Here is a 144,179-nt window from a genome sequence, read left to right as displayed (position 1 = left end):
AATTAAACCCTAGTCTAGTTCCAAATTTTTCAGAGATTTTTTTGTTTGAATGAAAAAGCAAAAGCATGAGCAATTTAAAGTGATTGAAATCTTATGACGAAGCACTAAGGTTTCGGAATCCGCACTCACAAATTCATAACAACATAATTTCATGATCTATAATATTCCCCAAAGTTCTCACATATAAATCTTAAGTTTGTTTTCCTATTGCTTCAAAGAATTAATCAAAAGATCTCATGTATCCATTCATAACCCAAATCACAAAAGAAATCCAATATTCGATCAAATCATTAACTGTATCCGTAAATCACAAGAAAATATCCAATCTTTATCAAAACATCAATTGTATCCAGAGAATAAATCACAGGGGAAATCCAATTTTTAACAAAGAAAACCAAGCAATCAATTATATTGAATAATCTTAAATCATCAAGTGTATCCTTGAATCACAAAAGATATCCAAGAGTTATTCAATCCAATTGATTAGAAGTAAAACAATAGAGCAATTAAACCATTAAATTGGGAAATATTACATACATGAAACAAAGTTGCTAATCATAAGTGAGGCTTCATCTTCAACCTTAGTTGAAGGTTTAGCCTCTCATGTTATTGAAAGACAAAACAAAATTGATTGAATTCATAATGTAAAATCGAGTACTTACAAATAAGAATCACAAAGTAGAGATTCAAAAGTTAGGAAAACCTTAAACTCTCTTCTTTCTCCTCTGCAATCTTCAAATTCGTAGCCCCCTCAACTAATCTGATAATTCCCTATTTATAGACCTAAAACTTAGGGTTTTACAAGTTGAAATCGGATACAATTCGTCCAGGTTTGTACCATTCAATTACGGGATGATTTTTGAATAGTAAACGTCCGAATTAGGAAAATCCTATTTCATAGTGAATTGTATTATTTTGAGTTAGCTTTCCAACGCCACTTGAATCACCTCAATCGGATATGTGAGCGAAAAGTTATGATCAAAATACTGAGACGTGTAGAATCTGAATTTGAATCCAATTCGAAATTTTATCCAATCTTATCCTTAATCCGATTTACCCATTTCTTGGATTTGGTTAAACTTAACCACATCATCTAGGTCTTCTCAAAGTATGTTTTCTTCCAAAAAGTAGTTTTTCTTCAACACCTACAAAATACTAAAAACACAAAACTAACACAGAACATCAGATAATAACACAGCTAAAGGATTAACACAAGTAAATTAAGGGGTCCAAATATGCAATATTTGGCACACATCAACTACCTCATTCTCATTATTAACCCATCGGACAGGTATTCCGAGGGAATCCTCTCAGCTAAACCCTCGGACAGATATTCAAAGGGAGTTGAAACTTAAGAATAGTTAAGAGGTGATTACTGTTTTTAAGTTATCTTCTAATTGCATGAAAAGATAAGATTGTATGAACAATTATCTACTACAAAGAAGTAAAAAGTAAAAAAAGTCAAAGATGAAAATATTAATGTTGAAAATATACAAATGATGAAAATACAATTAGACCCCTTTCGGGTCAGTTGGCTTAGGGGCCTTAGCAACAATAGGTGCATCGATAGGGACTTGGGGCTCCACAGCTTGACCATTGTCCGAGGTGTATAGCCAAACTCAAAGATCCCCTTAGCATCTGGCATTTGCTCTTGCCCAAGCGAGATAATCTGCTCTAGGGCTTCATCAGGGAGAGGAAGATCATCAACTTCCACAGTATTGAGGTCTACGGAGTAGGAAGGATCCTGGGCCCAAGCTCGAAAGGTCTCGAAGCTGAAAGTAATCCCGTCTAACCAAGCGTTGTCGTGTGTCCAGGAGGCAAACGACAACTGCTTCTCGTACTTGTGGGCTCAGTCATCGGCTTCTCGCAGCTGAAGCTTGGTCTTCTTGAGCTTATCTTTGAAAAACTTCCTCCTTTACTCAACCACCGACCGAGCTGAGCAGGTATCCTCGGCCACTTCCCTCTGGACATCCCTCTCAGCCTGAGCTTCTCTGACCTGCCTCAGAACCTCAGCAAGTCTCTCTTCAAACTGATTTTGGTCCTCCTTTATTACTGAGTTTTCTTTTTGAAGCCGACCATTATTAGCCTGAAGAGCCTCCACCTCGACGGACATATCCAAGAGTTTTTTATCCGTTGCAACCCGAGCAGCTTCGGCCTCGGTAGCTTCGGTCTAAATTACAGATTGTTGCAAGCCAACAGCCAGTAGTTCCATATCTTGCTGGGAAATGACTCTCCTCAGCCTCACATTCTCGGCCTCAAACTCCAATAGTTTTCACTCCCACTCTGGGAACTTAGCTTTCAGGGTGTCGGCCTCCTTGGCCGAGTTGTGCATAACTTTCATGAAGTCGCAGTAAAGGAACAACAAGCTCATCATGCTCTGAAACAAAGAAAGAAGTTAGTACATACAAAGCGTTGCAAAACAGTTAAAAGAAAAATGACACTTATGACAAGCTGGTAGTAGAAGCAGGCCTCCGCCATGCCTCGGGTGGTGTGATCACGCTGCCCAGTCAACTAATTATGAGGCACCAATGCCACCAGGGCAGAAAAAGGGTTACCCAAGAGATCACCCACAAGCTTAGTGAGAGGCTAACCTACCGACCATCCGACGCCGGGGGGTTGCACCCTGGACTCGCTTGCAGTAGAGTCGCCTTAAGCAGCAGACTCTTGAGCACTAGAAGCGGTTATAGCACGTGAACCACTTGGACAAGGCACTTGTGTGCCACCGTCGGCTTGCACCTTCTTTTGCGCCTTCGTAATCGACAGTCTTACCAACTTAGCTACAGGAATCATAGGCTCGGCCCTTTCATCCTCGTTCCCCACCGAGGAATCCAAGCACACCTCCATCACAACCTCCTCCAGGATACGATTGATGTTAGGACCCGAGTGAATTGGAGTAACCGACTCCACAGCAATTACAGGAGTTGGGACGTCGGTAGGCTCGGCTAAGGGGACCGCCAAGAAAGGATCATGAGAAATAGGTCGGCGATATGCACTGGCCGGGCGAATAACAGGCTTGAGGCCCTCTTCCTTCAAGTTGCCAAGAGTTTGGCAACCTTTTACTTGCCCACCTCAACAGGATTTGGGGACCCTGTCAGCTCGGTCACCTTAACTTTTTTGAGCATCGGCTACTCAGCTTCCTCAGGCTTATCCACAAGGCTCAAAATGAGAGTCTTCAAGGGCTCGCCTCCCGGATGCTTACTTTCTTTTTCATAGGTGCCCTCTTCACATCCTTCTTAATCGCCCTCACTACAGACTCAACCCCATCCAAGCGGGGTCTCTTCACGGCCTCAGGTGTCACGCCCTCTGTAGCAAGAACTGGCCCTTTTATGGCCTCGGGCCCCACATCTCTCTGTTTGTTCTGTCTGTCAAGACCCACCTCTGGAGCGTATAAATAATGATTCAACTTGGCCGCAATAACCAAAGTTTTGAAGGAGGTGGCGCTCTCATGGTTTCGGGCCTAGGTCGTGACCGTGTTCACTTGAATGTGCTCCTTTGAGGACAACACCGACTCAAGACTAGCATCATCCACTGGAAAGCATGTTTCCCAACGGAACCCTTGGGCCTTCCACCTTCTCTGAATAGGCAAACTCCCATTGTCCTCGAGCAAAGAAGAATTTCTTCTTCCATGCTCAGTTGCTGGTAAGAGTCAATTCAAACTTTATCAATTTACCTCGTCGGGCTTGGAAATTGTAAAGCGCCTCAGTATTAGGGTTCCTAGTGAACCTGTACGCCGACAAGAATTCCCTAATAATTAGGAAATTCTCTTCCCCCAAAGTCGTCGACCATAAAACTACTTAGCCAAAGAAAATCCTCTAAGCATTGGGGACAATATGATGAGGAGCCACGTTTAGATGACTCAACAAATACCGAATAAGTCTCGGGAGAGGTAGCCTGAGGCCTGCACGGAACATCTCCTCATACAAGCAGACTTCGTGCTCCTCGGCGCTCACTATGGCGTCTTTCCGTTCATCATTAAACCAAAGTGTCACCGACTTTGGAATGTCACAGTCAACCTGACCCGCCTCTCATCCTTTGACGATAACGCAGCCTTCCACATGGCGGGATAAGAGCTCTCGCAGTCTGAGTCAGAGCCTCCTTCACCCATGAGATACTGAAACTTGGGGTATAATGATCGAGGAATACAAGGATAAAGGCTACAGATCAACAAATGGGTAACAGATAGACGAAGGCGATCAACCGTAGGTTCGATGAATGGCAATAACAAATCCAAGTACTTGAGTACTGGACTGTTAGGAATAGGGGTGGAAAAATGGGTACCTGACACGACCCGATTACGACCCCCAGGTACCTATTACACGATTAGCCTATACACAGTCACGACTCGTTTAGCTAAACGGATAATCGGATCTAACACGATTATGACACGGAAATAGTCGGGTAACCCGACACGACCCGTTTTACCCGTTTAAAATAACTGGGTCTAATCGAGTAGACACGACCCGTTAAAACTCTAAACTATAAAATTAAAAATAAAAAATAAAAAAATCCAAGATATTAAAGGCTTTAATAAAAGATAAGAAAAAAAAATGGAAAGTGACTGTAATTGTACTCCAAAAGAAATTACTAAACTCATGATTTCACCTAAACTTAAAACAAGCAAGCATACTAACTAAGTTCGTTTATTAAAATAATTTTTAGTATAAAGAAATTTAATTTTGCTCAAATTACATTCCACTAAAAAAGAATTATGTATATTTCAACACAAAATATGATATCTATAATCTGTTGAAATTAAATGTGTCATAACAAAGATGAATTTTGCAAATCATTTGAAAAAATAAATAAATAAAAAATAAAAAATAAAAAATTAAGGGCAAAAAGCAAGAAGAATGTTTTTAAATTAAAATCATTTAATTAAATATAAAAATATAAAAAGGCCCTACCTAAATTTGTTGTCTTATGCCTCAAAATCTATTAAGTCGGACCTACTCGAGGGGTTAGCTTGGACGCTTGGTTACTAGTAAGCCACTTGGCCATCATCAATACCTCATAAAGCATAAAGTCTAAGTAGGGACAAAACTAAAATTTCTATTTCAAAATGATCAAAATATGAATGAGATTGAGAGGTAAAATGTGTCAACATTTCCATCATAGCAATAAAGAAAAAGATAATAAAATAAAGCTAACAAAAACAAAATAAGAATAATAAAAAATAAAAAAATAAAATAAAAAACAAAACTCAAAACTACATCAACATTAAATTCATAATTCATTACAAAATACTTGTCGACTTGAAGTCTTGAAGGATCCATGATCCATCCCATGTAATCAAAGATATGAATTATGAAACACTACAAATATGCTGATTTTTTGACTGACTTTTTTTTTTTAAAAAAAAAACCAGGACTAATGGGTACCCGTCAAACCCGGACAGTAACCGGGTCTAACGGGTACCTACTAGACCTGAACAGTAATCGAGTTTAACAGGTACCTGCAAGACCTGAACAGTAACCGTGTCTAGCGGGTCGACCCGCCAGATCGGACGGGTAGACCCGCCAAAGACAAACTAACTGAGTCTTAAACGGTAGACCCGATTAAGATCCGAACCCGATAAGGCCAAACCCAATACCTGTTTTTTCGTGTCGGGTTTACGGGTCGTGTCAAAATTGCCAGCCCAAGTCAGGATGAACAAACAGCTCACAAGAAGGAAGAGGAAAGGTTCAATTGACTGAAACCCTGAAAAACACTACTCTAAAAAAAAAGTAATGGGAAAAGAAATCAGAATGGAAGCAAGCTAGTTGGGGGGTTGAAAAAGTAGCACAGGTTTCGCAAGCAACAATGGTGTTTCAGGAAAACGGAGAACAGAAAATAAAAAGTGAGAGCAACAAAACCCCTTTTTATAGTGAGCTTGAGAAGCCAAAGGGGTTTAAGAAGGTGAGGAGGCATCAGCGCCTTGAAACCCTAGATGACGCCTCGGAAACGCACGCATTAAATGCCGCAGCAAACGCGTCCCATCGCCTGCTAATAATGACGCGCAGTAGCCAAAAAGACAACCATTCCGGTGTCGACACGTGGACGCATACTCAGCCTTTCGAATCGACGGGCAGATGAATCGACTAACCCTCTGGCATATCGAGGGTCTCGGCCAAGAATTAGAGGGAAAAATCCAGCCAAAACCCGAATCTAAAATTAGGGTTTCCCCCTCGGAAGCCTTGGACATCGGGAGACCAATCCATTCCTAGAGAACACAAAAATTTTCGTAGTCATCCAGACCAGGAAATTGGGGGGTAACTGTTGGGTCATGGATTAGTCACATAAGGCCCAATGGGCCCAAAGCCCAAGACTCTGTAAATATGCTGGGCTGCCAAGCCCTCGGTTGACTTAGCTAGAGGAGATCTCGGGCTCCCAGTTCGAGACATAACTCATGGGCCAAGATAGTCAAAGGCCAAAGGGCACATTGGTCATTCCACCATGGAGATATAATCATATTATATAATACTTAGGTCATCTATATCAATCAGGATACATATCAGTTAGCATTTAAGCTCATTTGTGTGACAGAGTCCTACTCGGACACCCTAATTTAGCATCGCGTAAGCTGCAACATCTATTCCGTGATCCTAGGGTACTAGGATCATGGGGCAGCTAACAAACCTCATCCCTTTTTCAAATACCTGCACGGCAGAAATCAAGGGAAATCAAACTCCTTTCATGCCTATAAATACAAGTCACCTATCAGTATTAAGGTAATCACAACTCTTGCTATCTCGGTTTATTGTTGCTTACATCTTTACTTCTCTCTCAAGTCACTGACTTAGGTATCAGAGTATCCCCGCCGGGAGACCACCGGGGAATCTAATCCTGTTGTTTGTTCTTGTGTGCAAGGCCGACGCATCCTCGGACATCGCTATACCTCCCAGAGATTATGCCACGTAATCCCTCGAAAAAATGTGCTTCAACAATTACTAAAGACGAAGAACAAAATTAGACTAGAGAAGAATGGAGGAAATCTTCTTCGTATTTCACTTCTATAAAAATAAATCTTACGAAGCCTATAAATAGAGGCATTCAAAGACTAGCTTAAAAGGCTTTTACTTCTCTATATTTATTGTAATAAATAACAAAAACTCATCTCTAAGTTAAGACTTCAATTGAGAATTAAATAAACACATGAGTTTAGAAAAACTAAAGTCCCTTATTAATTAAAAGAACTTATAACTTCTACCATTCGGAAAAAAACTCTCACATTTTGATTTGTTTAGTTTCCAACATGAACAGTTTCCAAATGCCAAATCCTCGCTCAATGCTTAAAAATCAGCAAAGGATTATAAAGAAAATAATAGCCCAAAACAATTGGGGCGAGAAGAAAGAGATGAATGTCCCCTTTTACTTAATGTTTGCTACCATGAATCAAGAGGACAATTACTGAGGTGGTTGAGGGGTCAATCACTTTTTAAATTGAAGATGGACGGAAGGAGAATAATAAAAAATAGATAAACAAATAACAGAAAATAAGATAAATTATGTTGATCAGAGTCTCATTAGTCAACAATGTGGTTTTGGTAGTCTCACCACCGAGAAGAGAACAATTATGCCTCCAAGAAAACATCTTTTTCATTAATCATAATTTGCTTCTATAGGAGTACAATAGTTTGCTTAAATAGACTAACAAAACCTTAATCCTAATTTGATTGACTTTTAGGCTAAGTCCATTATTAAATTCTGAAATAACTCTAACCCTATTTTGTCTGACTCTAGGCCAGGCCCATTATTGAATAACAAAAGTACTTTAACTCTTAAAATATAAAACCTAAATGATTATTAAAACTTAAATAAATCTAAAAATTAATTAATTCTTTCTTTCTACATCATAAATACTCTTCAAACCATTATTATTTACCTTTTTTTTTTTTCTTTTTTTTTTCCTAATTGAATAAGGAAAAGGGTTATAAGGGAAGATCCTTCTACTCCTGATCTAAACGGAATAAATAGTAAGAGATCTTAAAAACGAAAAAGAGGTGGGCTCTCCAACAACAGATCCAAAACAAACTAAAACAGTGCATAAATAATTATATAAGGTAGGAAATGGGTCAAACGAGTGACCCGGTCATCTCAAAGGGCTGCATAAGGCGGTTACAGAAACAAAATGGATATAGATTAAGGGGAACCTATCTGAACCCCCACATGGAACCGAAAACAGCCACCCTAAAGAGGCTGAAACTGAAAATGCACTGTCATACAAGGACTGTAGAATAGAGAGGATCTACCACTAAACTGGCTACAAAAGTCTCCACAGAACAAACAAAACAAAATAAACCGGGGAGACAATAACCCACAAAACAAACAAGCAGCAATATACACAAAATGCTGCAAAAAACAATAAAGATAAAAATATAGGGAAAATAAAAATAATAGTAAAAAAGATCACGAATCGTTGACTTCAACAGATGGGAGAAGGAGCTTCTGGCGGCGGCTCGGTGAACATGCATTAGCACATTTGATTCACGCGTCAGCGCGTGAGGTCCACGCGTAGGCGCATTAGATTCACCCACAAACGCGTGTGGTCCACGCGCCAGCGCGTGGTAGGTGAATGAAGAAAAAAGAAGTGGTGTCAGAGAGCTGGAAAGCCGGGGAACCCAGTGGCCAAGCGTGTCGGGGCTGTAGAGGAACGGAGGACGACAGATCGGCCTAGAGAGAACCATATCTGAGATTCACTGTAGAACTGGGCAAGGTGCGGTGGCTGAGGGAGGAGAACAGCCAAAGAGTGATGACAAGATGGGGCGTGGAGGCTTGGAGATGGAGGACTATCGTTGAAGCTTCTTCATGTTGATAAAACAAAAACCAAAAGAGAACCAATGACAATGGGAGGAAGAGGGGCGACCGCACTACGCGGAGGTGAAGAGGGGAGGAGAGGCCCTCCTCCCCCAGAGAAGGTGAAAAACTCCGAGTATGACATTATTATTTACCTTATTTTGCCTTTTAGTAGGTTTCTTTTGTTGGTTAATGTTGGGAATTAGTAGATATTTTCCTCATATTCGAGAAAACCTATGGGGACCTCCTTTCCCCTCCCCCCTTCTCCCCTCTTATTTCCTCCCCCTCGCCTTTTTGTTTTTTTCTTTCTTTTTGTTCGGTTTATTTATTTGGTTTTTCCGACCAGTCCAGTTGCTCCGGTCATCACTACCTCCGTCCGCCCTCCGCCGCTTTTTGCCTCCCCGGAATTGGTTGGGCTTGAGATCTAATTTTTCAAATCTAAATCTAGTCTTATCAACTAGTTTCGCTCAGCCATGCGTTAGCCTACTGTGCTCCCCGACTCCTCATTTGCCCATCAGCACAAAATGGCTCCATATCGTCCACCATACGCGGGCCAATGCACTTCGCCTTCATCGCCCCGACTGTTGTAGACTTGTACCTGTTTGTTGGTTTTTTTATTATGTTTTTGTTTTTTTATTTTTTTTTAAATAAGGGTTTGACTTCTCCTTAGATCTACTTTCATGAGCGATTTTGGGTTTTTATTTTCACCTTTGGGTCGAGGAGGATTAGTGAGAGGGTTTTACTCCTATGACCAATAAAATAAAAGTTAAGAATATGGGCTACCTATGTATTAGATTGAGTCTGCTTGGAGCATATATGTTCTATAACTGAAGTTTGGATATGTGTTAGCGAATGTTGAAATCATAGATAAGGCTTGACTGTAAGATTTTTATGTTTATCTCTATGATATTATAACTTTATAGCTTTGGCTATGATTTATCAGAATTTTAAGCTATAGCGTTATACTCTTTATCTTTTTTCAAGGGATGAATATGAAAGATATATTCTCCTATAAAAAAATGCTGAGAATTAATAAATGTTAGTTGCTAAGTATAGCATTCCATTTGATTTAGCAGTTTCAAAATGTGCTATTTGAAAAAATTGTGTTTTCAAAATGTAATTTTTTAAAATACAATTTAATTTTTGATAAAAATTAAAAAATGAGATTTAAAATAGTACATTTTTAAAAACGCACCTCTTACTTGCTACATGAAAAGTTTCAAACAGCCATTTTTTTTTTTTTTAAATACACCGCTAAACGGTTCAGTGATTGTGTTTAAAAATGCACGTTTGGCCTATTACACGTATTTCGTAGGTGGTTAATATTTTTAGTCATACACCCAATAGTCATAACTAGATAAAAATAGTTGATTAGAATAATATATCTAATAATTATTCTAATCAACTACTTTTATCTAGTTATGAAAATCATTAACAAAACTAATCATATGAGATATACATGATCCTCATAATCATATCTCTAAACTTCACGTGATAACCAATTGTTCTCTTATGATTAGTTTTTATTAATATTTTCTAAAATAGTTTATTAGAATAATTAGATGTCATCGAGGTAATGAGGTATATCAGTAGAACTATGAAAATCACAAAACGTGCTCAGAAAACCAGAAAAGAAATACAAAACTTAGAACCCTATTTTATGATTTATCAAGTTTCTGGTCAACGCCCACTTGCAATAGCTGCCCAACAAGAGAAAAAAATAAAAAATAAAAAAATATCCAGGCCAGTTGTAACCTATCCAACCCCAGTTCTTACAAGTTTTTGCTTAATTTGAAAATGACAATTTTCTTTTAAGGGTGCGTTTGCATATATTAAAAGTGCGATTTTAAATTAAATAACAAAAAATTGATTGTTTGTGATTGTGACTTTTAAAAATTTTGATTTGTTCAAATCATAGGTAAATATATGCTTTTTTGAAAGAGTAATTTTATTTAGTAAATTCTCATACGATTGTTAAACAACTATGATGATGTGGCAGTGAAAGTCGGCCTTTGTTGAATCAACAAGGGCTTGTAAAAATAAAAATCAATTGTTGAAATTTACTGTCAAATCATCATAGTTGTATGTCAGTCGTATGAAAGTTTACTAAATATCATTTCTCTTTTGAAAACGCACAATTTTAAAGGATAAAATAAACGCTTAAATGTGTTTTTAAAAATCACATTTTCAAATTGTCTATTCAAAATTGCTATTTTAAAATTGCACTTTTTGACATCACAATTCCAAACGGACCTTAAATTGAGTGGGAGGAATTTTTTTTTTTTTTTTAACTTAATCTATAAAAATGACTTGTATCTACATGTAAAAGTCACATACTTTTTAAATAAATTCTTTTGAAAAAGAGTACTATACTCTTCACATTCCTTTCATATTGATTAAAGTAACTTGTTTTAAGTGTCACATACGTGATAAGAATGATAAAAGAATAGTAGGATTAACCTTTAAAAAATTATCCCAATACCTGCATCAGTTGATTCAGTTTGAAGCAAAGTAGACCCCCCAAAATAAAATAGCTTGGTAAAGGGGATAATGATAGTTTAACAAGGCCTTCCTTCGGTCAACAAAGCACAACAAATTTGACAGAAACATTAACAATGGCAGTTGATCTGTGCACGACAAGCTAAGCAGCAGACCATCAGACTAATTTGAGGAATCAAATCTAGACATCTCCAATTTCAATATAAACATGTCTCAAATTTATGCATTACATGTCTTTCTTCTGTGTCTCATTCTTCTCAAGAACCACAAAGATGGAAGAAAAAGGGAAAATAAATAAACAAATAAATAGAACAGATAATGAACACTGCATGAGAGAAATTTTCAGCTCTGTTTTTTACCCAACATTTAATTTGTACATAAACATATATACATTAGCATAATCTCTGAAATCATCTTGCATTGGGAAATCTACCCACCAATATGACACCCTTGAGCTAAAAATCATCCACAAAAAAGAAAAGAAAAGAAAAAATTATTTCTGAGCAAAGCAGAGAAACAGAGAAACAGAGACACCCGTAGAAGGCTCAAAAATGGCAGCCGCAACAGAGGTAGAAGAAACAGAGGGTGGCAACGAGCACAATAGCCTCAAACACAGACAAAATCCTGAAAAGCACGTCGTCTACAAAAGAAAGCTGCAGATTCAGCCGCCTCCACTTGAAACCAGGGCTGACGAAGCTCCACCTCCGCGTCTCGCTCCTCAGCCGCTTGAAGAAGCTCCACCTGTTCTTCTTGAATCCCATCTCACAAAAAAAAAAAAATTCTCCCAGCTCTCTCCGCAGGCCTTGTTTGTCCTCTTCCTCTTCTGGGTTCGTTTATATTGTGGGGAAGAAGGTTCGGTTTTCTTAAGGAATACGATTCGGTCGGAAAGTGGGGAGGGATTGGAGATTTGGAAGGTTCGTGTTGGGGTGTTTTGGTATTTTGGAGAAGAAGAGTGGACCGAGTGGGAAAAACAACAATAAAGCTTCCGCGTTTTGGTTCGCTGGAAGTCAAAATAGGGGTCTCAAAACAAAGGGTCTTCAATTCGTTCGTCAGTGTAAACGTGAAGGAGTAAATGTATGAGTCGTGTCTGCTATAGCTTCTGGAAAGAAAATGGAGGCTAATTCCAATCTGTTTTTGTGGCCTTTTATCTTTGTAATTGTGGGGATGGAAGAAGTATGGTGATAGTAGGGCCCATAATTTTTTTTTTTTTACAAGAAATGAAAATTTCTTACGAATTTAATAGAAAATTAGTTTCTTAGAACCGATTCGTTTAATTAAATAGATCATGTTAGGGTTGATTTATTGCTTATATATAGTCTTATACACATGCTTTGACATGATTTGAACCCGACATAAGAAAGGCTGGCGATTTTTGACACGACTGACAAACCTAACACAAAATTGGTGGGTTAGAGTTCAGGGAGTTTGATCCGCTTAATTAAATGGATTAGGTTATGTTAACCTATATAGTCTTAGACAAAAGTCTAAATAGGCATACTCTTGTCCCTTTACCATCTCCCTATGCTGATGTAGTATTGTTAATTTATCATTAGATTTTTTTATTTTATTTTTCAAATTTTTAATTAAGATTGATTTAAAGGTGAATTGACAATGTTAGGTCAGCATAGTTAGATGGTGATGAGATGTGAGTATTGTTGATAGGAAAAGACTTTAATATTTTTGATCAATTAATTTTATAACTAACATGTCTAGAGTAATATTATTTAATAGACTTCTATACAAGTGCAATAAAGTGGCACTAATAATCAACCATTGGATCAACTTTTATAAATAATAATAATATGGGTTGATTTTTCCTTGTAATTATATGAGATCCTTCTAAATAGCATTTCTCATATTTCTAAACTTAGACACACGTACAAGATAAAAATTGCCTAGCACTGATTGAGGATAGCTACTGCAACATTAAAAATGATAGGATGAATTAATTAGGTGTGATTGAGAATGATATGGATAATTCAAAATAAAAAGAGATTATTGAGAGGGTGTCTTCTTCAAATATTCAACCTTTAAATCATTTTATTTTTGTTTGTTTGTTTATACTTTTGAGTCAAGTTGTGTAGAAGCATATAATACGCGCGTGGTAGCTTGTTTGCAATTACCACGTAATTGAATACATCATATGTTATATGTCTGACATCTGAGAAAAAGATAAAACTCATCTCTTCATTGAGTCTTTTAGTCATATTATTTTATTTTATTTTTTTTTCTTTTTTAGTAAAAGTCTACTTAACTCCCTCAAACTATCACCCTAATGACAATTTACCCCACAAACTATCAATTGTAACAATTTACCCCATAAACTACCAAAACAATGACAATGTACCCCCCAATACTAGCAGAACAATGAAATTACCCATATAGAATTTTTAATAAGATAAAAATACCCTTAAAATTTTGAAAAAAAATTAAATTAAATTTTAGTATTTTTGTTTTTATTTTAGTAAGGATAATTTTATCATTTTGTTAAAATTAGGGGTATATTGTCATTGTTTTGGTAGTTTTGAGGGTAAATTGTCGCAATTGATAGTTTGGGGGTAGATTGTCATTGGGTGGTAGTTTGAGGGGGTTAAGTGGACTTTATCCCTATTTTTTTTTTTACTATTTAACTTTTTTAGTGTCCTTCCTGTGTGTGTATATATATATATATATTGGGTAAATATCAAACCCAAATTAATACCACTGGCTAAATCCAATTTCATAATGATGATGTGGCATTGTAGCATAGTTACTAAAATCTCCATCAATATCACAACATATTTTTATGATTTTGAAATCTTGATTTAGATTTGTCCAAATATCGATTTAGAAATGATTTTTTTTGTTACATTTTTTTTTTTTAATTATTCTATATTTAGGCCAACCCAACTGTATATATATATATATATATATATATATATATATATCCTTAAAAATAAAATAAAAATAAAAAACTTTTTGGGCAGCTGGTGGATCAAAAAGAGAAAGAAAAAAATGCCACACAATTGACAATTGCATGGAACTCTTGGTTAATTTGGTGGTAGTATTGCATGGATCTGGTATCTTGCCGAAAGGCAAAAAAAAAAAAAAAACTTTTGAAACCAGCTTCCACGTATTCGATTCAAATTTGTAACAAAAAATGTATGTATCATGAAAAGGTGGATTAGAAAGGTAAACAAGTTTCTAGCTTGAGCACATATGAAGAAATTTGTTCATTGAAACTTTAATTTGGGGAATAGGACAATTCACCAAATATATATGATTGAGAATAGCCGATCGAATGGGACAATTCACCATACTTTAGTCAATTCTATGAATTTGTTTAGAAGCAAACTCATATGATTTTGTTTTTAGTACAAATTCATATATAAATTTAAGAAGTTTTACGACCCATTTTCTTTTCTTCATGAAATTTACACTCGATACAAATTCCAAACGCTCAAACATTCATAGCTGCGTGAATTTTTTAAATTTACGATTTAAAATTTGAATTTAATAAGGCACTATTTTAAGTTGTAAGATCTCTCCACCTTAATGTAAATATTTTTGGCTTGGCAACTTCTTTTTTAAATTAGTCCGCCTCTGAATTTTACAGAAACGTTAATTTTGGCGCTCGCAATTTAATTAAATAGACTACTTCGATAAGGTTTTTCTGGTAGTATTTTTTTTAAAAAAAAATTTAATTTTGTTGGATCATTCTCTGATAATGGTAAGGATCCCTTCAATTGCTTATGACCTTTTTTCTCTTCTTATCTATAAAAATAAAATAAAATAAGGAGAAAATTCACATAACCCCCTCAAACTACCACTCAATTGACAATGTCTTCCCCCAAATTTTCAATTGTGATAATGTTTTCCCCAAACTAATAAAAATTGTCAATATTCTCCCCAATGACAAAATTACCCTTAGTAAAATAAAAACAAAAATACTAAAACTTCTAAAAAAAAATCCAAACGTTGGCCAATTTTTTTTTTATTATTAAATCCAATTTATAAGAAAAAAAAATTAAAAAATTTTCGATTTTTTTTTTTTTATAAAAATTGAAAATTTTCGTTTTTTTTTTTATTTTAAAAAAATTGTTTTTTTTTTTAAATATTATTTTTAAATTAAAATTTTTCATTTTTTAAAAAAATCTTTTTTTTTTTTTTAGAATTTATAGGGGTATTTTTGTCTTATTGAGAAACCTTTAGGGGCATTTTTGTCTTATTGCTTGTTGGGGGGCATTGACAATGTTTTGGTAGTTTGAGGAGGTATGTGGACTTTACCCATAAAATAATAATTATTTGAAAACAAATTAACTAAGCCATCTTTCCCAAATTTTTCTAATTAATAATTCTCAAATAACAAATAATAGTGATTGGAAGTAGACAGCCTGGTGTGTTGAGGCTAGCTAGGACTTTAATGAAGGAATAAATACTTTGAATCTTTTGATTATATAGTTCTAGTTTTCATACTAGGTCGGTCCAATAAATTAAATTTCTTTAGGAGTGACTGCATGTGAAGATTTGAGAATAATCTTTGTTTTCACTTTATTTTGTACGTACGCTTTCTCTATGTTTATATATTTTTCCCTTTATTTGATTCTCCCACCTAATAAATATTCCTTTGATGGTGGAGGCTAAAAGAGCTGGATTTTTCTTTTCTGAAGTGAAATATTGATTTCATTAATAAAACATCAAATCATACATGCAACTCTCAGAGATGACAATATCCTAATATATATATATATGATATTCTTTCATTCAAATGTTCTCCACGTCTTGTTGGACAACCGCTTTTGCCAGAGATGGGCTGTTGTATTTGTTTATCTTCAATTCTAGTATGCAGCATTTTCCAAGATTAGAGACTATTCATAATTAATTTCGAATCATTTATCAAATTTCCATACACGCTCCATGATTGCTCATCCTTACGTACGTAGTGCATGTACAATCTCCAAAGCATGATCACCATCCAAGATAACATTGTGAAAACCCAGATCGATCTCTCTCAAATACCACCTCCGTCCAAGACGCATATGCATCCGGCACAATTGGATCAGTGATGAACCTCCTTAATGAACACATCGTAATTGCTATAACCTTTTCCTCATAGTCTCTAACAATAATGTCCACACCCATCAATTTCTTTGTCTGAACAATTAAAACCGAACATAATTACCAATTATCGCTTTAAGGTTAATCAATTTGTGGTTGAAAGAACAAAAATTAATGATCATAAATTCAGAAAAGCATAAAGAATAATGTACCTCCGGAACTTTTTCTTTTTCTTTTTCAATCCAGCCATATTTATTCTTGACAGACTAGGGCACCTAATAAAAAAGGTGGCATGCACCAATTTTTCTTTTTGAAATTCATTTCAAGACTTGAGAATGACCGTTCTGTTTCCTTTTAATCTTGTGTTTAGATGGATGCTCCTTAGAAGAATGAAAAGCTAATCAGATAGAAAATTTGGCTGAAAAGTCCATCTTCACATAAAGAAGGCAATTTCTTTTACTTTTCTTCCCGTTAAATTTCTAAATAATATACCTAAAAAAACCTTGAAATCCTGGTAGATTTTATTTATTTATTTAAAAAAAAAAAAAAAAAAAAAAAAAAAAAAAAAAACCAAATGATATGAAAATGAATCTTTAACTCGCATTTAAGAAAACTTGTACAACTAGAAAATGAAAATGAAGATGAACAAAAAAATTAGCATTTTTTTTTTTTCGTGGGTGTTACAAAGAATGGTTTGAGCGATGAATTTTGTCGCATACTGTTATGTACAAAGAGTACTAATATTAAATAGGGTTAAATACTCCAAAACCCCCTGGGGTTTCACAACTTTATTTTTTCCCCCCTGGGGTTTTATTTTTATCACAGGAGGTCCCTGTGGTTTTGATAAGTGACCAAATTAGTCCATCCGTTAGTTGACCGTTAGTTGACCGTTAAACTGACACGTGGACCAATCAGACGTCGACACGTGGCACATATATTAATTTTTTTTAATTAAAAAAAATGTTTTTTTTTAAAAAAAATATTAAAAAAATAAAAAAAGGGACGAAATGCCCAGGGGGTGGCTCGGCCACCCCCATCCGACCAGATGGGGGTGGCCTGGCCACCCCCATGGCCTCTGCCACCCCCAAATTGCCAAGGGGGTGGCCGAGCCACCCCCTGTTTCGTCCCATTTTTTTTTTTTTATTAATATTTTTTTTAATTTAAAAAAAAACATTTTTTTAATTAAAAAAAATATTAAAAAAATTAATATATGTGCCACGTGTCGACGTCTGATTGGTCCACGTGTCAGTCCGTACAGTCAACTAACGGTCAACTAACGGATGGACTAATTTGGTCACTTATCAAAACCACAGGGACCTCCTGTGATAAAAATAAAACCCTAGGGGGGGAAAAAATAAAGTTGTGAAACCCCAGGGACTAATTTAGTATTTAACCCTATTAAATACTACATCTTCATTTTATTAGGTTAATAATATTTAATATTATAGTATTTGTTAAGTTAATTATAATATTTAATATTATAGTATTTGTTAATTTTTTAAAAATTTTCACAAATACTAATAGACATTACAGCATCATCCTAAATAATGTGTGCTAGCTGGTCAAAGCGAACAGCTCTACATGAGTTTGGTCACACTTTTTGTCAAGAAAGTCTAAACTTTGTAATCAAGCGCGTCCTAGGATAACAACCATAAAAAACAACATAATTGTTTTCCGTTTTCATTCTCAAAATATATATATATATATATATATAAAGGACAGAAATTTCCTTCAAACCAGTCTAGAATAAATATCCTCAAACCCATGTAAAATAGTGTCAAGTATCTATAAATATTTAAAATGTACATTAAATTCTTAACCTCATTAATAGCAGTTTACTAACTTAGATTGAATTTAATATGCCTTTTAAATGTTTATAGATACGTAGCACTATTTTAATTGGGTTGGAGAACTTTTTTTTTTTTTTTTCCTAAACAATCAAAACATTAATAAATAACTTTTTTTTTAAAAAAAAAATATATATATATATATACACAAAAAAGGCCAAACTCCTTTTATCTTGATGTTACGTCAAAACGTTTTCTTAACCAAAACACAAAAAACACCTCTTGAAAAGAATTATCACACACAAACCACATCTTTCAAATTTAATTTTGCATACATGCAGACTTGTATTTATAAGTAATGTTATAAGTCTCTCTTGTGTCGCTACAAGGATGATACGAAACTTAATTAAGATCACCATTGGGCTTGTGATTGATTATTATTGAATTTTGATCCAATGATAATTTTGAAAGACACCTTATTTTTGGAGAGACACAAAAATGATTTGTAAAATTACTCTATATTTACCTCTCAAGTAATATTAAATGTCATCCTTATGTTCCTCTTGCATCGTTTCAAAATTAATGTGACTTTCAAAATTATAATTAAATTAAAATTTAATAATAATCTATTACAAATTAAATAGTAATTTTAAAGCTTCATCAGTTTTGAAATGGCGCAAGAGGAACATCATAATGACATACGCGCGTCTACATAAGTGCTTTTGCACGTATAACTTCCACTCAAGTGGTGAAGACAATGAAATATACACAAATATTATTCATCCCAAAAAAGAAATGGACAAATATTACCACTAATAACAGCCATTTTGATACATATTTTAGCACACATTTGGAAGTTTTTTTGTTAGATGAATCACATTTAATTGGAGTTCTTTCAAGCAACAGATTAACCATATATTATAGAATATATGGTCCAAATACAAGACTCAACCTTTTTTAGTAACTTGCTTGTCATCTTCTCGGGTAGGTTTCTTTGCCAGGAGAAGCAACGAAGATGATGCCTCCATCTCACTGACTCGTGCTTTTAGATTTCCACGGAGCTCCTCAAGTGATCCCTTCAACTTTTCAAGCTCATGAAGGCTGAGCTCATTGATCTGTGCTTTACATTTGGGTTGCCCTTTTGCTTTCATTGCCTTCTCCAGCATCTCTCCCCTCTTCTTTTCCTCTTGGAGCTGCTTAATCAGGCCAATAAGTTGCCGATTAAGCTTATCCACCTTCGCATCCTTTGAAGAACCACCGACATTACCGTTATTTGGTTCTAGGTCCTGATTTTGAAACCTGTTTGCAACCGAGTCAACGCTTGGGTGGCCGAATGAGAACGGCTTGCCTCCTGGGGAGAAGACTACCATGGCAACTTCCGCGCCGCACAACGTAGCAAGCTCGTTTCCTTTCTTAAAAAGGCCGGTCCGGCGCTTCGAGAAGGTGACCTGCCTGGAGCTGCTGTCCTTCACCATCTTCATCTCGATCTTTCGCCGACCCATTTTTGAGTATCTTCCACCAGAAGAGGGGTGAACTTATGTTGTTATTGATTTGAAAATTAAAGGAGAATGGAGAGTGAAGCTGTATGTATATGAGTTGATTGTACAGGCACAAAGAGGAGGGCTAAGTGTTTCTAATATTTTTTTTTTTTTTTGTTTTCCTTTATTGTTGTTTCTACATTTGATTCTCCATTAATGTTACTATATATGGAAAGCTTATGACTATCTTTCCTATTTTGTGCGACTGCTACTATATTATAAAACTTTAACCCTTTTCTTGGCATACTTTAATTTTAATTCACCATATATACCAGATTTTGGAAAGAAATTAAATCTCAAGCTATACAGATATCCCTTTTCAAAAGATTGTCAATATTGGCTACCATTGGTTTTAGAATTTGTTTAAGGAGTAATGTGGCACTTATTACTATTTTACAACTTTTGACATGTGTTGGTGTACGTGGTTGGAAACAAATTAGCCACTAAAAAAAAAAAATTTTAACATATCCCAATCATATGTCAACAAATGTCCAAAGTTGTACAAAATAATTAGAAAACAGTTGAAAGACGAACATTTTTTATTCTTGCAATACTTAGGATATAGGTCATAGGTATTGCATGACCAACAATTATCGTTCGTTTATGATGCACGTGGGTGGCTGACCATCCCAAAATAAATTCTGGGGTGGCCAAACCACCCATAAGCACATTTAGGGGTGGTCTGCCACCTTTTACTGCTTTAGGATGGTTAATTAGTTCAAAATTTGCTTTTGGGTAGACAACCACTGGCCTCCAAGAACTATTTAGGGGTGGTCAGCCATCCCCATTAGCTGCTTGGTGGCCAGCTACCCTCGAAACAGTTGATGGAATAGTTGACCACCCATTTTCTTTTTTCTTTTTTTAGCACATTCTTTTTATAAATTTGGACAATGTTGCGCTATATATCTTAGCCTTCCAATATTTATAATGAACAGCTAGAATGTAAGGCTATGTTTGCCAACGTAATGTATTTTTGTTTTCTATATTCGGTTTGAATTTCTCTCGTTTTAAATAAATTAATTAACAAATAAATCAAATCGCAAAACCCTACTTGTAATACAAAATATTTTTTTTTATAAAAACACGTTTATGCTAGATGTCCTTTAATGGGAACGAGTTGATTGATCTCTACATAGAAGTGTTTGGTCCATTGAAAAAAGAAAAAGAAAAGAAAAGAAAAAAGGAAAATATAGCAAAACAGAAGGTGATTTGTCAGAGTTAATGTTAATTAGCAACTAATGAATTGGTCGTGGCAACTCTTAATTGGCAAGGAAAGGCTGAGTACAATCTCACCAAAGAAAAAGTATTTCCCATTTTTAAATTGCTGCTTTTATAAGGGAGTTTTGTCCTTTCTAATTTTGAATGATTTCAAAAAATAGTTAGTCAATATGACTCAATAATCTTGTTTGGAAGCAAATTAATATTACTTATGGGATTTTTGTAACATCATTTAAGGGTTTTAGGTGGCCTTAATTGTTTAGGCACGTACAACCATGTTAAATGACCCCATGGTAGCACCACGAGAGTGCACCTTTTTTCTACATTAGGATGATGATGGAAATTAAGATCGAGTTGAAACTCAAAGTTGACAAAACTTGCATTCCTATGAGAGAGAGAATAATTTTTATAAGGTCTTTGACTCTTGGCATAAACTAAGACTTTTGTGTATTTCCGCCTTCAATAAGAGGTTGACACCTCATCTTAAAAAAAATAAAAAATAAAAAATAAAAAATAAAAAACCCTCTTCTTCTACCTTTTACGTTAACCACCTATCACGCCTCTGCCACGCCGATAAGTTCTCTTTGATCTGCATCTCTCTCTGTCTCTCTCTCTCCCTAAGAGCAGAGCAAATATGCTCTTTTTGTATCATCTACTGCCTAGGCCGAATTTAATTTTCTTGTTCCAAGTTGAGATGTCAACTTCTTATTAGAGGGCATGAAATTTAAGTTATTAATTTATTATTACAATCCAAAAAGGTTATCGATTGATCTCATGATTTTTCTTACTCATTGTTGACCTATTTCTTACTTTATTAATTATTCTAGAAATCATTTTCTAACATAATAATAACAATCTACTAAATAATATTACTTAATTTTAAATGGTTCTGAATATTGTGCCACACACACCTGCTCAAACCAGTGCCGGTGAAGATAATGATCCAAAGTCACCAATTATGAAACAATTCCAAGGGTGAGCAGCTCATTCTATGATTAACTGTTTTTCTTCAATCATAGCCAAACTCTTGTATAGTAGTTATATAGGATAACATCGATTGTAATATAAAGAGATGGTTTACTCTAATCAGGCATGAGGACTTTCATTGCGGAAGTTGAACTCATGTCTTAATGTTGACCTAACCACATGAGAATTGCCGATGGAGCTCGTTAGAATATGATTGAGATCGTTTTTATGTTTTATCTGGTTAAATGTAGGCTTTAATTATGTTCAAAATAATTAGATTTGGTTTGTAACTTATTTTGGTGACTGGTCTTTCATCTTAACATTTAGTGATCTATCTATGTTATGATGCTTTAAATTTCACTCGGGTTATTCTTGATTATGGATTTAAATTATAACTATCCATGTCCGTTAGTGAAATAAGATTAAGTTACTCCTTACTTTGGATTTTTGTTTGGCTAATATTATAAACTACATTTTTATCTCACAATTATCTAATTACAATTTACAATTTTTATATGGTACTCCCAATCAACTTCGGTTCAGTTACTATTAAAAAAAAAAAAACTTAATGAATAATTGAGACCGACACCTCAGTATTATGAAATAGTTATCTGTATGAGATAAAAATGTGTCTGTATCCTTACTCTTTTGTTTTGTTTTCCTGAATTGAAACCCATATTTCTTAATCTAGTTTGTCATAATATTAATTAGACATGACGAAATGGTTAGGTTTTTTGAGTATCACAGATGTAAAAAACTTCACAACTAATTATATGAACAAATCATTAGATCCTTGACAAATATTCCCATATTAATCCCCATACCAAAAAAAAAAAAAAAAAGAAGGACCTTCAATGTTCTTCTTAATTTGGATAAAAAGCTAAAGCAATATCACAGAACAACCCTAGAGGTCTCTGTTTCATTCAGAAGTGCTTTCCTCCATAGCCAAAGCTAGCAGGAAATGCAGAAAGATGATGATCATGAGTAGTTCCAGCATGAAAGGACGAAGATGCCCCGGCATGGCCAGCAGCAATCTTCTCCTTCATACGGCTGCACAGATTCCGGTGGAGTTCCTCGAACGACTTGTTCATCTCTTGCAGCTCTTGAAAGCTAAGCTTCTCAGCAGGAGCCTCCCACCACCCTTTGCTTTCCCTTGCCTTTGTCAACTTCTGCAGCACCTTCCCTCTCTCCCTCTCAGCTTCCAGCTGGCTGACGAGCTCACAGTAGTTCTGGTTGAGCTCGCTTATTCTCAACCGCCTGTGAGCCTCCACGAGCGGGTGGGTTGTGTCACCGGATTCCGGTGAGATTTTTTGCAGGAAGCGGTTGGCCACCGACTCGACAGATGGGTGGCCAAATGAAAAGGGTTTGCCGGAGGGTGAGAAAACCACCACGGCAACCTGGGCGCCGCAAAGGGTGGCCAACTCACTGGCTTTTTTGTAAATACCAGATCGGCGTTTTGAGAAAGTGATTAGCCGATCATCTAAATTCTCTATCTTCTTCATCGCAATCTTCTGCCTTCCCTTAGTCTTCTTGCTTTCCTTTTCCATAATTATAAAAAATATATTATTCAAAAACAAAAAAAATGGTAGTAGAAGAAAAGAGAGAAAGAGATTATGGGTTTTCTTGGTTTGGCTAGTGATGCATATATAGAAGAGAAATAAATGATTTTCTTTAAGTTGTTCTAATTAATATGTCAGATAATGATTATCTTAATTTATTATGTAATAATTAAGAGTAATGTTAAATACTATATTCTTCTTTTTATTATTCCAAAGTTAATATAGTTTTTAAAATTATTATTATTATATTTGTGATCAGTTACTATTAAATTTTTTTTTGTATTAAATTATGATTTTAAAAGTTGTAATGTCGCGTTAACTTTAAGAGAATAAAATGATCAAATTGTGACCTTTTTTTTGTAGTGATCGATTGTAAAATGTGTCTCATCAACTACATACGTACATTGAAAAACGCCTGAAGACCTCAAGCAGCACCTAGAGGGGGTTAATAGGTGTTTTTAACCGAATAACATTTCCAAGCCAAAATTAGAATCGCCATAATTAAATAAAGTATTAAATAAATTTGACACAACAATTTTGGTGCATGATGGAATGGAAGCTTTTTTAAGAACTCTTAAGAATTGAAGTTAAACCATTTCGGCGGTAGCCAACTTCAAGAAACTTATCTACTATCGAAACAATTACAATCGATTTATACTTACAAAACTTTAAAGTAGAAACTAATTGACTTGTACACAAACAAATGTTCTGTTTGTCTTTTATCACAGTAGTTCCAATGGATGAAGGTTTTTATGTGGTTTAATGAGGCATAAAGAGATATTTGATAGTTAAGTTAATGCTTGTGAATATTGTTTACAATCTCTAAAGGAACAAAGTTTAAGTACTGCCTCTACAATGAAAATTCAGGCTGAATCGCCTTTATATAGATGTGGAGAAAACTGGGGTTTTTGGAGTAAGTTGGTTAAGAAAACAATTAAACTAAGTACGGTACGGTTGTCTTGATTGAATAGGACTTATTAATCTCGTTTCAAACGCGAACTAAGGTTTCACAACTATCAAGGTTGCGATCGAGGGTTTTAGGTTAGCCTAAATGAACATCCCACCCGAGGCATTCTATAAAAATTATGATTCAACTTAATTTGTTTGAATTAAACATAATTATCCTTGCAAGGTTATATATTATAGGCAAGGGAATTGTAGAGGATCCCCGTCCGTTTGTTAATGTGTTTAGGAGGAGTGTTTGGTTTTTTTGTTTAAAAAAATGTTTTAATATAACATAAAAATTGTTTTTGTATTTTGAGTTATTTATTATTGTATTTGTCTTAAAATATAAAAGAAAGGAAAAAAAATATATACACAAAAAAACATGCTAACACTTCGGTACGTAAAGCTTAAGTCATGATATATATTCTGCCTCCATAAATAATTTTCTATTGATGATCATGAAAAACTTTTCGTTTGACTAACTAACAATTTTCAATTGCATTTCCAAATTGAAAAATATTTAAAATATTTTACATGTATAGAAAGAAACAGAGGTTAATTAAATGATTGAATTGTATCTTAATTTCTGTTTTGTCTTTCTTTAAAATATCCACCTGGCAATTGGCATATACAGGATTAGGCCATAGGCTTAATTAACTTGCAATTAGAGGTTTGTCATTTCATTCATGCAGTCAACTTTCTTCCATTACTGACAGAATTAATGTATACATGCTTATTCCTTTGACTTTCATTAATTAAATAAGGATAAAGCTGTTTACAAGTACAAGAATTCCTTTAATTAAGAATTAATTAAGCTGTTTGAAACTGACACAAATTTCCTTCAAATTAATTTGTAGGAAATTTCCTTCGAACTGATTTAATAAGTGACAAATGTCATGCATTCAACATGTTTGGATTTATCAAAAATCAATGTTTAGGTTCCTAGGTTAGTAGAATGATAATAAATGACTTAATAATATTAAAGAAAACATATGAGAAATAATACTTGATAGTACTTATTAGAGTAGGTTGGAGAAAATTTCTTCCAAACTAGTTTGGAATAAATGTATGTCCGTTTAAAACTACAAGATAATGCAAGCAAAAAGCCTTACGTTTTATTATATTTTTAAGAGAAATGGTATGGGTCAATAAGTTCGCTCATATTTGACCCATATTTTCCTACAAATTAAATAGATCAACTATTAAATTTATGGGGTCCACATAAGTTTACAATCTAATGATTACTTTGTAAGATGAAATTGACTAAATATTAAAAAAAATATTGACCCCTAACATTTATCTATTTTTAATATTTATAAAGAAAAACAAACAGCTTATAAGGTTTATAGTATATAAGTGATTCAGCATATGCATGTCAATTGTCAAATGATTCTTACATTGCAAAGGGTAAGGCACTATGGTGTAGGTTATTACAAGAAATTTGGTTTTTGACGACAACAACAAGTCGTCTTTAAAAGTCTCAATGTTGTCATGAATAACTTTTAGCGACGACAAGTTGTTGCTTTGTCATGAAAGGTTATTAACGACAACTTTAATGTCGTTGGTAATATTTTCTTATGATCCCGCTTCTTCTATACATGCAGCATTAAAACCAATGAGGTTGAGCTTCTTTTCGCCTTCCAATTTGTTCACCTTCTAAAATCGATTTGGTTTACTTAGAGCATTTACAATGAAAGAACCAAATACTACTTTTATCTAAAATGACTTTTCAAATTTGTAAAAAAAACCCTACATTCGATTAGCCAAAAAAAAAAAAAAAAACAGAAGCAAAATGGATATTTGATTGGAAGAGTACAAAAAAAAAAAAAAGCTAAATGTAGCAACACTTTTCAAGAGAGCTATTTTATTTTTTATTGTTTCTCTCATCTGTTTTCTCCCAAATCTTTTCAAAATTAAACTAAACTAGATAAAAGTGGTGATTGGTTGGTTGGTTGGTTGTTTTTGGTGTTTTTTTTTTCATGGAAATGGTTTTTTGAATTAAAATTAATAAAAAAAATTAAAAATAAAAGATTATTTTCATAGAATAGATAGAAATATAGCTAATTGAATGTAGAGGCATTTAAAAATTCATTAGCTAAACTAGATAAAAAGTGAGTATTGAGAAGCCAATTTGCATAAAAATTTGGCTATCACATTGTGAATGCTTTTACCCTACGTGTTTAATGATTCAAATTTAATTTTTAGCTTTTTCATGAAAAAGAGAGATGGGTAATGATTTTTTTTAAAAAAAAATGATTTAGGTTTCTTAAAATGTACGTAGTGATTAAACTATAAAGCAATATTAAGGATGCATCTCATGAAATAATAAAATGATTGAATTATCAATTCAATAATCCATCTTGAAAATCATAAGAGAAATTTCCTGGGTTACGACTTAGTAAATCAGTTATTTGAAGGTGACATCTATACCTCCTGAACGATCTTCCTTTAGTTTAATGTGACATCTATATATCAACAATTCTTAGACATATTACAAGATATAAATTAAATAATTAAATCTATATCTTTTTATTAGTTTAATAGTTTAAGATATATAAGTGATTATTTAACATGATATCAGAGCCAAAAAGTTTTGAGTTCGAACATTGATTTCGTCATTCACTTCTTATTTTAATTAAATATTTCACGTGTTGAGCCTCAATTATTAAATGAGAATTTGAGCTGACATGTGAGGGGGAGTATTAGAACATAAATTAAATGATTAAACTTATATCTTCCTATCACCACACGAAGGAGCTGATAGCCGGACTCTTGACAGTGGTGGTCAGGTACCGCGTGTAGAGTACCTTAAAGTAGAAAGTATTCAATGGCTTTATATATTAACTCTAATTTACTTTGACGGCTTATTTAGACGAGATTTTGTGAGATTATGGTATTGATAGCAATAATTACAAATAATAAGTTTTTTCCTTCATGGTTAACGCAAGAGATGAAACTAGGGTGTGACTTTGGTATGATAATTCATCTACAATAATTATAAGCACATGAAATTCGGCTCCTCTCGGTTCTCTGGTTCCGTTCCTGCTAATACACGCTTAATTTTTATTTTTTATTTTTGGAAATTTTCAACTCCAAACCCCTAGATATAAGTTAAAAAAAAAAAAAAAAAAAAAAAGCATAAGAATCATTCTTCTAATTAAGTAATCCTCAACCGGGTAGAATTATTCAGAAATGCACCCTTCCAAGATCATAGGCAGGAGGAAAGGCGGCAGAAGAAGCATTTCCACACGCATCAACCTTAAACAGATGGAAACCCTGGGCACCATTCCCTGCAGGAATAATGGAAGAAGACGAAGAAGAAGAAGAAGAAGAGGCCCCAAGTCTCTTCTCCATGATTTTGTTATACAAGATCTTGTGGAGCTCTTCAAGTGACTTCACCATTTGGCTGAGCTCCTCCACGCTAAGCTCCTCAACCGGAGCCTCCCACCAGCCCGGCTGGCTTCCCCTCGCCTTCGCCAGCCTCTGCAGCGCCTTTCCTCGATCCTTCTCCGCTTCTAGCCGCCACACAAGCTCACAGTACTGCTGGTTGAGCTCGTTGATTCTCACCCGCCGGTGAGCCTCCACAAGGGGATGAGAACCATCGCCTTGCTGCGGCGGGTTTCTCTTTGAAAACCGGTTGCTCACTGACTCCATCGAAGGATGAGCAAACACGAACGGCTTCCCGGCCGGCGAAAAAACTACAACACTAATCTCAGCACCACATAGGGTTACCAACTCACAAGCCATTTTGTAGATCCCAGATCTTCGTTTGGAGAAAGTGATAAGGCGATCATCACCATTCTCTATCCTCTTCATCTCAATCTTTTGTCGCCCTCTTGTCCTCTTCCCTTCCATGATTAACACAAAGGAGATAATTATTATTATTATTATTATTATTGCTGCTTTCTTTGGCTTCAAATGATTTTCTGGGATATATATATATATATATATATATATAGATGGGATGCACCACGCGATGTATATATATTATATGGTAATGCATGCATGCATGAAGAACAAAATTCTTGTGTTTGCTGTTTATTGATTATGTCACGTTGTTATATATTGATTAACATTCTGTCTTAGTCCATGGAAGGACTGGTGTCTATGAATGTATTTATAGCTTACAGAGTCATATTTTTTGTATTTTTCCTTCTTGATCGGAGCTCATGAATCAAATGTACATCTTTCTATAATTGACGGCACACGTAGGCTTTGCAAGCCATCTACCAACTTTTTAGCCATCGTGTATATATATATATATATATATATATTTCCTTTTTTCTTGAGTCCTTGGCATATCATGATTTCAGTGTTTCTTAAAAACACGCTACAAAAATTTGGTAAAATAGTGACACGTGGAATGTGACATTTTAAGCCTAAAAACCATCTCTATTTAATTAGGGACGTTCAAACTTCGAATAGTGACATTTTGCAAATATATGTCCTTAAACATAGTGATTGGAATAAAAACGCAAGAGTTTTTAAACATGTTGTTTGGGTCTCACTAACGAGTGTGTAGATGTGGTTCGGGGCCTCACTAACGAGCGTGTACTAAGGTAAGAATTCGACTCTTGAAATCGAAATCTTTAATCCTATTAATATTAGGGGAGAAAAGGCAGGCAGTTAATAATCGCCTGCTAACCGTTAAAAGCTAACCGCTTTTGTAGGCGGTTAGGAAAAACCGCTAACCGCCTAGGCGGTTACGGTTAGGGGTTAGCGGTTCTATCTATCTATATATATATATAAATGATGTCATATGTAGTGGGGTATTATCATATTACTATATAAAGGACATGGTTTTGATTTTATTTTTTTTTAATAAAAAAATTGAACTTTTTAATTTTTTTTTTAAAAAAGCGGTTAGCAGTTATTAAGGTTATTAATCACTAACTGCCGACCACATAGGCAACTAGCGGAGGCCGTTAGTGAATTTTACTAACCGCTTATGCGGTTAGTAAATCCAAGAGGCGCAAAGTTCGAGGAAATTACCCTCTCAAACGGTAGTAAATCCAAGAGAAAATGCAAGTGCAATCGTTTTGAGCAGTGGTAAAGATGTTGAGATTCCAGTAAAGGCAGCCGCTGCATTGTCGAAGCAAGAAAAGGAGAAAAACGTCGTTGCAGACAGGAACGTTCCCAATGACGATGACATACCTAAGCGTAAGTTTCCGCCTCTTTCTGATTATAAACCAGTACCTCCTTTTCCTCAGGCTTAGGTCCTCATCTTAGTAAAGATTGTAGCGTCCTAGATTTTTAAAGTCTTATTTTTAGAGATATTTATTTGATAATATATTATTCATATTAGGTAATGATATTTCTTTTGAGGTGGAGATATTTATTGATAATATTAGGTAATAATATTTATTCTTGAGGAATTTATTAGATCTTATGAATATTATTGGAATGAATATTGATTTGAGGTTATTATATTATGATGTTAATTATTTTATTGGGAGATTTAAGAGTTATGATAATTGATGATTGATTGATATAATTTAGAGTATGATTGTAATAATTGGTGATTGATTTTATGAGTGAGGAATTTGTGGGATTCAGATTTTTAAGAGAAATTAGGTGAAAATAGTATTGGAGATTTTATTAGATTTGTTTTTAATAAATTGTAGTGTTTGCCTTGGTGACCGTGTTGTATTGTAGTGGGAAAGAGAGAATTTCTTCTTTTTTTACTTCTCACGTACAACCCCATTATTTTTTTCTTTTCTTTTGTTTTTCTTTCCTCCCTCTTGCCTATTTAAGTCACTCTTTCTTGCCTCAACCGAACCAGAGAAGAGGGAGAGTGAGAGATTGAGATAAGTCAGAGAAAGGAGATTGAGAGGAAGAAAGAAAGAGAGTTGGGCGAGAGAGAGAGAGAGAGAGAGAGTTAGTGATTGGGAAATTTTGATTAAAGATTAACTGCAGCATGAATGAGTTTTAAGAAGTAATTACCTTTGATGATTCATTCTTGTAACCCACTGTAAGTACTCTTACTTACTGAGTATGATATTGATATTCAATAATATAGATCTTTATAGTTTTATTAAATATCTGGCCTTTTGCTATAATTGCTTCAACAGTGATTTATATTATTGTAAATCAATTGACTCATTACTTTACAGTTTTTTTGTAGTGCTTGCAGAAATGGAAAATCAAGGTAATTATGCAATTGTGATTAGAGATTCATATTGAGATGTACAGAGATTCCAAGTTGGTTAAGTTTTGTCTAGAGTTTAGACTGTCGAATAAATTTGTATAAATGCCTTGTACGACATAGCTTTGGGTATTTTTGTATAAAGAAAAGTATTTTTAACGGTATTATTTTGTTTTGATAATTTTAGTTTTTCCGCAATGTGAGATTATTTCAGCGTAACACTCAATTTTATTTACAAAGAAAAGAAGAGAAATATTGGGATGTTACAAATGGTATCAGAGCATTATCCAGCTTGAGATGGTAAGAGCGTGCACAAGCCTATGAGGGTCCCTAATGGACATACGTTGGTGATGCCAAAAGTGGGTTATATTATAATGGTGTCAGTTAAGACACAATGAAAAGTATAAGGGCCAAAAGTTAAGGGCCGAGTATGAAGAAATTCCCTGAGGATTGCCAACGGTGACATTGGTGCCCAAGAAGAGTGCTTGTGGCATCTCACATCGCCTGGGTATGGAACATGTTATGGTATTTATTCTATGAATGGAATGAATTTAAAAGTTATATGGTAACTTGAGTAAGTTATGGTTTAAGTATGATTTGTTTTTAATTTGAGTCGCTCAATTTGAAGATAGGTGATAATTTATGGGCTTCAATTTCGAGGACGAAATTCCTTTAAAGAGGGAAGATTGTAGTGTCCCAGATTTTTAAAGTCTTATTTTAGAGATATTTATTTGATGAAATATTATTAGAAATGGGTCTTGGGCCTAACTCAACCCAAAAGCTAGCTCAAGAGTTGAGGTTTCCCCTCAATTTATAAATTGTCTATCTCCTTAATACCCAGGCAATGTGGGACTTCCAACACGCCCCCTCACGTGTGGCGGGAGGACATCCAAGCCAACACGTGCGACAACGGATGACGGTGGGCCACAGCCAATTGGGCTAGGTTCTGATACCATGTAGAAAAAGACAACTGAAAGATTATTGTAGAGAATAAATTTGTATTTCTGATGTGTTTTGAATTGTACAATGGAATTGCCTATTTATAGTTGAATGAGGCCCTAAAAGAAAAGAAATACAATAATTACAAAATAATACAATAATTACAGAATAAATTAACTTGCAAGAAAACAATTTCTATAAGGAAATTAACTTGGCAACCAAGCCAAGAGTAGGGACCAAGCAAAGAGAGGATTCATAATATTCTAACAACAGTTAATAGTTATAGTCAATAACCACTAACTGTAACCGCTTTTTTACCCCTAATTAATATTAGTTTCCTTAGGTCTTAGACTCTCGGTGATGCTTTGATGGGATTGCGTGTCGGACTTGAAAGAGCACTTGCAGACATGTGCAACAATGGTTAGGCTTAGTTAAAATAGTTACAGTTGATTTCTCCTGCTCATGCCCTTCATAATTTTATTATTTTTATTATTTATTTTTTAAATAAAGCATGCGTTAAAGAATTAATATATAGTTTGAGAATGCGTTTTTTAAAAGTAATAGTTTTCAAATCACAAGTAAGATAGTACATGTTTAAAAACACACAATTTTAAAATTAAATCGCAGTTTTACCAAATATGCTTCTATGTGACTCATTGATCATATATGGATGTTAGAGCTCGATCATGGTCACGATCAGGGTCTTGTGAGCTCATCATGCCAACGAGTTTCATCGGGCTTTATATAGTCCATGCTCTTGCGAGTAGGAACACTACAAAAATTGTGAGAATTTATGACTAGAGGTTTTTGACGTGTGATTTTTGACGTTTAGCAACGGTTAAAAGGGGGGATGTCAAAAATCCCGGATTTTTGACGTGTCGGTTCTAACACGTCAAAAAATTTGTTGACGTGTCGATCTTGACACGTCAAAAAATTTTTGACGTATCAAAACTAACACGTCAAAAGTTTTTTGACGTGTCGATTTTGGCACGTCAAAATTTTTTTTGACGTGTCGATTTTGACACGTCAAAAATTTTTTGACGTGTCAGTTTTGACACGTCAAAACAATTTTGACGTGCCAAAATCCACACGTCAAAAATTACACGTGTTTTTTTTTTACGTGTCACGCCGTTTAAAACGTCAAAAAATATATATAATTTTTTTTTTTAATAAAAAATAATTACAATATTCCAATTCCTGATATTCCAATACAATAATTCCAATATTTCTATTCCACATACTTCCAATCCAATATTATTCCATAATCCACTACAATCCATAATCTAATACAATCTATAATCCACATACAAAATCAACAATATCCATAATCCAATTCAATCATAATCCAATTCATACATAATCCACCTACATAATACACATCCATAATCCACATCCAATACATAATCTAATCCAATACATAATCCACATCTATAATACACATCCATAATACACATTCATAATCCACATACATAATCAAATCCAATCCAATACATAATCTACATCCATAATACACATCCATAATCCACATACATAATACACATCCATAATCTACATACATAATTCAATCCAATACGTAATTCAATCCAATACATAATCCACATACAGAATACACATCCATAATCCACATACATAATCCAATCCATAATCCACATACATAATCCAATCCATAATCCACATACATAATCCAATCCAATCCATAATCCAATACATAATCAAATCCATAATCTCTAATACATAATCCACCAAAAACATCTAACTAGAAGGAGGAAGATTCTAATATAGCTACTAATAGTTCTAGCCCACCCATTAGCAATCACAAGAACATACTATGAGGTTCAAAGAATATATATATCCAACACAACTTCATTAAACAAAATTCAATATCCAATATCCAATATCCAATATCCAATATCCAATATATATATCCAACACAACACAACTTCATTAATAATATATATCCAATATCCAATAATATATATCGAACACATACTTCATTAAACAAAATTTCAACACACATACTACATTCCAACACAACACATAACAAAACATATATATACATCGAAAACACGTTCTAACACAAGGCAAAACAAATATACAATAAAACACATCTAGACTATCTACTAGAAATAAGTTTCAATTAGTCTCAACAAACCTATAGTTTGATCTAACTATATACAAAACAATAAACAGTAGTATGTATACAAACAGTGATGATCAACGATGTGTGGCGCCCAACTCAACACAGTCATCCCCCAACTCTTAATCGGCATTACTTGCAAATGAGTTGTGAACCAATAATAATCAATACAAAAATTCAAAATTACTATATAATATGATACAAATATACGTAAGTTTTAAAATAGACCGCTGTAACTATGAGTTTCTAACAGTTGTTTCTAACAGTTAACAATTGTTACAAAAACAAAATAACATATATCATTACCTCTGTAGGGCGCAAATCCAGACGTCGACCCGAACATGGCCTCGATCTGGCAGAAACAAGCGTTAATCATAGCATCTTTATCTGCTACCTGTGCTTTTTGTGCTTCAATCTGCCTTGCCATCTCTTCCATTGCACTTCTTTGTGCTGCCCGCTCTTCTTCCATCACACGTCTTTCTTGTGCCCGCTCCTCTTCAAGTTCTCCAATTCTATCCGTCATCTGTGAGAACGAGGAGCTCCAAGAATTTTGAGACCGTGTCTGAGACGGTGTATAGTATGAATGTATGCTGCCCCCGCACCGGCAGCACATTCGGACCCAACTAGTGGACCCTGCCAGCATACTCAGGCTTATTTCCATGCACCTGAGCATACGCGTCATCAGGTGTCCACTGTACCGTCCCTTCCGTCATGGTCTTACTATTTGCCGGGTCAGTGGGCATCAATTCCTTCATCCTCTCCTGTATATTAAAAAAGAAATTAGTATCTCGTATAAGGAACATTAATCATAAGTAATTTGTCAAAATATATATGCTTGAGTACTTACACATCTCTCCCTGACCACGTCATTCGGATAGCCACCATCCTTTGTTGTGTGAGTAGTGACGTAACTTTCCGCTCGAGTTGGAGGAGTGCCGCCCTTGGCTACGATCTGCATAGAAAATATATCAATACAACAACAAATACAAAAAAAATTAAGAAAAACATAGACCTAAACAACCAATTTTATATATATATATATACCTCTTGATATGTCGCTCTAGCGAAGCTCATCGACCCGGTGCAGTGAGTTGTGTTGTTTTTTGCTCGCAATGCCTTCATCTTGGCAGCAAACTCCTACATGTATATCACTCTTAAAATGTCAGGCCTAACCCAATTATAATTAATGAAACTAAACAATTACAATTAATTTCACTAGCCAATTGCTCATTTTCTCTTCCTATTCAAATATATTCATATATTTCGATAATAATCAACAACGGGAGATTGATCATCACAAGCCTATGAACAAATTAAAGCAAACCAATCAAAAAGACATATTCTAAAAACACTCTGGACATACCTGATTTTTCGAGTCACACCATCTCGCCAACAAGACATTCAAGTCCTCGGCGTCGTATTTTCTAATAGCAGCCTCACCCATTTTCGCCTTCACTGAGTCTGGAGTATCACCCTCCTTGATTTTTAACTTGTGTTTTACAGCGTGTCTCCAACTCTTCAGCTTCGAGCCCATATCTCTGAAGGCGTCTCTTTTAATCGCCTGGAGATCGTATTCAGGCGGCATGTAGAACTAAGTCTACATATATACCAAGTAAAAATTAGGCGTATAATTACACACATTAACAACGTTTAAAATATTGAAAAACACATGCGAAAATATGAGAAAAAATTTAACCATACCATCAAGGCGTCCCATACATCTTCCTTCGCACGGGGATGTACATGCTCCCAGTCATCCCTAATCCTAACATAAGTCCCGGCCCTTATGACGTTGCCGGTCTCCCTTCTGAATTTCATCCCACTAAATCCTACGGGCTGTCACGCCTTATTGTACTCGCAGACGATTTTTTACCCTGCGGAGACCTCCCACTTCTTGTTCGATGGTAGGATGTCCACCACCTGAAATTGGGTGCTATCGTCTCCCCCGATCCCTAACACATTAATAATTGCAAATGTTAATTGTTTGAAATTTAATAGTAACTACGTAGTATTAAATTGTTTGAAATTTAATATTAAAATTTTATACATATTCAATATGGGTATTTAAAGCATATATACTTACTTATTGTCCGGAGCTGGCGAATGCCCAACTCTTCTGGAGGATCAGCGGCCTCCAAGTCACCTGAGCCATCATCCGCGTCCTCCTCATAATACTGTGTCTCGCTATCATCCAGAGGCGATGGCTCACTGTATGGGATACTCGTGTTCAACTCAGGGGGGAACATCCTCTCTACCTCACCATGCTCACATACCCCCAACTCGCTCATGGTAGGATATTGTCTTCCAAGATCATATGAGGCATCCGTGTGATACGGAACTTGCTGAGACCCTTCCCCATGCTCAGGAAGTAAGGGTCTATACCCCTGGTCGTCTATCTGTATGGACCCCCATCGTCTACTCTTCCCCCTCGTACTCATATCAACCTGCAAAATACATAATATACTCAATTAATTATGTATATAATAGATAAAAAATGCACCACAATACCCAATCAATGTATAAAGAAATAACATTAAATACGTCAAAATAATGTGAACTATATATATTATTAAAGTTTTAAATTTTTTTAAACCACATACGGATCTAAGTCTTGTCGGATGTAGTCAATGCCATCCTGCGGATCCACTTCATTATTTCTGGTCAATAGGAGCAGCTCACACTCATGGTAGTTGACACTTTCATCATCAGAACCTTCACCATGTCCAACGTCGTATACGTTTCTAGGTTTAGTCCTTACAACACAAGCCCAATCAGGGTCCCTTTCATCTTGGACGTAAAAAACTTGGTCAACTTGTGACGTTAGCACATACGACTCATCAATAATTTTCTGACCCTGGTGGACAAGGATTTTGAAGCTGACAAGCAATATGTCATACTCGTCTACTTTGTACCCCCTGTCCCTCGTGTTGTCCGCCCAATCACACTTGAACAAAACATACTTAGTCCTGTCAAAGTACTCCACCTCAATTATTTCCGTCAACTTCCCATAGTATGTCTCGCCATCAACAGTTGGCACGCACATCCCGCTGTTCTGGGTCCTTTTTCCAGCATCAAATGCAATAGTGCGAAACAGCTTTCCGTTAACCACATATCTGTTATTTCTGGTCGCTGTGGCCTTTGGCCCTCTACAATGCGTTACCAGTTTGTCACATATTTCCTTCCTTTGTCGATCGACCTGTTAGCACATACGTACAATTGACTATAAGAAAGTTAGTTTTGTTAGTTGTTATGAACCAATAACTAAATATAATGGGTCTGCAACAATTATACATCACGGTAGTCTTACGTAGTCACGGTACCAATCGCAGAACAGCGCATGATGTTGGGTTTCCAATTGGTCCTCTGTCGTTCGCCCCCTATTGCATGATCGCCTAAGTGTATCCATGTGCACCCTACAATACAAAGTTTAAATTATATTATAATTCACAACTAAGGGTGCAAGGTGATATTGAACTTGCATACACTTTTAACACGACTTACGTCCGTAGTTGAAGGAACTCATCCGAGTTAAACAAAATGTATTGGTGAATTTGTGTTAATGTGACACGGTCAAGGATGACTCGTGTTCCCGCACCCTTTGAACCATTCGGGTTTCTTTGAGGCCTATTGTGAACCTATTGTGAAATGTTGGTGCGTGATCTAGATACCTTGAGCAGAACGCCACCAACTCCGTTGCTATGTAGCCCTCCGCAATGCAGCCCTCAGGAGCCGCTTTATTGCGAACATTAGATTTGAACACTCCAAGGCTTCTACAGATGATCATAATTCATTCATTACAGTTAGTGACAGTTGTATATCGGAGAAAAAAATAATTTGATGAATATTAGTAAAGTTATTTTACCTTTCTGCCGGATACATCCACCTATACTGTACCAGTCCACCAAGTCAGCATTCACGGACAAGATGCACGACCAAGTGAACCATTATAGTAAAAAAACTTGGGGGAAGACTCGTTCCATCTGGCACAAAGTAATATAAATGTCACCCTCTAGTCGGTCCATATCATCTCGTGTCAATGAAGTTGAACATAAGCCCCTGAAGAATGCTGACATCCCGACAAGTGGTCTAACCACATTTCCTGGTAATGATCCACGCAATGCAATAGGGAGAAGTTGTTGCATAATTACGTGACTATCATGGCTCTTCAAACCGAATATCGTACGATCTCTAAGTCGTACACATCGGGAAATATTCATGGCATATATGTCCGGCACCCTTACATTCCGAAGCACTTTAAAAAAATGTATTTTTTCGTCCTTAGACATCGTGTGACAAGCTGCGGGCATATACGTTTGACCATCCTCACCCGTGTACGGAGATGAAGTGCATGTCTCAATCCCATTTCTTGCAAGTCTGTGCGGGCTTGGATATTGTCCTTCGTTTTCTTTGAAATGTCTAGTATTGTGTCAAGAATGTTGTCCATCACATTTTTCTCAATGTGCATGACATTAAGGTTGTGCCGCAATAGATTATCTTTCCAATACGGCAACCTAAAAAAAACACTTTTCTTCTTCCACAATACGTTAGCAGTCTCGCCTTCTCTTTCTGTCGGCCCACTCTTCTTCTGTTTCTTATCTTTTTTCTCATTATCCGTCATTGCCTTACCGGCATTCTCATCTCCATATGCCATATCTTGTAATTGTCTAAGAATGTCATCTCCACTTGGCACATCTGGGGCACATTCAAATTCTTGTTTCCCGTCAAATGTTATTTTATTCATCCTCCACGGATGATCAATGGGCAAGTATCGCTGGTGCCTCATATAACAAAATTTTCTGCCATGTTTTAACCGCGTGGACCTCGTCGAGTACATACAACAGGGACATGCCTTCTCACCCCTGTTAGGCCACCCAGACAAATCTGCGTATGCCGGGAAGTCATTAATTGTCCACATCAACTGCGCCAGCAGCACAAAGTTTTTTTTTTTTGACACGTCAAATGTGCATACACCTACAATCCATAGTTCCTGTAACTCCTCAATTAAGGATTGTAGGTAGACATCTAGATCCATTCCAGGTGACTTTGGGCCCGGAATTATCAGGGATAGTATAAATGATGTTTGTTTCATATATGTCCGAGGCAAGTTGTACGGTACAAGCATTACAGGCCAAGTGCTGTGGGATGTGGTCATGTTCCCGAATGGATTAAATCCATTCGAGGTTAGTCCAAGCCTGACGTTCCTGCTATCCGTCGAAAAGTCTAGATGCAAATTATCGAATGCTCTCCATGCTTCACCATCGGCCGGATGCCTCAATACACCGTCCTTAGTCCGACCTTCTGCATGCCACCTCATATAAGGAGCAGTATGCTCTGACATAAACAATCTCTGTAGCCGTGGTATGAGTGGAAACCACCGCAACACCTTGATCGGGCATTTCTTACTCGATGATATGGGTTGCCCATCGTCATCCAACTGAATTTCATCATTCCACTTAGATACTCCACAAACAGTACATGTATCCAAATCCTGATTGTTCTTCCAAAATAACATACAATTATTAGGACACGTCGGGATCTTCTCATACCCGAGGCCCATGTCCCTTAGAAGCTTTTTTGCCTCATATGTATTAACTGGCAAAGCTTCATCACTAGGAGGCAGCAACTGATTGATGAACTCAAGAAAAGATGAAAATATTGCGTTACTAAGTCCGCCAACACACTTCAAATTGTACAGATGTACAGTAGCACTAAGCTTGCTATGTTTGGTCCCATCATGAAGTGGCTTCTCTGCCTTCTTAAGCAAGTTATTGTACTTTAGTACGTCACCATCGTCAGTTGCTTTATTCATAGTTTCTTCATTCCCCTGCACCGCCACTTCAGGCTCACAATTGTCTTCCACGACACCATGCATGCCGAATAGATCACGCAACATTGACTGCATGGTTTCACCTTGTGCTGTGCCTATACCCTGATTTATGATCGTGGGAGTCGAAGTAGACACTGCAACAGGAGACCGAACAGGCCTCTCCCCTTGATAATACCAAGTTCTGTATGCAATCATTATTCCCTTACCCCCTGTCAAGTGGTCAAATACCAAATCCGGCGGGTGGCGCTGCTTATTACGGCACACCTTACAGGGGCAGTGAATTTTTCCATCAGGGATTGTACAGTTCCTAACTGCAAACTCCACGAATGATCTACACCCGTCTCTGTATTCCCTCGTACCCTAGACTTTGTCATCCAACTCTTGTCCATAGCTTTAGTTACTGTAACCCTAACTGAATAAAATAAATCTAAGTTAGTTAGTTAGATGTTTTTTTTTTTCTTTTGTGTATTTGTTTAAGTACATCGTTACAATTTTTCGTATATTTTTTACAAATAAACACACACATTAAGTAGTAATTATAACATCTACATAATCAAAATTTGCAAAACCTAAACAAAATTAAGGTCCAAATTTAAAAACATTTGACATGACACATGGGGAACCTAGAGAAAATATATGTGGCTATCTTATTTGCTGCAAATTTTTTGTTTTCGTTTTTTATGACATTTACATAACCTGAAGTTGTAAGACCTAAATTAATTATTTTGTTATATAGGGGGACCCTAAATAAATTAGATATACCTAACTAGGTTAAATGTTGGTTTTCTTTTGTTCGTTTATTATAACATTATGCATTTGTATGGGAAGTGTATATAAAACAAATCAAGCAACCTATGTTAGTTGTTTCTAACTTTCTTTTTTCGATCTTAGCATGTACATACTTATTATAAATTTACAAAATCTAATCATAAATTAACGATCGACCAAAGTAGATATGCATTTCTTATTTGTATATATATATATATATTTTTGGTTACGACAATGTGCAAAAGAAAAACCTACACAAATATGGGTCTAAATGTAAATGCAAAATCCTAAACAAAAAAACAAATTTCAAACTATATATGAGGGTACGTAATTTTGCATGCAAATACATTAAACAATATTTTCACCATATACAAAACATATATATCAAACAAGTAATATTACATAACATAAATCTTAAGCAAATAAATTAATTAGCTAACATGTAAAAAAAATTAAATTTGCTAATATAATTAACTACATCAACAATATATAATAATATATTTATATAATCTATATATTAATTTATATAAATAAATATATAAATTAGTTTATATATATATTTCAGTGTGTATATATACACACTGTGTACATTCACGTACACATTTTCGGTATATATATATATATATATAAATTTTAAAATCAGGTATATATACCTGATTTTTGAGAGTTGATCGGGAAAGGCTTGGTCGCCTGAGGGAGGAACGTCGGTGACGGACGTCGGTGAGAGAGAGAGAGAGACAACGTGCGTGATCCAAAGAGGCCTAGAGAACGGCCGGGCTGAGAAAGATGCTGCGCGCAAGGGGGGCTGATGGAGAAACAAAAATGGCGGATGAAAATGGGTCTGGCCTGAGTTGCGCGGGGGAGAGAAAGAAACAGAGGGAAGAAGGAAGAAAGAAGGGAGAAAAAAAAAAAAAAGAGGGAAGGAGCGCCGGCGAGGACAGTTTTTGACGTGCCATGTGGCACGTCAAGAACTCTTTTAATTTTTAATTTTTTTGTAAGAATTTAAATTTAAATTTCAAAAATATACGATTTTAATTTATACCATTATTTATTATATCAATTTTTTTCTCTTATATAACACATTATCCATACAATATACTTAAAACTAATTAGATGATAAACAAATTAATACTCTAAACGTACAAATAATAAAATTCATTTGTTTAATTAATATTACTAGCTAGAATTATTTATGCATGAGAATTTCATATCATATATATATATATATATATATATATGAATGAAATGTTCGATTCATATGCATGTAATAATATTAATTGTACAATAGTATATGATTATAATACTAGCTAATAGGCATGCATGTGATATATATATACGTATATACTAATTAATTTATACTAATATGATATAATTAATTTTTCTATACCAATTGAAATCTTAATTTTATATATACTAAGTAATTTATACTAATATGATAAACTATAATTTTTCTATCCAATCAAAATTAATTTTTTATGCCAATTAACATTAATTGTTTTTTAATACATATTTTTTTATATCAAAATTAAAATTAATTTTGATATATATATATATTAAACTTAATATTTTTTTGACGTGTCATGCATGATGCGTCAAAACTTTTTGACGTGCCATGCATGACACGTCAAAACTTTTTGATGGCACGTCAAAAAATTATAATAATAATTAGATATATTATAAGGGAAATTGTATATAAAATCCTTAGGTAAACGCGCCTTTATTAAAAACTCCCTGGGTTTTTTTTTCCGGAAATTTAGTCCCTGGGTCACTCGAAACTACTAGAAAACTCCCTACCGTCAATTTTTGTTAACTGCCGTTAGTCCACTCAAAACTCACCGTTTCATCTGATTAAAGTATTAATTTTTTATTAATTTAATTTAAAAAAATTAATTTTTTTTTTTTTTTTTAAAAAAAGAAAAAAAAATTGAAGGGTGGCCAGGGGTGGCACGGCCACCCCCCAACCCCTAAGGGGTGGCCGCAAGCCACCCCAGGGGTGGGTTGACCACCCCTGGGGTGGCTTGCGGCCACCCCTTAGGTGGTTTGGGGTGGCCTGCGGGCCACCCCTCCAAGCCAGGGGTGGCTCGCGGCCACCCCAAACCACCCCTGGGGTGGCCGCGAGCCACCCCTGGCCACCAGGGGTGGCCCGAAGGCCACCCCAAGCCACCCATGGGGTGGCTCCACCCCAAACCACCCGGGGGTGGCCGCAAGCCACCCCAGGGGTGGTCAACCCACCCCTGAGGTGGCTTGCGGCCACCCCTTAAGGGTTGGGGGGTGGCCAGGGGTGGCCTTGACCACCCCTGGGGTGGCTTGCGGCCACCCCTTAAGGGTTGGGGGGTGGCCAGGGGTGGCCGGGCCACCCCTGGCCACCCTTCAATTTTTTTTTCTTTTTTTTTTAAAAGTTTAATTTTTTTAAATTAAATTAATAAAAAATTAATATTTTAATAAGAAGAAACGGTGAGTTTTGAGTGGACTAACGGCAGTTACCAAAAATTAACGGTATGGAGTTTCTAGTAGTTTCGAGTGACCCAATGACTAAATTTCCGAAAAAAAAAACCTATGGAGTTTTTAATAAAGGCGCGTTTACCTAAGGATTTTAAATATAATTTCCCTTATATTATTTAAATTATTGTAAATTATATTTACTCTATCATATAATTTATATTAATATTATATTTATTCTATCATATAATTTTTTCCTTTTATATAACACATTATCCAATTACAATTAATTAGAGAATAAATAAATTAATATTCTAGATGTATAGATAATTAGATGTATCCACTGACCGACCACATATGTTGTGTTGGCCGAGTTCATGTGAGGTTTGCGGGTCTTATAAAATAAATGTATTAAGTATGTTTTATATATTTTTAAAAAAATAATATGGCTAGTTATCATATTAATATTACTAGACTAATCAATTTATGCATGCATGATATATATATATATATATATATATATATATATATGATGTTCAAATTAATATTAATGAAATGGTTGAATTATATGCTTGCATGTAATAATTATATTAATTGGTATACAATATATATATATATATATAGAATGATTATGCATGCATATATATTAATTGGCACGCATGTGATATATATATATATACCAAGTAATTTATACTAATATGATAAACTATAATTTTCCTATCCAATCAAAATTAATTTTTTATGCCAATTAACATTAATTGTTTTTAAATACATATTTTTTTATATCAAAATTAAAATTAGTTTTGATATATATATACATATATATAAAATTAAACTTAATATTTTTTTGACGTGTCATGCATGACACGTCAAAAACTTATAATAAATAATTAAATATATTATGTTATTTAAATTATTATAAATTATATTTATTTTAATTTTATTAAAATTATATTTACTCTATCATATAATTTTTTCCTCTTATATAACACATTATCCAATTACAATTAATTAGAGAATAAATAAATTAATATTCTAGATGTATAGATAATTAGATGTATTAACTGACCGACCACATATGTTGTGTTTGCCGAGTTCATGTGAAGTTTGCGAGTCTTATAAAATAAATGTATCAAGTATGTTTTATATATTTTTTAAAAAATAATATGGCTAGCTATCATATTAATATTACTAGATTGATCGATTTATGCATGCATGATATAATATATATATATATATATATATATATATATATATATATATATATATATGTTCAAATGAATATTAATGAAATGGTTGAATTATATGCTTGCATGTAATAATTATATTAATTGGTACACAATATATATATATATATATATAGAATGATTATGCATGATTGTTTTTTAATGCATATTTTTTTATATCAAAATTAATGTTAATGTTTTTTTACAAAAAAAAAAAGTTTTTTACTTGTGGAATTGACACGTCAAAAACTTTTGACGTGTCAATTATACACGTCAAAAACTTTTGACGTGTCGATTACACACGTCAAAAGTTTTTGACGTGCCATTGTGAAACGTCAAAAGTTTTTGACGTGTGAATTTACACGTTAAAATTTTTTGACGTGTCAATTCCACACGTCAAAAACTTTTGACTTGTTACAATGCACCACGTCAAAAATATCTTTGTTGACGTGTCTTCTTCAACACGTCAATATGTTTTGATGTGGCAAACATAAGTTACTGTTTGCCACGTCAAAAAATACATTTTTTTTTTTTTTGTAGTGGAAGAAAATAAATTGTCAGAATTAGAACACATTTTGCTAAGAAACAAACAGAATTTAAGCCACAAAAAGTTTAATTAAGAAGATATTTTGCTGGAATTTAATTAGATAATGGTGACATCATAATGTCATCCGTTATAGTTTTGGGTTAAGGGCCTGTTTGAGATTGTATTTGAGGGGCGTAAAAGTGTTTTTAACACTTAAAAAGTTCGTTTGAAGAAAAAAATTATTCGTTTGGTAAAAAAATTAAAAGCGTTTTTAAGGGTCCAAAAAGCCTAAGGCTCCGTTTGATAACATGTTTTGCTTTCAACACTATTCACTTTTTCTTTAACACTATTCATCTTACTTTTTAACTTTTTCTACGTTCTTATTTTTTACATCACATCAATCACTTTTTATTACTATTCAAATAAAAAAATCAATACCAAACAATTTTTTTTTTTTTTTTTTTTTTTTTTTTCATACCAAACATACTTACTTTTTCACTTAAAAAAAAAAACATTCTTACTTTTTTTTACATCAATCAATTTTTGCTAAGTATCAAACCAAAACCTACCAAAACCTTTTATCAAACACATCTTAAGAGTCTGTTTGAGATTGCGTTTGACAAATAGAACTTTTAAGTCAAAAAGGGTTTTTGGGCAAAAGCTTCATTTTTAAGCTTTTGTCAAAAGTATTTTTTGACCATTTGTAGGCTTATTTGGACCATTAAAAACGCTTTTAATTAATTTTACTAAACAAGTACTTTTTTCTTCAAACGAACTTTTTGAGTGTTAAAAGCACTTTTAGGCCCCTAAAACGCAATCATAAATAAGCCTTAAAAAATGGCCAAAACGTACTTTTAACAAACTTAAAAATGAAATTTTTGCTCAATTTTTTTTTTTTCTCAAACGCAATACCACCAAATAGGCTCTAAATCGAACATCAAATGGTTGAATAACCTTTTATACCATTATAAAATTTATAAAATTACAAAACTATTTTAATTATAAAAAAAAATTAATAAAAAAATGAGTATGTTAGAATTCTAAGCCTCCATAATTAGAATTTAATAGAAAATCCAAATGGACAGACGATATTGTAAACTTCTTATATTGGATATACTAATTGAAAAGTTTTTGAATTTTAAGGAGCAATTGCACAAATGATTATAGTTCAAAAAGAATAAGTAAATATTTTTATAAAATTAAAATAAAACTGTAATTTTTAATTTTTTTTTAGTATTATATGATTATACTAAAAAAAGTTAAATATTATATATTAGGGCTTTGGACAGATCAGTAAACTAAGTCAAAAAGGGCATCAGTGAGGAATCTTCTTACTTCTTCAACGCCTGAAAGCCACCCGCGTTGGTATCAGACAAAACGCCGCATCATTTTTCCTCCTATCATCTCGTCGCAAATTACTCCTTTCACCTCCAAAATTTCATGAACTTACCATAAATACCCACAAATTGCCCAAAATCAGATTTTTGCCCTCTGTGTGTGTGTGTCAAATCCTATGACAGTGAGCAAATAAAATCACCCAACAGATCTGCCATGAAAGACACCTTCAAAAGTACTTGGTTTCGCAGGCCGTACACTTCACTGTTTGATACAAAAAGCACGGCAAACGGACAATTTCTTCATTCATAGTGTCATTGAAAGCCACTGAGGATAGGGAGAGAGAGAGAGAGAGAGAGAGACAGAGAGACAGAGAGGGATGTTTGAATTGAGAGAAGGGTCTTGCTTTCCACGGGTCTTGGTGGGTGTGAATGTGGTTCTTGGCCTAGTTGATGTTGTTATTGCTGCTCTTGCATTTTATCAGGTTTGTTCTGCTCTTTTTGATTTGGGTTTCGGTTTTTTGCTCTTGCATTTCCAAATTTGGATGCTTCGCGTCTTCTTTGCTTTTTGGATGATGTGAAAACTGAGAAGGATGAGAAATGTGATTGGAAATGCGTTCAAGAGTGGAATTTGATTGATGAGGTTGGTTTTGCTGTATGGGTTTTAATGGAGTATGAAAAGGGTGGAACTTGATAAATGGAATTGGTTTTGTATGTAGGTTAGAGTGGTTTTAGACTTTGAGCTGGGCATTCTGTTGATATTATTCATTTTAATGTTTGGGACCATTGGGTGAAAGGGTATTTCCTATGCCCGTTGGACTGTTTATGGGGTTGAGTTTGTTTTGATTTTGTAATGTTGAGATGAATGCAAGGCTTTTTATGAAATGTTTATCTGCCAATTGACCTCAGAGTGAGCTTCCATTCAAGTCAGGAAAGTGACTTAAAGGTTTTATGTCATTTATATAAGCAGTGACTATCTCTGTGGAGTACATGTTCAGGACTTCCTGCTTGCTATACCCCCCTTTACTACATTTTTAATATATCTACTAATTGGTGTTGATTTTTGTTTGGGGCCATGCTTTCTTTTGAATTTACACGCTATTGTGGGTTCAAGACCCACTGAGGGTGTGTGTAATTTACTAGCAAAAAGAAAAGTCTCTTCTTCCATTTTCTTCCTCAAGAGCTCAACTTAGCTCACTGAAGACTTAAATCTTGAGGTAGGTGTGCTATGCTGTCCTTACTTCCCATGTAATTTGTTTGGGCCTATATACTTGTGTCAACTCAATTTCTTTTTGGTCTGCCTCCTTATCATTTTGGGTCCTGGAGATCTTTTTCAATGGTGGGGGTTTCTTCAGAACCTTTATACATATTTTTGTTATTTCAAATATTATAATCAATTAAAATTTTACTAAGAAAATATTCTAGTATATCATAAACATGAAAGGACTGCCTTGCATAATGTACCTTTCTTTCTTCAATCATAGTTTAGGTGCGAGGCTAGGCACAATTATGATGTCAAAGCCACATAATGCTTGAAGTTTTGAGTTCTAGTTCTGCTCTCATTTATCATTGATTGCTTGATTGATTCTTCACATGTATGCATACTTTCTTTGGAATTATACTGAACGGGTTGATCCTCCCCTCCCGTTTGTGGGCCACACATTGCAAATGTCTGAAAAGTGATAGCTGTAGTTATTGTGAATATTACAGGTTCTTAGATATTACATGAAAAATATGAACATATTATGTTAATTGCACAGTTATGTGAAGTTCTTTTCTAACTAGCTTTTGTTGCCTCATTGTGTTCCAGTTGATAAGGATCCACTCAAGAAATTCACAACTAGGCTGGACTCGTCAAAAAGTAAGTGACATGTTACATAGAATCATATTACCCACCTCCAAGGATCTGTGCTTGTATGTATGTATACATATGACTAAATAATTAATAGGCTACCTAAAGTATTCTGGGAGTTATGCTACAAGCACATCAAGGATTGTGCCCCTTGAGGGTTCACCTACTAATGTATGGAATGGGTCTACCATGGGAGCCACTCCACTGAATGTGAGTGGGTGCACACTTTAACTGTAACTTCTGTTAAACTAGTGTAATTGGGGTGGATTGACTGGTTGAACTGGTCACTGGGGCACCCTAGGCTTGATCCTTCTGGTCCAGTTACTTGATTACTTTCCAAACTACGTTGGAAGGATGTGGTGAGATTCATCTGACCTGACTTGACTCGATATAGAGTAACTACAGTTATAAAATGCATGTCGTAAATATTGATTTCAAGATTTAGGTTAATAATTGAAGTCACCCGCCACTAGCTCAACTAAGATTGTGCTTAAATTTTTCTCAAAGGAGAGATGAATAGACATTGGGAAGATGGCTAGTGGCAAGGTAAATGCTTATGGTGCTGTCAATACACCCTGTTTTACTTTCAGTGAACACAGTGATTTATGGTGCATGTTTATGGTTAAGATGTAACTCTTCAACATACATACATGCATGTTAACATTCATATGTCTATAGGTATGAATCTATGTAAAAGCAATTGTTAAATAACTAGTTATGCATTGAGTTCCAATTTAAGCATATTGGGATTATTTTGATACTTATGAATGTTAAACTGCAGGTGTTTCACCTAATGATTGGCTCTTCTAATATGGGTAAGCGATTGTATTTTGCATCATACTATATCCCTTGGTATTTCAAGCTTATTATTTTTGAAATGATTGCAGTTGCCCTTTTGATGATTCTTTAATGTATGAGTGCCTCTTATTTGATGCATATGATGAGTCTTTTGCCATCTTACATTTATTTAGTGATAGCTTTAAACATATACTTATTTTTTCGACTGTTTGAAGTGCATACTACATAATGCTTGATGAGTTTGGGCTGCTAAGTATTCAGTAATCAGTAGAATTACTTTTTTTTAACTACTTTTGGAGTTCGCATAATATTACCTTTCCTGACAGCTAAATCTAAGGTCAGATTCATGGTCAAATGCTTCTTTACATGGCTACCATGATCAAGTGTACAACACTCACTCTCTCTCTTTCTCTTTCTCTCTTTCTATGCTTTTGAATAATTTGGATAGTCCATGACCTGATCTCTGTTTAGCTAGGGGCTGCTGGCAACTATTTTGGTGCTTGGTGACCATCGAGATATGTCACCACCTGTATACTGAGTCTTGTATGAATGTAACAGGAAAGGCAGGCAATTCTTCTTCAATGCTAAGAAGCGTTCGCTTGATCAAGATAGAGGCATTTTCTTGTCTCTGGAAGTTGAAGTTTTTGTTTGTTAAAGATAGATTTAATCGTAAATGCTGTTCTTTTGCGTTGCTAAGGACTTCAGATGTCTTTTTCATTTTGTGAAATTTGCATATTAGACATGCTTTGGGGTCTCTTCTTGTGGTTGCTTTTGCAGAAACTATTTTTAGTTTCTTGTAGCAGATAACTGGTACATTGTAATGTCTTTGGTGTCCACAACTTGGGAATTTGCCACATCATGAATTCATGAGGCAGTTTCTTATTTGGTGCTTTATTTTTAATCTCTTACCTTTTCAGAGTGCTTTAGACTACAGATTTTTTTTTTTTTTTTTTCCTGGTCTATTAATATTTAATTGCTCTTTTGTTCCTTTTGTACCCTGACCCTCACCACTTCCTGTCATAGTTTTGACATATGATTAAGCTTCTGATACTACGGTCTGCAGCAAATAATTAATTTCTGGTTGTTTTTGTTATTCCTTTGCAAATTTCCCCTCAGTATGAATTTGTGAGGGAAACAAGAAATAATATTAATCAAGAAATTCCTGTCTCTGGACTATACCCATAGTTAATTCAGTTGGAATGTCATCTGCAGTTTGTTTCTTTGTATCCTGTAGGATTTTGAATAGCATTTAATTTACTTGCTAGTCACTTCTAGACAGTGCAGGTCCTTCATGCATGCTTATTATGTTCCCGCTCATCCTTGTTAGTTGTTTCTGTTGGTTTTGTCATTTTCTATAGATATATGCCTGGCTTGATTAATTATTTGATATTTCTTAAAAATATTATTCTGGTAATAGCTATTGATAATTGGTGTAGCTTTTTTGGCATTATGAGTATGTTTTTTATAGAATCCTTGGTTCAGAATGAAGCTTTAATTATTGTTGTGCCATTGCAGGTTACTTCATTTATCTTGTATTAACTCCTCTTGCTACTTGCATGGGTTGGCCATGTTGGTCTAACTCTTGTGGTTTTATCTTCATGGGTATGCCTTCAGTCTTGGTTACTGACTAGATGCCATGTTAAGAGCGTGGTAAAAGTATTTGAATTGTGAAAATTTTTGCTTTGCAGCATTCCCGAAAATTCTGTTTTTTGCGGCGTTTCTTCTACTTTTATCATTCTGGTATGTTTTCTCTTTATTGTTAGAATATTGCAAATTTATCTGAGATAATTTTATTTGGATGCAAGCATGGAGTTCATTATTTTTCTTTTGAGTCATGGATGCAATAGCCAATTCATTGGATTTTATTTTATTTTATTTTTTTTGAGTAATGGAGATATTATAAAAAGCATAAAGCCCCCAGGTATATAGGAAGTATACATGAGAAAACACCTAATTAGAATGAAAAAAGAGAAAAAGACTTATCAAAAAAAAAAAAAAAAGGAAAAGAGAGAACTAGGAAGTCATGATATCTCATCACCAAAGGAGAAACAAAAGTTTGTCCATAGATACAAAGTATGCAAAAATAACGACTTAAGCTCCTCCAATGTCCTCGCACGGTCCTTAAATCGTCATTCATTTCCCTCCATAGACACCACAAAAGGCATGAAGGCGCAACCTTCTACAAAGCAACACTCTGAGCACTCCTGATAGTCCACCGTGCATATAAATCAACTACTCGTTGAAGCATAACCCAAATCGAATGAAGAATTATTCCCTTAAGGCACCGACAACCTCACAGAGTCACAATGAAGAAGATGGTCCATGGACTCCTTGTTTCGTTTACACATACAATATCTATCAACCACTATGACATGTTTCTTCAGATTATCCATGGTAAGGATCTTTCTTAGGGTTGCCAACCAAGCAATAAAGGCAATGCTCAAAGGAACCTTAGTCCGCCAAACACTCTTCGAAGGGAAACGTAAGCCATCAATGCATGCTAAGACACTATAGAAGGATGTAACAGCAAATAAACCTCTTTTGGAGGGGACTCACCAAAGGTTGTCTTCACCTTCCCGTTTCACACTAAATTAATAACGAGGCAAATACATCCAACTTCCAATCATGAGCCACTATAGCCAAGCTTACATTCCATTGAGTAGCTCCACCCGACAATTCCAAGTGCGACACAACAGAAGCATCTTTCGTATACGCCTAATTAAATCTAGAAAGGTGACCTTAAGAGCCATATGCCCACACCATGGATCATGCCAAAAATGAAACTTGAATCCATCTCAAATTTGGTATGGCTAAAGAAATTCCTGTAACCTCTTCTAATATTCTTCCATAGGCCCACCCCATGCGTTCCAAGAGTCTCAACAAAACACCACCCACCCTACGAACTACCAAATTTAGAGTCAGCCACCACTCTCCATCAAGCCTTTTTCTTATGTGCATAGTGCCATAGTCATTTCCCTTAGAAAGCTCGATTGAACATCAGCAAGTTCCCCCTCTTTCAGAGATTGGAGGGCAAACTTTGGATCAATTTATCAGGTGATATTTGAACCCATCACCTAACCCACCCTAAAGGAAATCACGTTGAAGCCAATACGATTTGCAACGCCTATAGAAAGAGTAAAGAGGGACATGAAGCTTGTAGGTAAGTTGAAAAGTTTACTTTTTATAAGGGTAACCCTACCACCCTTAAAACAAATACTTCATTTTCCAACTAGCCAAGCACCACTCTATCTTTTCAATAACTTCGTTCCAAATAGTCTTGGCCTTATGGGAGGCCCCAATGGAAGACCAAGATACTTCAAAGGCAAGGGTGAAACCTCATAACCCATAATATCTGCCAACCCATCTACATCAACAACATCATCCACATGATCCAATATTGACTTGGCCAAATTGACCTTCAAGCTTGAGATACCTACAAAGCATAAAAACAAGCACTGCAAATGTCGAAGGTGATTTGGGTCAGCCCTGTTGAAAATCAACATATAATCCACAAACAGAAGATGCGAGATATCAATCCCTAGTCCCACAAAGAAGCCAAATAACAATCCCCCACTCATTTCCGCAAAGATCATTCTATCTAATGCCTCCATCATAATGACAAATTGCCATCCTTAACCTGTTTGCCAAAATCGTAACAATAATCTTGTAAATGCCTTACGAGGCTAATTGGGCGAAAGAATCAACGCCCCCTAGAATCTTCGGAATGAGGGCGATCATTGTAGCATTAAGGCTCTTTTGGAACTTACCTCTAGCATGGAAGACACAAAAACCTTCATAATGTCTACTTTCAACACATCCTAGCAGGCTTGGAAGAACACTATAGAGAAACCATCAGGGCCTACTGCCTTGTCACCATTCATTGCTTTCACTACCTCCAGTGCCTCCATTTCCTCAAATTCTCTCTCCAACCAAGTTGCCTCAGCCTCCCCAATAGACTAGAAGGAAAGATCATCCAACAAAGTTCGCCAGTTGAATTGCTTGGTATACAACTCATTATAAAAGTGAACATTGGCTTGCTGATCTTCACCCGGTTGGTAGAAAGTGTTCCATCAATCAACAAGGGGTCAATGTAGTTCTTCCTCCTATTGGAGTTGGCCACGTACTACAACGCCCTAGATTTCTGCCTCTAACTCACCTCTTCCATGAGAGTGGATCGCTCTAACTCGCTTAAAACTTCGGCCTTCTTCACGGATTTAATAATTACAACTGCATCTTTCATCGGGAAGGGTTTCCGTAAGGAAGCGGAATGAGCAGCAACTTCAGTAGCATTTTGTTGCTTAGATTTTGGAAACTCTGAGCTGCTATTCATCCCCCTGCCCTTCATTTTCTAATCCAAATAAAGAAAAGAAAACAAAAAAGAAAAAGAGCACTGACATTGCACATCTATCTCTCAAGGTTCTTAGAAAGTAGTAAACGAGTAGAGGTTTCTTTTTTTCTTTTTTTTTTTCCTTAAGAGTTTGAAACATGACTGTTTGGAGGGAAATTTTGTGGGTATGAGGAGATGGTCTTGTACAGTGGCCAATAACCCACCAACCCCCTTTTTGGATGACCACGGCCTATATCAATAGCTAATTTCTATCTCCTGTGTTTTCCGGTATAATAACAGAGATCCAGAAGTGTCAAGGTCTCATTAACCAATATATAATATTCAATTGGTTATATTTAAATATTTTCATTTCAAGTTGGTAGATATACAAATTTTCTGTCACGCTAGCGTTTCCTATGAGCAATATTCTATATTTGTGTGGTGGATTTTTTTATAGGGTTGACCTTTGCCATCAGGCAAACGATGAGGATGATGAGGATGAAGAAAGCAGTTTTCAGGAAGGTTTATTAGATAAGACCTCAAATAAACCAAGTTCATCAAACACAGATGGTCATAGAAAGTTTTTTCCCCTCCGCTTTCTTCATGTTAGAAGCCGCCAGAAGATTGTGATATTGGTATGGCAACAATTAAAAATTTCTTGTTTAGTATCTACTTCTATTTATAAAGATTGATTATTGCTGTATTATTCCTTATTGAATTGCTATGTACTCGTTGGAAAAATCAGTGCATCCAAATCTGTTGTTAACTCTCTACTTGTTTACCAGGTTACTGTGCTAGTTTTTGTTGTAATGGTGATATGTGCTGTAATAATCGGGATTGAGGTGGGAAAGAATCCTATTGATTCTGCAGTTGTGGCTCGGGTATGAACAGAGTAATTATTGTTCTACTTTTTCCCATTGATATCACTATTTATTTTTTTGATAAGTTCCATTGATATCATTATAGAACACCTTCTCATGCTTTTCAACATAATACTTGTTTGACATTGAACTTCATCTAGTTCATCAATTGCAACATGATTCTTAACTTCTTATTGTGTACATATTAAATTTCAATCCAATGGATGTAAAGATTGTTTTTCTAGGCTGATTTCTACTGCCTATTTAAGGGACATATCCACTTTGTTTGAGATGAGATTTCTAGTAACCTATTGGGGGCACATACAGTAAATTAGTCAGGGTTTCAGTCTGTTGCCCATTGCTTTAGAATTGCAATTTTATGTAGTGGAGATATAGAAGTCGGCTGTTGTAGAAGGCAAAACTCTTCATTATTATGTTAAAGCAGATTTTTCAAGATCTAGCTATTATGACAGGCATTAAAGAGGTTCTGCCATTTTTTTAGTAACTTGAAATCAATAAATTGTCATATTAATGATATGTTCTCAACTTTAGTTAAACACAATTGTTTTTGTTAATTTTGGATGCTAGACCAACCCTATTTCAGTGATAGAATGTATTGCCCTTCACTAGTTTTTGTTGCTAGTAAGAAATGGCTGTGCTGCGTTTTAATCAGGTGCTTGTGTTAAAATTAGCCATGGTGGTTTAACATATAGCTTAATTATATATCATTAGTGTATTAAGTTGCTAAATTATATTTAATTAAGGGGTTCTCTTGTATACCCGTTGTATACTTGGGCTATGTCCCTCTGCTCTCTGAATGAATGTACATTACTTTAAAAAAAAAGGGTTGCTAAAAATGTTAATAAAATCCTTTTCTCAAAGTGAGAAGTAGGGTATGAGTGCTCCCACACGATATTGAAGCTTTCTGGTTTTTGTTTATAACTAACAAGTGGTGAAGTCATAGTGCAATGATTTACTCATCATGCAGGTGTATGTAGCCTTTTTTGCCATAGCAATACTTTTATTAGGAGGAGCATTAGCATGTTATGGTGAGCAACTACATTTTAGTAGTAATTTTCTCTTGCAACTTCTGTATCTTGCATATTGCCTGTTGCTTTCTTTGATGTAATGTCTTGGTGCTCCTAGCCTGTAATGTTTTATGGCATCATAAGCGAAGATTTGTAGCGGTGCTACTAAGTTATTTTAGTTCAATCAGATTATTTAGATGATTATGCTTGCAGGAAAACTGTTAAAATTAATCAATAGTGGGATATTTTAATATCTTTCACAATTCTTTTAATTTGTAATTTCAGCGCTTAGTTTTCTTTTTCCTTTTTTCTGTCTCTATCTTGTCTAAATCCCATGTACTAGGGCAATGCCGTTTTGTTTTCTAATGGGATCTTATTACTTTTTAGAAAAATAAAAAAAATAAAAAAGATTGTGATCTCATTATGCTTATAAAAATAAAGTTATCTTAAAATTATAAAATAAGTTGTCCAGTTGTTCTGTATCATTTAGTTGTGTAGTTTTGATCCTTCTATTGCATTTAGCTTGATCTAATATTGCGTAGTCCATATGTGCTACTCATTGAACGTTGAGCCCATGAAGCATTTATCCATTATAGGAATGGAGTTCAGGAATAAGAGAGTACAGTAAGTCTTGTGACCTTTGTTTTCCTCATCTGATGTAAAAGGCCAGCGTTGACTCTAGATTTTATTAGTTTTCGGAGGTGCAAGCTTACTACTACAGGGTCTCTGGGGCTGTCACCTGACTTTCTTTTGGAACTAAATGTTACACACCTGAAACAAGTTTGGACACAGCCTTGCTTTAGAAATAGAAAATCATGACACCAAGGATAATATGTTCTTAAAATCAGTTTAGTTGACGAAATTGAGAAACCAAAATTGTTGAGTGGGGGAGGCATTATAGATCATTAGTCTGCAAATGTTGGTTTGGTTTTGGCCATCTATGGTGTTAGTGAGTAAGTCAATGTCAGTTGGATTTGCTGAAAGGACAAGTGAGAAGTTGACAAGAATGTGATGGAGATGATAAAACATCTAGTCTCTGATTTGATGACAAAAGATATTACTTTTAATGAGAGATTTTTCTTCATAGGAGTTTAGTTAACCCAAATGGTTGAAAGGACATTTTGTGGATGGATGAACTGAAACCTTCTTCACTATTTGATGCAAAATAGTATTTTTTTCTTCTCCTAAGAAGAAAATTTTATTGAGCATTCACATAAAAAGTACAAAGAAAATCGTCATGATATTATTGCCCATGAGGATGTCTCCTGCTGATAAATTCACATTACTATGGCAAATTTTAAAGTTCAACTATCTTAACTTCCCATCAATATTATGTTGGTATCAGTCAGCAAATAAAATAAAAATAAACTGTGATTTATCAAATGTACCTGAACGAAATAGTTTGTAGGTTGGAGAAAATTGAGCTGCCAAGTTTTTCATGACTTAGTAACTGACAAGATGTCTTGGGTGAGGTAACACCTTGGTGATTGAATATGAGCCTGAACAAACTAGTTTGTAGGTTGGAGAAAATTGAGCTGCTATGTTTTTCATGACTTAGTAACTGACAAGATGTATTGGGTGAGGTAACACCTTGGTGATTGAGTATGAGCCTGTGTGAGATTGACTTTTAGTACATAAAAAGTTTGCCAAACGAAAAGCTGGTTCGATTGGTAAACAATTCAAAAAATACTTCTTTGACTTTTTGCTATAAAAAAAGCCAAAACACACTTTTGAAAAAAAGCCTAAAAATAAAATTTTTTCTAAAAAGTTCTTTCTAGATTTAAAAGCTCTATTTCTTAATGCAATCACAAACAAGCTCAATGTCCAGTTGCTGTCAAAATGAATTACGTGTTGATGTCTGCCCTTTTTTCTTCCTTTTTTTTTTTTTTTTTTTTTTTTTGGATGAAATATAAAAATATTTATCCTTTGTGCCATGATTTCTCTTCAGGACTTCTGTTATGCTTGAAAATGAGCAAAGTTAGATCTGAGCGAGCTTCATCTGAAATGTGGAAGGTATTAAATTCGTTTTTGTTTAATTATCTTGTTTTTATTATTAACATAGTGAGTGACATGGCCTGTGTTTGATATAATTCGTTTGCTGGTTCCACTATAATGCTACTAAAAGCCTGTTAATGGCCTGTGTGTATGCAGTGGGAGCATTTATCTTTGTATATATATGTCCATCAATGGTTTTGTAGTTCTATATAATAATGGGGGGAAGTATTCTGTTCTGTGCAGGTTGCAGGTTTAGCTGTTGTTTCTGTGCTCTGTTTCACTTCAAGTTCTTTTGTAGCTCTTTTAACTGATGTTCCGGTATACATTTCTCTGTTGGTCATACAATTCATTCTGTATTCAAAAATTACCAACCCAACATAATACTAGCTTTCTCTAACTTCATCATGTCGTTATGGTTGCAGATGCTATATTACTGGTGTCGGCCGCGTGTAAATGTTATTTATACTTCTCTGTTCCTGATTTTGTATTATTTTATAGGTACGCGGTCCTAATTTTTCATGTCAGGTTCTCAGATTGGCTGAAAATGATGAGGGGCCATTTTTTTTGCACTTTTTCTTTTCTTCTTTTCACACTTTCTTCTAATCCTCCCTTCTCTTCACATCTTTTCTTGGTGGGATTCCCTTCGTTTCTTCTTTCTGCAATACACTGGCTGATTAGATGATTTTGTTTTATGCTTCTGTTGGAGATTCTACCCTTTGTCTATGCTTAAACTATACGATTCTCCTTAGGGCATGGACTGTCTTTTGAAAACCAATTTATTGGCTGATGAAACGACTGTGTAGGTGTTCTTAGATCTGCTGAGGCATGATTTATATGCGTACGAGGTGACTTATCAATTTTTATAATTTACCCCATTATCGTATCTTGTTTACTTGATATAGTAGCTATGAAATTAATGTAGCATCCCAGGTTCTCAACTTCAACCATGCTTTGGTGCATCTAAGATGGATCTTTTTTCTTTTTTTAATTCTGGTTAGGAAACTTTGAATGGGATACTTTTGATGTTATCAGTTACGTGTCAGTTGTTTCTGCGTCACTCACCGCCAGTTGCTTGTACATTATAGTTGATAGATTCTTTTGATGTTACTATCATGGCAAGTATTATATTTTAGTATAGCGGGATGGAACATAGAGTTATGATTGGCAATAAATAAGCAGGACATAGCATGAACTTGCTCCTCTATATTAGGGGTTTGATTAAGATTTTGTGAAGAAGTAATGAGTTTTTAACTTATAATATAAAGATCATGTTGTTGCCAGGTTCATCGATACCCTCAGCCTTTATATTATGGAGCATGAGAGAACTACCACCATCAGTAGCAGCTAACATGCAAGAAGCAAGTACAATAACTTTCATCGCCGATGGTACGGCAACAGTGCAACATTCTCAGCGCTGGACAACTGCAATGAGCTTGCAGAATCAGGTTTGCATGTCCTTTTCACTGGCTCATTTGTCAATGCAATACTTATGAACTTACAACTTAGTTGTAATCTGTCTACTGGTATGGAACTCAACCTGTTTTTCAAAATTGGGGTTTCCTTTTCTTTCTTTCTTTTTTTCAATGATGGAAATTTTGAAACTCTTCTGATTCTAGGACTGCAACAGTTAGGATGCGGCATGTCGGTTGATTTCTTCGTTAGAAATTTTTCTGTGGTCTTATCATTATTGCTGCATTCATGTCTCTTACCCTTTGATGCCTACTAGGAGCTTTCTCCCATAGATGACTGCAGATTAATGAGTACCAGAGAGACAAGACACCATTTGTGACTTTATTTGTTTTTTGCAGATATCAAGAGGAAGTCCTATATAATTGCCTTTCTGAATGCAAATGAGTGCTCCTTTCTGCCAAATTAAGGAAGAAGGCTGGAATTTCTTAACAATATGGAGAATGGTTTGGTTTTTCCACTGACACAGGACAATGGGAGGCTGCTCAGTTACATCCTTGGCCAATGGTCCTAATATCATAGAGGTAATGCTGAGAGGGATGAAGTACAGCCGCAACGTTGCCATTTGCTATGGTTTTGACATTCTTGTGTAAATAGTTATAGGATGCTGAGTGAAGGATTTTCCTTTCCCCATATATAAACACAGCAGTGATAAAGCTGATTTTTTTCCCACTTATGAGAATCAAATGCCTTTGTTTCGTTTTTCCAATATTTTGTTTCATGACTTTGCTCCTGTGTATGCAAATGTTCCAAGATTGACAGAAGGTTAAAACATTTCTTCGAGCCTGTTTGAAACTGTTTGAAAAATATAGCTTTTAAGTCAAAAAGCGATTTTTGACAAAAACGCTCATTTTGGCCATTTTTAAGTTTTTTGGACCCTTAAAAGCACATTCAATTTTTTTTTACCAAACGTATACTTTTTTCGTGAAATGAACTTTTTAAGTATTAAACGCACTCTCAAATATGCCCTTCATAGCTCTCACTTTGGCCTTTCAAAAAGTGAACAGTTTAGCCAAAAGATACCAAATTAACAAATGCGTGCCATTTTCACCAAAATAAATGCAACTTCTTTTAATCCATGAAGACATACAATTGGTAGGAGCCAATAATCTCACTTGGGTTTACTCAAACATTTGAGTCTTCCAACTAACGTCCTAAACAAAGTAGAAAATCCAGAGGCTACAACAAAGAGCTGAAAATTGGCCTCCAATAAATCCTCAGGTAAAGTACACATTGGTCAATACTTCAGCTAATTGAATCTATAAGCCCAAAAGTTTTGAATTGTCATACAAGAAAATAGGTATAGTGTCCTATCCATTTCATGTCACATCATCTAAATTTTCTAAAAGAGGTTCCAATATTGACTTCATGTATACCATTAGATGTACAAATTTTAAATCTTGACCATGAAATTTGAAATGGCGACATCCTTGTCCAGAAAATAGTAACCTCCATAGCACACAAAAACAGTTGCCTGAATCTTCTGCTTACGTTGTTGATGTGCGGCTAACCAGGAAATATGTGCAGGACACCAAACATAACTAGCTATTAGTATCAGACCACTAAATAGCAACCACCAAAAGGCCTACAACATGTATTGAAAAATTTGTTTTCTCAGGTTAGAAAAGAAGAACAAGACAAGAGTAAGGAGGACAGAACAAAAAAGAGGTGGTGAGAGACCACTGAAGGCTCTTAAGAGTCTCCCTTTTGCTACCAAACAATTCGTTTTCGATTTTCACTCTTTTATAGTTCCTAATGCGGGTTTAGGAATAAAAAGTTTAAACAGTGCAGGACTATTTGGTGACATAGGGAAGACGATGATATTGGCCATTTTTATTTAGATATTATAAAGAGCATACTAGTCTTCAGATGTCAGAATATTTGATCATTTACAGTCCAAAGTAATCTCTCTATACGTATATATTTCTAATATCCAACTTTATTTACATGTGTACTTCAGATAGTCCATTGAATTAATAAGGCAGCAAAATGTAGAAATGCTTGTCCCTTTCATTTCCTTCACACATCTTTCCTCTACTCTTAACTATTATTCTATTAAACGCCAAATCTAACACAATGTGATATTCACACAGAAGGAATTTTGTCCTTTTTTTCTCTTCTTTTTTGTGAAACGAGGAGTTAATGACCCTATAGCAAAAGCAAAGTGAGTAATCTTAGAAAATATAGGGGATAAGCATATGAGAGAACAAATAAAAAGATTTTTGGTCCTTTGCTTAACTGCATTTAGAGCATTTGTTTCTTTCTCTATAACAATTAGGAATGTAACATTGACAATCCTTCTCAGAAATATTGGAGCTCTACACCTTGTGACAAGAGATGATTTAAGAAGGAAGCAAGAAAATATAATGATATTAAATAACTTCAAAATGGAATTCCAGCTACTCCAACTTTCTTTAGGCTTATAATTACTGGTGAACATAAGCTTCTATATTCCCTATAGAACAATATTAGCTGCAACCATGACTTTACGACAAGGTTTCATAATTAAGCGCACAACAGTTTTGACAAATGAAGATTAGAGAAATGCACTCTCAAATGGAACACAAAGAGAATTGATTGCTTAAGAAGAGTACCTATAGATCTGGATCCTTCATTCTGCTTTGTCCCAATGAACCAAATTCTTTAGGTGGCCATATCTACAAACAAAATGAGCACAGATATTTAAGAAAAAAAAAAAAAAAAAAAAAAAGTTGCAACGGTAGAATTTAACAGATGTTGGTTTTCCAGCACGATGATTACTTTGGATAGGCTACCTAAAACCAACTTATGACATCCAAAGGGCAAGACATGAACCTAAGCTTACACATCGGTTTCAGTCACTCAACTCAAATGAAACAGTAGTAATTCTAATAATAATAGCGATCATCATCATCATCATCATCATAATAATAATAATAATAATAATAATAATGATAAATATTTACTTATCAAAAATAATAATAATGATAAATAACGTTGTTATTATTATTAGTAGTGTTAATAAATGCTTCATTAGCCATCCACACTTTCAGGATTCAGATAAAGGTTATAACCGGTGGCTTTTATCACTGGTTGTCAACCTTATGCAATCATCCTTCAAGCCATAGGGGATAGGGCTTTATAAACTAGTTTTCATCAGGAAGAATAAGTGACTTAGAACTTTAGTTTTACATTACAATTGTTAAACAGTGTCTATAAAGATAATTTAGAAAAGCTGATTGCATTGTCATATCAATCTCTACTTGTCCACTACAATAATTTACTTTGCACTTTATATATACACTAATTTGAATTGGCTGCGTACATTTTTCTTTCAGTCATGAAAAGAAAGTCCATTAATATTTCCCGTGTATTACATAGCCAAAAGTACCAATCATCATAAGAAAGATGATTAGATTATACCCTGACCCTCTTTTCTTCTTTCATTTTAGTGGCAGTGATGAGTTATACAATTTAAAGCTTCAAATTCCACATAAAACGGGCTAAGGAAAGAAGAGATACTCACCTTCCAGAATATTTTTCCTTCAACGAGGCCATAAGGAATAGGTCCAAATTGTCTTGAATCTTTGGAATTATAGATGTTGTCTCCCTCTATCCAAACGTGTCCCTTTGGAACCTATAGAGAGAGATTAGCAACACTAGCATAACAAAGCACATAGATAATCTTAGCAAAAACAAAAAACAAAGCAAGAGATCAAACTTTAGCAAGACAAGCACAACTCAAAGCCCACCAAGCACAAAATTAGAAGAAGAAAAAAAATCCAATCAAAACAAAGAAAAGGACTTTTTTTTTTTCCAATCTCGTTTGGTGAAAATCGAAGTAGAAAAACCAGAGACTCAAAAACCCATTAAGCAAATATTATCAAAGAAAATGTAGAACATATCCAATCTTCAAAACCAATTACACGCCCCCAAAAAAACCATCAAACAGAAAACGAAAACTAGCAAAAACAAAACCCAATCTGAAAACCCAAGAAGAAAAAGAGTGGCATTGATCATACCACAACAGTCTCGGACCTATCACTGTTCTTGGGGTCCACAACGTAGGTGACAGAATCGCCCTCCATCCCCAACAAGCGCTTGGCCACCACCTTCCGAGGATCCTCAGGGGACCGCACGAGGACGACATCTCCGCGGCCCACCTTGCCGAACCGAGTGGAGAGGCGATCTGCCAGGAAGAGATCACCGGTCAGATTGAAGGTCGGGAGCATGCTGGGACCGTAGGCCTGCACGCACCAGATTATATCAGTTCCTCTTGTCCGCAGAAGCAGAACGAGGATTTAGGTTCTTTCACTTACCATGCCAAAGGTGCAGAGGTACTTGTTGGTGACGTGGAGGCCGCAGAGAAACGTTGCCACGGCCGTGGTTTGATCCCATGCTTCTCTCACTATGCTCCTATACTGCCACAGCTTCCTCAGTCCCATCTCTCTCTTTCTCTCTCTCTCTAAGCTCTCTTTCAGTTTCTCACAAAAAAAAAAAAAAACTTCTTTTGGGTTTATAGTGAAGGTTTGAAAATGTTGATTTTGTTGGACCTTTGCAGAGAAAGTGAGCCCAATATTATTCAATAAGCAGCCCACATAATTTCGGTCACCACTTCAAGCCGGCCCGAAGGCGGCAAAACCTTCTCCATGAGTCTCTTGGGCTGGATGGCCGGACTACGACCATTAGCTAGGGGTGTCAACCCGGTCCGGTTTCCCGGTTTTTGGCCTAAAACCGGAACCGGAACCGGGGTACCCCGGTTCTCAATTTTGAGAAACCGGAACCGGAACCGGGACCCCGGTTAACCGGGGTCCCGGTTACCGGCCGGTTCCGGTATTACCCGGTCCGGTAACCGGTTTTTTTAAAAAATTGATTTTTGGGCTTATTTTAGGTATTGGGCCTAAAATAAGCCAATTTTTTTTTCATAAGTTGGCCCATTTTAAAAAAAATCTATTAGTTTCTTTGTCTAAATTAAAGGGGCTTTGTTGTGATTGTTCCAAATAATTAAAAAATAAACCTTAAAAAGTCCAAAAATCCTAAAAAATCATTATTTTTGCCTATTTGGGCCTTAGAAATAAAAATTTAATTTTTTAAAATACCCTAAACCTAAACCTAAGTGTAAAAAATATTAATATATAAATATAATAATATATAAATATTATTAAATAAAATGGAAACCCGGTTTCGGTATTCCCGGTAAAAACCGGGTACCAAAAACCGGTACCGGAACCGGGGTACCCGGTTTTTAGATTTTTCAAACCGGAACCGGAACCGGGACCCCGGTTTCCCGGTTTCCGGTTTCCCGGTTTCCCGGTTTTCCGGTTCCGTTTCCGGTTTCCCGGTAATTTTTGACACCCCTACCATTAGCAGGTGGTTCGGCTAATTCGGGTGACCGAACCACTTGTTAATTTTTTTTGTTTTTCTTTTTGTTATTTATGTTACATTTTAATATATATATATATATATCAAACGTTGCAAGGAGTGCGAGGTGTTTAGAAATGCATCTATTATGCAAACGAGAAATGTTATGAGTTAATAAGTTCTTCATATTTGACCCATATTTTATTACAAATTCAATAGATCAACCATTAAATTTGTAGAGTTCACCATTGACTTATGTGGATTTCACATAAGTCCACAAATCTAATAGTTGATTTGTAAGATGAGATGATTGAATATGAAAAAAATATTGATCCCTAACATTTCTCTTAGCTTACCCTCATTTAAGGAGGTCTTAAGGCACATGTTTTAGCTAAATGGGCCGCTTTCCATCTTGTTTTTAGAAGCATTCCTACAGAATCGCATATTCTCTCTTCCATTTAAATCAGAAATGGAAAAGATCCTCCCTTGTAGTCCTTTCCCTCATTCAATTAAAAAAAAAAAAAAAAAAAGGAGGTCTTAAAGGCAGATGGTTGGGGGAGAAATGCAACTCACGGGATTGGTCAAGGTGGGGCCTTTGCCATCTACGGCGGAGGGCTCTACATCTGCCTCCTCCAACATGCTCCGGAGGCAAGACAAGGGAAGGTGAAGATTGAGGGTATGGAGCGAGTGGTGGGTGAGTGATGGATAATGGGGTTGGGATTACACCTATGAAACTCATGCATGGTGATGAATCAGGAAAATTCATAATGATGTTGTCTTCATAATGGTTAACCAACTGCTTCCAAGACAGTAATTTAACTTGAATAAACCGTTCGGAAAATAATATGAAACATTCAAACCATGAGCTACTTCAGAAAGGGAATCCCTTAAGAATGTTTTTCTTTGAGGCTTCTGCCAATCGCTTCATACCTTTTGCATTTCTATAAAACTCCATCAACTCATTGGCAACATCCTCCGGATGACACTCAACAAACGCCTTCAAATAGCTCTTCTCTGTCATCTTCAGTGCCGTCAGCAATGTGGCTCCCTTGCTCCGCAAATTCAGACCCATCTCCTGCATCTTTTCTGCAACAAGTACTCGTGGCTTCAACACGGTCTCCAGATTAGAGTACAGTAGATATGGGCGCTGAGCGACCACGCCAGCAGGAAGCTTCAACGTGCCCAAAATGAAAGTCATGTTCCTCTGAACTTTGTCAACCGAGAGTGTCAACGCAAGGGGGAGCCTTCCAAAAAGCCTGAATATTTCTTCTTCGGTGAGCCCCAACTTTTCAAAATTTGCCACCTTTTGACGGATGGTTTCCTGGCGTGAGATGCCAATGACTGTAACAACATATTTATACATCTTGGAATCGTGGGAAATCCCGGTTTTGCGTATATATTCCATCTTCTCTTCATCAAATGAAGTCCGGTTTATCATTGTAGGCCAGGTCCGGAGCATATGAATCAAGTCCATTTTACTGACACCCACCTCTTCATACATTGCAATAGCAGGCTTGATCCTATTGTGAGCGTCATATGTCAAGAGTGAAGGGTTCCTGACAATCGCTCTAACGAGCTCTTCCCTAGACTCAAACAACGTCACCAAAAACTTCAGCTGCTCGTCAAAGCTTTGACTGATTCGACAATTTAGCAACCGGGGGCGACAATTGATGATCTTCACAAGGTCAGTACGGCTGATGCCCAAGCCACTTAGAGTGTTCAATTTGGATTGAAGGTGGGCAACGTCTGCCTTGCGTAAAGAAGGCCGGCAGACAGATATCTTCCGTATATCATTCTCACTAAAGCCCCATTTAGTCAAAACTTCAATATAGTTCTTTGGATGGCCTATAACTTCTTCTCCTGCTCTTTCAACTTGGCTGGGGCTTTTCGTCGAATAGGTGGCGGCCGTGAAGAAAAGCAAGGTTTTTGAAACCGGCTTCCTGGGAAGTAAGAACAAATCTTGCGGTGGAAAGAAGAGGAATCGTAGCTTAACCAAAGCGTTGGCTTTGGAAATCATATCTGGGGTTTATGGATTGAGCCTACACGTTCAAGAATGAGTATAAGATGTGTTCAAAATGAGAAACAATTGGGCATCGATTGACTCAAGATCATTTAAATCAATGGGTTAATAATAGGCACGTAATGGATCCAAAGCAAGTAAAACGCACCGTTTCCTTTAAGATTTACAAAACGCAATTGAAATAGACATAAAACGCAACTCTCTCTTAAGTTGGATGCACCTCATTCTCAACCTTCACTGCAAAATCTAATAATTCAAACTATTTTTCGTCTCCATTGACACACCCAACGGTCTTCTCAGTCAATATTGCAGCAATTTTTCTTTGAATTTTTTTTTAAAAAAAATTTAGGAAATAATTTTTTTTTTTTTTTTTTTTACTATTAAAATATTAGAGTTAAATACTCTTTTACTCCTTAAGGTTTTAACACTTTATTTTTTTTTCCTTAACGTTTTACTTTTATAACTGATTTTCATAAAGACCAAAACGGTATTTCCGTTAAAATTCCTTTAAAAACTTAATGGAACGTCATGTCAGCACCAATCAAATATCGTCAAGTGTCATATAATTAATTTTTTTTAAAAAATAAAATAAAATTTCCGGTGGCTGCCACCCCCTTTGGCCATGGGGTGGCCTGGCCAACCCCATCTAGCCGGCTCGCCACCTCCACGCTTGCATCTTCAACTTAGCTATTTTCACATAAATTCTTTCAGTCGGTTGAAGAACTCCACGTTCAGTTGTAATCGATTCAACTTGCATCTGCAACTTAGCTAACAAAGTACCAAGCATTTGCTTCGATTCAGCCTCAAGCTTTAAGAAATTTTGGTCCCTGTAAAACTTTTCGTTTCTAACAAATTTATTATTCTCTGAACCTTGTAATATTGGTCTCTGACTCAATACCACTCTTTGCATCTGCTAGTGAAGCTTAAACCATTAATCCATGAAGACCCTTTTGGGCCTTTGGAAAAAAAATATATATATATATATATATATATATATATATATATATATATATGTCATTGGTTTTTGAACACCTTAGGTTACATTTTTGCTAATACCTCTAGTGGTGCCCAAAGATTTTATGCAAATGCACAAATAATGATGCCCAAGACCAAGAATGACTTGATAGGCTGATAGCCTATACTACTCCCTATCATAATGTCATGACATAAATAGCTTTGGTGCTTTTCTTTGCTAATTAAAGGAATCTTCAACTTGCTAAAAAAAAAAAAAAATCTTCATGTTTTCCATTTTTTTTTTTTTCTGAGCAAAATACAACAAAAAGGTCCACCAAGTATTTCCTACAATGTGATAGTGAGTAAAAATAAAACAAAATTATTTGAGTATGAAAACATATATTAATGGTTATTTGATTTTTTTTTTGACATGTTCGTACAAGAGGGAGAAGAGAATTCGAACTAGTGACCTCCGCTTCATTAGGCTATTTGATTTTTTGTTGAATTAGTCTAGTAAACTAATGACCATCATGCGCATATTAATTTCGTACCTTATTAATTTGCAATTTTATAGCATATTCATCTCCACCTTGAACAAAAATATGTGGATCGGTCCAGCCTAGAGGTATCTCAGAATTGATATGTACATATCCAGGACAATGCTGATTAAAACATTGTGTTCTTCCGTCAATCTAATAAAAGTTCAAGAAATAAAAATATAAATCCTTCCCTTTTTTACGTAAAGTTAAATAAATAAATAAAAAAGAAGAAGAAGAAAATACTCGACACAATCTACTAAAACCCACCATGATGTGAGTAAATAGCCGAGTCTTGTTGTCTTTGAATAATAAAGGATTTACCTGAAAAGAAGTTTTCCTAGTATTAATCTATATGTTGGGATAAAAATAAAATAAAATAAACATATTTAGCCTTTATGTTTTCATCTATTTTGGATTTAGTCCTCAGATTTTTCTAGATTTCAAATCGGTCATTCTATCATCACTTTACCCCCAAAACATGTCTCATTGAACATGTGAGACACATCTGCAAAACCCAATGTTAATGCCATGTTAATTAGCCAGTGCTACATCAACTTAAAAAAAAAAAAAAAACAATGTTTTTGCACTAATATTTTGTGCGATGATGTGATGTTTTGTTTTGTTTTTATTCCTTTTTTGTTTTATAGATGATGTTGCATTGGCTAACATGATATTAACATTGCATTGCTTATGTGGACACTCACTAGTTAAATGAGACGTGTGGTAACTGGTAAATCGTTAACTTTAATGATAAAGTGTTAGAAATACCTATTTAAAACATTAGGAAGACTTGAGGATCTTATTCTTAAAATTAGAAACCTAAGGACTAAATCCAAATGAAATAAAAAATTAAGGACTAAATATAATTTTTTCCTAGAAAAACAATCCATAACTAAATAGAAGGTATTTCACATCAGAGAAATACCATGAAACCTGTTTTGATTTTGTGTTAATGAGAGAGAGGGAGAGACAGAGAACTAGTTGTGAGAAACAAGATGACGAATTGGAAGCGTAAGCCCTTTATTTTCTGGCTCATAATAACTAAATATAGCTATTATGAGCCATATAAAGGCTCTGCTGGAGATGTTCTTAGCCTCTTATAGTCACATCAGACAATATTTTTAACACTCTACAATCACATGTTGACACACGTAATTAAGTTGAAAAAGCATTATAAGTCTAACATTTTTCCTCACATATGTAATCTTAGTTTCTTATTTTTTCTGTTTCCTTTCTTGCGTAGGAAACAAATGTTGTATATGAAGATTAGGATCCAACCTTTGAGATTTGGGTCGGCAACAGATCCTGTTAAATCAATCTTGTGGTCCAACATCCAAATTAACAAGGCCATTAAATTTCATTTGAAAAGAGTTATTTTATTTTATTTTATTAATATTTTGATAAATATTTAACCTTGTTTCATTTGAAAAGAATTTTTATTATCATAAAAAGTTGAGAAACTACCCTCTTGTGATTCCGGGGTGGGCAAGCCACCCTTTAAGGTGGTTGGACAACCGCCTTATTTTTTTTTTAAGTTTTAATTTGTATTTAGTTTCGAATTATTAATTATTAATTTAGTTTTTTTTTTCCTCCCTTTTTTAGGTTGACTATGCTTCTTCTATCAAAATGATTAGTTGTAGGATTGTCCAAATCGTTCGCGGCAAACCCACCAACACCTTGAAAAAAAATTCAAAGGAGAACATAAATAAAAAAATCTCTTTTAGTAGGCAGGGATATTGGCGGGGACGCGGAGAATAAGATTATACAAATCAATCACATTTAATCCGATTTATTTAATTAAACGGATCATACCTCTTAATCCTAACTTATCAATTTTATATTAAGTTCATCTCAGATTCGCAGGTCGTGGTAAAAATTGTCAGCCTAAATGTCATGTATTGAATTCGGATCATATCAAAGCATGAGTATAAGACATTATAGACCAACTCTAACATGATTCATTTAATTAAACACTACAATTCTAACCCACTAATTTTATATTGAGTTGGGGTGTAAAAAATTATTAATCTTATTTAAATAAATAGGTACACATTTTCTGTAATTTTTCCTCTTCAATGATTATTTTATGGTAAGTCATCCCTTGATGATTTGAAAATTGAATATTAGTGAAGTTTTTCAACGGAGGGTGTTGATGTTTTGGTTGACGAGGCGATTAACATAATGATTATGAGAGTGCATTTCATACCCGTGTGCATAATAATGGTTTCCCAAAGTCAACTGAGTGATTTACTCTCGTGTTCCTTATAATTTTGTAGACACCATACTTCTTTCCCATATGATAAACAATATTCAAGTCACTTACCATTTTTAAAAGGACAGGTGAAGGAAATCAATTATGATTATTTTACTTGAGCATACCTATTATAGCACCTATCCGTGGAGAATCGCATGCATATACTTTCTCAAGTCTAACTGAGTCATAGCCTGATATAACCCCACCTTGAAACTATATAAGCAAGGTCAAAGACAATTCGTCTATAAAATTGCATGTGACTTTTAAATATTTGAAAAGTACATATTTTTTTTAAAAGAAACATTATAAACCAAATTTTTATCTCACAATTATCCTCTAATGCTAATGGCTTAATGCAGTAGTCCCAACCAACAATTGAATTTTTTTTTTTTTTTTTTTTTTAATGACAGATTCAAGGGTTGGTTGTAATTACCACGTCAACATTGTAAGAGAGTTATGGCATAAAAATGAGTAATGCCACACATGTATTCTACTTTAGGGTTGATTCAATGGTTGATTACTCTCTCATCCTTGAAGGGAATGCCCTCAATGTAGTCCTTGCTATTCAACAACCCCAGCTGTTTGCGGGTTGGAATTTTTCTAATGTTATTTCTGATATTTCTTTGTATTTGCATTCTTTCTTTAGCTGGAAGGCTGGGAAAGTTTCTAGGAGTGCTAACTTTAGAGCACATTGTTTGGCTAAATGGGCTGCTTCCCACCTAGTGTTTGGAAGCATTCCCATAGGATCATCTATTCTCTCATCCATACGGATCAAGAGTGGTAAAGATTCCCGTTGTAACATTTTTCCCTTTTCAATTAAAAAAAAAAAAGAAAAAAAAAAAGGTTGATTGACTTAGGATAAACCTGTAAATTTTAGCTTTTTTTTTAATAAGATAGCATTTGATGATAAAGTAGTTGGAGGATTCAGTGGGTCACTGGCTAAAGGAAACTCATTGTAAGACCAAACAGAATGCTCAAAAAGATAATGGCAAAAGGGAAGGGCAGTGGGTTAAAAGGATTAAAGTGGTGCTGCAGTGTTAATGGGAAAGGATAGGAAAAGCACCATGCATGCATGACAACGATCTTCATGTTCCTACAGCTCCAACCATTAGAGGAATATAAAAGGGCGTCATTAAAGGAAAAGTAGACAGTGACAGAGACTCGAGCATGTCATGCTCACATAAAGGGGTGAGTTGCCTCCAGGGCTGTTGGGCACCTTTAAATAAATATGCGACTTGGATCCACCACGAAGATAATCAAATTGACCCTCCACCGGTGTGCCACTAACACCATTTGCAGGGGGACCAAAATGCACTATGCATGCACTGCCTTGATGATGTCCTCATCCCATACAATAACGACCGCCCTATTTGGGTGCATTATAGGACAACTCTATTGTACGAGATTCTCGTCTTTGACGATGTCCATACCTAATATAAAGGATGCTTATGACAGAACTTGAATACAAAAATGAAAGCATCTCAAAAAGGTAAGCTGAGGAAGGGAACAAACATCAAATTTAAATAGATTTAAAACACAATAATCATATTGTCCGCTTCAAAGTAGCGGCAACAGGAAGATAGAACAAGTGGCAGCTTGTATAGAGTGCATATTACATATCAACCCACTCTTCCCTCCATCAATAATTACTATTAAACATAGGTCATAACCAAACTAAGGACAGTTGGTGGAGCACAATCCACTAATACAAGTATGAATAGGTTTTTCTTACAACAACAATGTGGTGTATCAAATACCTGCAATTATTATCCCCTTAATGCCATCTTGCTGCAGTTGTGAGAGAGGATGGAGGTGGGAAAGACCTAAATACTACATAAACTAAATTTAGAAATGGAGTTCAGTCATCCTTAACTGCCAAACTTTTAAGTCTAATTCTTCAAATCCCCAACTCCAAGCCTCTGAACTTCGACCTTGAGAGACTTGAGGTACTTGACAGCTTCATCTAGCACAGCAACAGTATTCATTTGATTGCCACCAGGTACCATCCCTCTCAGTGCCCTCACCATCTTCTTCATTTTCTGCCGTTTCCTTTCACTGTTGGAGCTGTCACCAGTGCCGGAGGACTCCTGAATAGAAGAAGAGTATCTATTCTTCTTGGGTTTCGAACCATAGTTTGAGAAAGAATCTGGAGATGTCCCTCCATAATCTCCATTCGTCCGTGCTGTGCTAACCTCTTCATCATCATCTTCTTCTTCTTGTTCATCCTCTTCAAAGCTCAATAATGCATCTATATCATCTGAATCTTCTTTGAAGGAAGATGATGTCTCTCTTTCCACATGATCAACTTCTTTCACCTCAAAATTGTCTTCAACATAAGTCCCAGGTATGTTTATGCCAGGGACATTGAATTTGTGGGCAATTGCGGGATGGAACATAACCTGGCTTCGCTGATCTGTTTGATCAAATATGATAAAATTCCTTGGGCAAACCTCAGAAGGTTGACATTCAACACCATGGAAGGGTGTCAGGTGCTTAGCATTCGAATTCAAGACTGCACCAACTGCAGATGCAACTGGAATGTGCATGTAACTATTCCCCACTTGATTTGCAAGAGGGAGCAGTGCATTTTTGCGGAAAAAATGTTGGTCACTCTGCATCGGTAGGCCTATTTCCTATTTAATTAGAAGTTTACAGAAATGAAGGTGTTCCCACTTTTGTACTGGCAGTTAAATTGGATGAAGGTTTCTAAGGTGACGAGAATACTAACTAGTAAATCAAGGCATCGAAAATCCGGAACAAGAGAGCAGGTTTTCCAAATAAACAGTTACCGCCATTAGTTCTTTCATCTCTGTCACCGCCTTCTTATGTATGGATGCAAACAAAGGCAGTCTGTCCCAAATCCCAGTGGACTACGTAACAAGTTTAAGCAACACTAGAAATAGTAGACTACGTAACAGGTTTAAGCAACTGACGGAAATACTCAGCCTGTAATGAAAATTAGAGGCAACATCAATAAATCAATTAAAATGTTCAAGACATTATAAAATCAAACAAATTGAAGCACATTGTTTGGGAGATGTCTCAATGAGGAAATTTCCTCTCGACTGCTTGAAGTCTTGATGGACTTAAAAAGGTAGGAAGATTGCAAAATGACAATTTTCACATTTCAGTCTTAAATCAAATTGTATATCAAAGTTTCTCAGTATTTCCATTTTCTCATTTGGATTTTGATTTCAAAGAGGCCCTAAACCATTTATGGGAAGAAGCAAAACTAAACCACCAGTTGTTTACAGCAGTAAACTTGTGGGCATGCAGCAAAAGCAATGGGGGAGGTTTGCTGTTATTCTTATAAAATCACGTATCTTCTTTTCCTCATCTTTACGTAATGATAATGAAGACCTCAGGAAATGCCAATTGAGCTATAACTCATTGACATGACTGTAATTCATGCACAAAAACCAAATAATGCATCTATTGGACAGCCATATTTTTATTTTCTTTTGATAAATATCTATTAGACAGCCATATTAATTACATAGACAAACATTCAATCTACAATCACCACAACATGTCTGAAACCTAATGGAGACATCTAAAGGTATCATGACACAACACTAGCCATGCAGTTATAACTCATGACATATCTGGAATGAAAGATGGCTGTCAGGCACTATCTAACACATTAGCCAAAACATGAACAATATGAAGGTTAAAAAGGACATATCATGTGGAATTAAACAAAACTTGGAAAATATTTCCCAACACCACCGTGACCACAAAAAGAAACTTCCCACCAGTATTTCATAAGCACTCCAACACATTCATATGAGGATTAAGAAATGTAAAAGAAAACAAGATAGCAAAATAGGAAAACAGATTTACCTGGCAAACTTGTATCAGTTGGTAGTATGTGATGATCCCGACACTCATTTTAATCTTCCCAACTTCTTTCACTGCTCGATATCTTTTTATGGTCACTCCAATGTACATTCTCAACCTTCCCACCAGTTTTAAGAGTAACAAATACCCGCTAAAAGAATTCGTTCAAAAACCACCCACAGTTTACCTATAGAAATCAGGGAAAACCCAGGTAAGCTCATCAGCCAAAAGAACAAGAGCAACATGAAACAAACATCCAATCAACAGTTGATACAAAACTAATAGCGTTCGACGTAGAGCACAGCATTCAAACTTCAGCTTTCGATTATTTCTACGGCTTATTTCAGCACGAAATAGAATCGTATAAAACTAAACCTATTTACTCATAATCTGTATCAAATCAAATAAATTGATTCAATAGAAACAAACTCTAATTGCCAAAATCCATAGAGAGAAAAGATAAAAGTCTCACCGAAACGAAAAAACGGAATTACAGAATGACACGAAAGAACACCACCAAGCGAACGGAGTTCATGTTGTAATTCACAAAAGTGGAAGCCCACATCATCTTGATTTGACTCCTTCAATCTCAATTCTACAACAAAATCCAACCCAGGCTTCTACTGCAAAAGGTCACAGAAAAACCAACAGTAAAATCGCAAGTCCACCTTAAGGGAAACAGAAAAAGAAGCAAACTCCGTTCGATTGCTGAGAAAAATCAATTAAATAACACTACAATACAGATCTCCAGCAACCAAACAGACGAGTAAGAAAGAATTTGAAAACAAAACCAAAATCAAAATCCATTAACATCCACAACAAGTTCTGATCTTAGATCGCAATCAAACCTAGGATTTCTGAAGCTCTTTCGGACAAATTCCCCTAGATTTGCGCTGAAGATCTACCAATTCAAGTCTCAGAAAAGAGAGAAAGTTTGAGAGAGAGAGAGTGAGAGAAAGAGAGTGGGTGGTGTTTGGATGCGTTTAATTATGGCGTGGGGGGTTTTATTGGGATGTGTGATAGGGTTCAGACAGGGAGGAGTTAATGCGGAAGATGGGAGCCGTTGGATTACGGGGTTGATCTTGGAAATGGCTTCCGTTTAAAGCGGAAAAGATGGGGGGCGTTGGATGGGAGCACGCGTGAAGTGGGAAGTGGGGGCTCGCGAGGTTTGACGGATGGGATGGGTGTCGTGGAATCGACACTTCCACGGAAATGCTTCGGCTCTATTATTGGCCCTCCAAGAGACTTGTCAATTACATCTCTACTTTACAAAATATTGGTAGTTTAACCGTTCAAGAAATTTTTTTTAAGTTGTTAGGTATAAAATAAAGTATGGGTTTGAATCTTGGAATAGAAATTTTTAGATTTCGTTAGATTATAGGTCAATTGGACTTTAATGAACTTAGAAAACCCATTAACCCTTCCAACGCAAATCACAATCTTAATAAATGTTGAAATATATAGGTTCATACCATGTTGAAATATATATATATATATATATAAAATACTAAAATATGAAAGAGAAAGAGAAAGAGAGAGCAAACGGAGAGATATGTGTGGACTACGGCCTCGTTTGGTTCGCGGATTGTCTAGTCCATTGGAAAAGGATTAGCTATCACTGGGATTAGCTACCACTGGGAATCGATTAGCTAGTCCTATTCCTTTGTTTGGTTGTAACGTTGGAATGGACTACCTAATCATATTCCTTCGTTTGGTACAGTGCAATATGTTGGTGAATAGGGGTGAAATTTAAAACCGCCTAACCGCAACCGCTATAACCGTTAACCGCTAACCGCCTAACCGCTACCCGCTAACCGCTTTTTTTTAAATATATATATTTTTTAAATATATATATTTTTTAAATATAATATATATATATATATATATATATATATATATATATATATAATAACAATAAGTTGTGAGTTTATGACTTTTTTTTGGTTGATTGAAATGGGCCTCAAGCTTCAATTAAGTTTAACCATATATGTTGGTTTTTTTGTTGCTTGTGAGTTTATGAATTTGTTTGTGTTTTATTTTATTTCTATGTGTGAGTTTATGAACTTGCTTGTGAGTTTATGTATAAGACTACAAGTGAAGTGATGATTTTGTTGTAATTTTTTTTTTATATTATATGATGTGTAGATTTGTAGAAGGTGGCCAACAAGATTTTGGTATATAGCAATTTTTAATGCTAAAATGGCTATGAAAAGGGAAAAAACAAATGTTTAAAATGAGAAAAAAAAATGTTTAAAGTGAGCCCAAACCCGGCCCAAAATCGATCCAAAGAAAAAAGCCCAAAAAAGCAGTTAGAAAAATAGCGGTTATTCCAAAGCGATTAACCGCTAACCGGGCGGTTAACCGCCTAGGCGGTTAACCGCTACCCGGTTAGCGGAGGCGGTTAGTAAAATTTACTAACCGCCTAGGCGGTTGCGGTTAGCGGTTTTAGCCACTAACCGCTAACCGCAACCGCTATTTCACCCCTATTGGTGAATGAAATTGTATTGTGATCTTATTTCCTAAAATACCCTTATAATATAAATACAATTTATATTAGGGTTAAATACTAAATTAGTCCCTAGGGTTTCATAACTTTATTTTTTCCCCCCTGGGGTTTCATTTTTATCACAGGAGGTCCCTGTGGTTTTGATAAGTGACCAAATTAGTCCATCCGTTAGTTGACTGTACGGACTGACACGTGGACCAATCAGAAGTCGACACGTGGCACATATATTAATTTTTTTTAATTAAAAAAAATATACTAAAAAAAAAAAAAAGAAAAATCGGAAGAAACTGGGGGTGGCCGAGTCACCCCCTTGGCAATTTGGGGGTGGCTCGGCCACCCCCATTCGGCCAGATGGGGGTGGCCAGGCCACCCCCATGGCCAAAGGGGGTGGCCGAGCCACCCCCAAATTGCCAAGGGGGTGGCTCGGCCACCCCCAGTTTCTTCCGATTTTTCTTTTTTTTTTTATATATTTTTTTTAATTAAAAAAAATTTTTTAAAAAATATATATATGTGCCACGTGTCGACGTCTGATTGGTCCACGTGTCAGTTTAACGGTCAACTAACAGATGGACTAATTTGGTCACTTATCAAAACCACAGGGACCTCCTGTGATAAAAATGAAACCACAGGGGGGAAAAAATAAAGTTGTGAAACCCTAGGGACTAATTTAGTATTTAACCCTTTATATTATTAAGGACTTTCATTCTTTTTTTTCTTTTTTTTTTTTGAAACATAAACAATTTTACTATAATTTTTTTTTTTTTAGTTATGTCATGTATATATAATTTTATATATATATATATATATATATATATATATATATATATATATATACACGCTTGAACATGTATGAATAACCTGTGTTCAAGTGTGTGTGTATATATATCAGTGTGATTTTTAATTCAATTATATATATATATATATATATATATATATATATATATATATATATAACTGAATTAAAAATCACACTGAGAAAGTATAGAGAGAGATAGAGAAACAGAATAAAATAAAAAAAACCCTAAACAGAATCAAAGAGAAACAATAGAAAGAATCAAAAGAAATAAAAAAATAGAAGAAAAATAAAAAAAAAAAACTCAGAAACGTTTTGGGTACATATATATACACACACACGCTTGAACAGGTATGAATAACCTGTGTTCAAGCGTGTGTGTGTATATATATATACGCTTGAACACAGGTTGTACGCTTGAACATAGGTTATATATATATATATATATATATATATATATATATATAATTGAATTAAAAATCAAACTGAGAAAATATAGAGAAAGAGAGATGGAGAAACAGAATAAAAAAAAATAAAAATTAATTTTTTAAAAAAAAAAATTTTTTTTTTAGAAAAAAAGCCTAAACAGAATCAAAGAGAAACGATACAGAGAATCAAAAGAAAAAAAAAAAAACAGAGAAACGTTACAGAGAAAAAAAAAAATCCAAGAAATAGAGAGATAATGAAATAACCAAGACACAAATAAGAGAAATCGAAGAGAAGAGAAGGGGAGAGAGATCGCTTGCGCAGAGAAGAGAGATCGTTGCTCTTTGAGAGATGGAGATCGTTTTGCAGAGTCTCCTTGAGAGATGTGGGTGCTAGAAGGGTGGGGTTTTTGTGGGCAATTTACACGATAATTTTAATCCCACAGGAAAGGATTAGCTAAGCCACTCGTTTTTGAGTGGCTTAGCTAACCCCGTGTATATAGGATTAGTAATCCCATGGGAATAACTATTCCCAGGAATAGAGTGTTACCAAACAAAGGACTAGCTATACCTAGTGTTAGCTAGTCCAATCCAAGGGTCTAATCCGCGAACTAAACGGGGCCTACATCTTATATATTCACTATATCAAACAATATTACATAACTCTTTATTTATAGAGAGACAATGAGTAGTGATCAAGAAACCTTAAAGTAGATTTAGACTAAATAAGGAAAAGAATAAACCTTACAAAGAAATATAATAATGGAGCATAAGAACATTTTAACATAAACAGAAATAACTTGTTAAGAAAAATATTAATAAACCTAATTTAAAAAATATAAAATATTCCGACAATAAATACTCAGCTTACTACACTTATTTTGTGTATGACTGGGTTTAATATTATAGCGGGTTTTATAAAAAAAAATAAAAAATAAAAAATAAAAAATAAAAAATAAAATTGAGTATTGGTCAAAATAATTAATGATTAGCTGTAAATCAAAGGATGACGATATTGGTGTCCAAACACTCAAAACATCTGATTTCATCAAGTTCAACTTTAAACCAAACTTTTTTGGGACTACAATATACTTCTATAGAATTTAGTGGAAAGATCAATCTCGTGGTTTTAGAATCTACGATTTTAATAAGGACCGGTGTACAAAATGCTTTTGAAATATTAAAGATAATGGTACATGTAAATGAGTAATGCTATAGATCACACCTACATGGTTTTAAGAAATTTATATGTACCATTAGCTCTAATATCTCGAATGAATTCTATGCACCGGTCCCTATTAAAATTGTATATTCTAAAACCACAAGATTGGTCTTTTCACTAAAATCTACATAAAATATAATGTAGTCCCCAAAAAGTTTGGTCCAAAGTTGAACATGTAGAAGCTAGCATAAAATTAGTAAAAGAAATTTGAGAGAAATCTGTTGGGTGGCTTTCTAAGAGAAATCTGAATGATTTTCAACTCGTCTTCACGCACAATACATATAGCGGTGAAAACTAGAGGCTAAAGACGATTAAGTAAAAAAAAAAAAAAAGTTGTCAATGCGTCTTATTTTAAGGACATGTGAACAAGTCAACCTACGTTACTTACCAAAAAAAAAGGGTTATAACTATTTCAACAGGTCTTCACGCACGGTATATACGGTGGTGACAACTAAAGGCTAAAGGCAATAAAGTAAAAAAAGGAAAAAAATTTCTCAAAAAAAAAAGAAAGAAGGAAAAAAAAAAATTAAAGTCATCAATGTGTCTTATTTGAAGGAAATGTGAATGAGTCAACCTAGTTTACTTACCCCAAAAAAGGTGTTTGCTTATATTAGATTTACATTTGTCTATTTAAAAGTAATTTTATTTAATAGACTATCGTATGATTCCCATACAACTGGAACCACGTGGAAAATCAACCATTATTATTATTATTTATTTGTATTGATTCAAAAGTTGAGTTTCACTGTCATATCATCAAGTTGTATGATAGTCGAATAGTAATCTAGTAACAAACATTACTCCTAGTTGAATACATATCCCAAAAATAAATATGCTATTTTATGTAGATGAGAAAATATAGAAGAAACGTAAATAAACATAAAATACATAAAAAATGAAAGAAGTTTGATGATCAAGTCCATCCCACTATTTTTTTTTTTTTTTTTGAAGAAAAATGCGTGGTATTCTATTTCAAAATCAAAGAGAAAGAACAAATTGCTTCATCAAAATAATATCACAGATACAATATGGAGAATTCTCCAACCATATCCTATCTATGACATGTTGCACTGCCATCTTTGCCATAAGATGTGCCACATTGTTAACTACCCGACCCACATGGCAACAGTTCCAGTCGGATAGTGATTGCAAGACCCGCCGCGTGTCCTTCACCAAGTGGCCAAATCGACTCCGATTTAACTCCTCAGAGTTTGCTGTTCTAACCACCTGCAGTGCATTGCCCTCTAGGATGAGATTCTGCACTCCTACGTCCATGGAAAGACTGGCAGCATAGTAGGACTATTAAGAGGAGAGGAATGCTACATTTAATCACACTTCTTTACATAATTTTTTCACACCTCTAGGTAGCTTTTAAAATTACCATCGGATCAAAATTCAATAAAGATCCATCTCCTATTCAATGTTAGTTTTAAAAGCTACCTGTGAATGTGTAAAAAGGTGAGAGTAGTGTGACATCATTCTTAAGGGGAATATTCATTAAACAAAATGTGACTCTTTTGTAGATGAGAAAATATAGAAGAAACATAAATATACATAAATTGCAGTAAAGGATCAAGTCCTTCCCACTATTAAAGGGAAGATTTATTTATTTTTTTAAAAAAGGGAATGCTACGAGAAAACTTGGTTGAAGTAGAACAATTATTTGTGCTAATCGTGGACCTTAATAATTGTCTAACTATATTCTTAACTCTTATATTTTTCACATTTGAGTTTCTTCATTTGAACATCCCTTTATTTTCTTTTATTCATTGGAAGTGTATCGGATTTATGAGTTACACAACAAAGAGACTTGTCAATTACATCTATACTTTACAAAATATTGGTGGTTTAATGGCTTAAAAACATTTTCAAAGTTGTTAGGTACACAATAAAGCATGAGTTTAAATATCGCAATAGAAATCTGTATGCCTGATTAATGTAAACAATTTTTGTGTTCTTATTGATATCTTGGTGAGACTCGGTCAGGCTCGTTTAGTTAGACTTGAGGAAGCGTTGAGGTTCTCATCTTCTATGTTGTTCTTGTGTGGCTCCTAGCAGGTAGATGATACCATGGTCACGCACAAGTAGAATAATTATTGTAAATTAGTCTTCCTCACTTGCTTTTTTTAATTAGAAAAGAATAAAGAATATTTAAAAATTGTAGGATAACAACTAAATATTACGCTCTTATTTTATTTGGTTGTGTGACAATGTCTATTAATTCTTTGATCAACCATGGTTAAACAAAAAATTTTAAGTGGATGGGCATTGCCATATCAATCAAGTAAAATAAGAGTGTAATGAATATATAGTACTTAACATTAGTCATAAATAATAAGGACATATTTAATATAGGTTCCGTTTGTTAATGTTTTTTAGAAGTTTTATTTTTATTTTTTTTATTTAAAAAAGTGTGATAATGTGACATTAAAATATGAAAATAGTTTTAAGTGTTTTATAGTTTTTGGTTGCTTATATATATATATATATATATATAAAGGGTAAAGTCCATTTAACTTCCTCAAACTACCATCCCAATGACAATCTACTTCTCAAACTATCAATTACGACAATTTACTCCCAAAACTACCAAAACAATGACAATGTACCCCCTAATGCTTAAAAAATGATGAAATTACTCCTATAGTTCAATAAGACAAAAATATCCTTAAAATTTTGAAAAAAAAAAAAAAATTTTAGTATTTTTGTTTTTATTTTAGTAAGGGTAATTTCGTATTTTGTTAAAATTTGGGGTATATTGTCATTGTTTTGATAATTTGGGGAGTAAATTGTCACAATTAATAGTTTAGGGGGTAGATTGTCATTAGAGCGGTAATTTGAGGGGATTAAGTAAACTTTACAAAAAAAAAAAAAAAAAAGAGAAAACTAAAATGAGAAGAAAAAAGTGTTTTTATTTGATAAATTAGTACAAAACTTTCCATTAGAGTTGTAAACCGTTCTTCAAATTATGTCAAAATTACTCTTTTCTCGTTTTGTTAAATGAGGAAATGAAATTTCGTTAAATAGAAGTCTTAAACATATTCAAAATTTATTCAAATCATTTCAAGAAGAGACGAGGGTTGGCATTTCGGACTTCTTTCTTCTTTTCGGGCCTATTCGAAAAAGAATTCACTACTTACAATATTTAATATATGAATAAGCAGAGTCTTAATTATAAGACAAATCGGTCTGTGAATATCAGAGACAATGCCACAGTGACAATGGCCCGCGACCTCTGACCGTGGAGTTCGGCGACTTCCGGGGAATAGAGGCAACTTCTGGCAACCATTGATGGTGACGACGGCATCTAGGGGCAGACATTTTTTACAATTCTTTATAAAATATATATATTTTATGAATTCGTCCCCCCAAAAATAATATATTTTTCCTACCAAAATTAACCTATTATGCGCTATTCTGTTTATATTCCTTTTCTCTTAGTCATCTTCCCTACATCTCTTTTTTTTTTTTTTTTTTTTTTTTTTTTTTTTTTTTTGAAACCCTACATCTCGTTTTTCCTTGCATTTTTATTTTTTAATTTTTTTTATGCAAAAGTGTGGAATATGGTGAAAATATATGTTTTTATTTATTTTTTGAGTGATTATTCTATAGTCATTTGGGTTTACAATATTTATTTTTGGTACTATTTTTTTTGAACTCTATAGATCGTGTTTCGTTTATTTTGCTAATTGTTTATATTATTGTGTGTTTGTGATGCTATGAGATTAAAATGTTTTTATTTTATATAAACAAACACAAACACACATAAAAATAAATTATATTTATTTATGTGCTTTTGTATTTATATAAGTCAATGTTCCTAACTTATCCACACACAAAAAAAAAAAAAAAAGAGTCCACCCCCACACCAGAAATCCTGGTTCTGCCCTTGACCATTGACCCATGGATGGTGGGTCGATGGCTTTTGGAGAAGTTCAAACTAGAGAATTGGTTCACATAAATAAAAAGAAAAAAAGAAAAAAAAGAAAATCATTTTATGAAGATTAAATGAGGTTTTTCTAATCAACCAAAAATATTTTCAGTTTAGTCAAGATTTTTAGTCATATCAAACGTCAAAAAATAAAGAAAAAAATTTTCTGAAAAAAGTTTTACATCAAAACAAAAGAGCCTTAATAGTAATTAAAAAAAAAAAAAAAAAAAAAAAAAAAAGAAGCTTTTTCACACATATGTGAAATCCTCTATTTCAATCATCTTAATAAACATTGTGGTTACATATCCTCTAGAGTGGCACATGACTTAGGGCCTATTTGAGTGTGAGTTTGAAAGATTTAAAAGTATATTTAATACTAAAAAAGTCTGTTTGAAGAAAAATGATTTGTTTGGTAAAAAAATTGAAAGCGATTTTAAGGGTCCAAAAAACCTGAAAATAGGCAAAACACACTTTCGTCACAAGCTTAAAAATGAAGCTTTTGCCAAAAAACGTTTTTTAACTTAAAAACTCTATTTATCAAACATGCTCTTACAAATGCTCTATAGCAAAAACCTAGTTTTGGTGGTATAAATTGTTCGAACTATAGCACATATGGTATCGGTAGTTAGTATTATGATTCATGATAATTCAATCTTTTTTATAATAAAGTAAGAGCTTTTCGTTTTATCTTTCATTTATCCTCACATAATGGTTGGCATCAGAATCTCTCCTATCGACAAACTTAGGGCGGCGGCATTTGGCTCGACTCCCATTCTTTTAGCTACATCGACTCTCTCTTTGTGTGACAAACTTAGGACTTAGGGCTCGTGAGCGTTTGAGTTTCGACAGGAGAGGGACGATTGTATCCAAAAGCTACAGAGAAAAAAAAAAAAAAGAAAAGAAAAGGAAAAATTGACTGCCAAGTTAAACATTAATCCCCTTTAATTTAACCTTACAAGAAATCAAATAAGTTCATGGAAGTTCATAGAACTCCACATCTTGAGTGAAAACTACATACATAAAAGCTCTAGAAAAAGCACCTTTTTAATGCATACATACACCAAAATAAAAGACTTCAAAGAAAACAAGAACCAAGGAACAGCAGATTATTGTGGTTTAAAAACACCCATATGGCATATAAAGTGCCTGCCTGCTAAGCATAGGTGCAGCAATCATTACCTGCAAAATAATTCAGAACCCAGAAAAGAAAATTTACTTTACATAATAAACATGGCAAAAAACAGTGAAATTATCACTATTTTTTGAAAAATGAAATGAAATCTAAAGTGAAATGAACACCATGCCATGAGATTACTTGGATCAGTGAAAGTGATGAGAGCAGAGCTGATGAAGTCACAGTTCCAGCTGTTTTGGCCCATCTGTTTGTAGTAAAGATTCATGACAACAGAAGCATGGTGCATGAGGGTGTTGGGTAAAAAGCATGGGCCTCCTTCTTGTATCAGCTTGCAATCTTTCAGTTGATCGCAGGAGAAGTTGATGTTTGCTGTCAGTTCTGCATCGCTTGAAGAAGGCTTGGCAACACACCAAGTACTATTCCCCTGCTACAACATTATAAGATGATGAAGTTCATGAGCCAGAAACTCTATATCTTTGGATGTTTTGGGGTTTAATGGTGTGAAATGTTTGGTCTTGGATATATTTGTACCTTTGCATCAGCATGCTTCAGAGGCCCTTCTGCCCAAAGACATAAACAAAGAGAGTGTAATTTGCATTACTTAAGCCAAGATCTCAAATCATTTGAAAAAAAACTACAAAAATTATATTGTGCAGAAAAAAGAAGTTGGCAGCAGATTCATGATAATTCCTTCCTGAACTTCAAGAAGGGAGGGGTATAATTATAAAGAAAAAACTCATTGAGAGATATACCACCATCTAGAATCAAACAAAGCATCACCAAAACATTGCCAAATTTGAGTAAAATAGTGAACTTTAATTTACTCCCATGCAGACCATTGAGGACCATATATAGTCTTTTTTTTTTTTAACTAAAAAGGTTGGAAGTAACGACCAAAATTCATTTTTTATTTGGGCGTAACCATAATAACACATTCTCATACGAAACTAATGACAAGAGTAACGTAGATGGTGAGAACCACGTGCACTCCAAGCCATAGCCTACCTACTCCCATCAAGACATCATTGTTATACTTTATGATCAGGAACAATAAAGCACATGTAACCAAAAGTTACTGCTAATTTTCTTTGGCTAATATTGCAGCTAGTTGCTCTTTACTAGAGGTAATACTAAAACTCATGATTTCCATTTCTTTGCCTCTGAAATCTCGCTGGTCGAACAAGCGTTACAGTAAACCCACCATGACAAAGGTATCAAAGAAGCAAAATCCTTTAACATAAAAAAAAAAAAAAAAAAAAAATATATATATATATATATATATATATATATATATATATATATATATATATATATATATATATATCCCTACCCCATTCAGATAACTACAAGAACTAATTAACAAGATGAAGAAAAAAAAATAGGCATCATAATCAAGGAATGGCCCTTAGATACAAAGTGTATAGACAAGATTAAGTATAAAGTTGCTACTCTAAAAAGCCAAAAGAGTGATACTTTTACCTGAATTGAGGGACAAAAGCAGAAGGAAAAGGAGGGGAATGGAAAGTGAAAGAGCTGATTTAGCCATCTCTGTGAATGCGATTGTATGAAGATTCTGAAAAATCAATTAAATAATGGTGGGGGTTCACACATCACATACATATATATAGTCTATAGATGATCACTAAATTGATATTCCCAGACTTAAATTTGTTTCTTCTACGCCCAATTTCAACCAATTATTAATCTATTTTAAACGGAAACAGTGTGAAAGTAGTCAAAACATCCTTGGCAATAAAACTTAATTTCCTAAATGTTCAACGTACGGTTGTTTTAATGGGAAATCTTTTGAATCAGAAGATGAAACGAAGGGGAAGATCCATGGCTGTAAAAATCACCTACGCTCGTGCTCACAATAGGGTTGTGTCAGATCATGACAGGCAGCAAGATATATGTAAAGGGTCTATATAAATGGTGGGACGTGGTCAAAGTCCACGCTATGGTTTAGAATGTAACTTATTTTAGTCAATTTTAACGTCAGTTAGTCACTAATTAAAATTAATATGGTATTTTAATTAAGTAACGGTAGAGTGGCTGGCTGGAAAGACATTGATCAATAACAGTAACGGTCACGGCCAATTATCTATCCAATGAAATAAATACATCAAAATAATAGGTCTTGATGATAAGGTTTTACCGAAGTGGTTATTGAAATTAATAGATCTTGATGATAAGGTTAGCAAAGCAAATGACAAATTTTTCAATAATCATGTGCTTTTTTAGTTTTATTAAAAATGCTCGCCAAATTAATAACAATCACGCGTTTTCCAGTGTTGATGTCATATAGGGGTGAAAGCAATTAATAACCCTAATAGCCACTAACCATTTTTTAAAAGAAAAAAAAAAAAAATCAAAACAAGGTTGTATATATGGTAACACGAGCAGTTTTTTATTTAAACTTTTCTCTTAAGTTTAAACAAAAAACTGTTTGTGGAAGAGAGAGAAAGCCTTAAACTAGATAGAGAAAGAGTAATTTTGTTTAGAAGTTGGACCAAAGTTGGGTTTGAGTTGTGGCTGTATCACATCTCTTTATATATATATATATATATATGTGTGTGTGTGTGTGTGTGTGTGTGTGAAAACCGCTAACCATAACCTCATAGGCTATTAGCGATTTTTTCTAACCGCCTTCGAAAGTGATTAGCGGTTAGTAACCGCCCGTCTTTTCACCCCTAAAGGCAATTTAAAAAACAAAATTTATACAAAATGGTTTACTTAAAAAATAAAGAAATATTTTATGAGGGATTGATTAGATCGAGTCTTAATTAAATGGTTTGCTTAAAACATTTCCGTTGGTTTGAGTCTTAATTAAATCTTGATCTTTATAATCAAACATGATACTAATTGTTTCATATATTGCCATAAACTCTTTTTTTTTTTTTTAATCAAAAAAGAAAAAAGAGGGATTGATTAGATCGAGTGACTATTCTACTTGGACATGACCATAGTAGTATTGGCTCGTTGGGAACTTCACAAGGGCTTAGACTATAAGAGCCGTATGAGCTCATTCAAGTCTAATTGAGTTATAGCCTGACACAGCTCTATAAGAATATTTGTAGGACCAAAAAAGAATAATACTAATTAAGTTTAAAAATTTTCATTATGGGAGTTGAACCCTAGCCTAATACTTGTCTAACCACTTAAGAATTTCCTTAAGATATATGACCATAACTTGCCTATTATTTTTTCATGACTATGCACTTTTACAGTTCACCAAGTCTTTTACATGATCCGAAAAATTTTAGCAAAACAAACATTTTATTTAAGTGATGTGAGATGATATATGGGCGTTAGTAATTGGCATTGTTGGAAAATTTTTATTTATTTTTGGCTTTCTTTCTCTAGTCATGTTGACTCTCAGCGGATGAAGGGTTCTTCATCCTGTTGTCAACACCGACCTTCTCTAATCGTAGCACAGTAGCACTACCAAGCTCGTTTGCATACGGTATTACCATTTTGAGGGAGTTTGGCAAAATTTGGCGAAAAACTTTCTTTTAGCAAGATCGGTTAGGAATGCTCTAAATGATGTTATTCGATATTAAAATTAAAAGTGACAATTTGAGTTCGCATATATATTGGGTTTGGGCTGTGTCAAGATATGTGTATAAGGCTATATTGGTTAATTTTAACTTTTTAATTTTGTATTGAATTTGTATCGGAGTTCTCGGTCATGTAAAAATTAGTTGTCATTATTGTTGTGATGTTACAAATATTGGTTTTTATTTACCTATTGATTTTTTGACCATTTGATAGTAAGATCCATTAATGAGTTTTTATTGGGGAAAAATCAGATTTATGGTTTATGACCATTGGGCAATAAAAAAACTTTTACAAGCTATTTTGTTTTTTACTATTGGTTTTATTGTATTCTTTTTACTGATGGTTTTTATTACATTAAAACCATTTGTCTTCAACGTATGATCATATGTTGACTCTTTGTTTTTGATGCATGGATAATATGATAATGAACTTTAAAAGAAAAAAGATTTCCCATGTCTTTATAAGTAGGGCTCTGTAGATCAGCCGCTGTCGCCCACCGGCCGTAAATCATCCATCACTGCACCGATGACGAGCCGCCATCAACAACCGGCGGCCGGTAGACGGCAAGAAATCTCCCTACTAACATTAGGTCAGTTGGTAGGCAAAATGAATTTTTTGAAATTGGGTTTTGAACCGAACCGAACCGAACCGTTAGTGTTGTTATATATAGGTGACGCAGGAGAATGATAATAATAAAGAAGACTTATTATTTATGCTTTAGTTTTCTTTTTTCAATAAGGATTGAGTTTTTTCTTTCCTATCAAGATTGTTTTCCTATTAGGATTTGTTTTCATTTTCTAATTAGGTGTACTTTTCCTCTTCCTTTTCCTTGTTAATTTAGAAGATGCTTAGCCTATATAAAGGTATTTAGTCTTTGTTATTTTTCAATCCAGTTTATACTATGAATTAAATTTAAATCTTTCAGAGTTATTTCTTAGTTTGCTTATTTGGGGCATTTATGAATTTTCTCTTCCCTATTTGTTATTCTTCTCTTCCTGAATTCCATTTTCTATCTTCAAATCTTAGTTCTTGCCGCTTTTATACGCTGTCAGAGCAATCTTAGTTCTGCTCGGCGTCAATAAGGTTGTGCAGATCGGCCGCCTACTGCCCACCGGCCGCATATCGTCTATCACCGCATCGATGACGAGTCGCCATTGACAGCCGGCGGCCGGTAGACGGCAAGAAATCTCCCTACTGACATCAGGTCGATCTGTAGGTGAAATAAATTTTTTGAAATCGGGTTTCGAACCGAACCGAACCGTTAGTATTGTTATTATATATATATATATATATATATATATATATATATATATAATCAAAATGACACCGTTTTGTGTCAACGTTCTCTCAAGCTCCAAAACTCTCGTTCTTGATCTCTTAGTCTCTCTTGCCAAAGTGAGTTTAAAATAGTTACCGAATTTTATTTTTTTGGTCTTTAATTTTTTGGTTAGAGTGCATTAACCTGCTACACACTTTCTGCACATTTTTTCTGAAAGTAAATGTCTTATCTTTATTTTATTTTATTTTATTTTTTCTTCTGAGAACAAGTTAGAGCTATCATAACATGTGTGTGTCAGTTTGTGTATTAGTGATAGCATGCCGTGTGTACAAAAAGCTCTTTGTTTTTAAATTATTTAGTTTGTATAGAAGTTTTCTAGTTAATATGCAACCAAAGAGCCTTTTTTTTTTTTTCCTTTTTTTTTTTTTTTTGTCTTCTAAGTATTGGTTTATACACAACTTTGCTTTTCCTACTTCACAATGCGAATTACGAGGCTATCTTTTAAGACATATCTTTTAAGGAAAAAACTTTCTCTGCACAAAGACTAGCTCTCTTGTCTTATACGTAGCACTTGTCTCTTTCAGTCTTTCTACAAGATAAAGCTCTCTCACCCTCATCCGCGTTTGCTATTTTCAAGTAAGAACCAGCTATTTTTTTCCTTTCTATTTTGCGATCTGCTAGCCCATCGCCACCACTAGTCATAACCTCTCCACCCCACAAAGCAGCAACTTAGAAGCTTATTTTGTCGTCAATCAGAGAACAGGCTAACCGGAGCTCTCTCTCTCTCTCTTTCTAATTAGTTACCGACTGCTACCTTCACCAAATAATCGGTGACAGTAATGGTCGAGATAGACAAAGTCGAGATGAAATCAGTGAAATTACCGACTTCACCAACAATGTCGGGACGGTAGGCGGAAAACCTCCAACCGTCACCGATTCCCCCGATACCCACCCCCATATATCATCCAAAATATAACACTCTTTAGTGAGATTTTCATTTTCATTATCCATAATTTTTCTTTGTTACTAAAGAGAAAAATAGAGATATTTGCTACTCGATTTTTCATCTTCTTCAATTTGAGAAAACGGTTGTTCATTTGATCTTCGTTACTTAATTGAAATTGCGTCCTTAACAAAGATTGAAGCTATAGTCTAATCCTGGGAGGTTGCTTGTCAAGAAATTCGATTGCACTGAGTTATACAGTCCGGGAGGCACGAAATCAACCTTTGAAGATAACGCTCTTGCGTGATTTTATAGTATATTATGAGATTTTTCTATACTCTACTTTCATCTCTTGTATTTTATTTATTTTATTAATTGTTAATATTCATATTGTAATTATTTTATATTAATGAGAATTTGTACACCATCCAAATTATTTCTAACAATTATGTCGTGTGTTGGATTTGAGTTGTGTTGAAACAAAATATATAAGACTTTATAGGTCAACACTAACACTAACACTGGCATCACAAACACACAATGATAGGGATAAGATTAGAGTTAGATAGTTTTAAGAGTTGAGTTGGAAGAGAATTCCAACTTATTAAAATCATATTATTTAATAATAAGATTAAGTTATTATGATTAGAGTTATTTGAATTTGAATATTAGAACTTTAGGCGTTCATGAGAATTAATTAGACGTATGTTTTTGTGATTTGTCTCCACCCTAATTGTAGTTCATTATCAATACTATTTTCATTCCCATTTCTACATTCGTCCACTATTCATCCCTTTTTTCATAAAAAATCACCTATCACACAATAGCAAAAACTACTGATAAAACAAACTAAACATGATTTATGGGTTCAGGAAAAAAAAAAAAAGAAAAAAAGGATTACCTTTGAACTTAGATTCATTCTTCTAACAAAATATCTTAAAAGTCCAAGTCCTAACAACAAAAATACTTGGAGTCAAGCCAAAACAATCGTGCAAGTATTTGCAACATATACTAAAGAATAAATTCTCTCTCTCTCTCTCTCTCTCTCTCTTTTCTTTAATGTTTTCATTCAATTTGAGGACAAGATTTGATATAAAGTATCCATTATTGATTGAACTATCACCATGCTGGCATGGCTTGATTTTCAGATATGCAAAATAATTGCAATCAAAAGATATATAATAGAGTAATGCTAAAAAGAATTATGTATTCTACCAAGTATTCAATAACCAATGGATCAAAATCCAATAATAATTTATCATAAATTTAATGGTAATTTTAAAAGCTACATAAATTTTGAAAGGAGACAAGAAAATAGGAGAATGACAATTAACATTACTCTAAAGAGCTCATACTTATCTCATATGCATAAAGGGAAATACATAATCAAAAGATGATAGAAGAACACATTTGCATATTGTACACAATGGTCACTCTCCCCATCAAGGAGAAGGAGGCATCCCACAAGAAGAGTGAATTTCTTAAAGCAATGGAGCCTAGGAAGCTTACTAAATTTTATATCATCCCAAAAGAGTCTCCTAAAACTCCTTCATCAAAACCTCTTTGCCATCCTTTGAGAACACTACAGGCTTGTAGTAGAATGCAAGCCACTCTACCAATGTCCGATTGCTCGCCACTTCGTATTCCAACCAAATGTGATTAAATTGACAATAACCATCGCGGCAAACACAGAGCCATCCTCTCACGACCTCCAAACAGATATTTGAGTGTAATAACTGGCAAGGAAGCGCATGCACTCGGAATTTCTCAGTGGCGAGATTGAATGCGACAATGGTTTTTGCTGACTGCCCCTCTCAATGAACCACCCAACGCAAAGCACCGTTCGAGGAAGCCGGGCCTGAACAGATAAAAGAACTCAATTCCTTGTAAGGCCATTGGTCTTCTACCGTTCTACAAGAATGTGTTCTAAGACCATATACATGATCAACCCTTAGAACTGGAGAGTCATGGGGGCGCTTACCGTACTTCAGAATCCTTAAAACTTTATAATCGTCGTTGATCTGGTCGTACCCAAATGCTAATTCTAAATCAAAATCATTAGAATTTTCAATCGGCTTAAAGGGTAATTTTTTGTATTTTCTGATTAATGGGTTCCAAATCAACTTTTCTGAATAATCCGTCCCAGGGAAAGGTGGGGAGACAAACCGGAAAGGTGTGGAGACAAACCAGTGTTGGAAATAATTTTAGATGGTGCACAAATTCTTATTGATATAAAATAATTACAATATGAAAATTAACAATAAAATAAATAAAATACAAGAGATGAAAGTAGAGTATGGAAAGATCTCACAATGCTATAGAATCACGCAAGAGCGTTGTCCTTAAAGGTTGATTCGTGCCTCCCGGAGTGTATAACTCGGTGCGATCGGATCCTTTGACACGCAACCTCCCAGGATTAGACTATAGCGTCTAACTTCGTTAAGGATGCACTTGCAAATAACGAAGACTAGTAGAACAACCATTTGATTTTCTTGATGAAAAACCACATAGAGAAAATACAAGAAATAGAAGACAATATAGGTGGAAAAATCCACTAATTCTATGTGGCTATATTATATGTATCCAAGTAAACTAATCATAAAATATATATATATATATAAGAATATAATTTTTTTTCTTTCAAACTTATGTTGCAAAACACACATCTTCTCGTGGGATGTTGAGAAGACTTTCTTTTATAGTGCTACTCTTTGTTTGAAAAAAGATAACGTAAGCTTTGTATAAAACTTGATAGGAATTTAATACCAACCGTCATAAGGTATAAAGAGTCCCAACTATAAAACTTGTTCTCAAAAACCCATAAAAACTTGAGAACTCTAACAGTCACTAACGGTAAGGAAAAATAAATGGGTTAATGACAAATGGTCAAAACAATATTTAATGACTTGTAAACAATGTTAATGACCAAACGGTTACAAACCAAAAATGGCTAAAAGCTGAATTTTTTCTTTCTCATAAAAACTCATGAAGATAATATTAAATGATAAAATGTTTTTAAATGACTAAAAAATTAATGTTTGTAACAAATATTACAACAACCAGGCCGTTGCAGCAGCCTACAATTGCGGTGGCTATTGTTGTTTTAGTTTGAAGATAGAGCCGGAAGATCTTCACCGGTTCATTCCAATCAACCGGAATGTTTAGAAATGTTTGGATAGAGTGATCATCGTCCGGAATGTTTGGAATGTCGGAGAAGTTTAGAATGTATAAATCTTTTTCCATATTACTATACGGTGACGTCTCTGCAATGAGAGTGTGTTCTATGTTGTTCTCGATGGAACAACGGAGGTGCAGGTTGATGAAATATGGGCCGTTGATTAACGCAAACAATGGTTTCGAAACGCATTGGAAACGTAGCAGCAGCTTCACTTGCAGCCGGAGAAGTATTTCGGTGATGAGATCGTACGGTGTCGTCATCTTTTGGAGATGGAGAGTAAATTCCTTCTTCAGTGTTTGTGTGAAGCTGTGGCGGCCGAGGATGTTAGGGTTGAAAATATGTGCTGATAGGTTGGTTTCCTAGTTATGATCCTCTACATTTTTCAACCTACGTTTTTTAAATTTTAACCATTATTTTTTGAATCATATCATTCAAATTTTAACAGCCTAGTATTTTATCAACTAATTGATTTTTTGAAGTACTTCAAAAGATTGTAGTTTTTTTTTTATTATTATTATTTTTTTTATAAATTTATTTATTATGTCTCATTTAATAATAATAAAAAAACTGAAAGATTTCAATATAAAAAATAGGGTTAGTTATTAAAAAAAAAAAAGAAAAAAAAAAAAAGAAAGGGTTAAATGACTTTATTTTTACCCACCTGAGTTTTAATTTGTATCACAAATGGTATCCTCTAAGTACTTACAATGGCTTAGCCATTTCTTATTTTTATTTATAATAGATAAGCAAAACACAAAAAAACTCATCTGGGTTTGATTATGCATTTCAAATGCATAATACATTCATATTGCATTTGTGAACAGTGTACTACTACATGTAGCTGCAACTATTCACACATCCATCTCATTAATATATTATTTATCTCTCAACGTCTTTCTTTTCCCAAAATTTTCTCATATTATTTCTCTTTCCATGTCTTTCTTTTCCCAAAAGTTGAAAAATGTGATTTTTAAGAAAATACAATCCTTATAAAAATAAAATAAAAAGAAATCATATTTAAATGATATAAAAAAAATAGATAATATGATGTATGTTGTCGTTTAAAACTCATTTGTTAAGTCCCCAAGGGGGTAGCTTAATCGGCTGTGAATCACGCTTCATGAAGCAGAGGTCACTAGTTCGAATCCCTATCTCCCTTCCCTTGTGTGAACATGTAAAAAAAAAAAAAAAAAAAAAACCTAATTAGCTAAACTAGATAAAGTGAGTTTTGATTAGAGATTTTGCATAAAAATATACGTAAACCAATATTTTTTTTTGAAACATACTATACTCATTCATTGATAAAAGTTGCGAGCCTAAAACTCTTATAAACAGAGCAAAAAGCTCTAAAGTAAATCATAGCCAAAGCTACAGATACAGTCATCAACAATAGACCAAATCAACCATAACACAGCATCCGCTAACCTATGACTAATCATCACGTTTAAAAATCAGATCTGCATCAAACAGACACCATCTAATGTATAGGTAGCGCTTATTCCTCGGCCTTGAGAGCAAAACCCCCAAACCGATACTCATCCTCCTCGACCCAAAGGCCAGGATAAAGTTCACATCCATAACCCATGGGTTTGAACTAGTAATAACGGGCAGCAACCGGGCATAACAAAGTAGGAGGAGAGGACCTTATTACAAGCAAAAAGAAAAAAACCATACAGGAAAATAAAGGGAACAGTAAAACAAATGCAGGAAAAGAAATTACAGAAAAACAAAAATATAGGGAAACAAATACGAAAAACACACAAAGCGGGTCACGGCAGCCGGAGGAGGCCGATCGCGAGCTGGCCGGAAACCGCCGTGGAAGGTGGCATAAAAAGCTTGGCGCGGGAGGGGCGTGTGAAAAGACCCGACAGCGAGCGGTGAGCGGCGAAGCGGGCACAGAGGAGATCGGCGATACACACAAACAAATAGGGAGGGGGAGAGTTTGAGTGAAAAGTTTGAGTAAACCAATATGAATGCTCTTATTGGATAAAAGGTAAAAATAAAGTCATTAAACCACATGGGGGCAAAATGTATTTAACCCTAAAAAAAAACATTGTATAGCAGTAGTTATATAACAGATACTTTCTCCCAAATACTCGTGTCCAAATAAAATGGCAGTGTTACGAGTCTAATAATAGAGATATTTTAGGATTAAAATACTTAGAGATAATAAGTTATTTTTATGGAATGAGATTTAGAATTTAAATAAGTTATGCAGATATATCAAATGATTATATAATGATTAATGATTATGTGATATACGATTCTGATTTCCAAAGTATAAACTATCTAATGATAATATTTTTATTAAATGACACAATAACTTGTACCATATGATTATATCATACGATAAAATGATTAACAATAATATCAAATAGTTCTTATTATTTACTATATATATATATATATATATATATATATATATATACACACACACACATATGCATAAATAACAAAAAACAAAGGTGAAAAATTCTAAATAGATAAATATCACAATTTTATGCGGAATTAACAGATATATATCAAAACAAACATTCACCAAAATATGAATAATCACACACAAAGATTTTGGTGACGAAGAGGAAACCTTTTAGAAAACGTTCTAAAAGTAAAACCTCTTCGGGGCAGCCAAACCCAGGAAATCACTATCAAAAGATTATCCAGAGATTACAGACACTAGGAACACTTACAACCCTTTGCAAGACCTTGACTCTGTAAGATCGACAAGCCTCCAACTTGTCTCCTCGCTCACAATCTTCTTCAACGTGATTCTCCTTTATCGGACCCTTCCGATAGACTTCAATTAAGCACACAATCAATACTAACAAAAATCTTCTAAGAGGAATCAATTTGGCTCACAACAAAATAATCACTCAAGCACAGCCTCACACGAAGTCTCTGGGGGTGAAAATTCGTGCTTCTCTCTTCTATAATGATGTATATATACCCTCGACAAAACCCTAGACCTAACCCACTTAAAATCATGTTTTTGGGCCTAAAACTTACGGGGTGTCCGGACACGGCTTCGCGGAGCAAGATTTTAGTTTCTGGAAATGAGGTTTGGACCCGGGGAATTGCGGTCCGGACCCGGCCTGTCCAGTCTTCATCAACAGCTCCGATCGATGGGCGTTTGTGGTCCGATTGAGCTGAAATTTTGCAGGGACGTTCATAACACATGAATCTACATTATGAACGGTGGAGATTGGATTCTGAGCATTCTATATCAGTGTTTGAGCCGTGAACAGTAATATCTATATTTTGGAACTGAATTAAGCCAACACAAGAACTAACAAACTCCCCCTTTGGCATTTCAGTGACAAAACCAAAATGTCGAGCCAATCCCATCATCTCCCCATATTTACTCCCCCTTTTTGTCACAGAATGACAAAAGGTCTTCATGTTTCCTGAAACACTTCACAAAATACATCAAGGCATATGTGGAACAAGAAGACATAAATAAAACTCATGATAACAAAATGACGTAGAATGCGTGATTATAAAGAAACATCAGCAAAACTCCCCCTCAATGTATGACTCAGTTATCAACAGAAAACTGGAAATGCAAAGCATGTTTCTCCCCCTTAAAAGTTAAATGAACACACATGATAACACATCAATGACTCATGTATTGCACAATGAATATCCAAACATGCTCCAAATATGCAAGATATACATGAGACTAGAAATGGCTAGAAACTCATATTGCTTAACCCAAGCCGAGAAAATGTTCCATTCAACCTATGCTTGTGTGGTGTGTGGGTAAGCCATCCAAAGAGAAAAATTTTCAATTTACAAAATGAGGAGAAAGTTTCACCACCATGAGGTTTTGACAAGTATATCAAATCAAAAGTCAAACCTTATCATACTAGGGCCTAGCCACTCTCATCCTATACAATTCTCTTTGTAAAATATTTTGCACAAGTTTGACACAGTGAAATAAATTCCTTTTGGAATATGATCTTTTGATTTTATTTGTTTCACTATTTTGTTTATTTTTCTCTTTGAGAAAGTGTCCTTAAACTTTTGGTGCTTATCACAACAGAGAAAGCAGGAATTTTTAAGCCCTAGGTTCAATTAGCATATGGTCAATTTGAAAAATATGACTAGTCAAAAACCTCATATGGCTACCTAACAGACCTCACAAATAAAGTGAAACAAAACCTCAATTTAAGCTTAACTGTGCACAAGAGATAAAGCATAGGCAAACAGTACCACATAAGCTCAGGCTTTAGGTAACCACAAAAACAAGTCCATTGACACAAATTTTCATCTCATACATATTAAGAACATTCCAAGACGTAAGGAATTAAATTCATAAAAAGCAACATGAGAAATTAATGAACTATCTAGGTGCATAAGACAAAATAAAGAAAAGAAAGAAAAAAAACAACCAAAGTAAAATATTTTTGTCTTTTTGTTATTTTTCACAAAAGAAATGCACACAAACAAAATACAATTTCAAAACAAAATAAAACAAAAATGCAATGAAAAACGAAAAAATAACATGCTCTAGGATATGCAAAGATATGCAAGAAAAACAATCCTAGACATGCTCTAGGATATGGAAAGATATGGAAGAAAAACAATCCTAGACATGTGGGTGACTCACCTAACATAAGGTGAGATCATCACCACTCCCCCTCAAGGGGTGAATGGTATCATCCTTCCTAACCCAAACTTGAGAAATCTTAGGTCTAGACTTATGACTTTGCTTAAACTTATCTAGCCTAGATAGCACTTCTCTCATCATTATGACCAAACCCTCACTTTCTTTCCTAGAATAGGAATTTTTATTTATATGCACATGAGGTTTCAAATTAAAACAGTGAGGTCGAATGTGACCCACTTTGCCACAGTGATGACATGTAGGGACAAACCTTTGTGAAGGTAATTTCCTAGGAGGATGCACAACTCTAGGTGTAGGGCAAGATGCTTGAGGCTCAATGTAGATTTTCTTACCTTTATTACCTTGAGGAGTCGGAGCAACTACTTGCTTTTCTTCACTTGAAGATTTTTCTACTTTCACTGGTTTAACAAAAACAGTCTTTGAAGTAGAAGCACGGTTAGAAGACAAAGAAGTAGTTTTATCAAATCCTAAGCCAGATCTGTCGCTAGATTGCTTTTGAATATGCAACATTTTATCAAGCTTTTCACTAGAGAATTTACTCAAGTGATTTCTAGATGCAATCAGATCATTTTGAAGGGATTTATTTTTAGCAATTAACACATGATTTTCAGATTTGAGAGTATTGCAAACAACATGTGAATCACTCAAAGATTTCAACAAATTATCCCTTTCAAGCTCAAGATTCTTAAAATCCTTAACAATTTTCAAGTTAGTATTTCTAAGCATAGAAAACTTTTTCATTAAATTGTTAAAGGAGTTTTGAAGATCATTAACCCTATTTGATTCATTATCAGGGGCAGACTGAACATCTGATTGATTAGAATCATCAGAATCATAAGATGCACCAAAAGCCATATAATTAGGAGTTTCTTCCTCATCAGTGTCACTCAATGTAATATTGAAAGCTTTTTGACCTTTTGGCTTATTACTCTTGAGGTTAGCACAATCCTTTTGCACATGACCATAGCCAGAACACTCATAACATTTTGGACCACGTGGGTCTCTTTCATTTCTACCCTGAGTACTCTCTTTTTGTTTTCCAAATTTCTTGGAAATTCTATGTTCATTCCTAAAATACCTTCTAGCTATCAATGCAAGTTCCTCATCATCTGGTGAATCCTCATCAGATAACTCATCAGAGTTCTTCCTAAGAGTTCTAAGGGCAATATCCTTATTTTTCCTAGGTTGAGGCAAGGAAAACTTATAAGTTTGAAGAGCACCAACTGACTCTTCTATCCTCATGGTATTAAGATCAGTGCATGACTCAATAGCAGTTACCTTCATTCTGAATCTTTCAGGGAGGGATCTCATAACTTTTCTAATAAGCTTAGTGTCAGAAACTTTCTTTCCTAAATTTATCATGGAATTTCTAATTTCACTAAGTTTACCAAAAAATTCATAGAATGTCTCATCCTCTAACATTTTAATATCCTCAAACTGAGAAACTAACATTTGAAGTTTTGAAGCTTTAACAAGATTAGTTCCTTCATACGTAGTTTCTAGGATCTCCCATGCATCCTTGGCACTATCACAATTTGAAATTCTGGAGAACTCAGTTTGTGAAATTGCCAAGCATAGAGCATTCATAGCTTTGTCATTCGCCATACGAGTTTGTTTTTCAACATTAGACCATTCAGCTGTCAGCTTATCTGGAGCTTTAAATCCAGATTCAATGACATGCCAAACATCTATAGATTTTAAGAAAAATCTCATACGGGATTTCCAATAGCCATAATTTGATCCATCAAAATTAGGCACAGTGTTAAGGGTTTGAGACATCTTAAACAATAAACAAAAATCACACTCAGGAATTTAATCCTTCACAGAGTGAACCCGCTCTGATACCAATTGAAAAATTCTAAATAGATAAATATCACAATTTTATGCGGAATTAACAGATATATATCAAAACAAACATTCACCAAAATATGAATAATCACACACAAAGATTTTGGTGACGAAGAGGAAACCTTTTAGAAAACGTTCTAAAAGTAAAACCTCTCCGGGGCAGCCAAACCCAGGAAATCACTATCAAAAGATTATCCAGAGATTACAGACACTAGGAACACTTACAACCCTTTGCAAGACCTTGACTCTGTAAGATCGACAAGCCTCCAACTTGTCTCCTCGCTCACAATTTTCTTCAACGTGATTCTCCTTTACCGGACCCTTTCGATAGACTTCAATTAAGCACATAATCAATACTAACAAAAATCCTCTAAGAGGAATCAATTTGGCTCACAACAAAATAATCACTCAAGCACAGCCTCACACGAAGTCTCTGGGGGTGAAAATTCGTGCTTCTCTCTTCTATAATGATGTATATATACCCCCGACAAAACCCTAGACCTAACCCACTTAAAATCATGTTTTTGGGCCTAAAACTTACGGGGTGTCCGGACATGTTAATGGGCGGTCCGGACACAGCTTCGCGGAGCAAGATTTTAGTTTCTGGAAATAAGGTCCGGACCCGGGGAATTGCGGTCCGGACCCGGCCTGTCCAGTCTTCATCAACAGCTCCGATCGATGTGTGTTTGTGGTCCGATTGAGCTGAAATTTTGCAGGGACGTTCATAACACATGAATCTACATTATGAACGGTGGAGATTGGATTCTGAGTATTCTATATCAGTGTTTGAGCCGTGAACAGTAACATCTGTATTTTGGAACTGAATTAAGCCAACACAAGAACTAACAAAAGGTATATAATATATTTATTATTATTGAGTAATGTTAACTATATATTGTTATTTGTTACTTAATAAAAAATATGCGAGTCGAGCCTAATTAGTGAGGCGAGCCTTATACGAGCTTGCTCACGCACGAGCTTAGTCGAGTAGAACCGAGCTTGCTTTGTTTGATATTTGAGTCAGAATTCATGTTTACGAACGTTTCATTTAATATTCGAGTCGAGCTTATGTGAGTCGAGCCCGAGCTTACTTGCGAGCGGCTTGCTCTCTTAACCCCCCTAAATATTTCCGTTTTGGTTTGAGTCTTAAATCTTTAGCTTTATAATCAAACATGATACTAATTGTTTTATATATTGCCATAACTTCTTCTTCTTTTTATTTATTTTTTATTTATTATTTTTTTTAAAAGTAAAAAAAAGAAAAAATCAGAGGGGTCGATTAGAGCAACTATTATACTTGGACATGACTATAGTAGTACCAACTCGTTGGAAACTGCACAAGAAGGGCCTAGACGATTAGAGTCTTAGGCATTTTTTCAAGTCCGATTGAGTTATAGCCTGACCCAACTCTATCAGGACATTTGTAGGATAAAAAAGGGTTAATACTAATCGGGTTTAAAAATTTTTATTACCGGAGTCGAACACCACCCTAATACTTGTGTAACCACAGAAGAATTTCCTTGAGATATATCGCCATAACTTACTTATTGTTTTTCATGACTATGCACTTTTACAGTTCACAAGTCTTTTACATGATCCGAAATTTTTTAGCAAAACAAACATTATTTAAGTGATGTGAGATGATAAATGGGGGTTACTAATTGGAAAATTTTTATTTATTTTTTATTTTTTATAATTTCAGAATTTTTTAGATCATGGCTTTTTTTCTCGAGTCATGTTGACTCTCTGCGGATGAAGGGCTCTTCACCATGGCGAAAAACTTCCTTTTACTGAGCTCAGTCAGGAATGCTGTAAATGATGTTGATCGATATTAAAATTAAGGGTAATAATTTGTGTTCGTATGTTAGGTTTGGGTCGTGTGAAGACATATGTATAAGACTATATCGGTCAACTCTAACCTTCTAATTTTGTATTGAATTTGTATCGGAGTTCTCGGGTCATATCAAAAATTGGCTGTCATTATGTCATGTGTCTGTTGTGCATCGATTTGAAGCAATGTATATAAGACTATATCGGTTAACACCCACACTAACACTGTTACAATGGCATCACAAACACATAATGATAGAGATAAGATTAGAGTTAGATAGGTTTAATAGTTGAGTTGGAATAGAATTCCAACTTATTAATATCAGATTATTTAATAATAAGATTAAGTTATTAGGATTAGAGTTATTTGAATTTGAATATATATTAGAACTTTCGGTATTATCACTTTAGGCTTTATCTAGTTATATTTATATTTAAGGACCATTTGGTTATATATTAATGAGAATCAGAGAATAAATTAGGCGTATGTCTTTGTAGTTTGTCTCCGGCCCTAATTGGAGTTCATTATCAATGCCATTTTCATTCTCATTTCCACATTCATTCACTATTCATCCCTTTTTCATCAGAAATTACCTATCATACAATAGCATAAACTATTGATAAAATCACGATCTCATTCAATTTGAGGACAAGATTTGATACAAAGTATCCATTTAATTAACTATCACCATGCATGTTGGCATGGCTTGATTTTCCAATATGCAAAATAATTGCAGCCAAAAGATATATAATTTTTTTTTTTTGAGCTAAAAAGTGGAATTTTCATTGATACTCAAAGAGGAAATACAGATTGCTCTAGAGCAAGGAGTTCCTGAATACAAGCTGGTGATTCAATGACCCACACATTATCCATGATTTGTTTCATCCCCATTCTCGCAAGCTCATGGGCTGGCCGATTTGCCTCCCTGCTAACATATGCGATTTTCCATTGAGAAATATATTGTAATTGGTACGAATGTAGTTGATAAGATGACCCTTCCTGCTTCAGTCTGGCACCCCTGAGTTTACTGCATCGACCACTGTCATAGCATCTCCCACAAAATGGACCTGTTCGTAACCCATGTCGTTGCTTCTAGTACTGCCATAGCTTTGGCAGCTGCTGGTTCTACGTGATCCGTCGAGTGAGACATTTGATAAAAGAATACTTGTATTCTCCCAAGTATTTAATAACCATTAGATCATGATCTAATAATAATTTATTATAAATTCAATGGTAATTTTAAATGTTATATCAATTTTAGAAGGACGTACACAAAAAAGACATTAAGATTACTCTAAAAAGCTCATACTTCTCTCATATGCATAAAGGAAAATACATAATCAAAAGATAATAGAAGAACACATGTGCATTGAACTCAATGGTCACTGTCCCCATCAAGGAGAAGGAGGCTTCCCACAAGAAGAGTGTATTTCTTAAAGTATTTGAGCCTACTGCTAAGCGTATTATCTTTTATGTCATCCCAAAAGCATCTCCTAAAACTCTCCTTCATAAAAACCTCTTTGCCGTCCTTTGAGAACACTAAAGGCTTGCAGTAGATAGGAGTCTCCCCCAATGTATCAAGTGGTGTCCAACTGCTCACCACTCCGTACTCCTTCATCACCCAAACGCGTGTAAATCTACAATCATAATCGCTGCAAACACAAAGCCATCCTCTCAAGACATCCAAACATATATTATTTGATTGTAATAATGGGCAAGGAAGCGCATGTACTCGGAATTTCTCAGTGGCGAGATCGAATGCGACAATGGTACTTAGTGACCGCCCCTCCACACGAACCACCCAATGCAAAGCACCGTTCGAGGAAACTGGGCCTGAAAAAATAAACGAACCCAATTCCTTGTAAGGCCATTGGTCTTCTACTATTCTCCACGAATGTGTTCTAAGACTATACACATGATCAACCTTTCTTAGAACTTGCGGGTGATTGCGGTACTTCAGAATCCTTAAAACCTTGTAGTCGTCGTTGACGTGGTCGTACCCAAATGCTAATTCTAATTCATAATTATCAGAATTTTCAACCGGCTTAAAGGGTAATTTTTTGTATTTTCTGATTAATGGGTTCCAAATCACAGTTTCACTGGGATCAATGGGATTGATGTTTCTGTATAATCCGCTACAGAGAGAGGTGTGGAGGCAAACCAGGCCGTTGCAGCAGCCTATAATTGCAGTGTCAAGTTTTATTTTAGTTGGAAGGGAGAATGGCTGGAAGATTTTCACCGGTGGAGCCCAATCAAGATCATCGTCGGAAATGTTTGGAATGTCGGAAAAGTTTAGAGCATAGAAATCTGGACGGCAGAAATCTCTTGGCATATTACTGTACGGTGTCTCCTCTGCAATGAGAGTGCGTTCTCTGTTGTTCTCGATGGAACGACGGAGGTGCATGTTGATGAAATATGGGCCGTTGATTAACGCGAACAATGGCTTCGAAACGCATTGAAAACGTAGCAGCGGCTTCACTTGTAGCCGGAAAAGTATTTCGGTGATGATATCTTTCGGAAGCGGCGTCATCATCTTTTGGAGATGGAGAGTAAATTCCTTCTTCAGTGTTTTTGTGAAGCTGTGGCGGCCGAGGGTGTTAGGGTTGAAAATATGTACGTGCTGATAGGTTGGTTTCCTAGTTATGATCCTCTACATTTTTCAACCTACGTTTTCTAAATTTTAACCATTATTTTTTGAATCATATAATTCAAATTTTAACATCCTAATATTTTATCAACTTCAAAAGATTTTAGTTTTTAGTTATTTATTTATTTATTATGTCTCATTTAATAATAATAAAAAAAAACTGAAGAATTCAATATAAAAAATACGGTTATATATATATATATATATATATATATATATATATATATATATAAAAGGTTAAATACATTTTGTCCCCCTATGATTTAACGACTTTATTTTTACCCACCCGAGTTTTAATTTGTATCACAAATGGTACCCCACTTATTTGGGGAAGTGTTAGGGAGCCAAACAAATGAAACCAGAAAAATTTTTAAACTGACGTGGTAGACCGTGAGTGATAGACGAGGGAGAGAGAATTACATTTTTTTAATTTAAAAACCTTTGTCACGTTAGTTTGAAAATTTTTCTGGGTTTGTTTGGCTCTCTAGCACTTTTCCATGCACTAATTTATGGGTAAAAAGTAAAAATAAGTCATTAAACCACATGGTTGAAAAATGTATTTAACCCTTAAAAAAAAAAAAAAAACATTGTATAGCCGTAGATGTATAACAGATACTTTCTCCCAAATACTCTTGTGTGTCCAGATAAAATGTTATGGTTGCGGTGTTACAAGTCTAATAATAGAAGTATTTTAGGATTAAAATACTTAGAGATAATAAGTTACTTTATAGAATGAGATTTAGAATTTAAATATTAGAGATAATATGTTATCATTAAAAGTAGTTTATTTCTATTACTCTTTTATATCTACTATGCGTTGTAAGTCTCTATTTAAAAAGATTGAGACCAAATTCATTAATGAAATTAAACAAAGATTATTATAATTTAGCTCTTTAGTTGATTTTGGAGTTTTTAAGGTTCCTCGAATTAACCTTATTTAACATGAGCGATATTCAATTTGATCATTTAACATTTTTATTTATTTTTTATTTCTCTTCAAGATAACAATGAAATATATATTTATATATAAAGAACATCATTGGATTCATAGTGAATTTTTTTTATTGTTAAATTTTTTAGATAAATGATAGTTTAACATGGTATCAGATTCAATTTACCCTATTTCAATTAAATATTATATGTGTTAATAATTAAATTAATCTATTTCTAGCTATCAACTTAAGCTTTTGAGATAAGTAATAATTTAACACGAGTTACAGAAGAAGAGGAAGAAGAAGAAAGGAGGAGGAGGAGAGATGGCATATGGGAAATAGGGAATGGTTAATGTAGATAAGTAAAATTGTTATTTTTTAACCGCGTTTTTTTGAGTGGATAGAGTTTTCCTCCAAATTGGGTTGGAGGGTATACATGAGGTTTTATTGTTTTAATAAAATTTATTTCAACTTTGTCTCAGCTATTAAAAAAAAATGTGTTTTTCACATGTTCACAGGACACATGTCACTTTCAATAGACTAAGTTGAATGAAATTCTTCCAACCCAGTTTGAAAGAAAACTCTGGGACTAGCTAGGTCCCCTAGAATTCCCTTACAATTTGAGTTTCTCAAAATTTTAAATTTGGCCGTTTATTACATCTATAGGTTAAAAAACATACCACGTGTTTTTGTCATATAGAGGACGCATCTAATCTAAACTCATTTCCCTGTTTATCGCTGTCTTCCGCCGCTTCATCCCATTCACCAGATGGCAAAAATGCAGCGTTTGTACAGATCTCTCTGGGCTTTAAGCTTCCCCTAGCCACAATTTGTATCACTTTAGGCTTTATCTATTTGTATTTTTATTTAAGGACCATTTGGTTATTAATGATAATATGTCTTTGTGGTTTGTCTGCAGCTCTAATTGGAGTTCATTATCAATACCATTTCCATTCTCATTTCCACATTCATCAACTATTCATCAATTTCATCAGAAATTGTCTATCACACAATAGTATAAACTATTGATAAAATAAACTAAACACAATTTATGGGATAAAAAAATAATAATAATAAATAAACAGATTACCTTTCAACTTAGATTCTTTCTTTAATGTTTTCACGATCTCATTCAATTTGAGAACAAGATCTGATTTGATATAAAGTATCTATTTAACTATCACCATGCTGACATGGCTTGATTTTCGCATATGCAAAATAATTGCAACCAAACAATTATATATCATAAATTCAAAATTCAATAACAATGTATAAAGAATACTAAAAAAAAGTAAGGGATAAATACCTTATTCATTATTGTGGTTTAATTTTTTTTATTTTTGACCTATATGATTTACTTTTTATCACAGGAAGTCCCTTTGATTTGCCTAAAGATGAAGATGGTCCATCCATCAAAATGGAATGGCTGGCCACTCCATTTTGGCCATAAGGGTGGCTGGAGCCACCCCATGGCCGGTCTAGGGTGGACGAGCCACCCTCATTACCCTTGGGAGTGGTCCGGCCACCGCCAGAAGGCCAAAAGGAAAAAAAAAAAAAAATTGGGGGTTTGGTTTTTGGGGGTGGCCGGATCACCCCCAAGGGCCTGGGTGTGGCCCCCATACCGGCCGAAGGGGGTGGCCGAAACCACCCCAGGCCAAATGGGGGTGGTGAGCCACCCCCAAGGCCTTTTTAGCAGAAATTGATTTTAACTTAAAGCAATTTTTGGCGTTTCACTCGTATGAAAATCAGAGGTAACAATGTCAGCAACAACCATGGCCGGCGAATTCTGGCTGTGAAGTCTGGCGACTTTCAACAGATAGAGGCAACTTCGGGCAACTTTCTTCTTAAATATTCACAGAATATTTTAAATGTCTAAGAATATTTTTGGAGAAAAGAAAGTTCCAACTTTTACGAAGATGTTGATGCTGATGTGATGCGATGCTACATTTGGGTGGCATCAGCTCAAATGTTTATTTAACATTGAGCATCAGCTAAAAAAATTTAACACCATGTTTATTTGAAAAGCATCAGCTCCCTTCAATTTCTCTTGAAAAGAATAGCCACACATCTGCTACCGATCGAAGAGAAAGGAACGCAATTTCCCTCTTTTTTTCAGCTCTTTGCATTAATAAACCCTTTAAACTCAAGTTTAATGATCGAACAATATCCCACATTTAAGTCTAAAATACAAAAATTGGTACAAAATAAGGTTTGAAAATGCTTTCTTTAACGAAGAAAATATACATGCATATTTAAGCCATTATCATTTAGTATAGTCGAACGCTTGTAGCTAGAGTTAAGGTCGAACATTCGAGAATCCAACATCGAATATTCTTCACTAGAGTGTTTGCTCGAATGTTCGATCACTAAGCCAAAAGTTAAAATTCTTATTTCTAATGAACTTAGCAAACCCATTAGCCCTCCCAAAGCTAATCATAACCTTAGTAAACACTTGGCTTACTACACTTATGTTGTTTATAACTGGGATTAATATTATTTCAATGTGATTTAAAAAAAAAAAGAAAAAAGAATAAAAGAAAAAAAGAAAAAAAACCACTGAGTATTAGTAAGAATCATTAATAATTTAGATAATGACGTGAATTCTAGCCTTCATTGTAAATCAAAGGAAGATGATCTTGGTTTCCACACTTAAAACATCTGGCTTTTACAAGTTTAACTTTAAACCAATTGTTTTTTGGGACTACACCATATTTTAGTAGTATTCAGTGGAAAAATCAATGTCGTGGTTTTAGATCGGGACTAATGCACATAATGCTTTTAATTTGGAATATTAAAGGTAATGGTATATGTAAATGAGTAATGTTATAATCCACATCTGATGATTTTAAGACATTTACATGTACCATTAGCTCTAATATTCCAAAAACATTATGTGCACGAGTCCCTACTAAAATTGTAGATTCTAAAACCACGAGATTAATCTTTCCACTAAAATCTACAGAATTATAGTGTAGTCCCCAAAAATTTTGATCTAAAGTTGAACTTGTAAAAGCCAGATGTTGAGTGAGTAGACATCATGATCGTCATCCTTCGATTTACAGTGAAGGATAAGATCCTTGACTTGTCGGAAAACAAGAAAATTACAGGCTGAATTCTTGAAAAAGCTGTAACCCAAAAATTCCCAAGAAAAATCATGATGTTTCTCTGAAGATATTTTTAATAACAAAACTGAAAATTCTCTTAGAAAACAAACAAAGAGATCGAGCCAGCAAAAGCAACAAAAATCCCACAATGTATGTGTTCCGTTCTTTCTATGTGCCCACAAAAATCTCTCACAAAAATTTACAACCAAAATAAATAAAAATAAAAATAAAAACATTAGCCCATATATAACCTTCTATTCATTCTATAATCCCAATTGAAAATCAAAGGCCAACAAATAAACCCTCAATTTCAGCCAATCTCTAATTCGAAACATCCACGACAATTGCTATCAATTAATTAACTTACAATCAAAAATTTATCAAGAAATACCATCAAAATGCCCAAAACATTTGTCAACCAAAAAGATGATAGAAGAACACATGTGCATATATTGATCAACTCAATGTCAATGGTCAAGCTCCCCATCAAGGAGAAGGAGGCTTCCCACAACAACATTAATGTTTAACTTGCATTTTTTGATCCTTTCCTGAATCTCAACAACCCTGCTTCTCTTCTTTTTTATGTTATACCAATAAACTTTTCCTAAGAACTTCCCTACGAACTTCTGCATCAAAACCATCAAAACCTCTTCGCAATTGTTTGAGAGGGCTAAAGGCTTGAAGTAGGAAGGAGTTTGTTGCGGACTCTGCGGCAACCTATAAAGCCGTGTCCAATTGCTCGCTGCCACCCCGTACTCTTTCATCACCCAAATGTCAAAAAATTGTTCATCTTTAGCCTCCCAAACACACAGGCATCCTCCCAAGACCACCAAATGTGTATTGTATTCGAATGCGCAAAACGATGTAATTCCAATCGGAAGCACATGCACTCGATATTTCTCGGTGGTGAGATCGAATGCGACAATGGCACTTGTTAACCCCCTCCGACCAGCCACCCAATGCAAAGCACCATTAAAGGAAGCCGAGCAATGCATATGCAAATACAAATCCTTGTGAGGCCATTTGTCTTCCCCCTTTCTCCAAGAATTTCCTCTAAGACTATATACATGATGACCAACTTGGGCGACACTTGCAAGACGGGGCTTCAAAATCCTTACAACCTTGTAGTCGTCGTTGATTTGGTCATACCCAAATGCTACTCCTAACTCATAATAGTCAGGATTTTCTATCGGCTTAAAGGGTAACTTTTTGTGTTTTCTTATGAATGGATTCCAAATCACAATCTCATTGGGATATTTGTTTCTTTCTTCAATGGAGCAATAAAAGAGACAGATATGGAGGCAAACCAGGCCGTTGCAATTGCCTACAATTCTAATGAACGTATTTATTGGATGTTTGAATGGCCAGTAGATCTCCACCGGCTCGCTGAACTGTTGGTTGTCGGAGAAGTTTATTGAGTAGTAAGTCTGTGGCGGAAGGCCGTAGTTGGCAATGAGAGCGCGCGTTCTCGGTTGGTCTCAATGGAGCGATTGAGGTGCATCTTGATGAAATCTGGGTCGTTGATTGCGACAAACCATGCCTTGGAAACGCATTGAAAACGCAGCAGAGGTTTGACAAGCAGTAGAGAAAGTATTTCGGTGATGAGCTCTTGCGGAAGTATATTCGTCATTCTTCTGTAGATTTTGCAAGTTTTTGCGGCCGAAGAAGTTACCCTGGAAAATATATGGTTGATGGATTTTCCTGTAACAAAAGGCAATGAAGGGGAATTTGGCCATTAAATACATGGTAGGACTAGGAGAAGTATAAGACTAACACTGCAGGAGATGCGTGAGCATCAGGGGAAGCAGTGGCAGTGGTTGTATGCAACACTGCAGGGGATGAGTCCAACTCCAACTCAACGTCTGGAACAGATATTGTAGACTCCCAAACGGCTTAACAATTTTTTTTTTTTTTTTTTTTTTTAAATTTTTAATTTTTTTAGCTATACGTCCCTATAATTGGCATAAATTACAAATCATTCATTCTGATATAAAAAATAATTTATAGATCCTTGTAGTTGGCTGAAATAATAGCATACTCTCTTAAATCAATTTCGATGCTGTAAAAACAAATGTTAGTTTAATAAAAAAGAGTAACCCAATTTTTTCCAACTTAATTTGAAAAAAACCTTTTGTTACAATTTATTATCTTGAATGTTGTTTTTATTTATTTTTCAATTGTTAGAAAATGTGATTGTCAAATTCTCGTGGTGAGGAAAATGAAAATGAGAAAGGGTTACCACACAGAGTAAAATTTTGGAGGTAAAAGAGATTATGTTAATTTATTGAAGCAGTATGACTTAGAGTAAGGGTTGATGTGTAATCTTAACTGGTGTCATAAAATGATGTGGAAAAAACTAGTTGCATTTTTTAAAGTCAGAAATTAATAATAACATGTGTTGCGTTTTTATTGGGTATGACGTGACAAAGTAACAGATTCCGTTAAGTTACTTTACGGTAATTGATTTCAGTAAGTAAACTGTTTTTTTGACCTATCTTGAGGACCTATAAATTATTTTTTATACCTAAAGTGAGTGATTTGTAATTTGAGAGCCAAAGAGAATACCACTGTGGCAGAATTTTAAAATGAAAATTCAAGGGGTGGTTAGAATTCTGTCATGTCAGTTTGGAAAATTTTTTGGACAATTCTCTTTGGCTCTCTAGCACTTATCTTGTAATTTAGGCCAACTACAAAACCTATAAATTATTTTTTATATCACATGAAGTGATTTGTAATTGAGGCCATCTACATGGACTAATTTTACATTTATTCCATAAAAAAATAAAGAGTCCTTCCTATAAGGATGTGGTTTAAAACTTTATTTTACAGCTTTCAATAGAAATTTGACACACCATGTAAAGATACTAAATAGAATAGAGATGAAAACACTTTTTCCTTAATTTAAATCAATCCCATGAAATTTTTTTAACGATGTGGTGTAAAACACTATTTTATAGCATTCAATAGAAATTTGACACATCACATAAAAATACCAAATAGAATAGAAATGAAAACACCTTCTCCTTAATTCAAATCAATCTCATGAAATTTCTATAAGGATAGTGTAAAATTCTATTTTACAGCTTTCAATAGAAATTTGACATATTAGGTAAAAACACCAAATAGAATAGAGATGAAAGCACATTCTCCTTAATTCAAATCAATCCCAACGCCCACCACCCATCCCCAAACCCTCCACCCACCTCTTAGCCCCTGACACCAGAGTCTCCAAAACCAATCAAGACGGTGGAAAATGAGAACACATTTTCCTTAATTCAAATCAATCCCAACGCCCATCAGCCATGCCCAAGCTCTCCACCCACCTCTGAGCCTTCAACACCAGAGTCTCCAAAACCAATCAAGATGGTGGTTCCAGTGGTTTTTTCAATTGGTATTTTGTTTACAAGGTATTTTGTCAAGAGAAAGAAAATTATTTGGTGTGAAGGGTTATATTATTTTTTTTGGTGTTCCAAGCCGAGGTGTTGCATCCTATTCAATGGTGCTACTCCATAACATGATTGAAGTAATTTTCAAAAACGTAATAATCCTTCAATTTCAAGACCTAGCGATTTTTATATCTCAATTTGATTCCGAATTCAACTCGATTGGAATTGTAAATGGCATATTGTGGCCTCACGTTTACTTTCCTTTATAATTTGTCTATTTGTTTGCAGTTGGCAGAGGAGAGTCAAACGAGACAAAGCATCAGCGCAATCCCTTCAATTTCTTTTGAAAAGAATAGCCACACATCTGCTATTTTTATTTTTTATTTTATTTATTTTATTTTTCAGCTCTTCGCATTAATAAACCCTTTAAACTCAACAATATTTCGCATTTAAGTCGAAAATTACAATTTTCTGTATTTTCTTTACAGAAAATTGTAATTCTCCCTCTAAGTTTTCCTAGAAAAATCAACTTTAAAATATTTTAACTTTTTATATCATATAAATAACTTTTTATTACTCTTCAAACAAAAAAACCCGCTAAAAAAAAAATTAAAAAAAATTCACTTTCTCATACAATTTTTTTTTTTTTTTTTAATTTTTATTTTTAAGAGGAAATCATTCCAGTCTCAAGGATCACGAATATAAAGCTCTTACATCACAAGAACAAAAGCTCTGAGAAAATCATAGCCGAAGCTACAAGGTTACAAGTCGTAGATATATAAATAACAATCTAATATACAAGACCTATCTGTGACATCAAAATCCGCTAACCCATAACGAATTACAACAGGTCGTAAATCAGGAAATTATTCACATCCTCAACCCAATAGGCCAAGACCACAAAATACAGGGAAAACGGAAAAAACATTGAAAAAAAAAAAAAAAAAAAAAAAAAAGCACAGAAGCCCACAAAACACCACCGGTCGAAGGCTGCTGGATGATTCTAGCCAGAAAGTGGAAAAACCACGCACAGGCACGTGCGAGTCAGATCCGTCGTGGAGTTGTTGGAATCATAAACGACAGGTGCCGTTGGAAGTGGGCAGGGCCGGTGCACGCGGTGGAGTGGCGTGTGTCGAGGTGGGTTTGACGGATGAGACGTAGATCGAACTTTGAATAGTCCAATCCAAGAACCCCATCAACCCTAGAAAAAAAACACGACAGAAATGGTGGACGGCACACCCAATGCGGTAGGGCTTGAGCAGGGGGGAAGAGTCGGGGAAGGGAGGGGGGAGAGGCCCCCAACTGTGTGGCTATGGTTTTAATTGGCTTGTTTAATTAATTGTTCTTTATTGTTCATGTGGAATTATATATATATATATATATATATATATACATCAATTACATTTTATTACTATTAAAGAAAGAAAAAAAAAAAAAAAAGCTTTACTAAACACAAATTAGGGTTTTGAGGTTTGAGTTGTTTTGCGTAACAATCAAAAATTCATACAAATCAGCAAATTAGAGTCTACCAAAAAACAAAAAGGCAATGCTATCGATCAACTTCATCTGTGCAATTGCAATTGAAAAAAAAAACTCAAGAAAATCGTAAGAGATATTTAGCTCTATCCAAATTAATTATAAAATATCTTAAGAGATATGGTTATTTGAAAATTAGGTTCTTTTGAGCATTTGAATTGACCCCTAGCCTGTGAGCCCTTAGTTCACTCTGCTTTTCTCTGTTTCCCATCAGGAATGCTTATACGAGCCAAAGCATCAGCTCGATCCCTTCAATTTCTTTTGAAAAGAATTAGTAGCCACACCACACCACACATCTGCTACCGAAGAGAAAGGAAGGCAATTTCCTCTCTTTTTTTCATCTCTTTGCATTAATAAACCCTTTAAACTCAAGTTTAATGATTGAACAATATTTCAACATTTAAGTATAAAATGCAAAAAAATGGTACAAACTAAGGTATGAAAATGCTTTCTTTAACAAAGAAAATATATATGCATATTTAAGCCATTATCATATAGTATAGTCAAATGTTCGTAGCTAGAGTTAAGGTCAAAGGTTCGAGGATCCAACATCGACCGCTCTTCACTAGGGTTTTAGCTCAAATGTTCGATCACTAAGCAAAAAGTTAAAATTCTTATTTCTAATAAACTTAGCAAACCCATTGACCCTCCCAAAGCTAATCACAACCTTAGTAAACACTCGGCTTACTACACTTATGTTGTCTATGACTGGGTTTAATATCATTTCAACGCAATTTAAAAAAAAAAAACTGAACATTAGTAAGAACCATTAATGATCGTGGTTTCCACAAACATCTGGCTTCTACAAGTTTAACTTTAAACTAAGTGTTGTTGGGATTACACTATATTTATGTAGAATTCAGTGGAAAAATCAACGGTGTGGTTTTAGATTGGGATTAGTACACATAATGCTTTTGAAATATTAGAGGTAATTGTACATGTAAATGAGTAATCTTATAAACCACATCGGATGATTTTAAGACATTTGTACGTACCATTAGCTCTAATATTCCAAAAGCATTCTGTGCGTGAGTCCCTATTAAAATTGTAGATTCTAAAACCATGAGATTGATATTTCCACTGAAATCTACATAATTATAGTGTAGTCCCCAAAAATTTTGATCTAAAGTTGAACTTGTAGAAGCTAGATGTTAAGTGAGTGGACATCAAGATCGTCATCCTTCAATTTACAGTCGAGGCTAAGATCCTTGTCTTGTTGAACAAGAAAATTACAGGCTGAATTCTTGACAAAGCTTTAACACAAAAACAAATCAACCCAAAAATTCCCAAGGAAATCATGATGTTTCCCTGAAGATATTCTTCCTAACAAAACTGAAAATTCTCTTAAAAAGCAAACAGAGAGAGCCAGCAAAAGTAACAAAAATCCCACAATGTAATTCAGAACCGAATCCCCCATGTGTTCTGTTCTTTCTATGTGCCCACCAAAAATATCAAAACCCAATGCCCACAAAAATTTCTCCCTTAACTTTACAACCAAAATAAATAAAAATAAAAATAAAAACTTTAGCCCATATATTCCCATCTATTCATTCTGTCATCCCAAATGAAAATCAAACGCCAACAAATAAACCCCCAATTTCATCCAATCTCTAATTCTATCATCCCATCAAGGAGAAGGAGGCTTCCCACAACAAGAAGGTTCAACTCGCATTTTTCGATCCTTTTCTGAATCTCGACAATCCTGCTTCTTTTCTTTTTTGTGTTATAACAATAAAGTTTCCCTGAAAACTCATGCATCAAAACCTCTTCGCCATTGTTTGAGAGGGCTAAAGGCTTGGAGTAGGAAGGAGTTTGTTGTGGACTATGCGGCAACCTATAAAGCCGTCTCCAATTGCTCGCCGCCACCCCGTACTCCTTCATCACCCAAACGTCAAAAAATTGTTCACAATTAGCCTCCCAAACACACAGGCATCCTCCCAAGACCACCAAATGTGTATTGTATTCGAATGCGCAAGATTTAATTTTAATCGGAAGTGCATGCACTCGAAATTTCTCGGTGCTGAGATCGAATGCGATAATGGCACTTGTTAACCCACTCCGACCAGCCACCCAATGCAAAGCACCGTTCAAGGAAGCCGAGCAATGCATATGCAAATACAAATCCTTGCGAGGCCATTTGTCTTCCACCCTTCTCCAAGAATTTCCTCTAAGACTATATACAAGATGACCAACTTCGGCGACACGTGCAAGATGTGGCTGGGGCTTCAAAATCCTTACAACCTTGTAGTCGTCGTTGATTTGGTCATACCCAAATGCTACTTTGAACAGATAATCATCAGGAATTTCTATGGGCTTAAAGGGTAACTTTTTGTATTTTCTGATCAATGGATTCCAAATCACTATCTCATTGGGATATATGTTTCTTTCTTCAATATTGGAGCAACAAAAGGGACAGATATGGAGGCAAACCAGGCCGTTGCAATGGCCTACAATTTTAATGAACGTATTTGTTGGATGGTTGAATGGCCGGTAGATCTGCACTGGCTCGCTGAACCGTTGCTTGTCGGAAAAGTTTACCTAGTATTAAGTCTGCGGCAGAATTGCGTTGTTTGCATCTGCAATGAGAGCGCGTTCTCGGTTGGTCTCAATGGAGCGATTGAGGTGCATCTTGATGAAATCTGGGTCGTTGATTACAACAAACCATGCCTTGGAAACGCATTGAAAACGCAGCGGAGGTTTGACGAGCAGTAGAGAAAGTATTTCGGTGATGAGCTCTTGCGGGAGTATATTCGTCATTCTTCCGTTCTATAGGTTTTGCAAGTTTTGGCAGCCTAAGAAGTTAACCTGGAAAATATATGGTTGAGTGAAGTCCGTACAATGGGGTGATGGATTTTCCTGTAACAAAACTACAAAAGGCAATGATAGGACTAGTACAAGTATAAGACTAACACTGCAGGGGATGCGTGAGCAGCAGGGCAAGCAGTGGTAGTGGTTGTATGCAACACTGCAGGGGATGAGTCCAACTCCAACTCAACTCAACTCAACTCAATTCCTTTACATTTCCTAGGCTTCGGGCTGATAGATTGGTTTCTTATTCAAATTAATTATAAAATATCTTAAAGAGGGGTTTTTTTTATTTTTTCACTCCTCTGCTTTTCTGTGTTTCGCAGGCGAATTTTGGCTGTGGAGTCCGGCGACTTTCAGCAGATAGAGGCAACTTCTGGTAGCTTTCTTCTTAAATATTCACTGAATATTTCAAATATCTAAGAGTATTTTTGGAGAAAAGAAAGTTACAATTTTTACAAACATGTTGGATGTTGTTCCTAATATTACATGTACGTGATGCTGATGTGATGAGATGCCACATTTGGGTGTGTAGCAGATAAAAACCAAAAGCTAAATAGTAAACAAAAAAAAAAAAAGACTGCTAAGTTAAACATTAATTCCTTTTAATTTAACCTTACAAGAAATCAAATAAGTTCATGGAAGTTGATAAAACTCCACATCTTGTGAGAAAACTACATACAGAAAAACTCTAGAAGAAGCACCTTGTTAATGCATGCATACACCAAAATAAAAGACTTCAAAGGAAAACAAGAACCAAGGAACAGCAGATTATTGTGGTTTAAAAACACCCATATTGCATATAAAGTGCCTGCCCAGCTAAGCATAAGTGCAGCAATCATTACCTGCAAAATAATTCAGAACCCAGAAAAGAAAATTAACTTTACATAATAAACATGGCAAAAAACAGTGAAATTAACACCATTTTTTGAAAATGAAATGAAATTCAAAGTGAAATGAACACCATGACACGAGATTACTTGGATCAGTGAGAGTGATGAGAGCAGAGCTGATGAAGTCACAGTTCCAGCTGTTTTGGCCCATCTGTTTGTAGTAAAGATTCATGACAACAGAAGCATGGTGAATGAGGGTGTTGGGTAAAAAGCATGGGCCTCCTTCTTGTATCAGCTTGCAATCTTTCAGTTGATCGCAGGAGAAGTTGATGTTTGCTGTCAGTTCTGCATCGCTTGAAGAAGGCTTGGCAACACACCAGCTACTATTCCCCTGCTACAACATTATAAGATGATGAAGTAAAGAACAATTCTCGATTGTGATGTTTTGAGGTTTATTAATGGTGTGAAATATTTGGTCTTGGATTTATTTGTACCTTTGCATTAGCATGCTTCAGAGGCCCTTCTGCCCAAAAACATAAACAAAGAGTGTAATTTGCATTACTTAAGCCATGATCTATACCAGATGGCAAATCATTTGAAAAAAAACTACAAAAAATTATATTGGGCAGAAAAAGAAGTTGGCAGCAGATTCATGATAATTCCTTCCTGAACTTCAAGAATGGAGGGGTATAAAGAAAGAACTCATTGAGAGATACCACCATCTAGAATCAAACAAAGGATAACCAAAACATTGTTAAATTTGAGTAAAATAGTGATCTTTACTCCCATGCAGACCATTGAGGACCAGGGTCTTTTTTTCAAACTAAAAGGGCTGAAAGTGAATATCAAAATACCTATTTTATTTGGGCGTAACTATAATAACACTTTTTCACAAGAAACTAATGACAGAATGACGTAGATGGTGAGAACTGCAGACACTCCAAGCCATAGCCTGACCTAGGCTCCCGTCATGACATCACGCTATACTTTCGGATGAACAATAAAACACATGTAACCAAAAGTTACTGCTAATTTTCTTTGGCTAATATTGCAGCTAGTTGCTCTGTTCTAGAGGTAAAAGTAAAACTCATGATTTCCATATCTTTTCCTCTGAAATCTCGCTGGTCGAACAAGCATTACAGAAAACCCATCACAAAGTTATCAAAGAAGCAAAATCCTTTAACATTAAAAAAAAAAAAAAAAAAAAAAAAAAAAAAAAAGAAGCCAACCCCATTTAGATAACTAGAAGAATTAATTAACAAGATGAAAAAAAGAAAAGAAAAAAAGGCATGATAATCAAGGAATGGCCCTTAGACACAAAGTGTATACACTAGATTAAGTATAAAGTTGCTACTCTAAAAAGGCAAAAGATTGATACTTTTACCTGAATTGAGGGACAAAAGCAGAAGGAAAAGGAGGGGAATGGAACGTGAAAGAGCTGATTTAGCCATCTCTGCAGACTCTGTGAATGTGATTGTATGAAGATTCTGAAAAATCAATTAAATAATGGTGGGGGTTCACACTTCACATACATATATATAGTCTATATATAGATGATCTCTTAATTGATATTCCCAGACTTAAATTTGTTACTTCCACTCCAGAGTTCAACCAATTATTAATCTATTTTAAACGGAAACAGTGTGAAAGTAGTGAAAACATCCTTGGCTGTAAAAATTAATTTCCTAAATGTTCAACGGTTGTTTCAATGGGAAATCTTTTGAATTAGAAGATGAAACGAAGGGGAAGATCGATGGCTGTAAAAATCACCTACGCTCGTGCTCACAATAGACGTTGTAAACGAAGGGGAAGACGCTGTAAAAATCATGACACGCAACAAGATATATGTAAAGGGTCTATATAAATGGTGGGACGTGGTCAAAGTCCACGCTATATACGGCTTAGAATGTAACTTATTTTAGTCAATTTTAACGTCAGTTAGTCACTAATTAATGTGGTATTTTAATTAAGTAACGGTAGAGTGGCCGGCTGGCCGGAAAGACATTGATCAATAACAGTAACGGTCACGGCCAATTATATATAATATATCCAATGAAATAAAATCATCAAAATAATATATAGGTCTTGATGATAAGGTTTTACCCAAGTGGTTATTGAAATTAATTGATCTTGATGATAAGGTTAGCAAAGCAAAGGACAAATTTTTCAATAATCATATGCTTAGTTAGTTTTATTAAAAATGCATGTAAAAATTACATGTTTTAAAGACAGAAGTGTGTTTAATAAACTAAATTATAAGAATTTACTATAACCCAATTTGGAGAAAAAATTTATTCCAAAACAAATGAGAAATGATAAACTAAATCATATGCTTCGTCATGGTATTATCAAAAGAGAAATGATACACATATTTGCACTTCCACACTCACACTCCTTAATGTGGGAATGAAAATTACCATTAGACACAAAATTTACTAATGATCTATTTAAAATCTAATTGTGATTTTCAATGCCACGTCAAATTGATAATCACATGTTTTCCAGTGCTGATGTCATATAGGGGTGAAAGCAGTTAATAACCCAAATTGCCACAAATTAACCGTTTTTTAAAAGAAAATTTTTTTAAAAAAAATCATAACAACGTCGTTTTTATGGTAATACAATAATGCCCTACTACATACGAAATCTTTTCTATATTTATATATATGCAAAAACCGCTAACCGTAACCGCATAGGCGGTTAGCGATTTTTTCAAACCCCTTCAAAAGTGATTAGCAGTTAGTGCGGTTAGTAACCGCCCGCCCTTTTAGCCCTGAATTGCCAAAGGCAATGTAGAATGCAAAAGTTATCTAAAGTGGCCGGTTTGCCTAAAAAGAAAGAAATACTTTATGAGGGTCCCAATTTCGGTTTTGGTTTGAATCTTAAATCTTAATCTTTATAATCAAACATGATACTAATTGTTTCATATATTGCTATAAACCTTTTTTTTTGTTTTTTGTTTTGTTTTTTTTTTTTTTTTTAACTAAAAAAAAAAAAAAATCAGAGTGGTCAATTAGAGTAACTATATATTATACTTGGACATGATCATAGTAGTATCGGCTCGTTGGAAACTGCACAAGAAGGGCCTAGACGATGAGAGTCGCAGGAGCTCATTTAAGTCCGATTGAGTTATAATCTAACCCAACTCTATAAGGACAGATATAGGACCAAAAAGGGCTAATACTAATCAGGTTTAAAAATTTTCTTTACGGGAGTCGAACCCCACCCTAATACTTGTTTAACCACTTAAGAATTTCTTTGAGATATATGGCCATAACTTACCTATTGTTTTTCATGACTGCACTTTTACAGTTCACTAAGTCTTTTACATGACCCGAAAATGTTTAGCAAAACAAACATTATATTTAAGTGATGTGAGATGATATATGGGGGTTACTAATTGGAAAATTTTTATTTTCTTTTTTCTATAATTTTCAGAATTTTTTAGATTATGGCTTTCTTTCTCTAGTACTCACGTTGACTCTATGCGGACGAAGTGCTCTTCACTTTTTTGGCGAAAAACTTCCTTTTACGGAGCTCCGTTAGGAATGCTCTAAATGATGTTGATCGATATTAAAATTAAGGGTAATAATTTGTATTCACAGGTTAGGTTTGGGTCGTGTGAAGACATATATATAAGACTATATCGGTCAATTTTAACCTTTTAATTTTGTATTGAATTTGTATCGGAGTTCTCGGGTCATTTCAAAAATTGGTTGTTATTATATATGTCATTGTGAGTCGATTTGAAGCAATGTATATAAGACTATATAAGGTCAACACATCACAAACCCACAATGATAGAGACAAGATTAGAGTTAGATAGGCTTTAATAGTTTTTTTTTTTTTTTTTTTTTTTTGAATTGGGATTCATTAAACGAGCTAAAAAGCTCAGCTTTCAGATAATATAATAGAGAGCACACTCGGAGGAAACAACTCCCGCCATTCTTGCGTAGCATCATACCCGAGACCCAGCTTGGCCAGTTGGTGGGCAGCACCATTTGCAGATCTGCCAACATGATGAATACCCCACCCATTCCAGTTTTGCAGTCTCTCCTTTGCAGCATTCACTACCTGTCCATATGAAGTCCAACATCCATCTTCCCTTTGCAGCATTTGAACAACTTCTAATGAGTCCCCTTCAAACAGAACATGCCGCAATTCCAGCCTTTGAGCCAACTTCACTGCTTCCCATGCTGCAATGGCCTCGGCCATGGTTGGGTCCTGTATATACTCTTTGCGTGTGCAGAACATGGCAACAGCTCCTCCGTCATGATCCCGAACCACTACACCCACTCCCATTCTGTTCCTTAAAACCATGTAATCATCGTTTATCTGGCCGTACCCAAATGCTAATTCTAAATCATCTTCCATGACTTTTTATTATTATTTAAAATAAAAATAAAAATAAAAAACTACAAAACAAAACCTTTCACTTTCACATACAAAAAACTTAAAACTTTTTTTTTTTTACTTTACTTTATATAACATCAATCATATTTTATTACTATTAAAGAAAAGAACTCGCCTCAAAAAGCTTTACTAAACACAAATTAGTGTTTTGAGATTTGAGTTGTTTTGCGTAACAATCAAAAAGCATGCGTTTGAATTAAACAAATCAGCAAATTAGAGTCTATCAGAAAACAAAAATCCATTGCTATAAATCAACTTCATCTGTGCAATTGTTATTGAAAAAAAAAAAATTATGAAATATCTTAAGAGATATTTAGCTCTATCCAAATTAATCATAAAATATCTTAAGAGATAATTTTATTTGAAAATTAGGTTCTTTTGAGCATTTGAATTGACCCCTGTGAGCCCCTAGTTCACTCCTCTGCTTTTCTGTGTTTCCCATCTGGAAGCGATAATGGCCCAGACTGAAATGCTTATAGCCTAGACTACTATGTATACCATCTACGTTCAATTTAAATGGAAAATAATTAGAAATATATATATAAGCCATTATCATATAGTATATATAGTAGCTAGAGTTAAGGTCGAATATTAGAGGATCCAACATCAAACGTTTGATCAATAAGCCAAAAGTTAATGTTGAAATAATGATGATGTGGGAATAATAGCGGAAGCAAGAGAGGGAATGAACATAAAGAACTTACGAGTGGTTCGGTGTTAGACACCTACGTCCACCACTCGGAATACCCCTAAGGGCTACATTGTGCTCATTAACTTTTTTTTGTCTACAATACAAAGGTCCCTATTTATAGGGTAATGTCTAAATACAAGTTTGGTAATCAAATCCCTTTGATTTGATTACAATCTCAATATATGATTACAATCAACCCATAAATAGAGAATATTTCAATATCAACATAATTATGGAATATATGGAAAATATAATATATTTTCCATATATTCTAACATCCCCCCTCAAACTCAAGGTGGAATATTTTGGAACCTTGAGTTTGAAATCCGAAACAATGATGACGGCGGTGGTGGAGGTGGGGAACGGGCCGTAGATGATGACGACTGCCGAAGGAGATAGAGGCTGGCGGGCAGCCAGCGACGGCAGTAGGTGGCTGGTGAATGCAGATTCAAAAGGGCCAACAATGGGCCAAACTCGAAAAAGGGCCGACAACGGGCCAGGGCTGACAACAAGCCAAACTTCAAAAGGGGGCCGACAACGGGCTAAGGCTGACAACGAGTCAAACTTCAAAAGGGGCCGACAACGGGCCAGGGCTGACAACGAGCCAAACTTCAAAAGGGGCCGACAACGGGCCAAGACTGACAATGAGCCAAACTTAAAAAAAAAAAATGAGCCCACTTGGGCGGTTATTAGATCGGCGCACCGAACCTGACAGGCTCGTGGCGCGCGTGATGTGGTCCACTTGGACCGCTTCTTCTTCCTTTTTTTTTTTTCTTTTTTTTTTTCACTCGGCTGAAACCTTCTTTTTCTTTTCTTCCTTTTCTTTTCTTTCTTTTCTCTCTCCTCACTCCACGCCACATGCAGCACCCCTTTTTTTTTTTTTTTTTTACTTGGCTGAAACCTTCTTTTTCTTTTCTCACTTTTCTTTTCTTTCTTTTCTCTCTCTTCACTCCACGCCACACGCAGCACGTTTTTTTTTTTTTTTTTTCACGCCTCTTGTCCCTTCTTTCTTTTCTTTCTCTTTCCTCCATTCACCAGTTTCTCTACGCCTGTCTGAGATGGCCATGCATGACTAGAGGAAAGGACGCTGGCATAACCGGAGGAGTAGATCTAGACGGCGCAGAAGCCGAAGACTAAGGCCGGCAGTGGTGGAAGCACTGGTTGCAGGGAGATTTGTGGCGGTGAATCGTGGAACCGTGGACAGCCGGCAGTGCCACGGCTGCTTCTGGAGTGACTTGCTGGCAGTGGAAGGTGTCGTTCGGCAGTGACAATGGCTATGGAAGGCGTCGTTTGGGAGTGGGATGACGTCGGAGAAGGCCAGACGATGGCGCGGCTCTGTCGGATGGAAGGTAGGCTGAATTGGCTGTTGCTGACTGGTGGTGGGCTTTGTTGTGGTTGTCGGCAAACAGTTGACTTGATCTTGTGATGGCAGGTTGGATCGAACGATTGTTATGGAAAACAATCGGATTGACAGACAGAAACATGCTTGAGGAAAAGAAATATGAGATAAATTGAACTGCAAAACATAAGAAAAATAATTTGAGCCCACAAAGAAAGTGGCTCTGATACCATGTTGAAATAATGATGATGTGGGAATAATAGCGGAAGCAAGAGAGGGAATGAACATAAAGAACTTACGGGTGGTTTTTTTATTTTTTTATTTTTTTTTATTTTTTTTTATTTTTTTTATTTCCAATGAACCCTAATAAACTTAGCAAACCCACCTCTCAAAGCTAATAACAACCTTAATAAACACTCGGCTTACTACACTTACGTAGTCTATGACTAGGTTTAATATTATTTCAACGTGATTTTTTTTTTTAAAACAAAAAACATCGAGTATTAGTCAGAATCATTAATGATTTAGATAATGACGTGGATCTTAGCATTCACTGCAAATCAAAGGAACATGATCGTGGTTTCCACACACTCAAAACATATGGCTTCTACAAGTTTAACTTTAAACGAATATTTTTTTTTGAAATACACTATATTTTTGTAGAATTCAGTGGAAAAATCAATGTTGTGGTTTTAGATCGGGAATAGTGCACATAATGCTTTTGGAATATTAGAGGTAATGGTACATGTAAATGAGCAATGTTATAAACCACATCGGATGATTTTAAGTCATTTACACATTAGGTTTAATATTCCAAAAGCATTCTATGTGCGAGTCCCTATTAAAATTGTAGATTCTAAAACCACGATATTGATCCTTCCACTCAAATCTACAGAATTATAGTGTAGTCCCCAAAAATTTTGATCTAAAGTTGAACTTGTACAAGTCAGATGTTGAGCGAGTGGTCACCAAGATGGTCGTCCTTCGATTTGCAATGAAATTAAGCTTTAACCCAGAAACAAGTCAACCCAAAAATTCCCAAGAAAATAATGATGTTTCCCTGAAGATATTCTTCCTAAAAAAACTGAAAGTTCCCTTAGAAAGCAAACAGAGAGAGCCAGCAAAAGTAACAAAAATCCCACAATGTAATTCAGAACCGAATCCTCCATGGCTCCATGTGTTCTGTTCTTTCTATAAATGTGCCCACAAAAATCTCTCCCAAAACTTTACAACCAAAATAAAAACTTTATTCATTCTATCATCCCAAATGAAAATCAAAAGCCAACAAATAAACCCACAAATTTATCCAATCTCTAATTCGAAACACCCACGACAATTGCTATCAATTACCATCAAAATGCCCAAAACATTTGTCAACCAAAAAGATGATAAAAGAACACAGTGCATATATTGATCAACTCAATGTCAATGGTCAAGCTCCCCATCAAGGAGAAGGAGGCTTCCCACAACAACAATGTTCAAGTCGCATTTTTCGATCCTTTTCTGAATCTCAACAATCCTGCTTCTCTTCTTTTTTATGTTATACCAATCGATCCTTTTCTGAATCTCAACAATCCTGCTTCTCTTCTTTTTTATGTTATACCAATAAAGTTTCCCTGAGTACTCATGCATCAAAACCTCTTTGCCGTTGTTTGAGAGGGCTACAGGCATGGCGTAGGAAGGAGTTTGTTGCGAACCCTGCGGCAACCTATAAAGCAGTGTCCAATTGCTCGCCGCCACCCCGTACTCCTTCATCACCCAAACGTCAAAAAATTGTTGACAATTAGCCTCCCAAACACACAGGCATCCTCCCAAGACCACCAAATGTGTATTGTATTCTAAAAAGTTAATTTCAATCGGAAGCGCATGGACTCGAAATTTCTCCGTGCTGAGATCGAATGCGATAATGGCACTTGTTAACCCCCGCCTCCGACCAGCCACCCAATGCAAAGCACCGTTCAAGGAAGCCGACAAATTCATATTCAAATACAAATCCTTGCGAGGCCATTTGTCTTCCACCTTTCTCCAGGAATTTCCTCTAAGACTATATACATGATGGCAAACTTCGGAGACACTTGCAAGAAGGGGCTTCAAAATCCTTACAACCTTGTAGTCGTCGTTGATTTGGTCATACCCAAATGCTAGTTTTAACTCATAATCATCAGGATTTTCTATGGGCTTAAAGGGTAACTTTTTGTATTTTCTGATCAATGGATTCCAAATCACAATCTCATTGGGATATTTGTTTCTTTCTTCAATATTGGAGCAACAAAAGGGACAGATATGAAGGCAAATCAGGCCGTTGCAATGGCCTACAATTTTAATGAACCTTGTTGTTGGATGGTTGAATGGCGGGCAGATCTCCATCGGCTCACTGAACCGTTTATTGTCGGAAAAGTTTACCAAGTAGTAAGAGTGCGGCAGAATGCCGTTGTTTGCATCTGCAATGAGAGCGCGTTCTCTGTTGGTCTCAATGGAGCGATTGAGGTGCATCTTGATGAAATCTGGGTCGTTGATTGTGACAAACCATGCCTTGGAAACGCATTGAAAACGCATCAGAGGTTTGACGAGCAGTAGAGAAAGAATTTCGGTGATGAGCTCTTGCGGGAGTATATTCGTCATTCTTCTGTTCTATAGATTTTGCCAGTTTTGGCGGCCGAAGGAGTTAACCTGGAAAATATATGATTGAGTGAAGTCGGTACTATTGGAATAACCTCCTCAATTTTGAATACACAGGATAAAGCAAGTAGAAATAAAGCTGCAGATTAATTTAAATGAAATATTGAATAATATCTTCTTTAATATTCAAAGCGGTATAATGTCAACAAACTTATCTTTTATTTAAGTTTGTTACATTTGAAATTTATCGGTCCTCATGATAGGCCGAAATAACAGTTTACTTCCTGAAATCAATTTTCATGCTATAAAGACAGATGTCAGTTTAATAAAAAAGAGTAACCCAATTTTCTCCAACTTAATTTGAAGGAAAACGTTGTCACAATGTATTAATTTGAATGTTGTTTTTATTTATTTTTCAATTGTTAGAACATGTGACCGTCAAATTCTCGTAAAATGCTATCAAATCGTAGCGAGGAAAATGAAAATGAGAAAGGGTTACCACACAGAGTAAAATTTTGAGGATAAAAGAGATTATGTTAATCTACTGAAGCAGTATAACTTGGAGTGCGGACTAATGTGTAATCTTAGTTGGGGTCTTAAAATGATGTGAAAAATCCAAGTTGTCATTTTTTAAAGTAAAAAATTAATAATAACATATGTCATGTTTTTATTGGATATAACAGTGACAAAGTAACAGATTTTGTTAAGTTACTTCACGAAAATTGATTTCATGAAGTAAATTGTTATTTTGGCTCACTCTAATAACCTATAAATTATTTTTTATACTATAGGGAGTGATTTGTAATTTAGGCCAACCACAATGACCAATTTTGCATTTATCCCATAAAATAGAGAGTCATTTCTATAAGGATGTGGTGTAAAACTTTATTTTACAGCATTCAAAAGAAATTTGACACATCATGTAAAAATACCAAATAAAATAGAGATGAAAACACTTTTTTTTTTGAAACATATCATACTCATTCATTGATAAAAGTTGCGAGCCTAAAGCTCTTACAAACAGAGCAAAAAGCTCAGAAGTAAGTCATAGCCGAAGCTAAAAATACAATCATCAACAACAGACCAAATCAATCAAAACACAGCATCCGCTAACCTATGACTAAATATCAGATTGAAAACTTAGATCTGTATCAAACAGACACCATCTAATGCATAGGCAACGCTTATTCCTCGGCCTTAAGAGCAAAACCCTCAAACCGATACTTATTCCTCGGCCTTGAGAGCAAAACCTCCAAGCTGATACTTATTCCTCGGCCTTGAGAGCAAAACCCATAAGCCGATACTCATCCTCCTCGACTTCAAAGCCAGGATAAGTTTCACATCCACAACCCAAAGGTTTGGACCAGTAATATTGGGCAGCAACCGAGCGCAACAAAGTAGGAGGAGAAAGCCTTATTACAAGCATAAATAAAACCATACAGGGAAATAAAGGAAACAATAAAACTAATGCAGGAAAAGAAATTACAGCAAATAAAACCAACTATAGGGGAACTCAAAGGAAATACAAAACAGAAAAACAACAAAACAAGAAAATAAATGCGAAAAACACGCAAAGCGGGTCACGGCAGCCGGAGGAGGCCGATCGCGAGCTAGCTGGTAACCGCCACGGAAAGTGGCACAAAAAGCTTGGGGCGGGAGGGGCGCGTGAAAAGACCCAACAACGAGCGGTGAGCAGCGAAGCGAGCACGGAGGAGATCGGCGGCACACACAAACAAATAGGGAGGGGGAGAGTTTGAGTGAAAACCCCCAAAAGCAATACCCACCGAGAGAGAACACAAGCACAACAGAACAGAAAACACCAAAGACAGAAACAAACCTAAAACAAAAATCGGGAAGCAAGGAAGGGAGGAGGGATGCAGGCAACGAGCATCCCTCTTCCCCTGAGGCGGCAGCACTCTGGAGGGGGGCTTGAGATGAAAACACTCTATCCTTAATTCAAATCAATCCCATGAAATATTTACAAGGATGTAGTGTAAAACTCTATTTTACAGCCTTCAATGAAAATTTGACACATCAGGTAAAAATACCAAACATAATAGAAATGGAAACACTTCTCCTTAATTCAAATCAATCCCAATGCCCACCACCCTCCACCCACCTCTAAGCCCCCGACACCAGAGTCTCCAAAACCAATCAAGATGATGGCTTTGAAGGATTTTTCAATTGGTATTTTATTTATGGGGTATTTTATCAAGATAAATAAAATTATTTGGTGTGAAGGGTTATATTATTTTTTATTGTTCCAAGCTTAGCTGCCTGCTTCATATTCGATGGTGCAAAACACACAATTTACATGACCTGATTGAAGTAACTTTTTAAAAAAAGGTAATAATCCTTCAATTTCCTCTGTAATTTTTGTCCATTTGTTGGCAGTTGGCAAAGGAGAGTCAAACGAGACAAAGCATCAACTTGATCCCTTCAATTTCTTTTGAAAAGAATAGCCACACATCTGCTTCCGAAGAGAAAGGAAGGCAATTTCCTCTCTTTTTTTTCATCTCTTTGCATTAATAAACCCTTTAAAATCAAGTTTAATGATTGAACAATATTTCCACATTTAAGTATCAAATGCAAAAATTGGTACAAAATAACGTATGAAAAGGCTTTCTTTAACGAAGAAAATATATATATATATAAGCCATTATCATATAGTATAGTCGAACGTTCGTAGCTAGAGTGAAGGTCGAACGTTCGAGGATCCAACATCGAACATTCCTCATTAGGGTTTTTGCTCGAACGTTCGATCACTAAGCTAAATGTTAAAATTCTTATTTCTAATGAACCCTAATGAACTTAGAAAACCCATTAGCCCTCCAAAAGCTACTCAGAACCTTAGTAAATACTCGGCTTAATACACTTACGTTGTCTATGATTGGGTTTAATATTATTTCAACGTAGAAACACTGAGTATTAGTAAGAATGATTAATGATTTAGATAATGACGTGAATCCTAGCCTTCATTGTAAACCAAATGTGACCGTCAAATTCTCGCAAAATGCTCCTAAATCGTGGTGAGGAAAATAAAAATGAGAGAGGGTTAGAGTAAAATTTTTGGGATAAAAGAGATTATGTTAATTTACTGAAGCAGTATGACTTGGAGTGGGGACTGATGTGTAATCTTAGCTGGTGTCTTAAAATGATGTGAAAAATCCTAGTTATCATTTTTTGCCAATCTCTAAGGGTGGCCTTATAGCTACCCCTCATTTGGTGGGAGTGGCCAAATGAGGGTGATTCTGATGCCACCCCCACCACTAGGGAGTGGCCTGTGTGGTCGAAGTGTACAACCGGTTGCGATTAGTGGTTATTATCATTAACTTAACTGGTAACCGTGTCTTAGGTAGTTATCAAATTTCCGTAAGTGCAATTAGCTGTTTTAAAATAATTGCCGGTTAGCGGTTATTGAAACTCAAAACCACACCGCATAACTGCTTTTAGAAATTGGTCATTTGGGCCTATTTTGGTGTTTTGGGAATTCCTTGAGCATATTTTAGATTTTTTTGCACTTTTTTAAATAATTAGAAGGCTACAAGGACAAGCACGAAAAAGTCACCCAAAACGGTCTAAGGCACCAATCCAATTTGTATAACTTCTTGAAAGACTCAATGAATTTACTCTCCATACCCTCACTAGCACTACTACTAATTTTAGGAATTAGATTAAGGAGCTTGAAACTACTGAATATTATTATAATTATTTATGAATAAAGATTAGTTTCATTAAACTCATAACGAAAACTCTATATCCAAAACATCAAAACGTCATTATTTTGTATAAATATCAATTTCATTATTTTGTGTGTGTCCATATATATATATATATATATATATATATATATATAAGGATACAACGATTAGCTGTTATTAAGCAGTTAATAACCACTCACATGCACACTCCTACTGTGTAGCCACTCCAAGCAAATGGGAGTGGCCCGAGTGGCCAACCCACCTCTCATGTTGGAGGATTTTAAATTTATATTTATAATTTTAACATATAACGTTTTGCACGAGTATGAGGTTTATCCTATAAAAATGAATATATGAAGTGAACTTGACTTAGAAGAGTCAAGTGGTTTCCTTGTCATTTGATAAACGGTTTTATTCCATTGTTCGTTAAACGTTTTTCTTGTAGTGTACATCATGGCATTTTTAGAATTATTATTTTTTAAAAAAAGAAAAAAAAATATTTGATATGAATTAAAACCTTTAGAAGTAAATCTACAAAATTTTTTAATATACAAGAAGTGAGATTAAAAAATCCGATGAAGACCAAATTGCCCTTATTGTACGCTTATCCTATTCCTCTCATCCACTCCTTTTTTTTCGTTATAAAGCTGTGTTTATTTTGGGCGCCAAACCCATTTCATTTTCCCATTCCTCATAACAACTCTCTCTGTCTCTGATAAAGAAAACCAGAAGCCAATCTCTGAATTCTATCTCTCAAGAAACCGAGTAATCTTCTTTTTCGTATTTTAACGAATATGGAAGGCGCGGCACAGAAAATGCTTGAATTTCATGCCAATACTCTGGCTTTTGAACATAAGATGCAAGCCCTGATGCGCGAATGCAAAAAGGGAATCAAGAAATATGGAGATCGTCTTAGAAAGAGGAGTTTCGGCGAGTGGAGAAAAGTGCTTGATATATATAATGAAGAATCTGGGGTTCTGCTTTCAATGAAGGTTCAAGCTGTTGATGCTGGGATTAAGCTCTCCCGCCTCCTAATTGATTTTGTGTTTATGATGACGAGGCAAGATGAGTTGGCAGAAAAGATTTGGAAATTCAAGTCTGCGCTCAAATGGGTAACCGAAGATGGGAATTTCAATTCCATGGTGATTGATAAGGTTCTCACACTACTGGAAATGGCTGACGGAGAAGTGAGTGAGATGAAAAGATCCAGGGAGCGAAAGAATAAAGGAAAGGCGGTTTTAATCGATGACGGCAATAAAGAGGAAAGGTCGAGCAGAAGAAGTCGATTCGACGAACTCCTTGATCACTTCTTTGAGCAAATTATTTATCAACTCCTTGATCAATTTCTTGAAGTAGTTCTGCGTTTAGAATCCATTTTAAGTCACCGGAATCTTGCGGCAGATTCGCAGAAGTTAACGGTGGAATCCGGTCTGAATCAATTTGAGGAGGTTCTGGAATGGATAAGAGGAGATATCATAACATTGAAGAAAATGTTTCCGTCAAAATTAGAGATTGAAGAGGACGCCAAGATGACGGAAACCAGGAACTTGGTGGAGTCGGAGATTGATGAATTGTGGAGCGGAGCGCTGGATCAGTTGTCGCTAGAGAAGGACGAAGACGACAATTTTATCCATAGGGTCAGAGCAAAATTTGAGAGAGAAAATGGAATGCATACTATGTTGGAAAACGACGAAATTGAATTCTATAGTGAAGACGATGATGAGGCCGGTGATGTTCAGATGAGATCCTCTTGTTTGTTTTCTTGTTGCGAGGGCGGAAGTAGAGCAAGGGCAGTCTAGATTGAATGATGAAGGTGTGGAGTTGCCAGAATCAGCATCAGAGACGGATGTTGAAGCGAAGAAGCCATGAAAGAAGCGCTGCTGTTGTTGTTGTAAATAATCTGAGATTTCTGCTGCTTTTTTTGGTTTTCCTAAGCTTTTGAATTGTACCAACTTTAAATAAAATCTGTTTGTTTAGCTATGAATTGTTGCATAATAATTAAGAAGATCAATTGTAAGCTCTTTTCTGATTGATTGTTTTCGGTCTTTAGTTGATTGTCTATAAATGTATGATAATAATGTAGTTTCTAAAATTACATTTGAAAAAAATAGACGGAAAAGGGGCCGAAATAGGATACTAACATAGAAGCACAAAACGTTGGGAACTTTGGCAACAAAATGGGCCAAAGATCTGCCATATGGTAGGAAATGGAGGTGGTGCGAGGGCTCATGAGCGGAGAATGCAGGGTGCAAGGGGTGGAGGAGATCCGAGGAGACTAGAGGTGGGGCGTGTGGGCGGCGGTGGAAGGCGGAGAATGTCAAATTTGGCTTATAAGCAAAACAAAACCAAAAGGTGGAAAAATGGAGAAGGGAAGGGAGAAACTCACGAAGTAGAAGGGAGAGACTCTCATACGGGAAAGGAGATAGAATCAGAACAAATATGCCCAAATTCTACAAATCTCTAAGCAAATCATTTTTTTTTTTTTTTTTTTTCTGTTCAGCAAAAAATCATAAATCCTACAATCACCAATTATCCCAATAAATAAATGCACAAATATAAAATTTCAAGAAAATAAACCAGTTAAGACTCTCAGATTCTCTACATGATTTTGAATTTTGAAAGGCTCAATAGGCAAAAACTTCTTCCACACATGAATACAGAAATTGTTAGGTTCTAGGAAATTTAAACCTTTTAGATTAACTTAAACATTTTACAAACACACGGTTTATGATTAATTGGAAAAAACCACTTATAACATAATTTTTATATTTTTTAAAATAAATACAAAAGTTCCTATAAATATAAAAAATAATTGTATTATAAGAATATTTTAAGAAATTTGATTCCATTCACCAATATATGTACCAAATAGTAGATTACATATTTTTATTCTAGTGCTACAACCAAACTAAGGAATAAGAACTGTTATTATATTCCAGCTTCTTCTATTTTTAATAATAATTATATTTTTTTAATGAAATAATCATTTTGCATACCAATTCATAGTGTTTGATGCCCATAAGTGTGAGATAGGGGATTGCACATGCCCGCAGATTAGTTGAGACAAAGCTCAACACCTTTATCTGATTTCTCCCTAGATAATTTCGGATTTGGCTTTGGTTTTTTGAACGGTTAAGATTTAATCCTCTAGAAATTTTCATAATAGGCTTAGGTTTACTTTTGCTCCAAGTTTATGTATTGTTATAAATACTGTAGACCTAATATGGAAGAGGCAGAGTTTACGTATTTTGATCAGTTTATCAATATGAAACACTCCATGAGTGATTTTTTATCTCTTTTGCTTTGATTTCTTGATAGAATCTTGGTTTAAGAAGATTATGATTCTATTGTTACTTGCTATTGCGAACCCACTACGCCACCCTGCATCACAAACACATTAAAACGACATCATTTTGTGTGTGTGTGTGTGTGTCTATATATATATAGGGTGATGGACAACATATTTGGTACAATATTGGACATTCCAGGGAAAACGAAGAACAACCTCGCCGCTCACTTAGATTTGCAAGACATGGGTTTGAGACGTACACTTCATCTATTTTCTGGCGAGCATGGTAAGACCTATATGCAACAAGCTACCCACACGATGTCCAAGGATGATAAAACACATTTTTTGAAAGTGCTACGAAATCTAAGGGTGTTCGACGGATATGCCTCGAACATTTGTCGTTGTATACGACTTAAGGACCGTACGATATCGGGATTAAAGAATCATGACAGTCACATACTGATGCAACAGCTTCTACCTATTGCATTGCATGGATCACTTCCAAGCAACGTGGTTAGACCTCATGTTGAGATGTCCACATTCTTCAGGGGCCTATGTTCAACAACATTGAGACAAGAAGATATTGACCGACTACAGGGTGACGTCTGTATCACGTTGTGCAAGATGAAACAGGTTTTTCCCCCCAGCTTTTTTACTAGCATGGTTCATGTGGTCGTGCATCTTATTCGTGAATGCCAACTCGGTGAACCAGTACAGTATAGATGGATGTATCTGGCAGAGAGGTAAAATTTGTTTACAGATATTATTGCATATTTTGGTTTCACTCCAATACAAGACAAGTGCTAACTGAACTGATTGATTGTATTGGTTCATATTTAGGAGCCTTAGAGTATTCAAATATAATATGCGCAACAAAGCGGCTTCTGAGGGCTGCATTGCGGAGGGTTACATAGCAACTGAGTTGGTGACATTTTGTTCGAGATATTTAGAGAACACACCAACCTTTCACAATAGGATACAAAGAAATCTGGATGGTTCAAAGGGACATGGAACACGAGTCCGACTCGACCGAATCAGAATGACATAGATTCACTGGTATATTATGTTCAACTCGGACGAATTCCTTCAATTGCGGATGTAAGTCGAGATCCTTTGCTGGCACATTGTATGATCAATGAACTTGTAATATTGCTCGTATTGAATTATAATTAAGATAATTTCGAATTGTAGGATGCACATGGATACGCTTAGGCAATCATGCAATAGGGGACGAACAATAGAGGATCAGTTAGAAACCCAACATTATGAGTTGTTCTGTGAGTGGTACCGTGATTACGTAAGAATGATATGATGTTTAACAAAAGCAATTGTCGGAGTATATTTGCATGCTATTTTTAAAATCAACTAAAGCAACTAACCGTGCGTTTCCATTGTACATAATATATTCACAAGTCGATCGATTGGACGATCGATCCAGGAAGGAACTTGGTGACAAATTGGTAATGCATTGTAGAGGGCCGAGGGAGGCAGCAGTTAGATACAATAGATATGTGATTAACGGCAAGCTGTTTCACACTATTGCATCTGATGCCGGAAAGAGAACTCAGAACAGCGGGGTGTGTGTGCCGACTCTTGATGACAAAAAGTACTACGGGAAGTTAACAGAAGTACTTGAGATTAAGTACTACGACAGGACTAGGTACGTTATGTTCAGGTGTGATTGGACAGACAACACGAGGAACAAGGGGTACAAGGTGAATGAGTATGGCATAATACTTGTCAACTTCAAAAACCTTGTCCACACGGAAGAGCTGGTTACTGATGAGCCGTATGTGCTAACTTCACAAGTTGACTAGGTATTTTACGTACAAGATGATAGGTGCCCAGATTGGGCTTACGTAGTGAGGACCAAACCTAGAAACATATACGACGTTGGTCAGGGTGAAGGGCATCAAGATTCATGTGCCAATTACCACGAGTGTGAGCCCCTCTTATTGACCAGAAATTTTGATCACGATCTGCAGGATCATATTGAATACGTTAGACACGACTTAGATCCAACCGAAACGTATGTGATTGAATAAAAGTTGAATATATATATATATATATATATATATATATATATATATATATATATATATATATATATATATATATGTTTTATATTTATGTTTTAATTAGTTGTTCACTGCATGCACATTACATCAACACACTTAATTAAGATGTGCATTGGGTAAAATCTGATATATATCTTATTTTTAATATGTGAGTCATACGTACGTAAGGTAGTGAATATTTCATACATTGTATACGAAATTAATTGGTTTTGTTGTGTTTTCAATAGGGTACCATGAGTACTAGGGGGAAGACAAGAGCACGTAGGGGCTCGTCCTTAGTGTGGCAGTCTATGTCGCATGGGTCTCCTCCAGACCACCTTGATGACAGCGAGCAATAAGACGTTGCTCAGCTTCTGGGTATGTAGGAAGGATATCGACCAGTACTTCCAGATAATATGGAAGGGGAGATCCCTGTCCATAATCCATACGGTCGGGTAGGCATGGCCCAGATGGGGTATCGGCCTGATTCGTATCCATACAGTGAGTTAGAACAGGGATCTCAGGGCGATGTCGAGCGGCCATACGCCAGCATAGCGTAGGTACGGCCAAAAGTTTTTTAAAAGATTGAAAGTTTTGAAAGTTTCTAACTATATTGGTGCGATATCAATTATATTTAACTACAACTACAACTTCATAAAATTCTAAACATTATAAAAAAATACAAAGCAGGTCCCGAGGACAGTTAGACAGAGGCCCAGGAAGACATGCTTGGTGGGACACGGGCCACGGATGACCCGCAGCCCACCGACCCTGCTCCCGACAACCGATTAGGGACTCGACAGGTCCGGACCAAAAGTAAGTGTATATGCTCGAATGTCATGCAGGTCTTAATTTACTTGTTAGTTAGTATTGAATTCGAAATAACTTACATTGGTAATTTTTAATTTGTTAGGTACCGATTAAGATGAAAACACCATTATTGAGGTGTTTACCCTTCTTGACTCGCGCAGGCTGTCGGGAGTCCTCGCCGGCAAACGGATCATACTGGAGTACAATGCATCATGGCAACCCGTTGGCTTTAGCGCCATGAGGTTTAGACGGATGACCGGAGACGTAGTAAGGAGCGAAAATTATGTCCGAATACCGAACGATTGGACGAAGGTACCGCAGTATACCAAAGAGGATATTTGGGACGCCTTGATGGTATGTATTGCATATTATGTCAAACACTCTTAATGTATATATGTATATATACGCTCTAAGTTGCACATATATATGTGTGTTTATATCTATATACATATACACATATTTTAGGTTTGGAAAAAATATAAAAAAGCCCCCTAAACTATCAGCCGTTTTCGATTTAGCCCCCTGATGTTCCAAAAGTGATAAAGTAGCCCCTCTAACTACCAAACTTTTACATTTTGGCCACTCCGTTAGTCAAAATCATTAGTTTGGACGGAAACTGCAAAACGACGCCGTTTTATTAGGGTAAGTTACAAAAATACCCTCGTATGATTTTTTTTTTTTTTTTTTTAAAAGCAGGAGCAAAAAACCCTAAGCAAAACGGCGCCGTTTTTGCTTAGGGTAATAGTTGTATATATTCTTTCAATCTTCATCGTCTCCTTCACGTAGCCTTGATCCTCTCCTTCACGCAGCCCCCCGCACGGTGCCATCTGCCTGATCGGGATGATTTGTTTATGAACTTTAAAAACTTGTGCATATCTGTGTCGGTGCGTGTGCGAGAGAGAGAAAGAGAGAGAGAGATGATTTGTTTATGAACTTTAAAAACTTGAAATTGAAGGAAGAAACAACTTGTCTATGTTCCTCTCAAAACTAAAATTGCTCAAAGCTACACTACTTTTCCTACATTTACACAAACCTAATAAATTCTCACAGCTACTATTTACATTGTAACTTGAAAAATTCAACAACCCCTCTCCACCAACTGTGCTCTCCAACTCTTCCACACCGTTAACAATGGAATCTATGGCTGACCCACAAATTATATCGGCGTCACTTTCAATTTCATCCATAATAATATTGCTTTCCTCACAACTTTTCCCTCTTATCGTGAACCAATTCTCACTCCATGTCCAACTAGGTATCCCTGAAAGTGACGACAACCATCTGAGCGTGCAGGAGCTGCGTGAAGGCGACAATCGGGGCTGCGTGAAGGAGACGATGAAGATTGAAAGAATATATACAATTATTTCCCTAAGCAAAAACGGCGCCGTTTTGCTCCTGCTTTAACCAAAAAAAAAAAAAAACAAAAATCATACAAGGGCATTTTCGTAACTTACCCTAATAAAACAGCGTCGTTTTGCAATTTCCGTCCAGACTAACGGTTTTGACTAACAGAGTGGCCAAAATGCAAAATTTTGGTAGTTTGGGGGGCTACTTTATCACTTTTGGAACATCAGGGGACTAAATCGAAAACGGCTGGTAGTTTGGGGGGCTTTTTTACATTTTTCCCTTTAGGTTTTTTTAATTTATCAATTTTGAACTTGTGCAGGCATACTTTTTCGTCCCGTCCGAGTGCAACTTAAAAGCCGTCAATAATGAAGCATTTTGGGATATGGGCAAAAAGTTGCGGACTTGGAGGCACGAGCTTAAAAAAATTTGTGCCATTACGGAGGAAGATACTCCGGCCACTGTACGGGCAAGAGTGGGGGGAAAGACGCTCGCCGCATACAATGCCGTCGACTTGGAGATCTTATTGGAGAGATGGTATAGCTGGGAGAATAAGGTAGGTCATGAGTTAAACTCTTTGTTTTGTGTAGTGTCATTAATGGTAATTGTGTTAGTATTAACATATTAAAAGTGTTAACTGTGTAGGATTATGCGGCGAAAAGGAAGAGCTTGCGGGCATTAAATAATACGTCACATTCCACCAGATTGAAGAGCTATGCCAGGGTGACACATGAGGAGGTAAGTGTGTAATTTACCCTATACTTATAGATGTAAACATGTTGTCATTTGTTATATTTAAAAATATCTGTATGTCCTATTTTATCGGCAGGCCATATGTTTGGGTAGTCATCCTACTCGTGCACAAAATTATATCCGCACACACACGAAGAAGGACGATACATATCCGAATGATATAGTGAAGGAGAGATGTGTATGTTACTCACCTTTCATATGTTGTTTTGCTTATATATTTGATAAATTATTTGCGATTAATAGTTGTATGACCCACTGTCTCAATAGTTAATGTGACATACAGGAAAGGATGAATGAGCTTATACCCACCGACCTTGCAGCATCATCTAGCGTCACAAAGGGAACAGTCAGGTGGGCGCCAAACGACGCATTCGCACAAGCGCTTGGAAATAAGCCTGAGTATGCTGGTAGGGTTTAGATGGCTGGACCAAATATTTTGCCTGTGCGGGGGTACATACACTCATACCATACACCGTCACAGGCACAGTCAGAAAACGTCAGGCACTCCACGATATCACAAGAAACACTTGAAAAAGCGCTTGAGGCGGAGAGGGCAAAGCACAAGGAAGAGATAGATGCCTTGTTGGCCGAGAACAATGTGCGGGTAGCTTAGCAAGTGGCGGAGCAGATGGCTGAGAACAATGCGCGGGTAGCTCAACAGGAGGCTGAACGTTAGGCAATGTTTGACGCCCATTTACGCCAGCTCGAGGAAATGATGCGATTTAACACCGTACCAGACAGAGCTTCCCCACCCTTTGCGATGGTGCGATCGTCGGTCGACAATGGATCAGGTAATGACATTTTTTAATGGTCAATTTAGGTTTAGAAATGTCCCTATATATATGTGTGCGTGTGTGTGCGTGTGTGTGTGTGTGTGTGTGTGTGTGTGTGTGTGAACTTCTAAATTTAGAATTTGGATATGTAGTAGTCATTCTCATTAATTAATGATGTTGTAAATCCTGTTGAATTTGGTTTATATATCATGGTTGGTTTTGTGGTAGATGTGGGTTAGAGCTTTGCATTTGAAGTGTTTATTGTTATTATGAGATGGACCACTATGGTCCTTGTAGAATATTAAGAATCTAATGTATGTGATTGTGTAAGAGTACGAAATGACCAAGTCTACACTAGATGAATATCATAATTTTAAGTAGTTAATATAACATGATTTGAATATATATAAACTCCTATGTGTTAATCTCCTCAACAAATTAAAATATTACGGGAAGATTATCAAAATGCTACATGCATTATATTTATATTTCAAATTGTTGGCTTTAATTTGGTCTGGTATGAAATAGTGTTAGTTGAGATAATTATTTAGAGTTATTCATGGGTGTATAAATGGATATAACTGCATGACACAAAGCAATACATGCATATCAATATCATCAAGAACAGTTGTTCAGAAACTTAATTTTGTAACTCTAAATATAAATGGATATAAATGCACACAATTCCATAGAGGGAGCTTTTCCTTTTTCTTTATCATCTCTTCCATTGAACCCCCAACATTAATAACCTATATGGAAGCTCTATAATTGCAATGGAAAAAAGAAAAAGTTCCTATGTCTCACATAATTGCCATGGCAAAAACGAAGTTCATCTTCTCATGTCTATAAATTTAACAAAAGCATTGATTGCTCTGTGACCATGCATATATATATATGTATATATATACTGACTTAATTTTTTTTTTTTAATATGAATTTTCTGCTAACTTCAATGTTTTACCTATTTTTGTTATATCATTTACTGTGGAAGAATCAACAACTGAGTTGGGTGAATATTCGGGCATTTTTCTTTCACTTTACATCGTGACGTTGCTTAATGATTGTTTGTATTATCATTTGCAGCTAGTTGATTTTATTTGTTTGGTGATTATTTGTTTTATCATTTGCAGGTAATGGACATCGATGTCAATGATCAACATTGAACGTTTGGTTGGCTATTCACACTTGTATATAAGTTACTTTGTTGATGTAATTGTATTTGTGATAGTTTTATTGATGATAACAAAGATAATTAAATTGGTGTATATTCTGTTATTTATGGTTGGTCATTCGCACTTGGTATATATGTCATTTTTTGTGTCTTGAAGTTAGTTTTGGTGGATAGTTTGTGATTGATGTTAATGAATATGACTTATGTTATTTGATAGAAAAATTGTGGGATATGACTTGTGATTGATGAAAAAATTGTATATTATTTGCATGGATCAATGGATAAATTGTATATTAGGTTAATTGTAATCTAAAATTCAGGTACAGTCCTGAAAAAATTCAAAAAATATATAGGGGGAGGAAAAATAAATTTAAAAAAATTACCAACTTTTCTGACGTGTCTTTTTATGACACATCAGAAATTCCTGACATGTTAGATGCCATGACACGTCAAGAATTCCTGACGTGTCAAAAAATGACACGTCAGAAAATGTTCTGACGTATAAAGACACGTCAGAATGTTTTCTGACGTGTCATTTTTTCACACGTCAAAATTTTCTAACGTGTCAGAAATGACACCTCAGAAATTTTTTTGACATGTTAAATCTAACACATCAAAAATTTTCCATTTCTAACACCCACAATCGTAATGCCTGAAGGCACGTCAAAACCGACCCATTAGGAGGATTTTCTGACGTGTCAGACCACCTGACACATCAGAAATCGTAAGTCAGTAAAAATTAGTTTTCTGTAGTGTGTGTCACTTTTTTATTGGACATGATGTGACAAAGTAACGGATTCTGTTAAGTTACTTTACGAAAATTGATTTTATAAAGTAAACTGTTATTTTGACCCACTCTGATGACCTATAAATTATTTTTTATACTATAGGGGGTGATTTGTAATTTAGGCCAATCACAGTGACCAATTTTGCATGTATCCCATAAAAACAAATTGAGAGTTCTTTCTATAAGGATGTAGTGTAAAACTCTATTTTACAGCATTCAATAGAAATTTGACACATCAGGTAAAAATACCATATAAAATAGAGATGAAAACACCTTATCCTTAATTCAAATCAATCCCATGGAATATCTATAAGGATGTGGTGTAAAACTCTATTTTACAGCCTTCAATAGAAATTTGACACATCAAGTAAAAATATCAAACAGAATAGAGATGAAAACACCCTCCCCTTAATTCAAATCAATCCCAACGCCCACCACCCTCTACCCACCTCTAAGCTCCCAGACACCAGAGTTTCCAAAACCAATCAAGATGGTGGCTCCGGAGGTTTTTTCAATTGGTATTTTATTTATGGGGTATTTTATCAAGATAAATAAAATTATTTAGTGTGAAGAGTTATATTATTTTTTAGTGTTCAAGGTTATATTATTTTTTGTTGTTCCAAGCTTAGGTGCCTGCTTCATAGTCAATGGTGTAAAACATACAATTTACATGACCTGATCGAAGTAATTTTTTAAAAAAGCTAATAATCCTTCAATTTCCTCTGTAATTTTTGTCCATTTGTTTGCTGTTGGCAGAGGAGAGTCAAACGAGACAAAGCATCAGCTCGATCCCTTCAATTTCTTTTGAAAAGAATAGCCACACATCTGCTATCGAAGAGAAAGGAAGGCAATTTCCTCTCTTTTTTTCCTCTCGATTGAACAATATTCCACATTTGCATATTTAAGCCATTATCATATAGTATAGTCAAACGTTCGTAGTTAGAGTTAAGGTCGAACATTCCAAGATCCAACATCGAGCGTTCTTCACTAGGGTTTTTGCTCGAACATTCGATCACTAAGCCAAAAGTTAAAATTCTTATTTCTAATGAACCCTAATGAACTTAGCAAACCAATTAGCCCTCCCAAAGCTAATCGCAACCTTAGTAAACACTCGGTTTACTACACTTACGTTGTCTATGACTGGGTTTAATATTATTTCAACGCGGTTTTTTTTAAAAAAAAAAAAAAAAAAAACCTGAGTATTAGTAAGAATCATTAGTGATTTAGATAATGAAGTGGATCTTAGCCTTCATTGTAAATCAAAGGAAGTTCCACACACTCAAAACATCCAGCTTCTACAAGTACCAAGTTTTTTTGGGACTACACTATATTTTTGTAGAATTCAACGGAAAAATCAACGGCGTGGTTTTAGATCGAGACTAGTGCACATAATGCTTTTGGAATATTAAAGGTAATGGTAAATGTGAATGAGTAATATTACAAACCACATCGGATGATTTTAAGACATTTACACGTACCATTACCTCTAATATTCCAAAAGCATTCTGCGCGCGAGTCCCTATTAAAATTGTAGTTTCTAAAACAGCGAAATTGACCATTCCACTGAAATCTACAGAATTATAGCTTAGTCCTCAAATATTTTGATATAAAGTCGAACTTGTAGAAGTCAGATGTTGAGTGAGTGGACATCAAGATCGTCATCCTACGATTTACATTGAAAGCTTTAACCCAGAAACAAATCAACCCAAAAAATCCCAAGAAAATCATGATGTTTCCCTGAAGATATTCTTCCTAACAAACCTGAAAATTCTCTTAGAAAGCAAACAGAGAGATCCAGCAAAAGTAACAAAAATCCCACAATTTAATTCAGAACCGAATCCTCCATGGCTCCATGTGTTCTGTTCTCTATGTGTCCACAAAAATATCAAAACCCAATGCCCACAAAAATCTCTCCCAAAACTTTAAAACCAAAATAAATATAAATAAAAATAAAAACTTTAGCTCATATATTCCCTTCTATTCATTCTATCATCCCAAATGAAAATTAAAGGCCAACAAATAACCCCCAATTTCAGCCAATCTCTAATTCGAAACACCCACGACAATTGCTATCAATTGACTTACAATCAAAAAATTATCAAGAAATACCATCAAAATGCCCAAAACATTTGTCAACCAAAAGGATGATAAAAGAACACGTGCATATATTGATCAACTCAATGGTCAAGCTCCCCATCAAGGAGAAGGAGGCTTCCCACAACTACAATGTTCAACTCGCATGTTTCGATCCTTTTGTGAATCTCAACAATCCTGCTTCTTTTCTTTTTTATGTTATACCAATAAAGTTTTCCTGAGTTCTCATGTATCAAAGCCTCATGCATCAAAACCTCTTCACCGTTGTTTGAGAGGGCTAAAGGCTTGGAGTAGTAAGGATCTTGTTGCGGACCCTGCGGAAACCTATAAAGCCGTGTCCAATTGCTCGCCGCCACCCCGTACTCCTTCATCACCCAAACGACAAAAAATTGTTCACAATGAAACTCCCAAACACACAGGCATCCTCCCAAGACCACCAAATGTGTATAGTATTCAGATGCGCGAGATTCAATTTCAATCGGAAGAGCATGCATTCGAAATTTCTCGGTGCTAAGATCGAATGCGACAATGGCACTTGTTAACCCACTCCGACCTGCAACCACCCAATGCAAAGCACTGTTCAAGGAAGCCGAGCAATGCGTATGCAAATACAAATCCTTGCGAGGCCATTTGTCTTCCACCTTTCTCCAAGAATTTCCTCTAAGACTACATACATGATGACCAACTTCAGCGACACCTGCAAGATGTGGCTGGGGCATCAAAATCCTTACAACCTTGTAGTCGTCGTTGATTTGGTCATACCCAAATGCTACTTCGAACACATAATTATCGGGAATTTCTATCGGCTTAAAGGGTAACTTTTTGTATTTTCTGATCAATGGATTCCAAATCACAATCTCATTGGGATATTTGTTTCTTTCTTCGATATTGGAGCAACAACAGGGACAGATCTGGAGGCAAACCAGGCCGTTTCAATGGCCTATAATTCTAATGAACGTATTTGTTGGATGGTTGAATGGCCTGAATATCTCCACCGGCTCGCTGAACTGTTGCTTGTTGGAAAAGTTTACCGAGTAGTAAGTATGCGGCAGAATGGCGTTGTTTGCATCTGCAATGAGAGCGCGTTCTCGGTTGGTCTCAATGGAAAGATTGAGGTGCATCTTGATGAAGTCTGGGTCGTTGATTACGACAAACCATGCCTTGGAAACGCATTGAAAACGCAGCAGAGGTTTGACGAGCAGTAGAGAAAGTATTTCGGTGATGAGCTCTTGCGGGAGTATATTCGTCATTCTTCTCTTCTGTAGGTTTTGCATGTTTTGGCGACCCAAGAAGTTAACCTGGAAAATATCTTCTAAACTACTGAGATTAAATACATGATAGGACTCTCATAGTCTTGAATCAATTGTAACAGCTTGTACAACTATAAGACTTAGTACACGGCAACACTGCAGGGGATGAGTCCAACTCCAACTCCAACTCAACTCCTTAACATTTCCTTGGTTTCTTATTCAAATTAATTATAAAATATTTTAAAGAGGGGTTTTTTTAATTGGAAAATTAATTAGGTTATTTTGAGCATTTGAATTGACCTCACATCACGTGTAAAACGAAAATTATTAAAGTCTTTCCTTCAATTTTTTTTTAAAGGCTTTTCGTACGCCTTTCTTTCTTATAGATTCAAGAAAATCGTTATGGATTTTACGATTTACTTCTAGCAAGAATGAGATCTACATTGAATAAATGATATATTCATTTACGTGGTAAGACAAGAAGGAATTTCTGTATGTAGGACGGCAATCCCTATTTTGGGTGAAAAAAAAAAAATAAAAAAAAAATAGAGAGTCCTTTTTATAAGGATGTGGTTTAAAACTCTATTTTACAGCATTTAATAAAAATTTGATGCATAGGTAAAAATACCAAATAGAATATTAATGAAATTTCTAAAAGGGTGCGGTGTAAAACGGATTTGGATCCATTGAAATTCTTAAGGGAATTTCTGTTTTTTAAATTTCAGATCTAGGCCGTCAATTTTCCATTCAAGGGTCATTGTTCTGCCACGTGTCCTACTACTAATAAAATAATAAAATAATAAATATTTATTATTTTATTAGTAGTGGGACATGTGACAGAAAAATAACCATTAAATAGAAAATAGATGACCTGAATTCGAAATTTCAGTAGATCCTAATCTAGTGTAAAACTCTATTTTACATCATTTCAATAGAAAGTTGACACATGGTAAAATACCAAATAGAATATAGATGAAAACACATTATCCTTAATTCAAATCAATCCCATTGAATTTCTTAGAGAATGTAATGTAAAACTCTATTTTACTGCCTTCAATAAAAACTTGACACATCAGGTAAAAACACCATATAGGATAGAGATGAAAACACATTCTCCTTAATTCAAATATCCAAAATGGTTTGCTTAAAAAGAAAGAAATACTTTATGAGGCCTAGGGTCCCAATTTCTGTTTTGGTTTGTCTTAAATCTTGATCTTTATAATCAAACATGATACTAATTGTTTCATATATTTGCATAAAAAAAATAAAACAATAAAAATAAAAAAATGGAGGGGTCGATTAGAGTGACTATTCTACTTGGACATGACCATAGTAGCACCGGCTCGTTGGGAACTGCACAAAAAGGGCATAGACGATGAAAGCCGTATGAATTAATTCAAGTCTGATTGAGTCATAGCTTGGCCCAACTCTATCAGGACATCTGTAGGACCAAAAATGGCTAATACTAATCAAGTTTAAAAATTTTCATTACGGGAGTCAAACTCCACCCTAATACTTGTCCAACCACTTAGGAATTTGCATGAGATATATAGCCATAACTTACCTATTGTTTTTCATGACTATGCACTTTTACAGTTCACCAAGTCTTTCACATGATCAAAATTTTTTAGCA

General features: G+C 35.2%; 13 protein-coding genes and 6 pseudogenes across 15 annotated transcripts; 3 read left to right on the top strand and 16 right to left on the bottom strand.

The window, feature by feature from the left end:
• Positions 1–11,603: 11,603 nt before the first annotated feature.
• On the bottom strand, positions 11,604–12,084 carry LOC148588115 (uncharacterized). Its single transcript, XM_088512376.1, has one exon. It carries the CDS (start codon positions 12,030–12,032, stop codon positions 11,817–11,819), a length of 216 nt encoding a protein of 71 aa, XP_088368502.1. The 5' UTR covers positions 12,033–12,084; the 3' UTR covers positions 11,604–11,816.
• Positions 12,085–19,042: 6,958 nt separating this feature from the next.
• On the bottom strand, positions 19,043–19,597 carry LOC132169431 (agamous-like MADS-box protein AGL29). The gene has a single exon (XM_059580466.2). The coding sequence runs from the start codon at positions 19,595–19,597 to the stop codon at positions 19,043–19,045; it is 555 nt and encodes a 184-aa protein (XP_059436449.2).
• A 3,143-nt stretch (positions 19,598–22,740) lies between these two features.
• Positions 22,741–23,364, bottom strand: LOC132169430 (agamous-like MADS-box protein AGL29 pseudogene; annotated as a pseudogene).
• A 4,143-nt stretch (positions 23,365–27,507) lies between these two features.
• LOC132169428 (agamous-like MADS-box protein AGL29) lies at positions 27,508–28,176 on the bottom strand. Its single transcript, XM_059580463.2, has one exon. It carries the CDS (start codon positions 28,174–28,176, stop codon positions 27,508–27,510), a length of 669 nt encoding a protein of 222 aa, XP_059436446.2.
• A 17,506-nt stretch (positions 28,177–45,682) lies between these two features.
• On the top strand, positions 45,683–58,698 carry LOC132170698 (tobamovirus multiplication protein 1). Its single transcript, XM_088517081.1, has 13 exons — positions 45,683–46,147; positions 47,473–47,523; positions 48,296–48,329; positions 49,828–49,914; positions 50,001–50,052; positions 53,097–53,274; positions 53,425–53,520; positions 54,488–54,548; positions 56,476–56,540; positions 56,766–56,840; positions 56,945–57,020; positions 57,804–57,967; positions 58,331–58,698. Exons 1-13 carry the CDS (start codon positions 46,043–46,045, stop codon positions 58,352–58,354), a joined length of 1,068 nt encoding a protein of 355 aa, XP_088373207.1. The 5' UTR covers positions 45,683–46,042; the 3' UTR covers positions 58,355–58,698.
• Positions 58,699–59,188: 490 nt separating this feature from the next.
• On the bottom strand, positions 59,189–62,447 carry LOC132170793 (mitochondrial ATP-independent inner membrane protease subunit 1a). Of its 3 annotated transcripts, none has more exons than XM_059581901.2 (5): positions 62,288–62,447; positions 61,991–62,215; positions 61,495–61,605; positions 60,584–60,646; positions 59,189–60,137 (listed from the first exon to the last, which is right to left on the bottom strand). In XM_059581901.2, exons 1-4 carry the CDS (start codon positions 62,411–62,413, stop codon positions 60,584–60,586), a joined length of 525 nt encoding a protein of 174 aa, XP_059437884.1. In that variant the 5' UTR covers positions 62,414–62,447; the 3' UTR covers positions 59,189–60,137. The 3 variants fall into 3 exon arrangements, with proteins under 3 accessions (XP_059437884.1, XP_059437882.1, XP_059437883.1); XM_059581899.2 differs by having other exon boundaries at positions 59,189–59,574; XM_059581900.2 differs by having other exon boundaries at positions 59,189–59,495.
• A 1,445-nt stretch (positions 62,448–63,892) lies between these two features.
• LOC132169427 (uncharacterized) lies at positions 63,893–65,437 on the bottom strand. The gene has a single exon (XM_059580462.2). The coding sequence runs from the start codon at positions 65,344–65,346 to the stop codon at positions 64,201–64,203; it is 1,146 nt and encodes a 381-aa protein (XP_059436445.2). The 5' UTR covers positions 65,347–65,437; the 3' UTR covers positions 63,893–64,200.
• Positions 65,438–70,599: 5,162 nt separating this feature from the next.
• Positions 70,600–72,008, bottom strand: LOC132172060 (basic helix-loop-helix (bHLH) DNA-binding superfamily protein). The gene has a single exon (XM_088513945.1). The coding sequence runs from the start codon at positions 71,712–71,714 to the stop codon at positions 70,986–70,988; it is 729 nt and encodes a 242-aa protein (XP_088370071.1). The 5' UTR covers positions 71,715–72,008; the 3' UTR covers positions 70,600–70,985.
• Positions 72,009–82,966: 10,958 nt separating this feature from the next.
• Positions 82,967–84,494, bottom strand: LOC132169420 (glucan endo-1,3-beta-D-glucosidase-like). Its single transcript, XM_088514120.1, has 4 exons — positions 84,428–84,494; positions 83,480–83,508; positions 83,129–83,372; positions 82,967–82,992 (listed from the first exon to the last, which is right to left on the bottom strand). The coding sequence occupies exons 1-4, from the start codon at positions 84,492–84,494 to the stop codon at positions 82,967–82,969; spliced, it is 366 nt and encodes a 121-aa protein (XP_088370246.1).
• Positions 84,495–90,088: 5,594 nt separating this feature from the next.
• Positions 90,089–92,166, bottom strand: LOC148588114 (F-box protein At4g22390-like; annotated as a pseudogene).
• A 9,421-nt stretch (positions 92,167–101,587) lies between these two features.
• On the bottom strand, positions 101,588–102,772 carry LOC132169419 (F-box protein CPR1-like). Its single transcript, XM_059580454.2, has one exon. It carries the CDS (start codon positions 102,743–102,745, stop codon positions 101,588–101,590), a length of 1,158 nt encoding a protein of 385 aa, XP_059436437.2. The 5' UTR covers positions 102,746–102,772.
• A 4,590-nt stretch (positions 102,773–107,362) lies between these two features.
• Positions 107,363–108,525, bottom strand: LOC132169422 (F-box protein CPR1-like; annotated as a pseudogene).
• Positions 108,526–113,416: 4,891 nt separating this feature from the next.
• On the bottom strand, positions 113,417–114,574 carry LOC132169417 (F-box protein CPR1-like; annotated as a pseudogene).
• Positions 114,575–115,430: 856 nt separating this feature from the next.
• LOC132169416 (glucan endo-1,3-beta-D-glucosidase-like) lies at positions 115,431–116,913 on the bottom strand. Its single transcript, XM_059580452.2, has 4 exons — positions 116,840–116,913; positions 115,950–115,978; positions 115,603–115,846; positions 115,431–115,467 (listed from the first exon to the last, which is right to left on the bottom strand). Exons 1-4 carry the CDS (start codon positions 116,904–116,906, stop codon positions 115,442–115,444), a joined length of 366 nt encoding a protein of 121 aa, XP_059436435.1. The 5' UTR covers positions 116,907–116,913; the 3' UTR covers positions 115,431–115,441.
• Positions 116,914–119,346: 2,433 nt separating this feature from the next.
• On the bottom strand, positions 119,347–119,829 carry LOC148588113 (uncharacterized). Its single transcript, XM_088514114.1, has one exon. It carries the CDS (start codon positions 119,827–119,829, stop codon positions 119,347–119,349), a length of 483 nt encoding a protein of 160 aa, XP_088370240.1.
• Positions 119,830–123,323: 3,494 nt separating this feature from the next.
• LOC132169415 (F-box protein CPR1-like) lies at positions 123,324–125,180 on the bottom strand. Its single transcript, XM_059580451.2, has 2 exons — positions 125,172–125,180; positions 123,324–124,529 (listed from the first exon to the last, which is right to left on the bottom strand). The coding sequence occupies exons 1-2, from the start codon at positions 125,178–125,180 to the stop codon at positions 123,324–123,326; spliced, it is 1,215 nt and encodes a 404-aa protein (XP_059436434.2).
• Positions 125,181–127,473: 2,293 nt separating this feature from the next.
• Positions 127,474–130,087, top strand: LOC148588112 (uncharacterized; annotated as a pseudogene).
• Positions 130,088–134,289: 4,202 nt separating this feature from the next.
• Positions 134,290–138,407, top strand: LOC148588111 (uncharacterized). The gene is made up of 8 exons (XM_088514105.1): positions 134,290–134,380; positions 134,490–134,728; positions 136,041–136,274; positions 136,364–136,456; positions 136,548–136,649; positions 136,755–136,883; positions 136,953–137,075; positions 138,375–138,407. Exons 1-8 carry the CDS (start codon positions 134,290–134,292, stop codon positions 138,405–138,407), a joined length of 1,044 nt encoding a protein of 347 aa, XP_088370231.1.
• Positions 138,408–141,379: 2,972 nt separating this feature from the next.
• LOC132169414 (F-box protein CPR1-like) lies at positions 141,380–142,546 on the bottom strand (annotated as a pseudogene).
• Positions 142,547–144,179: the final 1,633 nt, after the last annotated feature.

Source organism: Corylus avellana, chromosome 1, assembly GCF_965113065.1.
Source record: "Corylus avellana chromosome 1, dhCorAvel1.hap1.2, whole genome shotgun sequence".
NCBI classification, from domain to species: Eukaryota; Viridiplantae; Streptophyta; class Magnoliopsida; order Fagales; family Betulaceae; genus Corylus; species Corylus avellana.
Note: the sequence above shows the minus strand (reverse complement) of the source record. Positions and strands in the feature narration are given on the sequence as shown.

Coding starts and splice junctions, on each gene's coding strand:
- LOC148588115 (XM_088512376.1), bottom strand. CDS start 12,032: ATGGGATTCAAGAAGAACAGGTGGAGCTTCTTCAAGCGGCTGAGGAGC.
- LOC132169431 (XM_059580466.2), bottom strand. CDS start 19,597: ATGGGTCGGCGAAAGATCGAGATGAAGATGGTGAAGGACAGCAGCTCC.
- LOC132169428 (XM_059580463.2), bottom strand. CDS start 28,176: ATGGAAGGGAAGAGGACAAGAGGGCGACAAAAGATTGAGATGAAGAGG.
- LOC132170698 (XM_088517081.1), top strand. CDS start 46,043: ATGTTTGAATTGAGAGAAGGGTCTTGCTTTCCACGGGTCTTGGTGGGT. Junction 46,148..47,472: donor CTGCTCTTGCATTTTATCAG/GTTTGTTCTGCT, acceptor ATTGTGTTCCAG/TTGATAAGGATCCACTCAAG. Junction 47,524..48,295: donor TAGGCTGGACTCGTCAAAAA/GTAAGTGACATG, acceptor GTTAAACTGCAG/GTGTTTCACCTAATGATTGG.
- LOC132170793 (XM_059581901.2), bottom strand. CDS start 62,413: ATGGGACTGAGGAAGCTGTGGCAGTATAGGAGCATAGTGAGAGAAGCA. Junction 62,216..62,287: donor ACCTCTGCACCTTTGGCATG/GTAAGTGAAAGA, acceptor TGGTGCGTGCAG/GCCTACGGTCCCAGCATGCT. Junction 60,647..61,494: donor AAGGAAAAATATTCTGGAAG/GTGAGTATCTCT, acceptor TTTTGTTTGTAG/ATATGGCCACCTAAAGAATT.
- LOC132169427 (XM_059580462.2), bottom strand. CDS start 65,346: ATGATTTCCAAAGCCAACGCTTTGGTTAAGCTACGATTCCTCTTCTTT.
- LOC132172060 (XM_088513945.1), bottom strand. CDS start 71,714: ATGCAGAGTGACCAACATTTTTTCCGCAAAAATGCACTGCTCCCTCTT.
- LOC132169420 (XM_088514120.1), bottom strand. CDS start 84,494: ATGGCTAAATCAGCTCTTTCACTTTCCATTCCCCTCCTTTTCCTTCTG. Junction 83,373..83,479: donor TGAAGCATGCTGATGCAAAG/GTACAAATATAT, acceptor ATGTTGTAGCAG/GGGAATAGTACTTGGTGTGT. Junction 82,993..83,128: donor CATCACTTTCACTGATCCAA/GTAATCTCATGG, acceptor ATTATTTTGCAG/GTAATGATTGCTGCACCTAT.
- LOC132169419 (XM_059580454.2), bottom strand. CDS start 102,745: ATGATGACGCCGCTTCCGAAAGATATCATCACCGAAATACTTTTCCGG.
- LOC132169416 (XM_059580452.2), bottom strand. CDS start 116,906: ATGGCTAAATCAGCTCTTTCACGTTCCATTCCCCTCCTTTTCCTTCTG. Junction 115,979..116,839: donor GCTTTTGTCCCTCAATTCAG/GTAAAAGTATCA, acceptor GTTTTTGGGCAG/AAGGGCCTCTGAAGCATGCT. Junction 115,468..115,602: donor CATCACTCTCACTGATCCAA/GTAATCTCGTGT, acceptor ATTATTTTGCAG/GTAATGATTGCTGCACTTAT.
- LOC148588113 (XM_088514114.1), bottom strand. CDS start 119,829: ATGGAAGATGATTTAGAATTAGCATTTGGGTACGGCCAGATAAACGAT.
- LOC148588111 (XM_088514105.1), top strand. CDS start 134,290: ATGCTTGGTGGGACACGGGCCACGGATGACCCGCAGCCCACCGACCCT. Junction 134,729..136,040: donor ATATTTGGGACGCCTTGATG/GTATGTATTGCA, acceptor GAACTTGTGCAG/GCATACTTTTTCGTCCCGTC. Junction 137,076..138,374: donor TGGCCGAGAACAATGTGCGG/GTAGCTTAGCAA, acceptor TATCATTTGCAG/GTAATGGACATCGATGTCAA.